The sequence below is a fragment of the Piliocolobus tephrosceles genome, chromosome 3, assembly GCF_002776525.5.
Source record: "Piliocolobus tephrosceles isolate RC106 chromosome 3, ASM277652v3, whole genome shotgun sequence".
Classification (NCBI taxonomy): Eukaryota; Metazoa; Chordata; class Mammalia; order Primates; family Cercopithecidae; genus Piliocolobus; species Piliocolobus tephrosceles.
In genome coordinates this window covers 144,113,749-144,257,927 of record NC_045436.1, presented here as the reverse complement: position 1 = coordinate 144,257,927, position 144,179 = coordinate 144,113,749, and the positions used below count along the sequence as shown (strand labels likewise).

The 144,179-nt window shown below is 37.7% G+C and overlaps 2 protein-coding genes and 1 pseudogene across 3 annotated transcripts; all 3 read left to right on the top strand.

Annotated features, from left to right (window-relative positions):
* The first annotated feature begins 15,861 nt into the window (after positions 1-15,861).
* DCAF4L1 (DDB1 and CUL4 associated factor 4 like 1) lies at positions 15,862-20,878 on the top strand. Its single transcript, XM_023224684.1, has one exon. The coding sequence runs from the start codon at positions 16,189-16,191 to the stop codon at positions 17,377-17,379; it is 1,191 nt and encodes a 396-aa protein (XP_023080452.1). The 5' UTR covers positions 15,862-16,188; the 3' UTR covers positions 17,380-20,878.
* A 4,028-nt stretch (positions 20,879-24,906) lies between these two features.
* SLC30A9 (solute carrier family 30 member 9) lies at positions 24,907-129,652 on the top strand. Of its 2 annotated transcripts, XM_023224506.1 has the most exons (18): positions 24,907-25,198; positions 36,774-36,938; positions 53,853-53,912; positions 56,143-56,242; positions 58,369-58,461; positions 58,833-58,915; positions 76,659-76,717; positions 80,393-80,460; positions 90,478-90,580; positions 102,037-102,092; positions 104,846-104,981; positions 107,160-107,199; positions 108,392-108,463; positions 108,922-109,029; positions 112,342-112,507; positions 118,986-119,115; positions 121,016-121,129; positions 128,202-129,652. In XM_023224506.1, exons 1-18 carry the CDS (start codon positions 25,087-25,089, stop codon positions 128,244-128,246), a joined length of 1,710 nt encoding a protein of 569 aa, XP_023080274.1. In that variant the 5' UTR covers positions 24,907-25,086; the 3' UTR covers positions 128,247-129,652. The 2 variants fall into 2 exon arrangements, with proteins under 2 accessions (XP_023080274.1, XP_023080276.1); XM_023224508.1 differs by lacking the exons at positions 118,986-119,115; positions 121,016-121,129.
* On the top strand, positions 64,216-65,669 carry LOC111550859 (annotated as a pseudogene).
* Positions 129,653-144,179: the final 14,527 nt, after the last annotated feature.

Below are 144,179 nucleotides of genomic sequence, written 5' to 3'. Positions count from 1 at the left end.
TTTTGGGCTCTTGTGCTATTGGGCTTATTTTGAATTAATTTTTTTTAATGAACTTCATATTTTCCTGTCCTGAGGACAGTCCTTAATTTCAAAATACAAGCAAAAGAAACATTTCTTGGAAAAATATTGAATCCGGACTTTGTGCGTGGTGGTTGCATGCCTGTAATCCCAACTACTTGGGAGGCTGAGGTGAGAGAATCACTTGAGCCCAGGAGTTTGAGACCAGCCTGGAGAACACCAAGATTTCATCTTCTTTAAAAAACAAAAGAAAAATATTGAAACCATTTCAAGGAAAATATTTTAATTTGTGCTCTTTATATTTTTAGTTATGTTTTTAATTATATGGATATATTGCTGGGAATAAAAAAATTTTTTTTCAAAGTAAGTAAACATCCTAATAACCTACCAGAGAGTTTTTTTTTTGTTGTTGTTTGCCTTTTAATATTGTGGCAAAGTTATCTGTAAGGAGACTTAGTACAACTCTATTTGGGTTTTTGTGTTCTTTATACTTACTCTGAAATGGTTTTTTTGGCGGCTCTAATTTTATACATACCTACATACAGTAGGAATACGCTTTCAGTAGCATCAATGTTTTTAAATCTTTGCATTAAAATTCTCAAATAACCTTGAAGCAGGTTTATAAAATCAATCTTTGTTCATTTTCTACTTACTGGTAATTATTCAGATTCTTAAATTTTGACAGATTAGAATCTTACCTTAATTACAAGTGAACTGCCCCCTGGTGGTAAGTTTTCTGAAAAATAATTCTAGTGGCTCTCATTTTACTTGTAACTAAAAAAATTGGGGGAAAAGGAAACAGGTTTTGACTGTTGATTTTATTTTCAGCTGGTGTTTACAGTAAGCTATCTAAGCAGGGTTCCAAAGGGCATCTTTGTCGTGATTTTAACCTTTTCATGCTATAAAAAAAAATTTAGACCATTATCATTTGTTAATACATACTACTAGTTTTCAGGGTGCCTAAGTGAGCTAATAATTTTTTCCCTTACATTTATGCAACAAGTAGAAGGATGTTTTGGGGTCTCAGTTTAAGATTGAGAAACTAAAATTCCACTGAGAAGTCAGAGAATTTCTTACTGATAGTTTTGCAGGAAAGCTTTGGAATACAATGCTCACAATGGTCATTCAGATATTGTTCACTGAAGTGTGATTTTTTTTTTTTTTTTTTTTTTTTTTTTTGAGACGGAGTCTCACTCTTTGGCCAGGCTGGAGTGCAGTGGCGTGATCTCAGCTCACTTCAACCTCTGCCTCCTGGGTGCAAGTGATTCTCCTGCTTCAGCCTCCCAGGTAGTTGGGACTACAGGTGTGTGCCACCATGCCCAGCTACTTTTTGTATTTTTAGTAGAGATGGAGTTTCATCATGTTGGCCAGGGTGGTCTCGATCTCTTGACCTTGTGATCTGCCCACCTCGGCCTCCTAAAGTGTTGGGATTACAGGTGTGAGCCACACACCCAGCCATTGAAGTGTGCGTTTTTATATGCTAAGTAACAGTGTCAGAAATGTGCCCATGAATGTTCTTTGGGATGCCGTCATAATTTGGGCATTCACATGGTCCTTTTTTTGAAATTTATAGAATTTGTGGAATACATTTGCTATTGGTACAATCTCAGAAGAGTGGTTTCAGATAATCTTAGATGTCTTTTAGAGTTTTGAGCAAGGATAAGAGGACATACTCTACTCTTGTAAATAAACATTTTTGACTGTTAATGGGTCTCTTATAAATGGATCTTCTGTGTTATGCCAAGGGGAAAAGAAGCATTGGGTAATCCATACACCAAATATTCCATTTATTTTGCCTTGAAACAATACATTATTACAGTATCAGTAGAACTTAACACTGGTTAATTATTTTATTACTAATAATTTTTAATTTATAGATTGTCTAGCCCATCTGTATTTTCACTTTTTAGTTTCACCATTAAATAGACTATGCAAAAAGCCTTTTTGAAGAGTGCAAAAGAAAGTTTGGGTTATCATAATTAACCACTTAGTAAATCTGGTTATAAATCACAGTACAAAGTCACATAGACTCTTTTAAGGAATTTTTTTTTTTTTCTCTTGAGACAGAGTCTTGCTCTGTCACCCGGCTGGAGTGCAGTGGCCACGCCCAGCTAATTTTTTTGTATTTTTAGTAGAGACAGGGTATCACCATGTTAGCATGGATGGTCTCCCTCTCCTGACCTTGTGATCCACCCCCCTCAGCCTCCCAAAGTCCCGGGATTAGAGGCGTGAACCACCGTGCCCGGCCTCTTTTGAGGACTTTTTAAAAAATTGTTGCTATTGAATATTGATGAGGCTCTTAAGAAAAAACAAATGGCTAAGACCCCAAGTGTTCAAGTAGGTGATTACTATTACCCAAGGAAAATAAACACAGAATGATTTCTCACACACATGAATTGATAATGTTGGTAGTAGTGGGAAGACTGAACTGAGCTGGAAAGTACATGGTTTGCCTAAAAGCATTCAAACTTTAAAAATGTGTGCTAATCACACACTACATCCAATTTAGCAGCCCAAGTGTTAAAACATTATCAAGGAGTTATAAGTAATAGCATCAGGAGTGATGGCAGGAAGTCCTCAAATAGTGGTTCCAATCTGTGGACATTCTCTTAGTTTCTTTGGGCCTCGATTTTTTCATTTGTAGAAAGTGGCTAGGAAAGGATTACTTGAGGTAGTGTATGTGAAAGTATTTTGTATACTATAAAGGTTTATATGATGAAACAGCTACATTTTACATTATATTATGCTTCTCATTTTACCTTTGAAGATTCTGGGACTCTTGGAATTTAAAAAAACCTCCCCCAAGACCATACTTGATGAGTTGGTATTGGCTAAAATTTTTGTGACCATATTTTAAATCACCTTTCTGAGAAAAAAACGCTTTGGATCTGTGTCACCAGTCGAATTATTTTACTCTCTCTCTTTTTCTTTTATTTCCATAGGTTTTTGGGGAACAGGTGGTGTTTGGTTATTTGAGTAAGTTCTTTAGTGATTTGTGGGATTTCGGGGCTTTTGCAAGGGACAGAAAGCAAAAGTGCTATTACTCAGCAAAATCAGATTCACCTCTGTAACTGTGAGAGTACTCTCCAGAAGTACATCTTCAAAATCAGGAAATGATTATAAGTCCTCTTTAAAACCATGCTCCTCCTAAACCCTGCCAAATGAATACATAAGAAGGATGCAAACATAGTCTATGAAATGCTCAAACTAAATGTATCTGTAATGTTTAGAAAATACAGACCAGAATTACAATTCTGTTTTCATTAGGGATTATGCCAGAACTTGGTAGAGACTTGATTTTTATCCTGAGGCACCTAGGAAGAAGCAGAGATAAAACCACTATCATTGGAAGTCACTACAGTCACAGCTGAAGAATGATGTTCAGTCAACAATGGTGTATATATGATGGTGGTCCCAGAAAATTAAAATGGAGCTGAAAAATTCATGTCTCCTAGAGGTGCCTTAGCTCTTGTAATATGGCAGCACAATGTATTGTGTTTGTGGTGATGTTAGTGTAAGCATGTCTACTGTGCTACCAGTTGTATGGAAGTATAGCAGATACAGTTATGTATGTTAGGTAATACTTGAAAATGACAATAAACAACTATGTCACTGGTTAATGTTATTGGTTATTGTTAGAGTGTACACATACTTAACAACAACAAAAAAGGTAACAGTAAAACAGCCTCAGGCAGTTTTTTCAGGAGGTATCCAGAGGAAGACAGTGTTATCGTAGATGACAGCTCCATGCACGTTACTGCCCCTGAAGAGCTTCCAGTGGAACATGGAGGTGGAAGACAGTGATATTGATGATCCTAACCCTGTGTAGGCCTAGGCTAATGGGGTGTGTTTGTAAAAGTTTAAAAAGTTTAAAATAATTTAAAATAGAAAAAAGCTTATAGAATATGAGGATAAAAGGAAAGAAAATATTTTTGCACATTTGTACAATGTGCTTGTCTTTTAAGCTAAGTGTTATTACAAAAGAGTTTAAAAAGTTGGCCAGGTACAATGGCTCCCACCTGTAATCCCATCACTATGGGAGGCCAAGGCACGGGGATTGCTTGAGCCCGGGATTTAGAAACCAGCCTGGGTAACATAGTGAAACCTCGTGTCTACACAAATTAAACAAATAAGCCAGGTGTTGTGGTGCACACCTGTAGCTTCAGCTATCTAGAAGGCTGAAGTGGGAGCATTGCTTGGGCCCAGGAATTGGCGGTTGCTGTGAGCCATGATAGCATCACTGCACTTTATCCTGGACAACAGAGAGACACTGTCTTCAGGGGGGAAAAAGAAAAGTCAAAAAGTTTTTAAAGTAAAAAAAGTTACAGTAAGCTAAGGTTTATTATTGAAGAAAGAAAAGTTTAAAAATAAATTTAGTGTAGTCTAAGTGTATAGTATTTAAAAGCCTATAGTAGTATACAGATATGTCCTAGGCCTTCACATTCACTCACTACGCACTCACCCAGAGCAACTTCAGTCCTGCAAGCTCCATTCATGATAAGTGTCCTATACAGGTCTACCCTTTTTTTAAAAAAAAAAAATATTTTACACTCTCTTTTTACTGTACTTTTTCTGTATTTAGATACACAAATAACCACTGTGTTTCAATTGCCTATCGTCTTCAGTAGAGTCACATGTTGTACAGGTTTGTAATCGACTACACAATAGGCTCTAGCCTATTTGTGTAGTAGTCTATACTGTCTAGGTTTGTGTAAGTACACTATGATGTTTGCACAACGACTAAATCACCTAATGATGTATTTCTCAGAATGTAATCCTTCATTAAGCAATGCATGACTATGTAACGTGACCAGACGTCTCTAGGGCTCTGAAGTATGACAGACCTGGTTGCCATTACTTTTTAGCCATGTGACCTGTTTTTCCTCTGTAAAATGGGAATGCCGATACCCCATACTTTGTGAAATGGTAAAATGAGCTGAAACATATACAGTGTTTAGCATAGTGTTTCACATAATGCTCAGTACTTTTGGCTGTCATCGTCATCATCAATGGTATGGTTTGGCTGTGTTCCCACCCAAATCTCATCTTGAATTGTAGTTCCCATAATCCCCATTTGCCATGGAAGTGACCTGGTGGGAGGTAATTGATAAGGGTAGTTACCCTCATTCTGCTGTTCTTGTGTTAGTGAGTGAGTTACCCAGTCTGGGGCAGTTCTTTATAGCAGTGTGAGAACAGATTAATACAGTAAATTAGTACCAAGTACTAGGGTACTGTAAAGATACCCAAAAATATGGAAGCAACTTTGGGACTGGGTAACAAGTAGAGGTTGAAACAGTTTGGAGAGCTCAGAAGTCAGGAAGATGCTGGAAAGTTTGGAACTTCCTAGAGCATTTTGGCATTGACCAAAATGCTAATAGTAATACAGACAATGAAGTCCAGGCTGAGGTAGTCTCAGATGGAGATGAGGAACTTATTGGGAACCGGAATAAAGGTGACTCTTGCATGTTTTAGCAAAGAGATTGGTGGCATTTTGCCCCTGCCCTAGAGATCTATGGAATTTTGAACTTGAAAGAGATGATTTAGGGTATCCAGCAGAAGAAATTATTAAGCAGCAAAGTGTTTAAGATGTGACTTGGGTGCTGTTAAAAACATTGAGTTTTATATATTCACAAAGATATGGTTTGAAATTGGAACTTAAGTTTAAAAGCAGAGAAGCAGAGCATAAAAGTTTGGAAAATTTGCAGCCTGATGATGTGATAGAAAAGAACCCATTTTCTGAGGAGAAATTCAAGCTGGCTGCAGAAATTTGCGTAAAGAGGAGCCAAAAGTTAATTGCCAAAACAATGGGGAAAATGTCTCCAGGGCATGTCAGAGGTCTTCTGGCAGTCCCTCCCATCACAGGCCCAGAGGCCTAGGAGTTAAAAATGGTTTCGTGCGCTGGGCCCAGGATCTTGCTGCTTTGTGCAGTCTTGGGACTTGGTGCTCTGTCTCCCAGCTGTGGCTAAAAAGCGCCTAGGTACAGCTCAGGCCATGGCTTCAGAGTGTGCAGGTCTTGGCAGCTTCCATGTGGTGTTGAGTCTGTGGGTGCACAGAAGAATTGAGATTTGGGAACCTCCACCTAGATTTCAGAGGATGTATGGAAATGCCTGGATGTCCAGGCAGAAGTTTGCTGCAGGGGTGGAACCCTCATGCACAACCTCTGCAAGGGCAGTGTGGAAGGAAAATGTGTGGTGGGTGCCCCCACATAGAGTACCCACTGGGGCACTGCCTCATGTTGCTCTGAGAAGAAGGCCACTGTCCTCCAGACCCCAGAGTGGTAGATCCATCAACAGCTTGCACTGTGCTCCTGGAAAAGCCACAGACACTCAACACCAGCTCATGAAAGCAGCCAGGAGGGGGCTGTACCCTGCAAAGCCACAGGGGCAGAGCTGCCCAAGGCTGTGGGAGCCCACTTCTTGCATCAGCGTGACCCGAATGTAAGGCATGAAGTCAAAGGAGATCATTTTGGAACTTTAAGGTTTAATGACTGCCCTACTGGATTTCAGACTTGCATGGGGCCTGTAGTCCCTTTGTTTTAACCAATTTCTCCCATTTGGAATGGGTGTATTTACCCAGTGCCTGTACCTCCATTGTATCTAGGATGTAACTAACTTGCTTTTGATTTTAGAGGCTCGTAGGTGGAAGGGACTTGTCTTGTCTTAGATGAGACTTAGGACTTGGTCTTTTGAATTAATGCTGGAATGAGTTAAGACTTTGGGGGACTGTTGGGAAGGCATGATTGTGTTTTGAAATGTGAAGACATGAAATTTGGGAGGGGCTACAGTTGGAATTATATGGTTTGGCTGTTTCCCCACCCAAATCTCATCCTGAATTGTAGCTCCCATAATCCCATGTATCATGGAGGGATCTGGTAGAAGGTAATTGACCTCCATTGTGTTCTCACGAGATTTGATGGTTTTATAAGGGGCTTTCCTCCCCTTCACTCTGCAGTTCTCCTTGCTGCCTCCATGTGAAGAAGGGTGTATTTGCTTCCCCTTCTGACATGATTGTAAGTTTCCTGAGACCTCTGCAGCCATGCTGAACTGTGAGTCAATTAAACCTCTTTTCTTTATAAATTACCAGTCTTGGGTATGTCCTCATTAGTAACATGAGAAAGGACTAATAGAATCTATAATTAGAATAATTCTGTAAATTGCTTTATTGAATAAATTGAGTAGTTAACATACTTTCCCACATATTTATATTCCAAAGGATTAGAAAATAACTATTCTTCAGATACTTTCTGATAATTGATATTTGTAATGATGACCACCCCTCATCTTATTCCCTCCCAGATGGTCTAAAATTTTGAAATGTCAAAATTTAAATTTTGGAGATACATGATATTGTGATATAATTGTAACAGGAATGAATAAAGATCAGATACCAGACGTCAGTATTAATTACATACAGCTCTGTGACCTTGGGCAACTAATTTAACCACTCTGAACATCTGCTTCCTCTTGTAAAACTGGGAGAGTAATATTGAATCAAAATACTTTTGCGTGGTGGAAGGTTCTCTCCCCTGCCACTCCCATTTTCTAGAATGTTGAATCTCTCAGGGCTATCTTAATAGAAGGGTGTGTTTTTGGCCAGGAACACTCTCTCACAACTATAATCCCAGCACTTTGGGAGTCTGAGATGGGAGAAGTGCTTGAGTCCAGGAGTTTGAGACCTGCCTGAGCAACATAGCAAGACCCTGTTCTCCACAAAAATAAAATAATTAGTTGGGCATGGTGGCATGTGCCTATAGTCCCAGCTACTGGGGGAGGCTGAAGTGGGAAGATTGCTTGAGCCTGGGAGGTCAAGGCTGCACTGAGCTGTGATTGCACCACTGCACTCAGCTTGGGTGGCAGAGTGAGACCCTGTGTCAATTTAAAAATATAAATAAATAAAGGATGGGTTTTTAATATTGCCTAAGGTAATAAAGCAGAAAAAGCATCAGTGTGATGAGGAAAAATACCTAATTGCATCAGATATTTACATCGGGGGCAGACCCCCATGAGAACTTTTCCCCTCTGCCTCATCCACAGTCATGTTCTGAAACCTGACTGCTATGAACAGCAGAACCAGTTTGAGTAGAGAAATATTGACAACATCCTTTGGAGACAAGACTCAAGAAGAGCTGGAGCAGGAACTTCAACGAAGGAGTGAGTACTGTATATCAAAAGAATTAAGAGACTGCGTGTGTGTGTGTGTGTGTATGTGTGTGTGTGTGTGTGTGTGTGTGTGTGTGTGAGAGAGAGAATTAGCACTGTCCAATAGAAATATAAAGCAAGGTACTAATGTGAGCCATATATGTAATTTTAAATTTTCTGTTAGCCACATTAAAACAGTAAAAAGGTGAAGTTAATTTTTATAATATATTTTATTAAACAGTATATCAAAAATATTATTTCAACAGTAATTAACATAAAAGTTAACATTTCACATTTTTTCATACTAAGTCTTTGAAATCTGGTATGGTATTCTTATAGCATATCATATTAGACTAGCTATATATCAAATATTTATGTACATATTCCATAGGTACATATGGCTAGTGGCTAATATACTGGACAGTATAAGTATTGAGGGTATGAAGGGGATTGTTGGAGATTCTCTGGTAACCATAGTGTCACTTCACATTGTCCACAGAGTCTAGGACAAACACTGTGTGGCTGTGAATGGAACTTAGGGATAAGTTGAAGAGATCAAAACTGATTCTAGGCTCATTGGCTTGTGGTTTGTGGACCTTGCGTGGTTTTGATCATATGGCCTGAGGATGCAATTGTGAATGAACATTCTTGGAATTTTGTGTGTATATGTAATTGGTCAACATCAAGACCACCTTTTCCTTCTATAATGTGGTGTATTAGTCATCATGGGCTGCCATAACAAAATGCCACAGACTGGATGGTTTAACAACTGAAATGTATTTTTCCAGAGTTCTGGAACCTAGGAAGTCCAACTTCAAGGTGCCAGCAAGATGGGTTTCATTCTGAGGCCTCTTCCCTTGATTTGTTGGGAGTTACCATCTCACCGTGTGCTCACATGGCCTTTCCTCAGTGCGTGTGTATGCAGAGATAAATAGATATCTCTCTGTCTTCCTCTTAAAAGGCCACTAGTCCTATTGGATTAGGGTGCCTAATATGGGTATGCATCCCCACCCAAATCTCATCTTGAGCTCCCATAATTCCCACGTGTTATGGGAGGAACCTGGTGGGAGATATTTGAATCATGGGGGCGGCTCTTTCCTGTGCTGGTCTTGTGATAGTGAATAAGTCTCACTAGAGCTGACGGTTTTAAAGAATGGGAGCTTCCCTGTACAAGCTCTCTCTTTGCCTGCTGCCATCCATGTAAGGTGTGACTTACTCCTCCTCGCCTTTTGCCATGAGTGAAGCCTCCCCAGCCATGTGTAACTGTAAGTCTGTTAAACCCTCTTTCCTGTATAAATTATCCACTCTCAGGTATGTTTTTATTAGCTGCATGAAAACAGACTAATACGGTAAATTGGTACCAGTAGAGTGGGGTGTTGCTGAAAATATACCCAAAAATGTGGAAGAGACTTTGGAACTGGGTAACAGGCAGATGTTGGAACAGTTTGGAGGGCTCAGAAGACAGGAAAATGTGGGAAAGTTTGGAATTCAGTGGCTTGGACCAAAATGCTGTTAATGCTATGGACAGTGAAATCCAGGCTGAGGTAGTCTCAGGTGGAGATGAGGAGCTTGTTGGGAACTGGAGCAAAGGGGATTCTTGTTATGTTTTAGCAAAGAGACTGGCAGCATTTTGTCCCTGCCCTAGAGATTTGTGGAACTTTGAACTTGAGAGACATGATTTAGGGTATCTTGTGGAAGAAATTTCTAAGCACCAAAGCATTCAAAAGGCGAGTTGGGTGCTGTTAAAGGCATTCTGTTTCAAAAGGAAAACAGAGGATAAAACTGGAAAATTTGCAGCCTGACAATGCAATAGAAAAGAAAATCTCATTTTCTGAGGAGAAATTCAAGCTGTCCTCTTTCCTTAGCCTCCTAAGTAACTGGGATTACATGTGTGCACCACTGTGCCTGGGTATTTCTGAATATATTTTGAAGGTATAACTGACACAATTTGTTCATGGATTGTTTGGGGGACATTCTAATGACCTAATGCACCTGACAACTAGAATTAGCATATATGATTTAAAGTGGTTTCTAAGAATCAAAAGCCAGAAATATGTACTAAAACATTATTAGTGGTTCTATAAACCCCCAACATTGATATATTGATATAGAGCTTTAGAGTCAACACTATCTGATGCATGTAATAAAATATATCATCATTACCATGCCAAACTCATTTTTTAAAGTATTTATTTTCAGCACTATGTGCAAGACATAGTAATCTAGTAATATCACCAATCATTTTAAATAGCACTAGAGTTTACAAAGCACTTCAACATCCGTCCTTGAACACAGCCAGATTCTGTAACTCACAAAGTGCTACATCACAACTATACTCTGAAGTAGGATTCCACCATCACCTAAGTTTCACTTTCTTAGTTATAAAATACTTTCTACGTATGTTTCTTGTTCTGATGGTTGGTTGGTGGTTTGTCACATGTGTGGGCCCTTGGTCCAAAGGAGCCCAGGAGAGCAAGCCTTCTACTTTGGGGAGGTAGGCTCACAAGGTAGGACATTCCCCAGATGTTGGAATTATGTTCAAAATATGCTGTGCAGTCACAAAATATAAATGTTCTTCACTGGCACTGAGTGCTATAATTAAAGAAAAAAAAAAATCTAGCTCAGGAGACCTGAAGTTATTTTAAAACTTTATGTGTAATCTGGAATCCGTTTCCCATAGCAATTGTTAAATATGTCTGCTTTCAAATTTATTATTCTTCATTCCTGACCTTGTTTCTAAGCTTAACCAATCACATATTTTCTCATTTGACATTCCAGTAATTAATAGCTGAAACCCACTGCCTGGAGAATGGTTTCCATTATGAAGTGGTACTCCTTGGCTGGAGAGTGGGATGAACAGACAACAGAATGCTTTATTTATGGAAAAGGAATAAGAGTATGAATCCATTATCAGAAAACGCAGCAAGGGCGTAAAATATTGGGCTGCCATGTTAGAGCTCACCTGTTACCATAAAAATCTCTGTACTCAGCAGCTGGGTCAGTGGGAAGCCTGCTGCCTAGTTCGAATGGTATATTGAATTATATGACCAGTCTTGGCATCAGTTTACCATTTTTTTAAATAACTTTTATTTTTTCTTCCTTTCTCTTAGTTCCATTTTCTTTTCTTGCAAGTAGAAAGCAGGAATGACCATTCGATTATTAGATATTCAAGTTTAGAATTCACTGTCATTACTGCACAATTCATTTGCTGAAATAACAAGTAGCAGATGCTATAGTGCAAGTTAATGAATAATTCTTATTTGTACTCTGGCCTTTCATTGCAATTCATTTGTTACAGACATGTGGGTTTAGTAATTATTTTCACACTTTGTAAAATGTTTTTAGCTTTTTAAAAAGCATTTTGCTCCTTATTTTTTATTTCCTTCTGTTTGTTTCGTTCTATTTATTAAATTCTCCCATTTATCCCAATTGTTTGGGAAGTCTCATGGCTCTTTATGGTTCGCTTCTGAAGAGGGATATGAAATACTTCAATTGATTTGTTCCTTATTGCAAATAAGCCAAAGCCATGGCTTGTTTACCATTACCAGGTTTGTTTACTATTTCACAGGCACACTTGAGGCCTCAGCTTTCAAGGGCATGTTTTCAGCCTGTTACAAACCATGCTTGGTCTTCTTTCTCTAAAGTCTGCTCCTTCCTAACCAGGAAACAGGGCAGGAATGGAATTTTCTTCCCGTTCCAGTTTTCCTTTAGCTGCTTGTGTCCAGAAGTTGATATGGCATAGCTAAAATTAATACCTGAATTGACCCAGTTCACCTTCTGTTTTGGAAACAAACAAACAAAAAATTGGCTAAAAAGTAAAGGCCTGGGTATTTTTAGAAAGAGCAATAATTAGTGTAAAATGTTACAGAAATATAATACGTTTAGATTAATGTCAGGCAAAAGTTATTTCCAGCAAGCTTCTCAAAGATAAGAAAAGGAATGTTGGAGATATTGGGAAAAATTATAGTGAAATTGGTAAGAACAAATAAGCTGCAGTGAAGCCTATCTGAAGCATTTGGAAGAAGACTTTGCAAGAGGCTCAGAATAGAATAGAGTAAGAATCTATCTCTGTTTATCTTTTTACCTCCCTATCCCTCTTGTATAGATACTGGAGTGAAAAGATGAGGAATGTTGCCCCTTGTTCTTCTCTCTGTGACTCACAACAGTGATGCTAAAGTGAGGAAGTGGCTTCAGACATGAACAGAGGTGGGGGATGGGAAAAATGATCAGTATTAAGAGGCATGTGGCATGCGTGAAGATTAGGAAATTAAAACGTACACACACACATGGTGGAAGCTGGTAAGCTTGCCTTTTATATACAGTTCTGAATTTTAACTCTGAGAGAAGCAAGGTTTCTCAGTAGTGGTACTATTGATGTTTTTTGGGGTATAATTCTTTGTCGTGAGAGGCCGCCCTGTGTGTTGTAGGTTGTTTAGCAGCATCTCCAGCCTCAACCCACTCGATGCCAGTAGTATCCAGTTGTCACAGCTAAAAATGTCTCCAGATATTGCCAGCAGTTGTCCCAGGAATGAGAACCACTGCTGCAAAGGTCACATGATGTGGTTGGGCAGGATGAGTATGGGACCTGGGGGGCAGAGTTGTGAGAGTTGTGGGGAACGTTTCCAATTTCTCCTATGGAGAAATGGGAAGAAATGGTGGATGAAGGAAATGGAGTGGCATAGTGGGAATGGAGTATGTAAATTCCTTAAAGAGAAGGAAAGAATCCTAAAGGCTGAAATAATTTTTTAAGACGGTAGATAAAAAGTCATGTAACATTTAAGGAGAAAGACTTATTTTTTCTAGAAGGTTGATTTATATGTTTATTGAGAGGGAAGGAAAGTTAGTTGATCAGAAAAAGAAGGGGAAGGTGGGGATGTAAATGAGTAAAAAATATATATATATATAGTTAAATAATGAGTAGGACTGGCCAGGCACAGTGGCTTACCCCTGTAATCCCAGCACTTTGGGAGACCGAGGCAGGCGGATCACAAGGTCAGAAGTTTGAGACCAGTTTGGCCAATATGGTGAAACCCTGTGTCTATTAAAAATACAAAAATTAGCCGGGCGTGGTAGTGGGAGCCTGTAGTCCCAGCTATTCCGGAGGCTGAGGCAGGAGAATTGCTTGAACCCAGGAAGCAGAGGTTGCAGTGAGCCAAGATCACGCCACTGCACTCCAGCCTGAGCAACAGAGCAAGACTCAAACAAAACAAAACAAAAAAGACGAATAGGACCTACTATTTGATAGCACAACAGGGTGATTATGGTCAATAGTAACTTAATTGTATATTTTTAAATAACTTAAAGAGTGCAATTGGATTATTTGTAACTCAAAGGATAAATGGTTAAGGGGATGGATACCCCATTTACCCTGTTGTGCTTATTTCACATTACATGCCTGTATCAAAACATCTCATGTACCCCATAAATATATACTCCTACTATGTATCCACATAGATTAAAAATTGAAAAAAAGAAGTGGAAATAGATTGAAAGCTCTCTTTGTAGAGCAGAAGTTGGATAGATTTTGCAGAAATAACCTTAACTCCTTATTCCTCTCAGTGAAGAGGCCTATGAAATAAAGGAGAATTAAACATTATGTAGTTCTTATAATTTTCATTCCTTCATTCACTTACCTATATCCTAAGTCCCACGTACTATATTATACACTAGACAGTAAGGATAGAAAGATGGATAAGAAACAATCCTTGTCTAAAAATGTCCATAGTATACTAGCATAGACAAAGACATGTAATCAGTATGATTGAGAATCTCACCTCAAGAGGCATAAGCATGAAAGTCTCATCATTTCTACACTTGGTATTTTGTCAGATTTCATTGCTTCTAAGTATCAGCCTCCTTAGTTATTAAAACTTTCATTCTAGGTATTGAGATTAGGTCCTATTCATTTAAAATATTAGTCTCATATTTATTTCAAAAACTTCTTCCGTGCCTTCCAGAGCAGACTAGACCTGTAGTTCCAATTCTCTTTACATGCAACCCTCTTTTCCATGTGTCTGCTCTTCCAATGGTGGGATCAGGAGGCTTAAGAAAGAAAACAGGCAATGCCTTAAATGTCTGACTGCCGCCATGTTGCTATGTGCTTTCTATAGGTCATTGTTAGTGAGAATGCATGGGGTTCCTAACAGCCCCACTGATAACTCAGTATCAAGCAGTCCTCTATGCTTTGATAGCCCTTTGCAAGACTTCCGGCATCTGTCAGCTGATTCCCATTTGGCAGTGGTGAAACACATTCTTCTGATACATAGAAATCCCTTGTCCCATGTTATTCCATGGCAAGTGTGTTGGCCTCAATCTCATGTGCTCTCTGAGATCCCAGCTCTGGGGCCTGTAGATTCCGACAGGATCCATAGTCCAGATATCACCGGATTTCTCTGTAGTTCCTACCAACTCTCCCCAATCCTCCAAAATTCCTGGAAATTCATAGCGTAGGGGCAGTCAGCAAGCTTTGTGGCAGAGGAAACATCCAGATGGGGACTGGAGCCATCAGTCTCCTCTTGGAAGACACCCCAAAACTTTACTAGTATCATGTAATAGGTACAAATGTCCTGAACAGAACACGAAAGATACCATTAATGAAACAAATTGACAGTTTGGACAAATTCATAATTTATTTACTTATTTTTCTTTCTTTTTGAGACAGGGTCTTATTCTGTCTCCTGGCTTCGCTGGAGTGCAGTGGGGTGATCACTGCAGCCTCAACCTTCTGGGCTCAGGTGATTTTCCCTCCCAGCCTCCTAGGCTCAAGTGATTTTCCTTCCCATCTCCTGAATAGCTGGGTCTACAGGTGTGCACCATGCCCTGCTAATTTTTGTATATTTATTTATTTATTGAGACAGAGTCTCGCTCTGTTGCCCAGGCTGGAATGCAGTGGCGCAATCTCGGCTCACTGCAAGCTCCGCCTCCTGGGTTCACGCCATTCTCCTGCCTCAGCCTCCCGAGTAGTTGGGACTACAGACGCCCGCCACCAGTCCCCCCTAATTTTTTGTATTTTTAGTGGAGACGGGTTTCACCGTGTTAGCCAGGATGGTCTTGGTCTCCTGACCTCCTGATCCACCTGCCTCGGCCTCCCAAAGTGCTGGGATTACAGGCGTGAGCCACTGCGCCCGTCCTAATTTTTGTACTTTTTCAGAGACAAAGTTTCACCATGCTGCCCAGTCTGGTCTCTAACTGTATTTTAAAAATACAGGCGGCCGGGCGCGGTGGCTCAGCCTGTAATCCCAGCACTTTAGGAGGCTGAGGCGAGCGGATCACGAGGTCAGGAGATTAAGACCATCCTACCTAATATGGTGAAACCCCGTCTCTACTAAAAATACAAACACATTAACCAGGCATGGTGGCGGGCACCTGTAGTCCCAGCCACTCGGGAGGCTGAGGCAGGAGAATGGCGTGAATGCGGGAGGCGGAACTTGCAGTGAGCCGAGATCGCGCCACTGTACTCCAGCCTGGGTGACACAGCGAGACTCCATCTTAAAATAAAAAATAAAAAATTAAGAAATACAGGCAGGGCGCGGTGGGCTCATGCTTGTAATCCCAGCACTTTGGGAGGCTGAGGCAGACAGGCTGCTCGAGCTCGAGTTCCAGACCAGCATCGGTAACACAGGGAGACCCCATCTTTACAAAAAAATTAGCCAGGCATGGTGTCTTGAGCCCATAGTCCCAGCTACGTAGGGCAGAAGGAGGAGAATCACTTGAGCCCAGGAGTTCCAGGCTGCAGTGAGTCGTGGTGGGGCCACTGGACTCCAGCCTGGATGAAAGAGCAAGACCCTGTCTCAAAAAGAGAAAGGAAAAAATTTAACATCAAGAACTTTCATCAAGACGCCACCGAGAGAATACGATAACCCACAGAGTAGGAAAAGAGATTTGAAATACACATCTGCAATAAAGGACTTGCTCGCAGAATACGGAGGATAAAAATTAGCAACACTTCCGTTCGCGCCTGGACGGAACTTCCTGTCACGGCGACGAACATCCTGCAGAATTTCCTGTCACGAGCAACAGCCCGCAGGAAGAAATGGAGGCTGAAAGGCTGCGACTCCTCGAGGAAGAGGCCAAGCAGAAAAAGGTAGCCAGAATGGGATTTAATGCATCTTCCATGCTCCGAAAAAGCCAGCTAGGTTTCCTCAACGTCACCAGTTACTCGCGTTTAGCCAACGAGCTGCGTGTGAGCTGCATGGAGAGGAAAAAGATCCAGATTCGGAGCTTGGATCCCTCCTCTTTGGCGACCGACCGATTTAACTTTATTCTGGCGAGTACCAACAGCGACCAGCTCTTCGTAGTGAACCAGGTTGAAGTCGAAGGCTCCAAGTACGGCATTATCAGCCTGCGAACTCTGAAGATCCCTTCATTCCACGTGTACGTGCTCAGAAACCTCTACGTCCCCAACCGGAAGGTGAAGTCCCTGTGCTGGGCCTCGCTGAACCAGTTGGACTCTCACATTCTGCTGTGCTTCGAGGGAATTACAGATGCTCCAAGCTGTGCGGTGCTGCTTCCAGCGTCGCGATTCTTAAGTGTTCACACAAGAGTAAACCAGCCTGGCGTGCTCTGCAGTTTCCAGATCCCTGAGGCCTGGTCCTGTGCCTGGTCCCTCAACACCCGGGCATATCACTGCTTTAGTGCAGGCTTGTCTCAGCAGGTCCTGTTGACCAACGTGACGACGGGACACCAGCAGTCATTTGGTGCCAGCAGTGATGTCTTGGCCCAGCAGTTTGCTAGTACGGCTCCTTTGCTGTTTAATGGCTGCCGCTCCGGGGAGATCTTTGCCATTGATCTGCGTTGTAGAAATCGAGGCAAGGGGTGCAGGGCCACTCGCCTGTTCCATGACTCTGCAGTGACCTCTGTGCAAATCCTCCAAGAAGAGCAATGCCTGATGGCGTCAGACATGACCGGAAAGATCAAGCTGTGGGATCTGAGGGCCACTAAATGTATAAGGCAGTACGAAGGTCACGTGAATGAGTCCGCCTATCTGCCCCTGCATGTGCACGAGGAAGAGGGAATCGTGGTGGCAGTGGGCCAGGACTGCTACACGAGAATCTGGAGCCTCCATGATGCCCACCTGCTCAGAACCATCCCTTCCCCGTACTCTGCCTCCGAGGACGACATTCCCAGCGTGGCCTTCGCTTCTCGGCTTGGGGGCAACCGGGGAGCAGCACCAGGGCTGCTCATGGCTGTCCGGCAGGACCTTTATTGTTTCCCCTTCAGCTAAATCTGCAGGTTGCAGCGCGGCCGAATGTGGATTTGACTTAAGGAAGTTAAGAGTATGTTATTACCGTTTCTGTGAGAGCATTTTAAGAGACGTGATATATATAGATCCCATCCATCCGGCTGCCAGGGGTAAGGTGTTAAGAGTTTTATGTGGAGACTTTTCCGTAAAGTTATTTCAGTTAAACTGTGGACTTAACTTGAAAGTCCTTTTCATAAAAGATACCTATTTCTTCTTGTTGAATGCCTTAGAACAGTTAACCACCTCCCCCACCCTTTTTTTTTTAATCAGACTTTTCTAAGGACTGAAGATTGGCAAAAACTAAAATAAATTAAAGCAGCTTCTTTCACTAGTAACCCTTTAGAGAAGCATAATGATGGTACTGGTAAGACTGGCTAGTCATACAGGGTCCCATGCATCTGTGCTTGAGGAAGCCAGTGGGAGTGGAGACAAGGGAGAGGTAATTTCTTGGAGTCTCTACAGAAATATTTAAGGCTGCAGTTTGGAATCATTAAATTTCTCAAACTCAATAGCAGATCCCTTAAGATTCTCCTTTTATTATTATCCATAGGCATTGGAAGGAAAGAGGGATCTTCTTAAATACGAGAAGTTTTAAACAGTCCTTACTGTGCTTTTGTTGAGGTACCTTTCAGAATGTAAGGTGCAGCAGCTCCGGTTTCTATTATGGTGACTTGAAGTTCAGATTCAAGGAATTGGCTTTGACTTTTTGTAATCTAGGAGCAGCAGTTTGTGAGAGGTTTATTTAAAATGTTAAAGAGCCTGTTTTTCTACCAAGGAAGGAAGAAAAAAACATGTAATAATGTTAGTTGCTACTTCTTAATAGCCAAAGCCTGGAAATGATCTGAATTTCCAAAATGCTAAAATTCGTGCTATAATCATACAATTGGATACTGCATAATAATAGAAAATAAGGCACACTTGCTATGTGAAACAGTATGGACCAATCTCAACATGGTGATTAACATGGTGATTGAAATTAGGTAGAAATGAGTACAAACTGTATGGTTCAATTCTAAAGTTCAAAAGCAGTAAAAACTTGTCTATGGTGATTAACGGTAGAATAGTAGGTACCTCTGTAGAAAGAAAGGATTTTTTTTTTTTTTTCTTTTTAGGATGCTTGAGAGTGACATGGGGAAGCTTTAGGAATGCTGAGTTTTCTTTATCTTGACACTTGATAAATACGTAATTCATATAGCTATATGCTTCACATTTTTATAGTTTACTGTATATATGTTATTCTTCAAAAAAATAAAAATAAGAAAGCAATTAGGACACTATTGTAGTTAGTCAGGCAAGGGACAGTGATGCCTTGGACCTGCATGTGAGAAGTAGAAATGATCAGAAATGATTGCATTGGAAGGTAGTATTATTGGTAAGACTTGCTGATGAGAGTAAACTAGAAAGTGAAAGAATAAAGTATGGCAGCAATTTTTTTTGTTTTTGTTTTTTTTGGAGACGGAGTCTCGTTCTGTCGCCCAGGCTGGAGTGCAGTGGTGCGATTTCGGCTCACTGCAAGCTCTGAGGATGGCAGGTTTTTTTGTTAACTTTAGAACTGGTAGATGATGGTGTTGTTTACTAACCTAGGGAGGATGAGGAGAAAAAAACTTTAGGTGAAGGGAATGATGCTGAGTTTTAGACATCTACTAAACCTCCAATTGGAGATACAAAGTATTCTGTAGATCTGTGGTCATGTCACGGCTGGTATTACAAATTTGGTGACTTCAATACATAGAATTAAAGTAGATGGGATAGATGTGGTTTATATGACCTAGATGAGGTTAATAATGTAATTACATATTGATAGAAGATGAGTAGATCAATACAGAAGATATGGAGAGTATGGTTAGGCACAGATTTTTGGAATCCTTTCAGTCAGTTTTTGGTACTAACTTGATATGTGACACGAGAAATTGTGTAAGCTTTACTTCTTGTTGTTTCTTCAGTGTAAAATGTCTTAGACAATAAAACTAAATGATAAAGTAGATACAGGGTTAAAGTATATATACGTTGTCCCTTTTACATTGTAAGCATTCAAAATAAAACAAAAAAATTAGTGAAACAAAGACATTGTAATTATTCAGTAAGAACTAGCTGCAGGTATATATATATACACACACATACATATGTCTGATAGTGATATGTCATTTCTTTGGCAATTGACAAAAAATGACTACATAACTTGATAAACTGTTTATCCTCATTTGCAAAGAAAACAAATGCAGAAAAATAAAGAAATCAGTACAAAAAGCACAGATACCTAAAAGAAAGGTAGGCAATAGTCTTGAATAGGAGAAAAAGAGGAGATCCAAATGGCTAATATACATTTGAAAAGGCATCCAACTTCATTTATTGTCAAGGAAATGCAAATTAAAATAATAGTGCCACACCACTTTCACTATAATGGTTAAAATAAAATAGATCAGGTGGAGTGACATTGGGAGTTAAAGAGAAGCAAATGTTGGTGCAGTTGTGAGCAAATAGAACTTTCATATACTATTGAGAGTGTATACTGGTACAAGCACTTGGAAAAGTTAGTAATTGCTAAAGCTAGGAGTTTGCATACTCTATGACCCAGTAATTTCAGTCCTAGGAATATATTCATCAGAAATGCATACCTGTGTCCACCATAATTTGTTAATAGCCCCAACTGGAAACTACCCAAATGTTCATTAATAGTAGAATGGATAAATCGTGGGATATTAACACAATGGAATCCTTTTTGCAGTAAGAATGAACATAGCAGTATGGACAAATCCCACAAACATAATGTTGAAATAAAGATGCCAAACACAAAAGAGCACATATTGTACAATTAATGCACATAAAGTCCCTAAACAGACAAAATTAATCTATGTTCTTAGAAGCAGGATTAATGGTATACTTGCAGGGTAGGAGAGTAGTGACCAGAAGAGGATTCTAGGAAGCTAGCAATGCTGGTGTCATGCCAGACCCCTGGTGACTCCAGTAGGAATGGCACTGTGTCCGAGAGGCCAAAGAAGATGTGTAGACAGCGAACAAGACTTGGGTTTATTGGGGGAACTTATATATAGGGATGGTCCAGTGGTAGTAGGCTGAACGGAAGAACCACTACTGTTTGTAAAAAGCATGCAGTTTATATAGCATTTTCGTTTAGCACACTCCACCTAGCAACCTCCATTTAACCCAAAGCAAAGGACCTTGATCCCCTGTATTGCCTGTGTTGTAAGGGATGCGCTGGGGGTTCAGATGTCCTGCATAGATAAGGAGTGAAACTCAGGGTTAGTCACTCCTGATTTGTTAATTTGTGATTCTGAGCACACACTCATTTTAGATCACAGGGTCATTCTCAGAGTATGGTTGTTACTGCTGTCAGGTGCATCTGCTGTATAGTGGGGTAGTGGCTACACAGTTTTTGTTCACTAGTGATAATTCTTACAGCTGTGCCTTTATGTGTTTTCTTCTGTGTATTATACTTCAATAAAAAGTTAAATTTTAAAAAACCTAGTAAGACTTTCTCTTGCTGCCTCCACCTGTGGCTTTGGGGAAGGAATTGACTCTTCACAAATGTTACCCTCTCTAAAAGTGTTACATCTCCATGCTCTGTCTCAGCTTAATTCCTCTCAAGGATAAAGGTTACCAAACAGTCTCTTGTTTCCAGGAGTATTTAATAACTCAATTATTCCAGCTGTAATCTGAATCTTGTTCACTACCCTCTGAGGAAAAGGTGTGTGTGCATGTGTGTATATGTAATTTCTTCTTCACCACACCAGGTAAATTGCAGGAGCTTTTACTGGAGAAGCTAAGAAGTGTTGAATGAGAGCTACGATCCAGGAATACAGTTATCATTGGAGAAATCATTCTCCTTTTCTTGGATGAAAGTGGCAAAGAATGAACCTAAGTTTAATGGCAGTGGAATACTAAATGGCTGTTTGACAAGATAATTGTGATAAAAAAAATCCCACAAGTAATTTCATAGGATAATGTCAGAGGGAACACCTGTAAGAACAAGCCACTCCTTCCTTCTCTACAGTGCTCACTCAGCCATGTAAATTGATTTGGAGTTAGAGGACCTGAGTCTGATTCCATCTTCTATGACATTCTTGCTAAGTGAACTGTGTTCACCTCTCTGAAAAATGGAGATGAGGATTAGCAACCTGGTCAGAAACCATATCAACTGCATGTTTCATTTCTTTTACATTTTTGCGTTTACAGGCCAAATGTGTCTGTGCAGACCCTTACTGCTTCTGACCATTGTTATATAGGAGAGAGAGGGTTTGAGCAGATAATTCTTTTTACCCCTGTATAAGCCACTTCTGTTTTGTGTTTTGTTTTGTTTTGTTTTTTTGTTTGGTACAGATGGGATCTCATCGTGTTGCCTAGGCTGGTCTTAAACTTCTGGCCTCTTGCCTTAGCCTCCCAAAGTGCTGGCATTTACAGGCATGAGCCACCAGCACCTGGCTATAAGCTATTTTCTGTTTTTTTTTTTTTCCCGAAACAGAGTCTCACTTTGTCGCCCACCTTGGAGTGCAGTGGTATAATCTCAGCTCACTGCAACCCCCGCTTGCTGGGTTCAAGTGATTCTTGTGCCTCAGCCTCCTGAGTAGCTGGGATTACCGTGTGTGCCACTACGCTCAGTTGATTTTTGTATTTTTAGTAGAGAAAAAGTTTTGCCATGTTGGCCAGACTGGGCCATTTTCTTATTGAAGTGTTCAGGTGGGCAAGCTCCCTCCTTCCCCACTCCTAGAGGCAAAGAAAAAAATCTCCAAAACATGATGACAACAAATATGTGTGTGTTCAAAATTAAACTTGTGTTCTTGGTAAGCTTCATGATACAGCCACTTACTTTATTTTGTAATGGATTATCTAAGTCAGTTTTCCAGATAACCAGCCAAGTTTATCTCAAGATCAGAATTATTTTCCCAAAGCTATAGACAGGATGAAACCAAGGAATAGTAGTCAGCTCAACTGCACAAGCAAATTTCTGAAAGACGCTGGAACTTCTTCAGAGTTAATGGAAAACCTTGCAGGAATCATGGTATATGGTAATAATCAAATGACACTTCACTCCTTTCCTACTTCTCTTTCTAATCTGACTTAATAAAGTTCCCTATATTTAGGCATCTATTTATATCATGAATCCTCATGAAACTCAGACAATTTTACACCACGTTGATCACATAAAATGATGTAAAAAATATCTGGGGAAATTCTCTTTTAACGTACATCCCAGAAAAAAAAAAAAAAAAAAAAATAGAAACAGCACATTTTCATTCGAGTCTTTTGAGAAGACCTCACATTTTCTTCCAAAGGCAAGTACCCACTGACTTAGAAAAAGTGGTGTTTAAGAGCAAGATCTTTGTGCCTTGGTTTCTCCATCTATCTATAACTTATTTAAGGTATTATGAATCAGACAGTGTACATAGAGGGCCTGGCAATTAGTAAATGATTAATATTACTACCGTTGCTATTACTGTTTTAAATTATCAATATGTTCATTTATAAATTTGCTGCCTCTCCCAATAGAAAATAAGCCCTATGATACTAGAATCTTACCTGTTTTGTATAGGCAACGCTGAATGTGTCTCAAATGGAGCATAAAAGCAAAGTCTCTTGGTAAGGATGGGATTTAGGGTCAAAGGAAATTCCCCTGAGGAACTCTAAAACTGACATTATCTTAAGTTTTAGCACTTGGGGAAGTTTCAAAGACTTTCCAAAAGGATAAGTATATCATGATATGTAGGTATAAATACCAAGACAACTGCAGAGTTATTTAGTCCAAGTCTGTTAAGGCTTTATTATGTGACACAGCAATGTGAGGGTTAAACAAGGTAACACAGAATGATACACTTTGTTCTTCAAACTTATTTGGCAAATCAAGGGTACTGGTGGTTTATAACAAATAGTAGTGTCTAAGTCAAGTTACACCTCAACTATACCAGGAAAAAGAAGGACAGGAAAAAATTAACACATGGTGAAGTTTTACTGTGCACCAACATTATATTTTACACATCAGGTGGGCTGTTATGGAAATTAAGAACTCTGCACAAAATGTATTTTTTTAAAAAAGTTTTGTATCACAAAAGGAACATATTTTCTTCTAAAAATGATTAGAACATACAGGTAAACAAAAATAATCCTATCGTACAAATTAAAAATAAAACCTGAGAAGTTCTGATCAGGCTTGCCTAAAATGACAGTTGAAAACAGAGCCATTTTAAGAATCCAAAATATGAGATTAGTTTTGTTCAAAAATATTTATCAATAAAAGTTAATAGATGTCTGCACACAGTTACCATAAAATAAGAGGTAAGCTTTTATGTATTTTTACTTCATAATGTTGAATTTCGATTAAAATCTATTACAAGAAAGGGAAAGTAACTTTCCAGTAATATTCAGATTTTTTAGTAATACTGAGCCTACATTTATGGGACATCTTTTTATAATGTTTGTCCACTGAATATTTTAAGTTACGTTTGTCATAGGAAATTAAATTTGCTTACCATTCTTACGATAATTTCTTCACTTTCCTCATTTGGTTATACTTATCTCAATTAGTATAAAAGACTTGTTTTTTTAAAATTAAGGACATACTAAATTTCCCCGAGATAGTTATTTTGCAGTAATATAGATAAGCGACTCAGATTAACTTTAAAACAAACCACCATACATTCCATTCAATTTATTTTTGCCAGGCATTGTTTTAGCCTCTTTATACAGCCATGTACAAAATAGACAAGATTACAGCATCATGATGCTTATTTTCTATTCTAGGACACAAAACAGACAAAAAACAAAATACACATAATCTCAAATAGTGATAAGCATTTTGAAGAAAATTATATAGGACAGCGGGGTAGAGAATGACCAGGCCTACCATAGCTAGGGTGGTCAAGGAAGGCCTCTCTTGAGTTTGAGGTAAGAGCTGAATGAGCATGGCAGAGAGAAACAGTTAACGTGGATACTTTCTTTCTCCCTGGGACCAGACTGTTTCGAAGTCTCCATACCTCCGTTTACCCTAACATGTCATGAACATACAAAACCTCTTATTATATTACAGGCAAAAATCCGAGGTTCACAGATTAGTAGGGCAAGTAACTGATTCCCAAGTGTGTATTTGCCTTTATGATACTGGATACACACTGGTGTTAACAAGGAGAACGATGTACGTAGCAGAGGTTCGGAGATTACTGGACCTGTTGGCTCCAACTTGAGTTTATCCTGGCAGGCTCTAGGTAGAGAGGCTCAGAAAACCTGCGTCCATCCTTCCCATCTTTCCTCCCATTTCCGAAACCATGGTCCCGGCTCCGAGTCCAGAAAAAAGGAATAAGTAGACAGAACTCCCAAAGGACAGCTTTCCTGGCTGACCAAGATGTAAACAGTTTACGTGATGATTTCCAAGCAAGCGCAAAAGTACAAGTGCAAAAGAAGACCGCGGACACCTAACTTCCCCCGCGGCCACGCCCTCCCCTCTTTGGGGGTCTGGGTCCCTGGGAGGGAAGGCCTCCATATTGGTGTTCAACGCGTTACGTCACTTCCGCTGCTTCCACGGCAGGCGTCGCTAAATGACGCCACCGTTTCCGGGTCAGTGAGGCAGCCTGTGGCGGCGAAGATATCAGTGTTCGCTGATGTACAGTCTATGGAGTCAGTCGGTATCGGTGGCGGCGCGGAGGCAGGAGGCAGTGTCCGAGTAGGGGCCTCTGCCCCGCCAGGATGTTACCGGGCTTGGCCGCCGCCGCCGCGGCCCACAGATGTAGCTGGTCCTCCTTGTGCCGGCTCCGTCTGCGATGCAGGGCGGCGGCCCGTGGCCCCAGCGACCGCCAGGGTGAGTGTCCCGCGCTGGCCGCTGGCTCCGTAGAAGCCGAATTGGAGGGCCCGGATGGGTTCGGCGCCTCGCCTGGGGCAGGTACCCCGCTTGCCTTTCGCCAACCTCAGAACCTTCCTTTCCGGCCTCCGCCTTTCCAGTTCACCCTGCGCAGCCCGCGGGTGTCCTGACAGAGCTCCCTGACTCTGATGCCTCCCGCAGCCCTAGCATGTCCCCCGCGGGAACTTGTGGGCATCTCGCGGGCCGGATTGAACCTCTGAAGCCTACTGCTTTTTACCAAAGAAAATGTTACGTGAGCATCGCGGTGTCCCGCGGTGACTCACCTCAGCGGTTGGAAATTCGGACTCCGCAAAGTTCCAGGGTCTTTGGAGCTTTCCAGCGCACCTTCATTTAATCCTAGGTTGAGATTTTCTTGGCCTGTTCTTTTTCTTATATTCCCAACTTATTTTCTTAAATTTTCTAAAAGGAAGGAGGAGTGCTACTCAATACGGATCTTTCGGAAGAAGTACGAAAGTATCCGACGATCATTGAATGAACCCAGTTTGGGGCCGAAAAACAAAGGAACTCTTCAGTTCGGCTGAGCAGTCTTTTTGGTGAAAAGGTGTCAGTTGTAATTGTAACCCAGAAAAAAAGGTGGTTGAAGAGAATTTTCATCTCTTTCAACATTCTTTTCTGACTCAAATTTAAATGGTTTAAGAGTTTCCAAAATAACATTGAACTTCTAATCAGGCTTACCTTCGTTTTTGCCGTAGCTTGACACACATTGCTTGACACTGAGAACTGATAGGAACTCTGAGGGAGAAGACAGAACTAAGTCCACCCTTAATCTAATCCCTCCATTCTTAGGATGCAGAGAGTATTTACCGAAACATTCATGTTTGAAGCCATGCGTGGTGGTGCGCTCCTGTAGTCCAGCTACTGGGGAGGCTGAGGCAGGCAGATCTTTTGAGCCCAGTAGTTCTAGGCTAGCCTGGGCAATATAGTGAGACCTGTCTCTAAAAACATATCATGTTTGAAAAAACCCGTAGCATGTTTGTGACCTCCTGAAAGAAGTTGGAAATTGCAGTCATTCGAGATTTTATGTAATATAAGCTATAATAACTGTGCTGTGCATATAAATTAGAATATATTCATATCTTTTATTTGCAATAAATGTAAAAGCTGACTCTTAAAATTTCTTTTTTTTTTTTTTTGAGACGGAGTCTCGCTCTGTCGCCCAGGCTGGAGTGCAGTGGCCGGATCTCAGCTCACTGCAAGCTCCGCCTCCCGGGTTTACGCCATTCTCCTGGCTCAGCCTCCCAAGTAGCTGGGACTACAGGCACCCGCCACCTCGCCCGGCTAGTTTTTTGTATTTTTTTAGTAGAGACGGGGTTTCACCATGTTAGCCAGGATGGTCTCGATCTCCTGACCTCGTGATCCGCCCGCCTCGGCCTCCCAAAGTGCTGGGATTACAGGCTTGAGCCACCGCGCCCGGCCAGACTCTTAAAATTTCAAACGGATAAATTTTAACAGCACTATTCCCAGGGTTTTTTGGTAGTGATAGAAAAGTTTAACTGTTGAGTTTTTCCATATTGGCAATATATTGCCAGGTTCTCTTGTGGACAAAATGAATCGTCGACTGGGTGCAGTGGCTCGTGCTTGTAATCCTCAGGAGGATTGTAAACCTTAGCACGCTGAGGTGGGTGGATCGCTTCAGCCCAGGAGTTCAGACCAGCCTGGCTGGGCAACATGGCAAAACCGCCTCTCTACAGAAAATTAGCCTGGTTTGGTGACACGCGCCTGTAATCCTAGCCTGTACTCAGGAGGCAGAGGTGGGAGGATCGCTTGAGCCCAGGAAGTTGAGACTGCAGTGAGCCTTGAGCATGCCTGTGCACTCTAGCTTGGGTGACAGAGTGAGACCCTGTCTCAAAAAAAAAAAAAAAAAAAAGAACGAAAAATAAAAACGAATAATCTCCAGAATCCCCAAGTAAGTTTTTAGCACAGTTGTTTCTATTGACCAAGCAATTTTGGCATTTTACACTGAAATTACAGTGGCTGTTAAATTTAGTCTAAACTGCCCTTTAAGTGTTGACAAAAAGGAGTAGAAACAGTATAATTTGTAATCCCTCTTCTGTGTAGCTGTCATCATGTTGAAAATTATGTATTCTTTGTCTCATCTGTCTGTGAAACACAGATAATTATTACCTATCTTAGTGGTCAAAATGACTTTGCAGAGTTGTTTGGAATGTTTATTACTACAAAAAATTAAAATGTTTTTTCACACTTAAAAATGCTTGTAGGTTTCTAAAAATAACTGTGAAAGTTTAGTTTCAATAATGAAGCATTTCTTAAAAGGGCAACCATTATTATGGCAAAATTTAAAAATCATTTAGAAAAAGAGTACTATTTAAATTGGATGCATGTGAGAAGACTATTTGAAGAACTTTTGGAGAAAGAAAATCTAAAAACAGATGTTTTTATGTGTCTAGAAGTAAGGTTTAGTTTATGCTTCTAAAATGCCTGTGGCTGGGAAAAACTTATGAAGCATAAGGAGAGGAGGAAACCTTGAGGGATTGCTTGAATACTTAAAAATGAGAAATGCCTTTAAAGGCAAAATAGAAACTGTCTAAAAGAAATATGAGAGCCCTGTTTGTAATTTTGAGTTGTCTGATAGCCATATTAAAAAAAAATTAAAGATTAATTAATTTTAATATATTCTAGAATTAATTTCAATAATGAAATTAATATATTTTAATAATAAAATTAAAATTTAATACTATTTTATCAAGTATATTCAAAATATTTCAACATGTAATCAATATCAAAATTATTGAAGTATTTTACATCGTCTTTTTGTACTGTCTTTAAAACCCAGTGAGGTTTTTTTTTTAATTCTTTTTTTTTTGGCTTTTTTTTTTTTAATTATACTTTAAGTTCTAGGGTACATGTGCACAACGTGCAGGTTTGTTACATATGTATACATGTGCCATCTTGTGCTGCACCCTCAACTCGTCATTTACGTTAGGTGTACCCCCCAATGCCATCCCTTCCCTCTCTTCCCACCCCATGACAGGCCCCGGTGTGTCATGTTCCCCTTCCTGTGTCCAAGTGATCTTATTGTTCAATTCCCACCTATGAGTGAGAACATGCAGTGTTCGGTTTTCTGTTCTTGTGATAGTTTGCTGAGAATGATGGTTTCCAGCTTTATCCATGTCCCTACAAAGGATATGAACTCATCCTTTCTTATGGCTGCATAGTATTCCATGGTGTATATGTGCCATAGTTTCTTAATCCAGTCTGTCATTGATGGACATTTGAAAACCCAGTGAGTGTTTTACACTTACAGCACATCACAGTTCAGACTAACCACATTGTAAGTGCTCAGTAAACAGTGACTACTCAATTAGATAGTGTAGAGTTAGTATCTAATTAAGTTATAAAGAATTTTTACAAACCAGTATACATTCCAGTAGGAAAATGGACAAAGGAATTGAATACGAAGTTCATAAAGTTGTTCAAGTGGTCAATAAAAATGCAAAAATATTCCATACTTACTAAGAAACAGAGACTTTAAAGGGTTTTACTTCTCACTGCCTATCTCATTTTTGCCGAATTTTTCATAATGATAATACCCCATATTGAGGGTGTGGGAAAACAGGAACTCTCTTAACTACTGATTGAAAACTTAAAAGGTTTATGCCCTCTGACCTAACAGTTTTTACTCAAAAGGATTTACTTTAAAGAAATAATCAGATACATATTAGAATGTTTGCAGAAGCTTATTATAGTAATAAATTGGTAGTTTATGGAGAGTTGGAAACTGAAATATATTATGATACATTTATTATGGGCTGGTGATATTTACAAGCATTTTAAAAAAAACTTATAATTCAGGGCCGGGTATGGTGGCTCATTCCTGTAATCCCAGCACTTTGGGAGGCCAAGGTGGGTGGATCACCTGAGGTCAGGAGTTCGAGACCAGCCTGGCCAACATGGTGAAACCCCATCTCTACCAAAAATTAAAAAATTAGCTGGGTGTGGTGGCAGGCACCTGTAATCCCAGCTACTTGGGAGACTGAGGCAGGAGAATCACTTGAACCCAGGAGGTGGAGGTTGCCGTGAGCTGAGATTGCGCCACTGTACTCCAGCCTGGGTGACAAGAGCGAAACTCCATCTCAAAAAAAAATAAAAATAAAAAAAGAGGTTATAATTCAGAATAATAGTGACATGGAAAGTACTCTTGTGTTATTAGGTAAAAACTGTAGAAAATACAGTAAAAATATATACTGTGATATTAACTGAGTTTTCATGTCTAATATTTTTTTAATTTGTGCTTTACAAATGATCTACAGTAGACATATAATTCTAAAGAATAAAAATGTTACTTAGTTTCTGTAGTAAGTATATCCTTTTTTGTAAAAAGTTATTTGGGTTAGGATAGAGCACATATTTCTTTTTTTCATGTATTTACAGGTGGCCTCATTTGGCAAACATTTGAGAGGGGAAGACACTTAAGTATACTAGATGAACACTGAAATTAATAAAAGTGTAATTTTTAAATAGAAAATAGAAATCAAACATACTCTGTTATTATTGTCTCTAATCTGCTGGTATTTATTGTCATAAGAAAAGTAGACTGAGACTTTAACTTTTATCCCCAGCAGAGGTCCCTCCTCCTCCTCAAACTCTTTAAATAACTGAGAGTATTGACAGTTATAAAAGACCAGCATGGCCAACATGGTGAAAGCTCATCTCTACTGAAAATACAAAAATTAGCTGGGCATGGTGGTGGGCACCTGTAATGACAGCTACTTGGGAGGCTGAGGCAGGAGAATTGCTTGAACCCAGGAGGCGGAGGCTGCAGTAAGCCGAGATCGTGCCATTGCACTCCAGCCTGGGCAACAAGAGCAAAACTCCATCTCAAAAAAGAAAAAAAAAAAAAGCAAGCAAACAAACAAAAAGACCATTTGGGCAGGCCGACAGAAAGATTCTATGCAGATCAAGTTCATTATAGAATTTATTGTACTTAAGTATAAAATGAAGCTAACTGTAGTATGTGCCTCCTAGAGTTGTTGTGAATGAGAATCAGCATTGGATGCCAGGCGTTATCGTTGCTAATAGTGTAGTGCTGAACAAGGTAGTTGGTTTCCACCTTTCTTCCACCAGAAGTAAATATATTTAAAGTGCCACAGAAGAGATAGGCAGGACGATGGGCTAGAAAGTAGCCAGGACAGGCTAGTTCATTAGATAACATGGCCTGGGACTCCAACTTTTCTGAGGCGATGACTGAGCCTAGGCATGAAAGATGAAAATGAGCAAGCCATGTGAAGGTCTGGGAGAAAGAGCAATTTGGGAAGAGTAAAGAGGAACTGTAAAGATCAGACTAGTATGTACATATGTATGTATTTTTGAGAAAGGGTCTTGCTCTGTCACCCAGGCTAGAGTGCACTGGCACAATCACAGCTCACTGCAGCCTTGACTGCCCGGGCTCCAGTGATCCTCCCACGTCAGCTTTCTGAGTAGCTGGGACCGCAGGCTAATGCTACCATGCCCAGCTAATTTTTGTTACAGACTGGGTTTCACCATGTTACCCAGGCTGGTCTCGAACTCCTGAGCTCAAGCATTCCACCCATGTCGGCCTCCCAAAGTGCTGGGATTACAGGTGTGAGTCACTGCGACTGGCCCGGACAAATAGTTTTAAGGAGCAGAAAGAAACCTGTTGTGTCTAGGGTATGGTGGGGTGGTATGAAAATAAAATTGAGTTGTTTCATTTTTTGGTTTTTTTTGAGATGGAGTTTCGCTCTTGTTGCCCAAGCTGGAGTGCAGTGGCAGATCTCGGCTCACTGCAACCTCCGCCTCCTGGGTTCAAACGATTCTCCTGCCTCAGCCTCGCGAGTAGCTGGGATTACAGGTGTTAGCCACTACGCCTGGCTGATTTTTGTATTTTTAGTAGAGACGGGATTTCACCATGTTGGTCAGGTTGGTCTTGAACTCCTGACCTCAGGTGATCTGCCTGCCTTGGCCTCCCAAAGTCCTGGGATTATAGGCATGAGCCACTGCACCTGGGGGAAATTTGAGTATTTTAAGCCATAGGCTTAGAAAAAGAGGAGTGTTTTTAAAATATCACTCTTGGCCAGGCATGGTGGCTCATGCCTGTAATCCCAGCAAAATTTGGGAGGCCAAGGTAGGTAGATCACTTGAGTTCAGGAGTTTGGGGCAACATGGCAAAATCCCATCTCTACAAAAAAAAAAAATTTAGCCAGGTAGGGTGGCACGCACCTGTGGTCCCAGCTACTCAGGAGGCTGAGGTGGGAAGACCACCTGAGGCCGGGGAGTTTGAGGCTGCAGTGAACCATGATTGCACCACTGCCCCAGCCTGGGTGACAGAGTGACACCCTGTCTCAGAAAAACACAGCTGGATGCGGTGGCTCACACCTGTAATCCCAGCACTTTGGGAGGCCAAGGAGGGTGGATCACCTGAGGTTAGGAGTTCAAGACCAGTCTGGCCCACATGGTGAAACCCCATCTCTGCTAAAAATACAAAAATTAGTCAGGCGTGGTGGCACATGCCTGTAATCCCAGCTACTCGGGAGGCTGAGGTGGGAGAATCGCTTGAACCCGGGAGGTAGAGGTTGCAGTGAGTTGAGATCATGCCACTACACTCCAGCCTGGATGACGGAGTGAGACTCCATCTCAAAAATAAATAAATAAAAATGGAAAAAAACTAGAATTAAGCAAGGCAGTAGAGATGTATGTCAAGATTCAGTCCAGGAAGTTATCGTCATCTATTGTTTCCTAACTCAAAAAGAGATTCTCTGTTTTTTATTCTGGTCTGGAGAAAAGTTACATCAGCAGTGATCTTCTAGACTGAGCTACTCCATCCAGATCACACTTTTGCTTGCTACGTGATTAAGGATAAAAAGGATTTTCCTTTAGTTTTGGCTAGCTGAAAGGATTAAAGTAAACCAGAGATAGTCAATCTGTTAATGGTAGACTATATTACAAATTGTGATGATGATATTAATAAGACCTTGATGAAGTTTCAGATGATTTAGGAATTGATATATTCTTAGGTTTTTTTTTTATTATTATGGGCATTTTTTTAAATACAGGGAAAGTATAAGGTATAAAGTAAAAACTATACATAATCCAGATATTTCACCACATTTTTAGTAGTTGAAATCATACTGTACAAGTCTCCTGCTTTTTTTCATGCAACATTATAGCATGAGTGTTTTTCCTTGTTATTAAAAGTTTTTAATGAATACATAATAAAAGTATAGGGACCTGCAGTAACTTAATCATTGTTCTATTAGGGAACATTTGAGTTGTTTCTGTTTTTTCCTGCAATGAATAATACTATGAGGAATAATTTTTGTGTTCTATATTATGTATTTTAAATTCATACTTAATAACTTCTTTAAAAGGTTATATAACCTCTTAGTAACCTCTTTAACAGCTGTTTAGCTTTCATATATCACTGCCTTAGAAATTTTGGAAAATAATTACTGAAATAGGCTCTCAAGTAAGGAGACTGAAATCTAGAAGACAGGCTGCAAGCTTGACTTTGTCTCTGAAGTTAGCCGGAAATAAACTTACATTGCAAGAAATCTTTTTGTTTATTTTTAGTTGTTGTTGCGGAAGCAACACATACAGTAGACTGAGTTGTCAGTTTGTGTGAGAGAAAAGGAGTGTCTTTTTGTTGTTATTCGTAGCCTAAAAATGATGATCAGATTTTCTCTGGAAGCCAGAGTAAGTGGTAGGTGACAAACCAGATTGGATAGAGAGGACAAGTAGTGATCACTGGCAGTGGCCGTTAGGTCATTAGCTACAAAGGCCATGAGAGTAAAATAAACACAGAGAAGTGTGGCTGTTCTGAATAGACTGATGATAGGATACCAGTAGCTCTGCAGTCTTGAAGACATAGCTCTTATATACACAGTTCTTGTCCAGGCCAGTAGAATAGTAAGTGCCAGGGTAAAGACTTCCATATGTAGGTTGTTTAGAAGTTACCTTGAAAAAAAGAGTATCAGGCCGGGCGCGGTGGCTCAAGCCTGTAATCCCAGCACTTTGGGAGGCCGAGACGGGTAGATCACGAGGTCAGGAGATCGAGACCATCCTGGTTAACCTAGTGAAACCCCGTCTATACTAAAAAATACAAAAACATTAGCCGGGCGAGGTGACGGGCGCCTGTAGTCCCAGCTACTCGGGAGGCTGAGGCAGGAGAATGGCGTAAACCCAGGAGGTGGAGCTTGCAGTGAGCTGAGATCCGGCCACTGCACTCCAGCCTGGGCCACAGAGCGAGACTCCGTCTCAAAAAAAAAAAAAAGAAAGAAAAAAGAGTATCAATGGTGGGTAATATTTTTCACTCTGTCTCTCTACTTACTAGAATTAATGAATTCAGTAATTCTTTTTTTGTTGTTGTTGTTTTTGTTTTGTTTTGAGATGGAGTCTTACACTGTCGCCCCGGCTGGAATAGAATGGCACGATCTTGGCTCACTGCAACCTCCGCCTCCCAGGTTCAAGCAATTCTCCTGCCTCAGCCTTCTGCATAGCTGGGATTATAGGCGCCCACCACCACATCTGGCTAATTTGTTGTATTTTTAGTAGAGACGGGGTTTCACTATGTTGGCCAGGCTGATCTGAAACTCCTGACCTTGTGATCCACCCACCTTGGCCTCCTAAAGTGCTGGGATTACAGGCGTGAGCCACTGCACCCTGCGGAATTTAGTAATTCTTTAACCAGTGGTTGTGTTTCTATTGCTATGTGTTAGGTATTACATTTGTTTTATTGAGTTAAATGTGCTCCAGTATAGTTGTTATAATATACAGTGTTAAAGGTGATAAATGTATGTGCCATTTTCTGTCTCGTATTAGTGCCAGATGTGTACTTCTAAAGTTGCTAATACCTGAATTTCTACTGGTGTTAAAAATTAAGGACTTTTCAAAACAGCCAGCAAGAAAGCTTTAAAAGATTATGAGGATAGTGTCAAAAGCACTTGGGAGTCAATTTTAAGAGACCTCTACTGGCCCAAAAGAGAACAGTTTGAGCATTAGGATGATGACTAAACTAGATTGAAAAATGCCAAGTAATGTTTAAATTTATGAAGTTTTAATGATATACACACAAATTAAAAATGTGTCACTATTACAGGACCTTAGGTAATTAATGTATTTTTTTGAGAACTGGTAAATAAAGGGAAAGAAGCATTTAGTCTGACTTTCCTATATGAACTACTTTTCTGAATAACCAATAAATGACAGATATTTTCTCTTTGTAGAAGTATTCTGAGTAGTAAATGAAGGAGTAATAAAATTGGTATCGTTTTGTAACCACCTAATGAATAAATGATTCTAGGCATTGAAGAACAGTAGACATTGTCATCCCAAATAAATCAACCAGTTACTGTGTGGTTCCTGATAAAAAAAAAAACTCATCACCACTTAACAAAGTAGTGTTGACCTAATAAAAAGAGCCTGAAGTTAGATAAAGCCTTTACAGCCATTGATTTATAGAACATATAGAAGAATGGGCTAAACAATACCATAGGAATTCAGTCAGCAAAATTCAGCCTGGGAAATCACCAGGACAAAAATTCAGGACAAACAACCTGGCTTTTTCAACATAAAAATTGCAGTTAAACAGAACAAAACAAAACAAAAAAAAGCAGACATTCTGTAGCTTAAAAGAGACTTAAAAGACATCTCAATTAGTCCCAATATGTAAACTTTGTCTGAATCTATTCACATAGAAACTGGAAAAAAATTATAACATTTGTAACAACTGGAAATTTGAAATTGAGAATATTTGATGATATTAAGGATTTTTAAAAAATTTCTGCTAATGGTGTTATGGTTGTATTAAAGTTTTTGTCTCTTATGAATACATACTGAAATATTTATGGATGAAATTATGTCTGAGATTTGCTTCAAATTAATATTGGTGCAGGTAGAGATGAGATGAAATTGACCATGAGTTGATCATTGTTGAAAGTAGGCAATGAGTACATGGCAGTTTATTGTGCTGGTTTTTCTCCCTTTGCATATGTTTGAGATTTTCTGTAACGTTTTAGAAACAAAGGAGAACGTTGCAAAAAATCTAGCATCAAGTCATGGAAATGGGTCATCTTCCAAGGAAGGACTTTTAAACTGTGGAGTAATCCCTCTTTAAACATCTTAGCACAAATTCTATGAAAGTATTTAATCAGTGTGTGAAAAAAAAAAAGTGGCATATTGTCTTTGTCAGGTAATAATTACAGAACATATTTTGAATAGGGCTGAACAGTCGGAACACCAGTGGCCAGGATGAAGAAGATGCTTTTCTGGAGTGTGTTTCCTATGAAAATCTGCTTTAGCCCATATTTACTAATTATTTTTGCTAGTAGGCAGCATATTTTAATGTGTAGGAATCTTCTGTTATATTTGCTTTACTGACCCTTTAAAAAATAGACACAAATGACCAAAAACATTCTAGGCCTTCAACAGTTTCCCAAATAAGTAAAAGAATCAGTTGACATCAGAAACTTTTTCAAGGAAGTAAGTTCTAGGCCTGAAACTTGAGTGAATACTTATGTTCCCTTATGCCCTTTGTGCTCTTCATATTATCTTCAACATTAATAATTTATGTTCCTGATGAATTCTCTGAGCCATTAAGAAATGGCTTTTTTTTCAGAATGCATATATCTGCACACACAATACATGAATTAACATTTTTGGAAGATCATTATTAAGCAGTTAAAAAAGTTTCAACTCTTAACTGCTCAACCCTCCATCCTTGGAAAAACTTGACTATCTGTAATGATGTAATTTGATTTCACCTAAAACTACAAAATATATGAATATTATCTAGATAGGGTTTTTGGGTTCTTTCAAAAAGAGGAATTCTCAGTACTCATAGTGAAAAATAAAAGAGAAGGAGGGTCACAGGAAAAAAGAGACAAATTTGGTTTTCTTGTACTTGGGTAAATTGTGGAATATATTTTCCTTCTGTATTTGAGCTCTTCAAAGCTCACAGTAAACCCAGATGAAGCAGCTGAAGTGCTTTGTAATTAGTCTTCTATTCTTCACTCAATTAAAATTCCCCATATACTGAGGCATCTCACCAAATGTTGATCTAATTATCTGATTAAAAAATCGGTGACAGTATGAATGAATGATTAATATAATTCACTTATTGATTGTGAAATGAAAGAGGAATAAATCTTTAGCTAGTGGAAGAAGGACACAGGATAATTTTGTGTAGGAAGTCTTCCTGACCTTCCCTCCCAGAGTCCTTTATTCTGAAAAGTAATTATACCAAAATTTTTTTAGCTTGCAACTGGCATGCAAAATAAAGGGTATCTATTATGTACTATATACCTTTCAAAATAGCTGACTAGCATAAATATTTTATTTGATTTTTTAATATTTTAAAAAATTTCCAAATAAGTTTACAGGTTAGAGAAAATTAGAATGTTGTCACTAATTTTTCTTTACAAAATATATTTCCTGTGTACCTAGAAGCAGTGAAACACCTCCTCTGGAGAGGGTGACTTGGCAATTAATTGTGCAGCTGGGAGTTGGTTTGAAATTAAAGTATGTATGTTTTTTCTTTTAGAGTGGCAGAATTTAGTGACATTTGGAAGCTTTTCAAACGTGGTTCCCTGTACTCATCCATATATTGGTATACTGAGTCAAGTAAAATTTTACTCCACAAATGTTCAGAAAGAAGGACAGGGGTCACAAACTCTCAGAGTGGAAAAAGTACCGTCATTTGAAACAGGTATGTATAAATTTTTTTAATGTATTTTTTTCTGTATACTGGAAAAGTTTGTGTGAAATTATTTGTTCCCTGAATGTTTGATAGAACTTACTTATAATACTGTCTGGACTGATGTTTTCTTTGTGGGAACTATTAAACCACTTGTTTAATTTCTTTATTTTTTCTGTTTCTTTTTGACTCAGTTTTCTATGAAAAACTATCTACTTACCTACTTAAACTAAATTTTTAATTTATTGGTATAAGGTGTATAATAATATTCCCTGTTTACTCTCAATAGCATATGTAGTTGTGTCCTTTTTTCATTCCTAATATTTGTTTTATTTTCTTGACTAGTCTTCCCAGAGGTTTGTCTTTTATTATTTTTCCAAGTAATTTTTTTTACTTTGAACCATTATATGTTTGTATCCTATTTCATCAATTTTTGCTTTTTAATTATAGCCTCCTTGCTGTCTTTTTTTTGTGTTTGTTCTGTCATTATTTTTTTCTCTGTTTTATTGTTTTATAACTTCAACTTTTATTTAGATACAGGAGGGTACATGTGAGGGCTTGTTACATGGGTATTTTGTTTGATGATGAGGTGTGGGGTACACTTGATCTCATCACCCAGATAGTGAGCATAGTACCAAATAGTTTTTCAACCATTGCTGCCCTTTCTCTCTCTCCCTCATCTAGTAGTCCCCAGTACCTATTTTTGCTGTCTTTATGTTCATGTGTACCTAGTGTTTAGTTCCTAGTTATAAGTGAGAATGTGTGGTACTTGGTTTTTTGTTTTCTGTGTTAATTTGCTTAGGATAATGGCCTCTAGCTACATGCATGTTGCTGCAAGGGACATAATTCATTCCTTTTTGTGGCTGCATGGTATTCCATGGTGTATATGTACCATATATTCTTTATCCAGTACACCATTGATGGACACCTAGGTTGATTCCAAGTCTTTGCAATTGTGAATATTGCTGCAATGAACACCGAGTGCATGTGTCTTTTTGGTAGAATAATTTATTTCTTTTTGATATACACTCTCTAATGGGATTGCTGGAGTTCTTTGAGAAATCTCCAAACTGCTTTCCACAGTGGCTGAACTAACTTACATTCCCACTAGCAGTGTATTAAGTATTGACTTTTCTCTGCAGCCTCACTAGCATCTCTTGTTTTTTGGTTCTGTCATTCTGTTATTGTCAGTTAGATACTTAATTAATGTTAACCCTTCCTTCCTTTCTGAAATAGACATTTAAGCCATAACACATCCCACAGTTTTGATATATAATATTTTTATTATTTATAATTCTAAATGTATTCTTATTTCTATTGTGATTCTTCTATGACTTTTTAGTTGTTAAAGTATCATTTTAAATTTACAGATAGATGGAATTTTTGTTTATCTTTTTGTATTAAATGTTTTTCACAAACTGTGGTCTATATTGATTTAGTCTTGAAATTTGTTGAGTGTAACATTTTGGTTTAGCAGTTAGTCAGTTTTTCTAAATGATTTTCCTGTCTTGAAAATAATGTATATTTTTAATTGCTGGTGTGGTGTCTATACACATCAATTCTTATTTTTAGTGTTCAATACAAATCTTTGTCCAGTTTTAAAAATTCTTTATTACCAAGGGAGATGTTGAAGTATCAGGGTCTCATGGTAGATTTGGTCTTTTTTTTATGGTTCTGTAAATTTTTGCTTTTTATAATTTGAGGCTGTCATTAGATACATACATATTTAGAATTATTACATAACACTGATGAATTATACCCTCTATCATTGTGCAGCTACTCTTTTTTTTTTTAGTGACCTCTCCACTACATTTCTTTTGGTTACTATTTTCCCATCCTTTGATTTTTAACTTTTTTGTCTTAATACAATCATCTATGTCTTTTAACTGGAAGTTTAGGCAGTTTACATTTACTGTAATCACTGATATAGTTAAACTTGTTTCTACCATTTTATCATGTTTCTTTGTGCTGTTTTCTTAAATTCCTTTTTTGCCTTTTTTTTTTTTTTCCTCATTCCATCTCCTCTCCAATATTCTCTTTCTTTCATTTGAAAGTTTCAGACTCCGTGTCTGTGCTTCAAGGACTAAAGTTAATTGATAAATTTACTTTCCTTCTGAAAAACACAAAAGCTTTAGAGTGCTTTAATTCTGATCGCCTCCTCCAACTTATGTACTATTTGTTGGCTAATATTTTCTGTCTGTTCTGCTCTTTCTCTGCTATAAAATATACGTTGTTGTTTGCTTAGATTTATTCAGAGTCTTTGTTAGCCACCTTTTCTTATATCTAATCTTTCTGTCTGATGTGCATCCTGTAGAAGTTCGTTTAGGTGAGGATCTTTTGTGGGAAAGGCACATTTAAGATGTTACTCAGTTGTCTTTTGGCTTCCACTAATTGTTGAGAAGTCAGACATTATGCCTTTGTATATCTTTTCTATTTGACAGCATTTTAAAATTTGATTAACTTTAATTTGAAAATCTTTTTCTTTGGTATAAATGGCAGTTTTATTATGAAGTAACTAGGTATGTATCTCTTTGTATTTATTCTACTTGAGATTTGTTGGGCTTCCTAGATCTGAAGATGGATATTTTTCTACAATTCTGGAATTCTACAGTTCTCTTATTATCCCTTCAGATATTATATCTTCCCGTTTCTGTATTATCTTCTTCTGGAACTTCAGTTAGAAATATGTTACATCATCTTATGTTTTTCATGTTTCTAAACCTCTCTATCATATTTTCTATTTCTTTACCTTTCTGGCCTGCATTCTGTATTATTTCCTCAGGTCTACCAGAATCACTAATTTCCTCTTTAGTTGTCTCAAATATGCTGGTTGATTATGTATGTTGGGTTTTTAACTTAAATGATTATATATATATATGTGCGTGTGTGTATAGATATGTGTGTGTGTATATAGATATGTGTGTGTGTGTGTGTGTGTGTATATATATATATATATATATATATTTTTTTTTTTTTTTTTTTTTTTGAGACCAAGTCTCATTCTGTTTCCCAGGCTGGAGTACAGTGGTGTGATCATGGTTCGCTGCAGCCTCGACCTCATGGGCTTGACCTACCTCAGCCCCCCAAGTAGCTGAGAAAACAGGTGTGTGCTGCCATGCCCAGCTAATTTATTTTTGTATTTTGTAGAGACAAGGTCTCTCTGTGTTGCCCAGGCTGGTCTTGAACTCCTGGGCTCAAGCAGTCCTCCTGCCTCAGCCTTCCAAAGTGCTGGCATTACAGGGGTGAGCCACCATACCGGCCATATTTTTCATTTTTAGAAATTGTTTTTTACCTTGCTCGGTTGGTCTTTAATTCTTTGGTTGTATTTTCAGACTTACCTTTTATTAGATACATTAAACATAACTATTTTATATTTTTAACAGAAAATTCTGCTGTATGAAATCTTTTTGTTTCTCACTATATGATCCTTTTCTTACCTTTTTTGCTCTTATTCGTGATGTCATAACCGTGTTTTATAACTGTGAGTTGTTCATTTTCCATGATGGTTTTGCGTCTTGAAAGTATTTGATGTTTATCTGGACTGAAAATGACTTTCTGCCTGGAGGGATTTGTTTTTGCTTTTATATGCTACTCTCCAGTAGCATTATTGGGACCACATTAAATTTAGTTCTCTGCTTGAGATTTACATTGTGAATTCAGACGTATACTTGTGTTAGGGTTCACTTGTCTGTAGGATTTTCAGAGGAGTAGTTTTTTCTTCCCCACTATTTAACACCAAAATACAGACAGGCCAGTTTCCTTGCTGTTCCCTTCTATGTGTATTATTTATTTCTAGTTCATAGTGATTCCATGGCTGTGGCTTTTTACTTCAGTGTCCCCTGTTAGACTCCTTATCTTGGGCAGAACCTAGTCTTATTCTCTGGTCTTCCATGCCCCTTGTAGGTCTGGAGGTAGAAATAAGCTCAAAGAATCCAAGCTTCAATCGAAATCAAGGGAGAGCTGGCTTTGATGTGTTTGTTTATTCTGTAGAGGTTCTACTTTCACTTCATTTTTGCCCTTTTCATATAATTTTTTGCTAGACTAACAATGCATTTAAAAATATTTTGCTTGAGGTACAATAAAAGGAAGCATTAAAGGAAGTCCTTTATTCATTAATTTACTCAAGAAGTATTTATTGAGCAGTTTTTATATGACAGAAAATGAGAATGACTCAGAGCTGATACTAAAGCAGAAAATTAAGCAAACAAATATTGTATTGTAACATTTAGCCCTGTATTCATATGTTCTGCATCTGTGGATTCAGCCAAACAAGGATCAAAGGATTTGGGGGGAAAATGGATGGCTGCATCTGTACTGAACATATGCAGACATTTTTTCTTGTCATTGTTTCCTAAACAATACAGTATAACGATGGTTTACTTAGCATTTGCATTGAATTAGGTATTATAAGTTATCTAGAAATGACTTAAAGTACATGGGAGGATGTTCATAGGTTATATGCAAATACTGTACCATTTTATAAGGTGGACTTGAGCATCCATGGATTTTGGTATCTATAGGGAGGTCCTGGAACCAATCCCCAACAAATACTGAGGGATAACCAGACTGTGATAGGGGAAATTCATTGTGCTGCAGGGGCACATAGGAGAGGCACTTAACCGAGTTTTGAGTGGTTAGGAAAGCTTTCCATAAGGAAATGATACCTACTTGGAGACATGAAAGAAAAGTAGGTATTGGCCAGGTGTGGTGGCTCACACCTGAAGTCCTAGCACTTTGGGAGGCCAAGGTGGGTTCGAGACCAGCCTGAGCAAGATGGTGAAACTCTTGTCTCTACAAAAGATACAAAAATTATCTGGGCATAGTGGTATACACCTGTAGTCCCAGCTACTCAGGAGGTTGAGGTGGGAGGGTCACCTGAGCCTGAGAAGTCAAGGTTGCAGTGAGCCATGATAGTGCCTCTGCACTCTAGCCTGGGCAACAGAGTGAGACCCTGTCTCAAAAAAAAAAAAAAAAAAGAAAACACACACACACACACACACACAAAAGTAGGTATTGGTGTGGTGAATGGTGGAAAAAGGAGGTAAAATTCCTGGAATAGTGAGTAGAGGATTTGGTGGTGTTGGTAGCATTGAAAGTACAAGAGAAGGTAATCCATCTTCCATATTCCTTTTAATTTTTTTTCTACCACTCTCTTGCTTACTCATTATGTGTCAGCCAAAGCAGTCTCCCTTTTTCTCAGCCATGTTCTGAGAAAATGGCAAGAGTCAAGCAGTGGTCAGATCGGACTCTTGTTCGGGAGTTTGGACTTTGTTTTGTAGGTAGTGGGAATAACAGAGTATTATTAATACAAGTAGGGGAGTGCCAAGACCAGCTCAGTCGGAGAGACCCTAACCCAGCGGCGCTAGAGGAATTAAAGACCCACACTCAGAAATATAAAGGTGTGAAGTGGGAAATCAGGGGTCTCACAGCCTTCAGAGCTGAGAGCCCCAAACAGAGATTTACCCACATGTTTATTAACAGCAAGCCAGTCATTAGCATTGTTTCTATAGATATTCGATTAACTAAAAGTATCCCTTATGGGAAATGAAGGGATGGACCGAATTAAAGGAGTACGCTGGGCTAGTTAACTGCAGAAGGAGCATGTCCTTAAGGCACAGATCACTCATGCTCTTGTTTGTGGCTTAAGAATGCCTTTAAGTGGTTTTCCGCCCTGGGTGGGCCAGGTGTTCCTTGTCCTCATTCCAGTAAACCCACAACCTTCCAGCATGGAGCGTTATGGCCATGATGAACATGTCACAGTGCTGCAGAGATTTTGTTTATGGCCAGTTTTGGGGCCAGTTTATGGCCAGATTTTGGGGGGCCTGTTTCCAACAGGGGAGATACTTGATCAGATTTAAGGTTTTAGAAAGATAACTAGTTGCAAAATGGCAAACAGATTGCAAAGGAGGGAGATTGAAAGTAGTAGTACAAATAGAGTTCTGGACTAGGATAATGGTAATGCTTTTTTTTTTAAAGGAGTAGATGACCTTAAGAGATCTAGGAGCTGAATAATTAGGACTTAGTAATTGAGTCTGGGGGATGAAGAAGAGGGTCAAGCCAAGGGCAGTGCTTGGTTACTGTTTGGCCAATTGTCTAGATGATCTCAATAATTTCTAAAATTAGGAAATTAGGAGTACCGAGTTGGAGGATATTTTAATGAGATGATGATGATGGCTTGGTTTGGACATCCGAATTATAGATGCCTATGGAAGATCTTAACAGATGATGCAGTGACCAGTAGGCAGTTGGTTATCCAGTGAATCTACTAGTCACTGCATCATCTGTTAAGATGTCACACATCAGGTTGGGCGTGGTGGCTTATGCCTGTAATCTCAGCACTTTGGGAGGCCGAGGTGGGCCAATCACGAGGTCATGAGATCAAGACCATCCTGGCTAACCTGGTGAAACCCCATCTCTACTAAAAATACAAAAAATCAGCGGGGCATGGTGGCAGTCACCTGTAGTCCTAGCTACTTAGGAGGCTGAGGCAGGAAAATTGCTTGAAACCAGTAGGGAGGGATTGCAGCGAGCTGAGATCATGCCACTGCACTCTAACCTGGGCGACAGAGCAAGACTCCATCTCAAAAAAAAAGAAAAAAGACATCACGCGTCTTAACACAACTAGTATCCTACTTCAAGCCATCATTATCTCTTGTCTGATTTACTGTGGTGGTATTCTCCCTGGGATCTCTGTTTCCATTCTTGTTCTTCTGTAGTTCATTTTTCACATAACAAATGTGGTCTTTTTAAAAATGTATCATGTCACTTTTTTAATTAAAACTCTCCATTGGCTTCTAGTTACCCATAGAACAAAGCCAAGATTGCTAGAATAAAATTAAAATGTATTAATCTGACTCTCAGAGTTCTCTCTAGCTGATCTGGCTTCCATATTCCTCTTTATTTTCTTCTACTACTCTCTTGCTTGTTCATTATGTTTCAGCCAAAGCACTCTCCTTTTGGTTCTGAGAAAATGGCAAGCTCGTTGTTATAGGGCCTTTGCTCTAGTTGCTTTCTCTTTCCAAGGTGCCCTTCTTCGCATGGCTTAACCTCTTTTGGTCATTCATATCTCAGTTTAAATGTCACCTCTGCATAGAGACGTTTTAAAGTCACTCAACCTAAAGTAGCTACCCAGTAAGTCTTTAATACTACCCTAATTTAATTTTCGGCATAGGTAGCACTTACTCCTGATTGATGTTTTCAATCTTTTATTTATTTCCTCATCACCTACATGTTTGCAAGCTCCATGACAATATGAACCTCAGTGCCTTGCTGATAGTAGGGACATAATAAATATTTATAAGTGAGTGAATGCTTAGAGTTCTAACCTGGAGCTAAAGATTTAGGAGTTTTTACCTATACATAACATGGTAACTGAAACCATGGGTCTGTTTGAGACAGTGCGGGGAGTGTTTAGAGTGAGAAGAGATCTTCTAGTATAAAATCCCCCACATGGGTGAGGGACAGGTAGAAGAGGAGCATGCAAAGAAGACTTGAGAAGGAGTGGCTGGAGAAAAACCATACTATCTGGTGTCAGGAGAAGACAGTGTTTGAAGAGTAATAAACATTTCAAGACCATTTTTCCTTTAGTTAGATGTCTTTCACAGGGGAAGATTTTACAGATTCCTTGAGAAACCTGTATATATTTTAATGGTTCCTTGTTTTCTTTATTTTTCCTAAGCCTCATCCTCCCTTTGGGTTTACCTGTGCAATTTCTTCTCTTTCTTTTGTGGTGATGGAGAACTGCTGGGGTAAATATTGATTAAGAGTTTGATTTTATGCAATGAAAGAATGCAGAGTATAGTGAGTCCCTAAGTTCCAGAAATAAGCATGTTTATTAGAACATAGTTAAGGGAAAAGAAATAGGGATAAAATAATATAATTAAGGGTAAAATATGTTATAATGCTCTGTAGAGGTGAACATAGACAAAGGGGAAAATATTTAATATGGTTCCACCATTCAGAATCTTTCAAATTGAGATCCATGATTAAGTTTCTTTTTTCTCTGTTGACTGGAATAAAAAATGTTAGTTTATTTTCTTATATTAGAAATGTATTGTTTATTGACAGTTTTATTTTGGGCTCAATTTTTCAGTACTTGCTTAGGCCACATTAGACCTTGTTAGCCATCAGATAGAGAGCAAGTAATTGCTTGATTGAAAGGTAATTTGTATATTTAAGGATTTGAGATTGAGTTTTGAATAATTCAAATCACATGATGAAGTCAGGAACAGCTCATTAAGAAGCAGAGACTTGCTAAGGAATCCTTAAGTTTTTAAGGAGCATTCAGATGTGTTAAATTTTGGTAAAATTAGTTTTAATTTTGCTAATGACAGCAGATGTGTGGCATACAGCCAGCCTTGGGTTTGAGCTTAAAACAAATGTCTAGAGATATTCATGGATAGAATGTTTGGTTACTGATTGAAATCATAAAGATTCCACTCCATTGATGCAGTGTGAGTTTATTAAGTTGGTGCTATGTAAAATAAGTATTCATACATGTGTTTAAGCCGTTTACTAGCATTCTTGTTTGTGCTGTATAACACTATATATTTAGTAACATCTAGACAGTTTGTAGTGAGAAGAATATCCAGAAATACATAGCTTAGAGCAACTCATTTTATGTGATTTAGTTGAATAAATTTGAGTATTGTAGAAACTACCGTTGTTTCTGAAATTTTTGACAGTAGCTATCAGTTGTTTGGACATTAGGTAAGTTTTGAAAATGTATTATTCTACCTTTTTCCCTTCACTCTTCTCTGCCCTGCTCTCTGTTTCCCAAAGCTAAATTGTAAGAAATGGATATATAGATTCTACAGATAAAGATAGTTTAGAATTTGCTTGCTGTGTAGCCAGACAAAAATAAAATAATAATAATTTAACTTTTCAAGGTCAAATGTAGTTAGTAAATAGAAGTGTTTTTAAGCTTATCTTCAGTTTACCAGTATGACATCATAACCTACTTAGGATTTGACAAATACTTAAAGTCTTTTTAGATTTTCTGTACATGCTTTAGGTATCAAAACATACTGTATTTTGGTCAAGTGCAGTGGCTCACACCTGCAATCTAGCACTTTGGGAGGCCAAGGTGAAGGATTCCTTGAGGTCAGGAGTTTGAGACCAGCCTGGGTAACATGGGGAGACACTGTCTCTACAAAAAATAATTATCCAGGTGTGGTGGCATGTGCTTGTAGTCCCAGCTACTCGGGAGATTGAGACGGGAGGATCACTTGAGCCCAACAGGTTGAGGCTGCAGTGAGCCCTAATTGTGCCACACTCCAGCCTGGGCGACACAGCAAGATCCTGTCTCAAAAAAAAAAAGATAAAATAAGCACACACACAGTATTTAGTCATTTTCCAAGTGGTTTTCACTGCAAAACAATTGCCAAGAAATATACTAAAAATTACATGTAAAATATTTTGCTTTTATTTCAAATAGGGCTTTGCTTTTGTTAGTGCTTAATATAGTGGCATTTAATTGCTTCACATAAGCTTTGAAAGAGGTAACTCAATGGATAGGCAGAACTTCTGATCACAGTGGTATTGTGAATACATGCTTTGAGGCACCTGTTCTTCTAACCACTCATTTGAATAATAAAGTATAAAAGGAGAAAATTGAAGACACAGTTGGACTAAAAAAAGACATGTTATATCAAAGAAATGGAACAGAAGCTTCTGGACTCTGGGTCTGTAACCTAGAAGTGGCAGCTAGGAGTCTGGCTTGTTTGGAGTAATATGCTACATGTGCTACGTGAATAGCAAGGTACTGGAGTCAGACTCACTATTTGAACTTATCCACCCACCCCCATAGAAGAAGGCTGAAAATAGCTAATTCCAGTTGCTACCCGAGGCTGTGTCTTATAGGAGGCTGTAGGTCTAGGGAGGCAAGGAGAAGACCAATGTACTAGTCCATTCTCATGCTGCTATGAAGAAATACCTGAGCCTGGGTGATTTATGAAGAAAAGAGGTTTAATTGACTCACAGTTCCACGTGACTGGGGAGGCCTCAGGAAACTTAAAATCATGGCAGAAGGCACCTCTTCACAGGCTGGCAGGAAGGAGAATAAGTGCAAATGGGAAATGCAAGACACTTAGAAAACCATCAGATCTCATGAGATTCACTCACTATCACGAGAACAGCATGGGAGAAACTGCCACATGATCAGATTACCTCCTCCTGGTCCTGCCCTTCACACATGGGGATTATGGGGATTATAATTCAAGGTGAGATTTGGATGGGGACACAGAGCCAAACCATATGAACCAGGAACTGAAACCTGCTGTTTCCTGGCTTAGAAAATGGCTTGAGGGGAAGGAATTTCAAACTGGCAATATGAGATCAAACTGGCAATATGAGTTCTGCATAGAGGTATTAGACTGAACTCTGAGCACAAGAATGTGAAGAGGAGAATGAAGGATATACCCTATTCAGGGTAAGATGGTGAACTCTGAAATTTCAAAGTACATGAAGAATCCTAATGCTGCGAAAGCCAACAGAATCAACAAATGTGAATTAATTCCAGATGAAGCTAAAATAACAGCTTCAATTGCTTTAAAATAAGTTTAATGTTCTCAAAAGGTTAAATGAAGGACTCATATTCATTAAAAATGACAGGGAGTTTTGAAACACAAACTTGCAGAAATAAAACCAGAGCAAATAATTAGGAAAAGGAGACAATTAAAAATCTTAGAAATGAAAGCGTAGCCACTGAAGTAAAAATGTAGTAAACTAAATAGTCATTGTCAGTAGGAGAGTTAGCAAATTGAAATTCAGTCTGAAGGCACATAGGAAGGCAAAAAGATTTTCCAAAAATTGAAAGCATTTAAGAGCAGGCAGCTCTAGCCTACATTTAATAGGTAGAGAAATGGTGAGGAATCGATATATAAAGAGATAATGGATGAGAATGTTTTAGAATTTGAGAAAAACAGGAGTTCTCAGATCAAAAATATGTTTTGAGTACCAAGCAGGATAAATAAAAAGAAATCCACCCCAGACACTTTGTAGAGAAACCACAGATTTAAAAACCAAAACATGAAACAACCCAACTTAAAAGCTGACAAAGAGAAAAATCAGAATACTATCAGCCTAATTGTTGTTCTACTGAGGTAGATTTTTTTACCTGCAAAAATATGCAGAAAGCAAAGATGGGGGAGTGATTTGGAGTAATATCCAGGCAAGAGTAAGAGGAAAAAATAAATGCTACTCTAGAATTTTATAGTGATCTAAATAATCCTTATAAAGTGAAGGTAAAAATAGGAATGTTATCATACATATAAAGATGAATGTCATTTTTAAAAAAACGTATTTTCTAAAATTTTGGGAGATACATAGTAGGTGTATATATGGAGTACATGAGATGTTTTGATACAGGCATGCAATGTGAAAGAAACGCATGATGGAGAATGGGATATCCATCCCCTCAAGCATTTATCCTTTGATTTATAAACCAATTACATTCTGTAAGTTATTTTAAAATATGCAATTAAGTTATTGCTGACTATAGTCACCCTAATGTACTATCAAATAGTAGGTCTTACTCTATTTTTTTTATCTGTTAACCATCTTCATCTCCCAAAGATTAGAGTCATTTTACTAATTAACCCCTCCACATTAAAAAACAAACAAACAAACAAACAAACAAAAACTCTTAAAGCATGTACTCCTGCAAGATGCAGAAGAAACCCTGAGTTACAGAAGGGATGAGATATCCAAGAGACAATGATGAACAAGAAATGGATAAAATGTCCTGGTAAAACTATTGATAATAAAACAGTAAACTTTCTTTTAATATTAAGTGCTAAAACTATAATCAGCCAGGCTCAGTGGCTGAGGACTGGTACTATAACCAGGCTCAGTAACTCAGGCCTGTACTCCCAGCACTTTGAGAAGCTGAGGTGGGAGGATCGCTTGAGCCCAGGAGTTTGAGACCAGGCTGGGCAACATAGGGAGACCTCATCTCTATAAAAAATTTAAAAATTAGCTTGGTGTGATAGTGTTCACCTCTTGTCCCAGCTACTAGAGAAGCTAAGGTGGGATCACTTGAGCCCAGGAGTTGGAGATGGCAGTGAGCTATGATCTCGCCACTGCACTACAGCCTGAGTGACATAGCAATATCCTGACCCTTAAAAAAATAATAATAATAGTATGATGGAAGACATTTAGATCACTATGAAATTCTAGAGAAGCATTTATTTTTCCTCTTACTCTTTCCCAGGTATTATTCCAAATCACCCCCTACCCACCTTTGCTTTCTGGGCAACAAGAAAAAACTGTGGAGGAATTATATTACCTGACTTCAAATTGTACTATAGGGCTTTAATAATCTAAACAGCATAGGTTTAGGTTACTAAACCTAAATCCTTTGTGCTGTTTTACTGGCATAGAGACAAACACATAAACTGATGGAACAGAATATGGAGCCCATAAGTGAATCCATAGATACACAGTGAACTCATTTTCAACAGATGTGCCAGAAACATACATTGGGGGAAGGACTATCTATTCAACAAATGGTGCTGGGGAAAATTGGATATCCATATGCAGAAGCATGAAACTAGACCCCTTCTCTCGCCGTATACAAAAATCAAATAAAAATGGATTAAAACTGAAATCTAAGACCTTGAATGATGAAACTACTTAAAGAAAACATTGGGGAACTCTCCAGGACATTGGGCTGGGCAAAGATTTCTTGAGTTAGATCCCACAAGCAAAGGCAACCAGAGCAAAAATGGACAAATGGGGTCACATCAAGTTAAAAGGCTTCTGCACAGCAAAGGAAACAGTCAACAAAATGAAGAGACAACCCACAAAATGGGAGAAAATATTTGTAAACTGTCAATCTCACCAGAATATATAAGGAGCTTAAATAACCCTAGGGGGAAAAATCTAATAATCTGATTAAAATGTGGGCAAAAGATCTCAAGAGACGTTTTCAAAAGAAAATATGCAAGTGGCAAAAAGGTGTATGAAAAAGTGCTCAACATCATTGATCATCAGAGAAGTGCAAATCAAAACAATAATGAGATATCATCTTACTCTGGTTCAAAGGGCTTTTATCCAAAAGACAGGCAATAACAAATGCTGGTGAGGAAGTGGAGACAAGGGAACCCTTGTACATTGTTGGTGGGAATGTAAATTAGTACAGCTACCATGAAGAACAATTTGGAGGACCCTCAAAAAACCAAAAATAGAACTACCAGCAATTCCACTACTAGGTATATTCCTAAAAGAAAGGAAATCATACAAAAAAATTAGCTGGGTGTGGTGGCACACGCCTGTAGTCCCACCTACTCAGGAGGCTGAGGCAGGAGAATCGCTTGAACCCAGGAGGTGGAGGTTGCGGTGAGCTGAGATCATGCCACTGCACTCCAGCCTGGCGACAGAGTGAGACTCCCTCTCAAAAAAAAAAAAAAAAAAAAAAGGAAATTGGCATATCAGAAGAGCTATCTGCATTCCCATGTTTATTGCAGCATTGTTCACAATAGCCAAGATTTGGAAGCAAACTAAGTGTCCATCAGCAAATGAATGGATAAGGAAAATGTAGTCTATGTATACAATGGAGTATTATTTAGGCATGAAAAAGAATAAGATCCTGTCATTTGCAGCAATACGGATGGAACTGGAGGTTGTTACCTTAAGTGAAATAAGGCAGGCACAGAAAGGAAAAGGGCATGTTCTCACTTATTTGTGGAGCTAAAATTAAAACAAGTAAATTCATGGAGAGAGAGAGAAGAATGATGGTAACTAGGGACTGGGAAAAATAGTGGGAGGTGGAGAGTGAGGATGGTTAATGGGTACAAAACTACAGTTAGAATGAATAAGATCTAGTATTTGATAGCACAACAGGGTCACTGCAGTCAGCAATAATTTATTGTACATTTAAAAACAACTAAAAGAGTATAATTGAGTTCTTTGTAACACAAAGGATAAATATTTGAGGTGATCAATGCCCCATTTACCCTGATGTGATTATTACACTTTGTATGCCTGTTTCAAAATACCTCATGTACCCCATAAATGTGTAAACCTACTATGTACCCATAAAAATTAAAAATTAAAAATTAAAATATAAAAGCAAATTTAACCAAAAACCCAACAAATTAATAATAAAAAGTTTTTTTTAAAAGAAAAATAATGTTAAACAATAGAAATATAGTCTTGGAAATTCTAAATAGCAATTGGGAGGACAATATAGAAAACTTTCTCAATCTAAGAGATGGCAGGAAAAGCAAAATAAAAATAAAAGCAAAGAAAACAAAATGGTAAACTGAAAACAATAAGATGGCAGAAGTACAAATGTACCACAGTTAAGTAGTCAGACTTAGTGGTGTTCCATATCATTTAAATGAACTCATAATCTACATATGTGGAATTAGTTAATTTCTGTTTCATTCCATGTTTTCAGAGACTTATATTCTGGGTCCCCTACTATCTCATCTGCTCAAGGACTTTGCTTTTGGGATTATTCCGTTAGCCTACTTTGTATTTTCTTCATGGTTATTGCATCATTCCCATCTCTATGTAAAATGCAGTCAACCTTTCCTTGATTCATTCTCTTTTTCAGCTCCTGCTGAAAGTCCAAATACTGCTTCCATTTAATCTCCTATTTTCTCCTCAACTACTGTGTCCATTCCCATTCTTGTCCAGAAACTGCTATTTTCAGGAGGTTCCAGTGATCTGCATGTTGGTAATCTATTATCTACTCCTTTTTTAACCCCTAGAAAAATACACAAATACCTACACATAAAATTAAATATTGTTCTAAACACAGGCAATACAGGAAAGTGGTTAAGAGTATAGAGTAATCAAAATAACTGTACCTCCATGTTTAAAATACTAGCTGTGTGACTATGGGAGAATTTGCAAAACCTTTCTATGCCCCAGTTTCCTCATAATAAGGAAAACTGGCTCTGTGACTTTGGGGGAAGTTATAATAATCTCTGTGTCTCAGTTTCCTCATAAGATGAAGATAATAGTATTTTCACTCAGAGCAATTTTGGGACAATTAAATGAAATAATTTGTAAAGTGCATAGGACAGTACATGGCACATGTTAAATACTTAGTAAATGTAGCCATTCTTCATAAACTCTGAAATATTATTGAATGAGGATATAAATATAATGGAAAATGTTTTAAGGGTGAGATTTTTAGAATGTATTTGATGCATACAAAAGGATATTATAATGCATATATAAGTTTAAAAACATAAAATCAAACCTTGGAATTTACTACTCAAGCTAAGAACTTCACTGTCTTGATCACATCCTCACATCTCCATTTGTCCTATGTATCCATGTGAAAAAAAAGGAAATAGCTTTGTACATTTGTATATAGCCCTGATTGTTTGCTTTTGCTTGTTTGTGAACTTCATTGTGATAGCTTATTGTATGTGTTCTTTTGTGATTTACTTCTTTCATTAAATTTAGTTGCTAAGATTTATCTTACTGATTGGTGTGTGTGTCTGGTTCATTAATTTTCTTGGAGATAATTATAGCACATACTGCTCAGGTTTGTTGTATAAGTTAAATGAGTTGATACATGCTTAGACTAGTACTTAGCACACAGTAAAAGCTCAGAGAAAGATGGCCATTATTATGTTTGTTATTATTCATTGCTGTATGAAATGTTGTATGAATATAACATGTTCTATCTCTCTATCTTATCTATCTATCTATCTATCTATCTATCTATCTATCTATCTATCTATCTATTTTTTTGCTAATGGGCAGTACTCTGAACACTCACGTACCTCTGTCCTTGTGCCCTCGTGCAAGAGTTCCTTGAAGCCAAATATATTGACCTAGAAGAATTGCTGGGTCATAATTTATGCCTGTGTTCAACTATAGTAGATAATGCCTACTTGTTTACCAAGGTATTGTGCCCGTTTATATTTCCACCAGCAGTGTATGCGTTTTCATTGTGCCATACCCTTGCCAACATTAGGTATTGTCATATTTTCCTTTTTCTTGATCTGATGGTTATAAAATAGCATCTTGTGATTTCATTTGGACTCTATTAAATGATGAGGCAGACATTTTTTCAAATGTTTATTGGTTATTTGTATATCCTTTTCTCTGCAAGATTGTCCTTCCTATTTTTTTCTAATGGATTGTCATTTTCTTGATCTAGAGGACTTATTTAAATATTCTTGATTACTTTTGTTGATTCTATTTGTTGGAAATATCTTCTCTCAGTTTGAGGCCTTTCTTTTTTCTCTGTTTTTTATGGGATTATTTAATAAAGTTTTTCTGAGTTTTAATTTAGCAGAAATTTATCCAGTTTTTCTTGTTTATATCTTGTTTAAGAAATCTTTCTGTACCATATAAGTTTTCTATATTGTCTACTATGAGGCATGTAAATACCTTAACATTTAAATAATTAATTAATCTACCTGTAATTGTTTTTTCTTTATGGTGGGAGGTAGATTCAAATTTTTCTTATTTAATGTATTTTTTTGTAGGTATAGGGTTGTAGAGTTGTCCCAGTCCCACTTGATAATCCTTCTTTATTCATTGAATGGTATCTCTGTACAGAACTGCGCATTCTTTTGTTCCTTAATTTAAAAATGCATTTAAACGTTCACCATTAAAGACAATGTTTGTTGTAGGTTTGTTTTACCCTTTAAAGAAATTCCTTTTTGTCCTAATTTTCTAAAAGCGTTTGAGATTTGCATGGATGTTGAATTGTATTAAATGCTTTTTCTTTAGCTTCTGAAATGATTGTACAGTTTCTCTTCTTTAATCTGTTAATGAGATAAATAGCTATTGTAATGTTTAACTACTCTTACATTCTTAAGATGAATCCAACATGGTCTATGATACATTGTCGTTTTTATGCATTGCTATATTACATTGGCTAATATTAATTAAGTTTATAGATTTGTGTGAAAGCAGTTGTTCAGTGTAAACTTGTTTTAATAAACTTTACAGCAGAAGATATAGGCGCAGAACTCAAAGCTCCACTTAAGCAAGAACCTCTCCAAGTAAGAGGTAAATATATTTTATCCTATTTTTTATTACAAAAATGTTCTGAATTGAATATATAACATTGGTTTATGTAGAGCTCTTTATAGTTATATTATTCTAAGAGTATAGTTTATTTTTGCTTCTATTTAAATAGATTGACCATAAGGATTTATTCTCTTACATATTAAAGTAATTTTCCGTTAAATTTATTTTGCATTTTTGTCACAAATTTTTTCAAAAGCCCAAAGAAAGGAATAATGGCAAATAAGAATCATCAATTGCATTATCAGTTTTAGAAGAGTAATGCAATTAAAGAACAAGAGGCCCACACCTTTCAGCTACTGCTTATTCAAATCCAGGTAGAGTTTGGCTGTTCTTGTCTGACTTTCTTTTCTGGGAGAAATTGAAGGAATTCCCGTTCGTAGCTCTTTTCTGTATAACAGGCTATGGTTCTCATCTCCAAAGCAGCTGTTTCATGGAGGCAGCAACTCTATCATTAATAGCACTGTGGCTTTGGCATCAGACAAAACTGGACTAAATTTGTGGCTCCAGTTCTTACCAGCTGGCTGACCTTGGGCAATTTACTTGACTTCTCTGAGGCTTAGTTTTCTCCCCTATAACGTGGTGCTTGAAAATGAGACTTCTTTTCTAGGGTAACTTTGATTAACACATGGTAGACAGTCAATTAACTAATGTTGTTATAGCAACCATGATTATCATTATCATCCTCATCTTCATCATTAATAACATGGGCCAGGATTTTTTAGCTATTTGGAAGACATTTAAAATAAAAAACTTTTTTTAAATGTAAAAGGCAGTTTAGAGACCTGAAACTCATGCAGAAAAAAAAAAAAATCTGTATTTCCTTTATGTATTTTTTTCAGATAAGGTTTTGATTTTCTTATTGAACTTTATTTTTGAAATACTCTTATTACACAATGTTTGTGCATTTAATGTAAGTATGTATTATTTTAGGAGTCTTTTTACCCACTGTAGTGATAGGTAATCTTAGGCTGAATTTGCTCTTTCAACTTGGAAGTAGAACAGAAAATTGTGAAATAATAAATGTGAGAATAGAACATGAAGTGAATAGGTGACGATTTGAACTAGAACACGAGTTTGTTATTTTGCTCTTGCACTTAAGGTATTTGCTTATTTATCTGTATCATATGACCAAAAGTCTCACCTTATAATGATTTATTAACATAGACCAATGTTCTGTAATTTTTAACTCACAGACTATAATTGATGCCAAACTGGTATTGGTGTTGGTGTCGCTGGCCTTTTTATGAGCAGTTTGATACTTGACAATAGAAAACAATTTATTAGAAGGCAATATTTAACCTATAATCTGTAATGAATTTTTTTGTAATTTTTAACTGATGAAATTATTCCATCCTTTTCTTTAGTTGTATTACATTATGTGAAATGGTCTAGTGACTTTAAACTTTTATGACTGCAACCCACGTAAGAAATACTAATTAGCAACTAGTATACATGTAAATTAGTATATGTAAATGAAACAAAGGTTTTCACAAAAAAGTACTTATATGTAGTAGTCTTTAATTACTTTATAGTTCTGCTTTGTATGAAATGCTGATTTCACCTCACAATTTGAAAAGCACTCAACTACTCTGTAATTTTTTATTTTTTTTTTGGACAGTCTGACTTTGTAGCCCAGGCTGGAGTACAGTGGCATGATCTGTCTCACTGCCACCTCTGCCTTCCAGGTTCAAGTGATTCTCATGCCTCAGCCTCCTGAGAAGCTGGGATTACAGGCACCTACCACCACACCTGGCCAATTTTTGTATTTTTTTTAGTAGAGACAGGGTTTCACCATGTTGGCCAGGCTGGTCTCAAACTCCTGATCTCAAGTGATCCACCCGCCTCAGCCTCCCAATACTCTGTAATTTTTTATCGAAACTTCAGTTCATTTTCATTTAGACTCTAAGCAATTTAAATTACACTAATATTATTTAGACAGACCAGTAATACCTATTCAAGGTGTTCATTAGGCAGAGGTTGACATTTTGGCATCAGTTATAGATGATCTATAGAGACAAAAACTAGATGGCTACAAATGAAATTTCATCCTATTCTGCACTTGAGTAATTTTTTCTCTGATGTCATTCAGTGAAGAAGATCAGTTTTCTGTGAAATTACTTCGTGAAGCCTCTTAAATATCAGCCTATATTCATCTTCACATGTGATTTTCAATGTGCATATTTATTATGTTTTCCTCTTTTTTGTTTAGTTAAAGCAGTCCTTAAGAAAAGGGAGTATGGATCAAAGTACACTCAGAATAATTTCATCACTGGAGTCAGAGCAATAAATGAGTTCTGCCTCAAATCCAGGTAATTTAAAAAAAAAATGTAGCCATGTGCTGTATCTAAATAATCTAAATAACTTTTCCTTTATTAGAGTGTGTTACCTGCTACCATCCATATATGGAACATTTGCTACTGGCTCCTTAAAATGAAGAAATATTTTTATTCAGGCAAAAATGTTAAAAATTGTTAGCAAACTAAACTGAATCCTGCCCCAGCATTAGCAATTCTAGTCTTTCTTAGTTTCTTAAACCCACAATGGTAAGTTCTTCAAAACCTCTCCATAGGAGTTAAATTTTAAGTCATTGGTATGTGACAGAATTCTCAGTAAGATTATTTGCATATTTGTATGTTTGACTTTTTTGGTTTTTTGGCCAGCAGAGTTGAGTACTTAATTTAGAGTTAAATTTACATTCATGCTCCCAACTGTGGTTTCTGTTGAATATAAATTATTTTTACTACTTTCCAATATCTGTTATTATTAATTTCTCATATTTATATTTATTGAAATTATGTTAGTCACAGATTTAAACTTTTCTCCTTCCTTTGTGTGCCAGTTAGAGAAATCAGATGATCTTTTCTTCAATCTTCCTCATTGTCACAGCCACTTTGGTATATATCAAGAAATAGGTATTCCTATAATTTTTAACTTCTATAACTATTACATCAACAACCAATTATAATATTGATTTAGTTCTCACAAAAATTTTGTGAATTAAGTGTATTAGGCATTGCTGTCTCCACTTTAGTAGGCCAGGATGAACATAATATAAGATGTTAGTGATTGACCCAGCTCATTTAAGTGAGTCAGTGACAGGGAGAACTAGAATATGTATCTTTTGAAAGCTGATCCATACATTTTTACTAACATGTGATGGCTATTGATGTTTTTTAAATCTAGGTTTAATTTCTAGAACTTGATAACATTACATAGTCACAGACTTTTTATTTATAGGTTATTTCATTGCTTTTACAAAATTTCTATAGGAAGATCCATGATTAAATATAGAATGACTATTTAGCAGTGACTTGATGAATATATAAGCCTTTCAGAATTTAAGAAAGGAAAGGAAAATAAATAGCATGTAATTGACATATACTCTTTATGACTTCATACCTTTGACTAGATATTACCACTTAGTATTAATCTACATATAAACAAATAATGACTGTAAATTTTTAACTTAAATTCTTAAGTAGAGGGATGATATTCTAATCCATGTTCTTTCTTCTTCTTTTTTTTTTTTTTTGAGACAGGGTCTCACTCTGCTGCCCAGGCTGGAGTGCAGTGGCACAATCGTGGCTCACTGCAGCCTCTACCTCCTTAGGCTCCAGTGATTCTCTGACCTCAGCCTCCCGAGTAGCTGGGACTACGGCTGTGTGCCACCACACCTGGCTAGTTTTTGTATTTTTTGTAGAGATGGGGTTTTGCAGGTTGCACAGGCTAGTCTCGAACTCCTGACATCAAGTGATCCACCCACCTCAGCCTCCCAAAGTGCTGGGATTACAGGTGTGAGCTACCACACCTTGCCTATTTTTCACTTTTTTTTTGAGTCGGAGTCTTGCTTTGTCTCCAGGCTGAATACAGTGGCATGATCTTGGCTCACTGTAACCTCTGCCTCCTGGGTTCAAGCGATTCTCCTGCCTCAGCCTCCTGAGTAGCTGGGACTACCGGCAGGCACCACTACACCCAGCTAATTTTTGTATTTTTTTTAGTGGAGACGGGGTTTCACCATGTTGAGCAGGCTGATCTCGAACTCCTGACCTCAGGTGATCCACCTGCCTCGGCTTCCCAAAGTGCTGGGAATGAGCCCCCATACATTACCTAACTTTTCACTTTTTTCCCATATATTAGAGATGGCAGTGGTGTGCCCATAGCAGATAAAAATATAAGCATTGGTGAGGGAATTGAATCTCTACATATTATTGTGGTGTCTACACTGAGCATCAAGAGTAATTTTTTTTCACTGTCTCTAGAATATTTTTTGTATACAAAATGTCATCTTTAAACTGATCTTTAAAAGCCATTCACATCTATATTCCTCTAAGATGGGGATCAGTGTTGTTGCTTTTATCTGCCCTTAGTAATCCTCTTTAAGTATATAAACTATATGCACTTTGTCTGAATGAATTCAACATGTTTCTTTCTCTAGTGATCTAGAACAACTTCGAAAAATCAGACGACGGAGTCCCCATGAAGATACTGAGTCTTTTACTGTATACTTGAGATCAGATGTGGAGGCAAAGTAAGAACATAGTTCTTTCAAAATAAAAGTGCAAGCCAAATTTTGATTTAATAAAAATAGATTTTAGACAGATCCAGAATTTTTTAAATGACTTTTTAAAAACAATATTTTTGTATTTGCAAATTTGTATATTTGTGAGTTACTAATATGTACTCATTAACTAAATATACGTCATAATGTGTAAGAAAATTTGCTGTTGAATTTACTCTAATTCTTTAGATTTCATTTGGAAAAGTTCCTTAAGTTCTTTATGTTTCTCTGAAAGCACCTTATGCTTTGTTATAAGATTGTCATTAGAGAATTTAGATTTAAATGTGATGTCAATAAGGTCATTAAAATTGTTCATTGTGGTGACCATGTGTGTATGACAGATCTTTGGAAGTTTGGGGAAGCCCTGAAGCTCTTGCCAGAGAGAAAAAATTGCGTAAGGAAGCAGAAATAGAATACAGAGAAAGTAAGTATATTCAATTTAAAGTCAAGTTAATTGAAAAGTAACTTGTAGGTGAGAACTGTGCCTGTAAGAACTCTCTAGTGCTAGCATACCTGTTGGCCTAGGCTCTGTTGCTTCCAGCAAATACTAGTTTCCGTTTTGGGATTCAATTATTTCACAAAAACAGGAACTGTGTTTTTGTTTTCTCCTATATAGCTTTTTGAAGATGATGAGAGGAAGAGAAGCTACATTTTATCTTTTTTATAAGGCATGTAACTATCAGAACTTATGATCTGATTTGAAGATTATACTTGTTATAAAAGTGATAGAATAGGAAGTAATTGCTGTATTAGTCTGTTTTCACACTACTACAAAGATACTACCCAAGACTGGGTAGTTTATAAACAAAGGAGATTTAACTGACTCACAGTTCCACATAACTGGAGAGGCCTCAGGAAGCTTACAGTCATGGCGCAAGGAGAAGCAGGCACGTCTTAACATGGTGTCAGGCGAGAGACAGCTTATGTGTAAGAGGAACCGTCAAACGCTTATAAAACCATCACATCTTGAGAACTAAGTATCGCAAGAACAGTATGGGGGAGACCGTCCCCATGATCCAGTCACTTCCCACCATGTCCTGTCCTCAGTACATGGTGATTATGGCTATTATAATTCGAGATGAGACTTGGGTGTGGATACAGAGCCACATCATAGCAATTGCTTTTTTACAGAAAGGTCTATTAACTCAGCTACATTAATTAATTCAGCAGGTATTTATCCAGTACCCACTATGAACAAGAAGCTGTACTTGGTGTTTGAAATGTATATGCAAGTAAGACTCTTAGGAGCCAGGTGTGGTGGCACATGTCTGTAGTCCCAGCTACTTGCCTGTAATCCCAGCTACTCAGGAGGCTGAGGTGGGAAGATCACTTGAGCCCGGGAGTTTGAGACCACCCTGGGCAACAAAGACATAAATGGGATGATACCATACATATTGTTGTACATCTTGCTCTTTATAGATAGTAGTGTAATCATAACTCTTTTCCATATCTACATATAGAAATCTACCTCATTCTTTTCAACAGTTGTATAGTACCCCATTGTATGGATGTAGCAAGATTTATGTTCTTCAGTTTTTCACTGTTACAAAGAATACATCAATAAATATTCTTATTTTTTTAACATGTTAGATAATTGTGAATATTTACGTAGGATTGAGTGTTAGTAGTATAATTTTAGGATCAAATGGCATAGGTATTTAAAAATTTGATAGATCCTAAAGAATTACTCTCTGAAGGAAATATGGTACCAGTTTACATTTACAATCACAGTGTATGAGTGTGACTATTTTTTCATACCCTTGCCCATGCTGGATATTAACAAGATTTTAACTTTTTTGTGTATTTGATGGGCAACAGATGGTACCTCGTTTAATTTTGAATATCTCTGACTGCTACTGAAGTTGATTATCTTCTATGTGTATTGGTTTTTCTTAGTTCTTCTGTAATAATTTTTATATGTTTTGTTCACTTTTCTATTAGATTGTGTGTCTTTTAAAATTGATTTAAATAAGTTTTTGGTGGATTTTAACCAAAATCTAACCACGTTAGTTTTATTTGTTCTAAATATTTTCTAACAGTCTATCTTGAAATTTGGTTTCCCCTCTTTTTAGTAGGGAAATTTCAAACATATTCAGAAGCGCAGAGAAAAGTACAATAACCTTTTAATGCCCATCATCTGGCTTTACAGCTATCAACACATGGCCAGCCTTGTTTAATGTATATCCCTCTCACTAACCTTCATTCTACTGGATTACTTTGAAACCAGGTTCAGACATTGTATCATTTTATTTATAAATATTCCAGTATATATTAAAAGGTCAGGATGTCTGTTTTAGTTAGTTCATGTGATGGTGTTGGTTGAACTGTTTTAGAAAAGTTAACTATCCATTGCCAGTAGTAAGCTGTCAGTCTTAATAATCCTCTCATTTGCCCTTTGGTTGAAGATCTAGGATGTTCTCCAATAGCTTTAATTCTGACAAAGAAAGTGATTGACCTTCTGTTGATGATTCCTTTCTTGGCAAAATTGAAAATGGCATTATCTCCTTTCAGCTAATCTAGTCAGGAGGAATAAGGAGTATATTTGAGATTCTTGTGACCTGGAATATATAATATTAAATCATCTAGATGTTGAATAAGTGTAGTTTTCCTTGTAAAATCCAAGTTTTTTAAATCATTGGTTTGGCATTTTCAAAAGTTTGAAGGAGACGGTGAATCCTAGTATCAAAGGATTTTTGGCGTCAGAAAAAGTTGTTGATTATCTTTTTTTTTTTTTTTTTTTTAAGAGATGGGGTCTCACTGTGTTGCCCAGGCTGGAATACAGTGGCTATTCTCAGGTGCAATCATAGTGAATTATAGCCTTGAACTCCTGGGCTCAAGTGATCATCCTGCCTCAGCATCCTGAGTAGCCAGGACTACAGGTGTGTGCCGCCATGCCTAGCTGACTATCTTTATCCACAGATATGCTAAAGAGAGCTGCACTTACATTTACAGAAGTGAAGTATTTACTTTCAATGGAAGAAATACATACCAGGGACAGGTAGTCCTGGAAATTCTGATATACTATTCAGTTAATGGTTTCCATTGAGTTTCTTTATAGGTAATACAGGTGCTAATATGGGATACAATCAGATAGGGCATATTCCATTGGGGAATTAGATGTTGCCATTGCAGTTATATAGTTCTTTTACTATTGGGCACTTATATATGGTAATGTGTCAGAATTAAAGTAGAGATCTATGTGCTAGTATTTATGAAAAATATATACACATTTTTCTTTGATAATCAGGCCAACTTTATCTGTTAAATGACTTAACAGATTTTATTGAGCATCGTGAGGGTTTCTCAGAACAGTATGATTGCTGCTATTCCCTTTTCTGATTTGATAGAACAATTTATTTTTTAGTGTTCATACTTCTTATCAACGACATTGATTTTTATTAGTATTAGAAAGGGACTGCACTTGCCTAGAGTTTGAGAAGTTAATAAAGTTTGCCTTGCATGGCTGTTGAAAGCCCTAAGTTTATTCCTTTTTTTTTTCACCTTCTCTTTTGGTTTCTTGACAGTGCATTGCAATTTAGTTTTTCCAACATGAACTGACTGCCAGTTCATTTTAATCTTTCTTACCACCCTATTTTTAACCTAAGGCCCTTTAACCAAAGAGAGCGTAATGGTTCCTTCGGCATTCTACATCAGGGTCAGTGTCCACACATTGTTTATTTCTAGCAAGTCTAATTCTAAAATTGCCTGTCAACTCTGTGGGGTTTTTTTGTTTATAGTTTTGGATTTTAGTGTAATCAATTTTAATAGAGGATGGCTTCCTAGATAGCTTACAACAACCTATGTCCCTGGCTCTTAATAAATAACTTTTGCTGGTGTTACGGAATCTGTCTTCAGTAGCCAGAGCTGGCAAACTATGGCCCATGGAACAAATCTGGTCCACCGCCTGTTTATGTATAGTTTATAAGCCAAGAGTGGTTTTCATATTTTAATGACTGACAAAAAAGCAAAAGAATAACAATATTTTGTGACAGATGAAAATTAAATGAAATTTAAATTTCAGAGTCCACAAATAAAATTTTATTAGGATGTAGCCATGATCTTTTATTTACATATTGTCTATGGCTGCTTTTGCATATCAACAGCAGAGTTGAGTAGCTCCAACAGAGACCACGTGTGGTGCTCCTGTCACTTTGCACTGCTGCTCAGTATACTATAATTCAGTAACAGTTATAATTCAATAGTATTTCAAATGTCATAGGTATCCTTGTACATGACCTCTTTTTTTTTTTATGTATGAGTGCATACCTATCTGGTGAGTAAGAAAAGTAGACATCTAGTGTTGTGCTTTTAAGTCACAGTTGAGCATGGATTATTTTTTATTGAATTAGATGGCAAAAGTACTGTGCCTACTATGCAGTGACACCATAGCTGAGTTAAAAGAATATAATATATGTTGACATTACTAGATTAATCAATCACGACAGTATTCCTAATTCACAGGAGTGTAATAGTCAGAAAAACTAGAAAATTTAAGATGGAATCTATTACAGCAGAATTTGTTCACAAAAATAGAAAATGAAAATGAGGCTGCAACCAAAGTTGTGATTTCTGAGTGGCTTATTAGTCAAGCAAAGAAAGTAGTTTTCTAATGACAAGTAAATTAAGTCCTGTTTAATTTGAGCAGCTGAAGAAATATATCCAGGACAGTAGTCTTTAGACAAGACTAGTTGCTTCAAGAGTTGAGGACACTGGGGACAGACATCAGTAGTCAATTAGAAAGCAAGGCAAATGATTTTGAATGATATTCCTTGGCTCTTGATAAGTTGACCTATGTACCAATACTATTTGAGGAGTGAGTGCTGAGTTTGAAGAGACTGAAGAATTACCCTTTGTGAATAGTCTGTGTGGAACAACCACAGGCAGGAATTTTGTTTGTTTGTTTGTTTTGTTTTTGAGACGGAGTCTCGCTGTGTTGCCAGGCTGGAGTGCAGTGGCATTATCTCAGCTCACTGCAACCTCCGCCTCCTGGGTTCAAGCGATTCTCCTGCCTCAGCCTCCCGAGTAGCTGGGATTACAGGTGTATGCCACCATGCCCAGCTAATTTTTTTTTTTGTATTTTTAGTAGAGACGGAGTTTCACCATGTTAGTCAGGATGGTCTCGATCTCCTGACCTTGTGATCCTCCCATCTCGTCCTCTCAAAGTGCTGGGATTACAGGTGTGAGCCACTGCGCCCAGCGACACAAGAATATTTTCAATGAAGATGTGAAAATACTAATTCAGTAAACCTGATGTGGAATCTGCTAAGATGTCTTACCTAGATGGTGGTGGTAAAAATATGTGTAGAGCAGAAAAAGCCTTAGTTGGACAAATTTATAAAGCTTGTGAAAACATAAGATGTTTAAAGCCTTTTCATTGGTAGATACTTCGCAGAAAATATTTGTCATGAGTAGGAACTTTGTGGAAAATACTTAAATCTCTTGTTTGCTATTGAACCAGTAGTATCACCTTTGAACTTGTGGAGTTACCCACTGAAAGAAATAGAAGCTGATTATCCTGACTTGTCCATCTACACTGCATTTCAATGGTTTAGCAGTTTTACTGCCCCTTTTGAGCTCAGGATTGAAAAATTCAAAACTGAAATTTTTCTGAATAAGAAGACCTACCTGTCAACCACTATTATCAAACACTGAATGGCTTAGAAAATTAGTTTTTGCTGCAGACCTTATGTTTCTTAATGCATTCAATGTAAAATTACAGGGGAAAGCAGTGTTTAAATACAAAACTTACTCTGCTGTAAAGTCATTTCAACAGTAGATTCATTGTTTGAATTAAAGTAATGTCAGTCAGCTTTCTGTACTTCCCATGCTGTTAGAAGTTTAATAGAAGCACTCAGATCCGCAGTAGCAGTGGCGTGTCCTGTCTGCGGAGAGCCAGGCCAGAGACAACGAGCAACACCTCAGAGAGCGCCAGGGTGCGTCCCGAAGCCACCTGCCCTTCCGACTGCGGCAGCTGCTGACCCACCGTTGCCATGACCTGCAGAAAAGCCAAGGAGGAGGGCAGTTGGAAGAAATTCGTCTGGAACTCAGAGAAGAAGGAGTTTTGGGGCAGGACCGGTGGCAGTTGGTTTAAGATCCTTCTGTTTTACATAATATGTTACGGCTGCCTGGATGGCATCTTCATCGGAATCATCCAAGTGGTGCTGCTCACCATCAGTGAACTTAAGCCCACATATCAGAACCACATATCAGGACCCCACCAGGATTAACACAGATATCTCAGATCCAGAAGACTGAAACTGCCTTTCATCCTAATGATCGCAAGCACTGTGAGGCGTAGGTGCTGAATGTAGTTAGGTTCCTGGAAAAGTGCAGAGATTCAGCCCAGAAGGAATACATGATTTTTGAAGATTGTGACAATGTGCCCAGTGAACCCAAAGAACAAAGAGACTTTAATCATGAATGAGGTGAGCGAAAGTTCTGCAGATTCAAGCTTGAGTGACTGGGAAATTGCTCTGGATGAAATGACAAAACTTATGGCTACAAAACTGTGTGTTATTATAAAGCTCAAGCAAGTTCTAGGCTTCAAACCTAAGCCTCCCGAGAGTGAGTTCTTGGAGACTTACCCAGTGATGAAGTATAATGAGTATGTCTTTCCTGTTCAGTGCACTGGCTAGGGAGAGGAAGATAAGGATAAAGATGGAAATGTGGAGTATTTTGGACTGGGCACCTACCTTGGTTTTCCTCTGCAGAATTATCTCTGCTATGGCAAACTCCTGCAGCCCAAATACCTGCATCCCCTCCTTGCTGTACAGTTCACCAACCTTACCATGGACACTGAAATTTGCATAGAGTGTAAAGCGTATGGTGAGAACATTGGGCACAGTGAGAAAGATGGTTTTCAGGGATCCCTTGATGTAAAAATTGAAGTTAAGAGCTGATCACAAGCACAAATCTTTCCCACTAGCCATTTAATAAGTTTAAAAAAAGATGCAAAAATCTGTTAGTCTTGAACAAACTGTCATACATATGGGACCTACACTTAAAGCATAATCTATGTGTTTTACACTTGCTTTCTGCATTTAATCGGTTAGAATGTAGTTAATGTAAACTAAAGTGTAGCAATAGCAACAAAATATTCTACTGACAAGAAAAATTGAGCCTTGGGATGTGCTCATTTTTACTGTAAATTATGATTTCATAAGTGACTTGTAAGGAGTGTTTCTGGCCTCTAAGTATTGCCTCCTGTATTTTATTTAGTGTACAGTACTATAGGTGCATACTCTGGTCGTTTTTCAACCCATGTTTTATCGTATCTGTTTTGTAATTTATGTGAGCAGGGTTTGCTGTCCAAGGTATAAATATTCAATGGGAATAAAACTGGCATGGTTTATTTATTTATTTATTTTTGCTCTTTCAAAGATAATGGCCCATCAATGAGCGTTTTTAAAAAATATATCAATGTGTTTTAATCTATTATGGTTATCACTCTTTTTTTAATTATACTTAACGTTCTAGGGTACATGTGCACAATGTGCAGATTTGTTACATATGTATACATGCGCCATGTTGTTGTGCTGCACCCGTCAACTCGTCATTTACATTAGGTATATCCCCCAATGCCATCCCTTCTCCCTCCTCCCACCCCACAACAGGCCCCGGTGTGTCATGTTCCCTTTCCTGTGTCCAAGTGTTCTCATTGTTCAATTCCCACCTATGAGTGAGAACATGTGGTATTTGGTTTTCTGTCCTTGAGATAGTTTGCTGAGAATGATGGTTTCTAGTTTCATCCATGTCCCTACAAAGGACATGAACTCATCCTTTTTTATGGCTACATAGTATTCCATGGTGTATATGTGCCACATTTTCTTAATCCAATCTATCGTTGATGGACATGTGGGTTGGTTCCAAGTCTTTGCTATTGTGAATAGTGCTGCAACAAACATACTTGTGCATGTGTCTTTATAGAAGCATGATTTATAATCCTTTGGGTATATGTCCAGTAATGGGATGGCTGGGTCAAATGGTATTTCTAGTTCTAGATCCTTGAGGAATCACCACACTGTCTTCCACAATGGTTGAACTAGTTTGCAGTCCCACCAACAGTGTAAAAGTGTTCCTATTTCTCCACATCCTCTCCAGCATCTGCTGTTTCCTGACTTTTTAATGATCGCCATTCTAACTGGTGTGAGATGGTATCTCTCATTGTGGCTTTGATTTGCATTACTCTGATGGCCAATGATGATGAGCATTTTTTCATGTGTACGTTGGCTGCATAAATGTCTTCTTTTGAGAATAGTCTGTTCATATCCTTTGCCCCCTTTTGATGGGGTTATTTGATTTTTTCTTGTAGATTTGTTTGAGTTCTTTGTAGGTTCTGGATATTAGCCCTTTGTCAGATGGGTAGAATGGGTAGATTGCAAAAATTTTCTCCCATTCTGTATGTTGCCTGTTCACTCTGATGGCAGTTTCTTTTGCTGTGCAGAAGCTGTTTAGTTTAATTAGATCCCATTTGTCAATTCTGGCTTTTGTTCCCATTGCTTTTGGTGTTTTAGTCATGAAGTCCTTGCCCATGCCTATGTCCTGAATGATATTGCCTAGGTTTCTTCTAGGGTTTTTATGGTTTTAGGTCTAACATTTAAGTCTCTAATCCATCTTGAATTAATTTTTGTATAAGGTGTAAGGAAGGGATCCAGTTTCAGCTTTCTACATATGGCTAGCCAGTTTTCCCGGCACCATTTATTCAGTAGGGAATCCTTTCCCCATTTCTTGTGTTTGTCAGGTTTGTCAAAGATCAGATGGTTGTAGATGTGTGGTATTATTTCTGAGGGCTCTGTTCTGTTCCATTGGTCTGTCTCTCTGTTTTGGTACCAGTACCATGCTGTTTTGGTTACTGTAGCCTTGTAGTTAGTTTGAAGTTAGGTAGGGGAATGCCTCTAGCTTTGTTCTTTTGGCTTAGGATTGTCTTGGCAATGCGGGCTCTTTTTTGTTTCCATATGAACTTTAAAGTAGTTTTTTCCAATTCTGTGAAGAAAGTCATTGGTAGTTTGATGGGGATGGCAGTGAATCTATAAATTAACTTGGACAGTATGGCCATTTTCACAATATTGATTCTTCCTATCCATGAGCATGGAATGTTCTTCCACTTGTTTGTGTCCTCTTTTATCTTGTTGAACAGTGTTTTTTAGTTCTCCTTGAAGAGGTCCTTCACATCCCTTGTAAGTTAGATTCCTAGGTATTTTATTCTCTTTGAAGCAATTGTAAATGGGAGTTCACTCATGATTTGGCTGTCTGTCTGTTATTGGTATATAGGAATGCTTGTGATTTTTGCACATTGATTTTTCTATCCTGAGACTTTGCTGAAGTTGTTTATTAGCTTAAGGAGATTTTGGGCTGAGACTATGGTGTTTTCTGAATATAGAATCATGTCATCTGCAAACAGGGACAATTTGATTTCCTCTTTTCCTAATTGAATACCCTTTATTTCTTTCTCTTGCCTGATTGCCCTGGCTTGAACTTTCAACACTATGTTGAATAGGAGTGGTGAGAGAGGGCATCCCTGTCTTCTGCCAGTTTTTAAAGGGAGTGCTTCCAGTTTTTGCCCATTCAGTATGATTGGCTGTGGGTTTGTCATAAATAGCTCTTACTATTTTTAGATACATCCCATCAATACCTAGTTTATTGAGAGTTTTTAGCATGAAGGGCTGTCAAATTTTATTGAAGGCCTTTTCTGCATCTATTGAGATAATCATGTGGTTTTTGTCTTTGGTTCTGTTTATATGATGGATTACATTTATTTATTGATTTGCTTATGTTGAACTAGCCTTGCGTCCCAGGGATGAAGCCAACTTAATCATGGTGGATAAGCTTTTTGATGTGCTGCTGGATTCGGTTTGCCAGTATTTTATTGAGGATTTTTGCAATGATGTTCATCAGGGATATTGGTCTAGAATTCTCTTTTTTTGTTGTGTCTCTGCCAGGCTTTGGTATCAGGAGGAATGGTACCAGCTTCTCTTTGTACCTCTGATAGAATTCAACTGTGAATCCATGGGGTCCTGGACTGTTTTTGGTTGGTAGGCTATTAATTATTGCCTCAATTTCAGAGCCTGTTATTGGTCTATTCAGGGATTCAACTTCTTCCTGGTTTGGTCTTGGGAGGGTGTATGTGTCCAGGAATTTATCCATTTCTTCTAGATTTTCTAGTTTATTTGCATAAAGGTGTTTATAGTATTCTCTGATGGTAGATAGTTTGTATTTCTGTGCGATCAGTGGTGATATCCCCTTTATCATTTTTTATTGCATCTATTTGATTCTTCTGTCTTTTCTTCTTTATTAGTCTTGCTAGCGGTCTATCCATTTTGCTGATGTTTTCAAAAAACAGCTCCTGGATTCATTGATTTTTTGAAGGGTTTTTTGTGTCTCTATCTCCTTCAGTTCTGCTCTGACCTTAGTTATTTCTTGTCTTCTGCTGTCTTTTGAATGTGTTTCCTCTTGCTTCTCTAGTTCTTTTAATTGTGATGTTAGGGTGTCCCATTTTAGATCTTTCCTGCTTTCTCTTGTGGGCATTTAGTGCTATAAATTTCCCTCTACGCACTGCTTTAAATGTGTCCCAGAGATTCTGTATCTTTGTTCTCATTGGTTTCAAAGAACATCTTTATTTCTGCCTTCATTTCGTTATGTACCCAGTAATCATTCAGGAGCAGGTTATTCAGTTTCCATGTAGTTGAGTGGTTTTGATTGAGTTTCTTAATCCTGAGTTCTAGTTTGATTGCACTGGGGTCTGAGAGACAGTTTGTTATAGTTTCTGTTCTTTTACATTTGCTGAGGAGTGCTTTACTTCCAATTATGTGGTCAGTTTTTGAAAAAGTGTGATGTGGTGCTGAGAAGAATGTAAATTCTGTTGACTTGGGGTGGAGAGTTCTGTAGATGTCTATTAGGTCCACTTGGTGCAGAGATGAGTTCAATTCCTGGATATCCTTGTTAACTTTCTATCTCGTTGATCTGTCTAATGTTGACAGTGGGGTGCTAAAGTCTCCTATTATTATTGTGTGGGAGTCTAGTCTCTTCGTAGGTCTCTAAGGACTTGCTTTATGAATCTGGGTGCTCCTGTATTGGGTGCATATATATTTAGGATAGTTAGCTCTTCTTGTTGTGTTGATCCTTTTACCATTATATAATGGCCTTCTTTGTCTGCTTTGATCTTTGTTGGTTTAAAGTCTGTTTTATCAGAGAGTAGGATTGCAACCCCTGCTTTTTTTTGTTTTCCATTTGCTTGGTAGATCTTCCTTCATCCCTTTATTTTGAGCCTATGTGTGTCTCTGCATGTGAGATGGGTCTCCTGAATACAGCACACTGATGGATCTTGACTCTTTATCCAGTTTGCCAGTCTGTGTCTTTTAATTGTAGCCCAATTATTTAATTTAGCCCATTTACATTTAAGGTTAATATTGTCATGTGTGAATTAGATCCTGTCATTATGATGTTAGCTAGTTATTTTGCTCGTTATTTGATGCAGTTTCTTCCTAGTATTGATGGTCTTTACAATTTGGCATGTTTTTGCAGTGGCTGGTACTAGTTGTTCTTTCCATGTTTAGTAAACATGGAAAGCTCCTTCAGGAGCTTTTGTGAGGCAGGCCTGGTGATGACACAATCTCTCAGCATTTGTTTGTCTGTAAAGGATTTTATTTCTCCTTCATTTATGAAGCTTATTTTGTCTGGATATGAAATTCTGGTTTGAAAATTCTTTTCTTTAAGAATATTGAATATTAGCCCTCATTCTTTTCTGACTTTGTAGAGTTTCTGCTGAGAGATCTGCTGTTAGTCCAGTGGGCTTCCCTTTGTGGATAACCTGACCTTTCTCTCTGACTGCCCTTAACATTTTTTCCTTCATTTCAACTTTAGTGAATCTGACAATTATGTGTCTTGGAGTTGCTCTTCTCAAGGAGTATCTTTGTGGCATTCTCTGTATTTCCTGAATTTGAATGTTGACCTGCCTTGCTAGGTTGGGGAAGTTCTCCTGGGTAATATCCTGAAGAGTGTTTTCCAGCTTGGTTCCATTCTCCTCATCACTTTCAGGTACACCAATCAGACATAGATTTGGTCTTTTCACATAGTCCCATATTTCTTGGAGGCTTTGGTCGTTTCTTTTTACTCTTTTTTTCTCTCAGCTTCTCTTTTCACTTCATTTCATTCATTTGATCTTCAATCACTGATACCCTTTCTTCCACTTGATCAAATTGGCTGCTGAAGCTTGTGCATGTGTCACATAATTCTCGTGCTATGATTTTCAGCTTCATCAGGTCATTTAAGGACTTCTCTACACTGTTTATTACAGTTAACCATTTGTCTAATCTTTTTTCAAGGTTTTTAGCTTCTTTGTGATGGGTTCAAACATCCTCCTTAGCTTGGAGAAGTTTGTTATTACTGATCATCTGAAGCCTCCTTCTCTCAACTTGTTAAAATCATTCTCCATCCAGCTTTATTCCGTTGCTGGCGAGGAGCTGTGTTCCTTTGGAGGAGAAGAGGCACTCTGATTGTTAGAATTTTCAGCTTTTCTGCTCTGGTTTTTCCCCATCTTTGTGGTTTTATCAACCTTTGGTCTTTGATGATGGTGACGTACAGATGGGGTTTTGGTGTGGATGTCCTTTCTGTTTGTTAGTTTTCCTTCTAACAGGACACTTAGCTGCAGGTCTGTTGGATTTTGCTGGAGGTCCACTCCAGACCCTGTTTGCCTGGGTATCACCAGCGGAGGCTGCAGAATAGCAAATTTTGCAGATCGGCAGATGTTGCTGCCTGATCCTTCCTCTAGAAACTTCGTTTCAGAGGGGCACTTGGCTGTATGAGGTGTCAGTCGGCCCCTACTGGGAGGTGTCTCCCAGTTAGGCTGCTAGGGGGTCAGGGACCCTCTTGAGGAGGCATTTTCTCTGCTCTCAGATCTCCAGCTGCGTGCTGGGAGAACCACTACTCTCTTCAAAGCTGTCCCACAGGGACGTTTAAGTCTGCAGAAGTTTCTGCTGCCTTTTGTTCAGCTATGCTCTGCTGCCAGAAGTGGAGTCTACAGAGGCAGGCAGGCCTCCCTGAGCTGGGGTGGGCTCCACCCAGTTCCGGCTTCCTGACAGCTTTGTTTACCTACTCAAGCCTCAGCAATGGCAGATGCCCTTCCCCCAGCCTCACTGCCTTGCAGTTTTATCTCAGATTGCTGTGCTAGCAGTGAGTCAGGCTCTGTGGGTGTGGGACCCTCCGAGCCAGGGGTGGGATATAATCTCCTGGTGTTCTGTTTGCTATAAGGCTGTTGGAAAAGCACAGTATTAGGGTGAGAGTGTCCCGATTTTCCAGGCACCATCCATCACGGCTTCCCTTTGCTAGGAAAGGGAATTCCCAGACCCCTTGTGCTTCCCAGGTAAGGCGATGCCCCACCCTGGTCCGTGGGCTGCACCCACTGTCTGAGAAGCCCCAGTGAGATGAACCAGGTACCTCTGTTGGAAATGCAGAAATCACCCGTCTTCTGTGTCACTCACGCTGGGAGCTGCAGACTGGAGTTGTTGCTATTCGGCCATCTTGAAACCTACCCAATGAGCATTTTTAACATATCCATAGTCTTTTCCTGTGGCGTTAGGTCTTACTTTATTATTATTTTTTCTCCTGGGACTTGGACAGGGGTTTGTCATGGGGGAACTGCCCCATAAATTTTAAGTGACACTGCAGGAAAACAAAAAAAGGTGATGAGTTGTGTTGTGCTTGTTTTGAATGCTGTCTTGACATCTCTTCCTTTGTCCTCTAGTATGTTCTAAAGCTTTGTCTGAGATCTGAATTTGTCCATCACTTTGGCTAGTAACAGGCCTAATTAATTTGCTTTGTACATTTTATTTTACTTTCCTTTTTTCCTTTCTGGAGGCATCACATGCTTATGGTGTGTCTTTATGAATGTTTTAACCATTTTCATGGTGGAAGAATTTTATATTTATGCAGTTGTACAGTTTTATTTTTTTCTGCAAAAAAAAGTCATGTATGAAATAAACCAGAGTCACTTGTTTGAAAATAAATCTTTATTTTGAACTTTATAGAAAGCAGTGCAGCACCCCATAGACTGGTGTTAAATGTTTTCTACCATGCAAAATCCATGTTCTAATAATTGCCAGGAGTACAGTGCTCTTGTGGATCATGTATTCAGTCGGGTTAAAACAATGGACAATAAAAGAATGAACACATAAAAAAAATAACAGAAGACATCTGCAGCAGATATATTTTCCAAGCCCAACCAGAAATGTTTTTCAGATTTCCCTGCAAGTGCAGAGGAAATTTGCATATTTCAAAATCCATTGAATTCTGCAGTTTAGCAGCTTTCTCCTAACTTCAATTGGAAGTGATTAGTCCTCAATGTAACAAGATGCTAAAAGGCAAATATCAACAAGAATTTCATATAATTCTATAAATGCTTTCAAAGCTATGAATATAGTTATTTAAAATCACGTTTATAGATTTATATCAGTATTTGGCAGTACTTACCTATAAGATTTTCAAGATGAAATAGTAAAGTATCAGATGATCATCAATAGATGAATATTTGCAATTAATTTTGATGATAAGGAATACTAACTGAATTCCAATTAAGTGAAATATTTTATCCTATCATCTCCCCAAAAAGTATTCTATTCTTCTGATTAGTAGACCTGTGTTACAAAGAATTGCATTCACATATTTTTATTATATTTTAAATTTTGTCAAAAAATTTCATGGAAATTTGTAGTTATTTCTTATACCTTTATCATACCCTTTATATTATCTCTTGGCCTCCAAAGCATAAAATATTTGCTACCTAGCTGTATTAGTCCATTCTTGCATTGGTATAAAGAAATACCTGAGACTGGTTATAAAGAAAAGAGGGTTAATTAGCTCAGAGTTCTGCTGGCTGTACAGGAAGCATAGAAGCTTCTGGGGAGCCTCAGGAAGCTTCCAATCTTGGTGGAAGGCAAAGAGAGAACAGGTATCTTACATAGCAGGAGCAAGAGAGGGATGGGGGAGTGCCTCACACTTTTAAATGACCAGATCTCATGACAACGAACTCACCTGTCATGAGGACAGTACCAAGAGGGATATTGCTAAATCATTCATGAGAATTCACCCCCATGACCCAGTTATCCCCCCACCAGGCTCCCCCTCCAACAATTGGATTTCAATTTGACGTGAGATTTGGATGGGGACACAGGTCCAAACCATGTCACTAGTCCTTTTGGAAAAAAAGTTTGCCAACCCTATTTCAATGGTTTCATTAGGTTTCCACCCCATTTTATTTTATTTTTGTTACTAGTAACCTGATAAGAAGTTATGAAACTGGAAGGATATGAAACGAGAAGCCTTGGATTATAAATATTTAGGAGGACTCTAAACTATTTGATTATCTCAGTTCTGCACAGGACCAAGGCTTAGAAATGACAATATTTCTTTCTTCAGATGAGTTGGCAAAATTTCAAAGTGGAAATTGTGAGACAATTATGGTCAATAACCCAGGAAGAAAAGGGATGGAGAGAGTTTCTTGAGAGTACAGGAGTTCATTACCAAGAGGGGAGCAGTGGGTTAGGAAGAGAGAAGAGGGAGAAGAAAACATGCAAGGAATAGAACAAAGTAGCAGTGGTCAAACTGTCCTGATGTTGATCAATGGAAGCGCCTCAGTTGGCTCCTAAGTCCCTTTGTCATAACTCTAGTATCATGGCGTCCTTACTTTCAGGAATAATATGTTTCAGACTCATCTTGTACGTTTCCTATCCTGGGGTGGTAATCAACTATTTCTAAAATGAGCCACTTTTACTGGAAAATAAAATCAAGTTAAAGTAATTACATGATTTATTCTATGTCTCTACACACATAGAGAATAAAGTGTAGTTTCAAATAACAGTATTAATACTAGCAATGTAATTTAAGATTTCTTTGCTTTTCTTTGTTATCTTTAGTATATATATCCCACTAGAGATGCATACTTCAATTTCTGTGTTATATAAAGTCACTTAAAATTTTTCTATATAGAAATACCATCAATAGATATACAGTTAGGCTCATTTGTTTCGTTTTGCTTCTGATTTTTAAAAATAAGTTTGTTTTTATTTTATAATTGCCTAAAAATTTACATGATTTCTTAGTCAAACCTACAGAACAGATATTTCAGAGAACTCTAGCTTCCATCTCTGTCCTTTCCATTCTAAGTCCTCTCTCGTATAAGTAACTGTTTTAAAAATTAGTTTTTGGTGTTTTTTTTAGTACTTAAAATATAAGAAAATAAAGCCAGGCTCCATGGCTCATGCCTATAATCCCAGGACTTTGGGAGTCTGAAGTCGGAGGATCACTTCAGACCAGGAGTTTTTGAGACCAGCCTGGGCAACATTAGCGAGACCCTTTTCCCTACCCAAAATTTAAAAATAAAAATAATATTTAAAAAGAAAATAAACATACACATTTGTATTAAACTCCATACCCTTCATAAATAAGGCATACTATACATACTTTCTGCTCTTGCTTTTTTTTTTTGAGATGGAGTCTCGCTCTGTGGCCCAGGCTGGAGTGCAGTGGCGCGATCTCGGCTCACTGCAACCTCCACCTCCTGGGTTCAAGCAATTCTCCTGCCTCAGCCTCCCAAGTAGCTGGGACTACAGGCGCATGCCACCATGCCTGTCTAATTTTTTGTATTTTTAGTAGAGACGGTGTTTCACCATGTTAGCCAGGATGGTCTCGATCTCCTGACCTTGTGATCCGCCTGCCTTGGCCTCCCAAAGTGCTGGGATTACAGGCATGAGCCACCACGCCAAGCTGCTCTTGCTTATTTTACTTAACTCTGTCCTGAGGACTATGCCATAGCAGTAAATAAAGACATTTCTTTATTTTGTAATACTCTATTTTTTGATATACCATAATTTATTCAGTCATTCCCCCATAGGACGTTTCTCATCTTTTGCTGTTAAAATGATACCATGAGTAGCCTTGTAAATAAAAGTTAAAGGATTTTTTTATAATACAAAAATTTGAGAAAACACTGTAATAGAAAAACACTCTCTCTTATATTTTTCAACTTTGAGGTAAAAATGAAGGACTTTTGTTTTTATATCAGGCTTAATTAACTTTTTAAAAGGTAATATTGAGAAAAGAATCTTTCCAAACTGCCTTTATCTCATTGCAAATCCAGATTCTCCTGCCTCCTTTTTTATTGTGGTAAAAAACACATAGCCCAAAATTTACCCTCTTAACCATTTGTAAAGGTACAGTTCATAAGTGTGTAAGTGTATTCACATTGCTGTGAAACAGATCTTCAGAGGTTTTTCATATTGCAAAACTGAAGCACTATACCCATTAAATAACTACCTCCCATTTCCCTGCCTCCCCCCCGGTCCCTGGCAACCACCATTCTGCTTTTTGTTTCTATTAACTTGAATACTTTAGATACCTCATATAAGTGGAATCATACAGTGTTTGTCCTTTTGAGATGGGCTTATTTCACTTAGCATAGTGTCCTCAAGGTTTATCCACGTTGTTGCATGTGACAGGATTTCCTTCCTTTTTCAAGGCTAAATAATACTCCATCATCATATGTTTATACCACATTTTGTTTATCCATTCATTCATCCATCCGTGGACATTTGGATTGCTTCTCCTCTTGACTGTTGTGACTATTGCTGCTATGAACATGGGCATGTGAATAGCTTTTTGAGGCCCCAACTTTCTATTCTTTTGGACATATGTCCAGAAGTAGGATTGCTGGATTATATGGTAATTCTGTGTTAAAATTTTTTGTAGGAACCTTCATATTTTTTTCCATAGCAATTGCACCATTTTACATTCCTGCCATCAGTGCCCAAAGGTTCCAGTTTTGACACGTTGCCAATACTTGTTATTTTCTGTTTCTTGTTTTTTTAATAGTAGCCATCCTAATGGATGTGAGGTGATATCTCGTTGTGGTTTTCATATGTCTTTCTCTGATGATTAGTGATGTTGAGCATCTTTCCATATGCTTGTTGGTGGTTTCTATATAATCTTTGGAGAAATGTCTATTTAAATCCTCTCCCCATTTTTAAATCAGGTTACAAATCCAAATTTTTTATAACTTAATATTTTTGCTCTTAGCTTGTAGAGCATATTTAACATAGTCCTAAAGAGAATATCATGTTAATCTAAACTGTGACTAGTAAGAATATCTGTGACCTAAATTTATTTTGTTATTCTTACAGGGCTATTTAGAAACCAAAAAATATTAAGAGAGTACAGAGATTTCTTGGGAAATACCAAGGTAAGGATATCTTTGTAATAATGTGTATGTGTGCGTTGTACCGCAAAATTCTAATATCAGTCCATTGTAAAATTCTAGCGTGTCTGTGATCTCAGTCTAAGATTTTCTTGAGTACATTGTAGTTCACTGAATTACGGTCTATTCATTCATTTCTGATTTTCCTTTTTTTTTTGAGATGGAGTTTTCACTTTTGTTGCCCAGGCTGGAGTGCAGTGGCGCGATCTCGGCTCACTGCAATCTCTGCCTCCCAGGTTTGAACGATTCTCCTGCCTCAGCCTCCCGAGTAGCTGGGACCACAGGCACGCTACCCTGCCCAGCTAATTTTTGTATTTTTAGTAGAGACAGGGTTTCACCATGTTAGCTAGGCTGGTCTTGAACTTCTGACCTCAGGTGATCCACCTGCCTCGGCCTCCCAAAGTGTTGGGATTACAGGCACGAGCCACCGCACCCGGCCTGGTTTTCTTGAAATTTAAAACATTCGTATGTAAGTTTTCTTTAAAGTCATGACTATGTTATGAACCTTAAGCATGTAGATATAAATGAGGAAGAAGACTTTATTTTCTTACGTTTTGGTGAGATTTATATCTGTCATACACTCTCTTAATTTTCTTTAGCCTCTCTTTCTTCTCCTGACTCTGGTCCAACATTCAGACTGCCAACTCTGTGCTTGTATCCAAGAAGGTTAGCCCTTGGAGAAGAAAATTACCCAGCCAGTGTGATTGTTCTTTCTTCATTATATGACTATACAGAATCAATTGATACTCAATATTATTTGACAGTCTTACTAAACTTGCAGAGTATGTTTACCTTCCCACTCTTTGAAATAGCTATTGCGTATCTTTTTCTTTCTTCCCAACAGCCTCACTCTTTACTCTTCAGCTCTTGCCCTTGTTTCATATTTTATTGAAAAAATAGGTGTAATTTCATAAAAGTACCTCATCTTTTCCATCACCTCATCTTTTCATCACCAAATTTACTAACTCATCTATACATGTGACAAAATACTCTGCTTTCCTTCCTACTAGAAGAAAATTATTATTGGGACACATATAGAAAGTTTGCCTTTACTGTTCTACCTCTTATTTTCTCCTGAACCTAATCCAATTGGGCTTTCAATTCCACCACTCAACTGAAATGATTTACCAAAGTCCCCAGCACCTTTAAGATGCCAGACAATCTATGGCCAAGTTGACTTTCCATTTAAACTTGACTGGGAGGGATCTCCTATTAAGAAGTTAATGTCATATTTGGATAAAAAGCTACCTATGCACATTTTCTTCTCTCTAGTGGCATTTGAGACATTGCACCCCTTTTGCAAAGTTTAGACATTGGCAGTGATGATAATTTTAGGCAGGTCTTATTTGATATGCTTTCCTTTTCCATTTATTATCTTCAAGACCTCTTAATTTCCATTTCCCCTTTGATCCCTGCATTTCTGGCACCCCAGTGCTGCCCTGAAGATGTGAACTGTCCTCTGGTAGAGCCTTCATATGTCTTGTGAGCCAGCATTTTCACTCTCATGCCTAAAGGGCTACTGCCATTGCCTCTTGTGCTGGGATAACTTATGCTGGTGAGACCTGCCTCCTGGGAAGATTGACTCCTCGAGCCTTCACATCTGTTTCACACGGAGAATCATCCTCACCAGATTTTCTAATAGTAGCGGTTGACTTATGAAATCTCTTGTTACTTCAGGCCTTTAGAAGATTAATATTGGTCAGCTTTTGAATATTCCATATTTTGAATCAAATTTTTTTGCTATTACAACCTTTTTTGCAGGGACATTAGGATAAAATTAGTATTTCATTTCCCTCTACTGTACCCCTGTTCCCTTTAGGAATGGTTGTTCTCCCACTGAAGATGGTTGCTTTCCTTCTCTAAAACATAAGGCTAATCCTGTTTGCACAAATTAAACTAATCTTGTTTGCACAAATTAAATGCTTTGTTCTTTTTTTTGTTGTTGTTGTTATTTCTGACCCAGACACTTGTTTTTCCAATGTATTCTTAACTCATGAGAACTCCAGTGAGATATATGAAATCACAATGTTCTGGGTCTGCCTCTCTGGTACTTAATTTCTTGTATAACAATTCCCCCTTCAATGTATTTCTACTTTCCCATGCCTTCCCTTCTATTTCTAATTGATGAGTTTCTTGAATAGTACTTCAGAAAATTGGAAGTACCTTTATCTCTGCTTAATATACTTAACTCCACAATAGTATCACCTTGAAATGCATCAATAATGCTTTGAACAATTTATGCTCCTTTTCCTGGTACTTCTGTCTGAAATCCATCCAAATTTTCTGTACTTGTACCAATATTAAAGAACCTTGTTTATTGTGAATGTTTTCAAAGATATACAAAAATAGAAAAATAGATATTGGCTATCCAGTTTCATTAATTTCTAACATTTTGCTGTCCTGGTCTTCAAAAAGGGGCAGTTCTCCAATTGCTCTGATTATGGAATTTTTTAATATTTAATTTAATTTATTTTATTTTATTTTTGAGACAGAGTCTTGCTATGTTGCCCACTCGGCTCACTGCAACCTCCGCCTCCCGAGTTCAAGAGATTCTCATGCCTCAGCCTCCTGAGTAGCTGGGATTACAGGCACCCACCACCACACCCGACTGATTTTTTTGTATTTTAGTAGAGATGGGGTTTTACCATGTTGCCCAAACTGGTCTCAAACTCCTGAGCTCAAGCAGTCTGCCCATCTTGGCCTCCCAAAGTGCTAGGATTACAGGCATGAGCCACTGCTCCTGGCCTGATTATGGAATTTTTGAGTAACTTTTACAGGATGCTTCCCAAGCGAGTTTTGGATCTTGGCTCCTTGTGATCTCTTATTTTTCCAGATTTTTATTCTCTTGTTAGAGTCCTTGTGCCTTTTCATTATTCCTAGTTACTACCAACACATCTTCCCTTTTTCTGCAGCCTTCTTTATTAGAGTGGTTTGAACCCAGTGAATCTTTTTCCTTATTTTTTTCTCATTATTTCTTATTCTGATCTTAAAGATCTCATCTCCTTTCCCTGTTTTGCCCCTCCCATGAGTTCCCAAACCTTTCTTCTAAAGAAATCTTATTTTTCACCTTAAGCAGCATTCTGTTATTCCCATAATAATTTCATTGAGTTTTTTCTCTATTCAACCAAAGAATACAATATATTCTTATTATAATAAAACATACATTCTGTTTGTTATCAATAAACCGTATAATTCAGAAATCTAGACATATAGTTAGAGTTTACGGCTTACAAATCGAAGTAAAAGTTGAGACCACATGGACAAGGTTTATCCCTGTGTAGTTCCTTCGCTTAGCTCTGAAGGCAGGTCAATACAGAATTTGGGGTGTCTGATTTCACACATTCTTAGAGCATATGAATTTCAGCTCAGTGCATTTTTCTACTTTATTACTAGTTTTTATATAGCCAACTCAGATCCCTTCTGGAAGAAGGCAGGACACGAATGACAAGGAAACAAAATAAACAAGATTCTGGAAAGAGACCCAGATATGCTCTCTGTTTTAATCTTTCCACTTTCTAAACAAGAACTTCTAGAGAAAAATAAGTAACGTAATTCAGAAGTTTTGATAGAGGAAAATTTTCTGGTCTGTCAAAGCCACCAGTTATAGTGCTTCTCTGCAAAATTTTGGAGGTATTAAAAAAAGTTTTTGTTTTTTTACAGCCACGCTCCAGAACGGCATCAGTGTTTTTTAAGGGACCAGGAAAAGTGGTGATGGTCGCAATTTGCATGTAAGTACTGAAAAATAAGCTTTGTGAAATAGAATATATTCTTTTAAATGTGTGTATCCATGAATATGTAAACTTATTACCTAGTACTAGCTATGGAGTTTGAGGTTTATTTTGTTTTAGGAGGAAATTGAGTAAGTCTTTATTATTGTCAGTAAAGTGATGGGGAAAGAACATGAATTCATATAGACATCCATGCTCATTCTCTGTATATTTTTGATGTAGTTAGATCTAAGAATAGTTGCTACCTGAAAATCCTTTCTTATTTTTATTGGAGTTGATAGAAGTCTTTTTTAAAGAAGTTAGATTGGCCAAGGTTATTTTTAGAGTAGCTAAACCAACCTGGGTTACAGCTACTGAAGAATATCTTTGTGCTTATTATCTTTGTTCCACTTATCTCAGAAGAACATAATTGTTATTTTTGCCTCCTCTGTTTTTCTTTTGGAGACAGAGTCTTGCTCTGTCGCCAGACTGGAGTGTGGTGGTGCAATCTCAACTCACTGAAATCTCTGCCTCCCGGGTTCAAGTCATTCTCCTGCATCAGCCTCCCAAATAGCTAGGATTACAGGCACACGCCATCATGCCTAGCTGATTTTTGTATTTTTTTGTAGAGATGGGGTTTCACCGTGTTGGCCAGGATGGTCTCGATCTCCTGACCTCTTGATCTGCCCACCTCAGCCTAAAGTGCTGGGATTACAGGTGTGAGCCACTGAGCCCGGCCTTGCCTCCCCCTTTTCCCCTCTATCTTCTTGATTTCTATTGTTTTGTTCACCTTTTATCTATTTTTCTGATTAATTTATTTTAGGATGTATGAAATCATTCAATAATTCATTAGTTCTTTTATTTTTAAGTATATATGTAAAATATCAGATAGTGTGATATGATCTGAAAATATGAAGATATAATACGTAATTCTTTAAGAATTGAAGGGACACTAAACTAGAGGAAGGCATTTATAATACAGACAAGGGGTAATGATGTCATAACTAGAAATAGTGGTGGTACAGATAGACATGGACAGCTTCAACTTCTTTGAAGGTATGTTCAAGGATAGTGACCAGGTTTCTGGCTTGTACAGTTGTGTAAATAATGTACCATTCACTGAGGAGAACACTGAAAGGAGGAGCAGGGTGGGAGCAGAGAAAATGATGAGTTCATATTTGAGCTGGTGGTGTGTTTAGGGCACCCAAGTGAAGATAGTCAACAGGGTTCTTTTCACTAGTAATACAGGGATAGTGATTATAGCTTTTCTCATTGGAGGGATGTATGTGTGAAAAGTGTTTAACATAGTACCTGCTCTAAGATATGTACTTAAGAAGTATTGTTAATATACATTGGTGTGAAGCTCAGGAGAGACATCTGGGTTAGAGATACGGAGTTGATAGTTTTTAGTATGTAGATGATAATTAAAGCCATAAAAGTAAAGATCATCTGAGGAATGTATGTATATATAGTATGAGGAATAAAAAGCTCTCAGGAAGAATTCCTTGAGGATTGTTAACATCAGAAAAAGGTGGAGGAAAAAGTGCCTGCAGAGGAGATTGAGGAGGAGTAAGGAAAAAAGTAGAAAGAAAACCAGGAGTGTATTAGTTCATTTTCATGCTGTTGATAAAGACATACCTGAGACAGGGCAATTTACTAAAGGAAGAGATTTAATTGGACTTAACAGTTCCTGTGGCTGGGAAAGCCTCACAATCATGGTGGAAGGCAGAGAGGAGCAAGTCATGTCTTACGTGGATGGCAGCAGACAAATAGAGCTTGTGCAGGGTAACTCCCATTTTTAAAAACCATCACATCTCGTAAGTTCATTCACTGTCACGAGAACAGCACTGGAAAGACCCACCCTGATGCTTCAGTCATCTCCCACTGGGTCCGTCCCGAAACGTGGGAATTATAGGAGCTATAAGATGAGATTTTCTGGGGGACACAAAGCCAGTCCACGTCAAGGAGTGTTATGAAAGCCAAGGGAAGACAGTGTTTGTTTGTTTTTTTTGTGTGTGTGAGACGGAGTCTCACTCTGTCACCAGGCTGGAGTGCAGTGGCGCAATCTTGGCTCACTGCAACCTCTGCCTCCCAGGTTCAAGTGATTCTCCTGCCTCAGCCTCCCGAGTAGCTGGGACCACAGGCGCGCATGTTTTAAGAAAATAGCAGGCCTGGTACAGGCTTGCACCTGGAATCCCAGGCTTTGAGAGGCTGAGGCAGGAGGATTACTTGAGTTCAGGAGTTTAAGACCACCATGGGCAACATAGTGAGATCTTGTACCTACAAAAAAATTTTTTTTAATTAGCTGGGCATGGTGGGTGATGTGCGCCTGTAGACCTTCTCAGGAAGCTGAAGCAGGAGAATCATTTGAGCCCAGGAGTTTAAGGCTACGGTTATCTGTGATTACACCACTGTACTCCAACGTGGGCAAGAAAAAAGACCCTGTCTTTAAAAAATAAAATAAATAGCTAGCCAGGGGGTGTCTGGCAAGATGGCTGGATAGGAACAGTTCCTGTTTGCATCTCCCAGCAAGATCCATGCAGAAGGTGGGTAACTTCTGCATTTCCAACTGAGGTACCCGGCTCATCTCACTGGGACTGGTCAGACAGTGGGTGCAGCCCACGGAGGTTGACCTGAAGCAGGGTGGGGCGTTGCCTCACGAGGGAAGCGCAAGGGGTCAGGGAACTCCCTCCCTTAGCCAAGGGAAGCCATGAGGGACTGTGCCATGAGGAACGGTGCGTTCCAGCCCAGATACTACGCTTTTCCCATGGTCTTCACAACCTGAAGACCAGAAGATTGCCTCGGGTGCCTATACCACCAGGGCCTTGGGTTTCAAGCACAAAACTGGGCGGCCATTTGGGCAGACACCAAGCTAGCTAGACTAGTCTTTTTAATACTCCAGTGGTGCCTGGAATACCAGAGAGACAGAACCTTTTACTCCCTTGGAAAGGGGGCTGAAACCAGAGAGCCAAGTGGTCTAGTTCAGCAGATCTCACACCCACGGAGACCAGAAAGCTAAGATCCACTGGCTTGAAATTCTGGCTGCCAGCACAGCAGTCTGAAGTTGACATGGGATGCTTGAGTTTGGTGGAGCAGGGGTGGGGGTTTGGAGGCCACCATTACTGAAGCTTGAGTAGGCGGTTTTCCCCTCACAGTGTAAACAAAGCCATCAGGAAGTTCAAACTGTACAGAGCCGACCACAGCTTGGCAAAGTTGCTGTAGCCAGACTGCCTCTCTAGATTCCTCCTCTCTGAGCAGGCATCTCTGAAAGAAAGGCCTAGCAGCCCCAGTCAGGGGCTTATAGATAAAACTCCCATCTCTCTGGGACAGAAAACTTGGGGGTAGGACTTAAACTTGTGGCAGCAGACTTAAACGTTCCTGCCTGCTGGCTCTGAAGAGAGCAGTGGATATCCCAGCACAGCGCTTGAGCTCTGCTAAGGGACAGACTGCCTCCTCAAGTGGGTCCCTGACCCCCATGCCGCCTGATGGGGAGACACCTCCCAGCAGGGATCAACAGACCCCTCATACAGGAGAGCTCCGGCTGTCATCTGGCGGGTACCCATCTGGGATGAAGCTTCCAGAGGAAGGAACAGGCAGCAATCTTTGCTCTTCTGCAGCCTCTGCTGTTGATACCCAGGCAAACAGGGTCTGTAGTGGACCTCCAGCAAACTCCAGCAGACCTGCAGCAGAGGGGCCTGACTATTAGAAAGAAAACTAACAAACATAAAGGAATAGCATCAACCTCAACAAAAAGGATGTCCACACAAAAACCCCATCTGAATGTCACCAACATCAAAGACCAAAGTTAGATAAATCCACGAAGATGAGGAAAAACCAGTGCAAAAAGACTGAAAATTCCAAAAACCAGAACGTTTCTTCTCCTCCAAAGGATCACAACTCCTTCCCAGCAAGGGAACAAAACCAGACGGAGAATGAGTTTGACGAATTGACAGAAGTAGGCTTCAGAAACTGGGTAATAACAAACTCCTCCAAGCTAAAGGAGCATGTTCCACTCCAATGCTAGAAAGCTAAGAACCTTGAAAAGGGTAGAGAAATTGCTAACTAGAATAACCAGTTAGAGAAGAACATAAATGACCTGATAGGCCGAAAAACACAGCACGAGAACTTTGTGAAGCATGCACAAGTATCAATAGCCAAATCAATCAAGCAGAAGAAAGGATATAAGAGATTGAAGATCAACTTAATGAAATAAAGCATGAAGATAAGATTAGAGAAAAAAATGAAAAAGAATGAACAAAACCTACAAGAAATATGGGAATATGTGAAAAGACAAAACCTATGTTTGGTTGTTGTACATGAAAGTGACCGGGAGAATGGAACCAAGTTGGAAAACACTCTTCAGGAGATTATCCAGGAGAACTTCCTCAACCTAGCAAGACAGGCCAACATTCAAATTCAGGAAATACAGAGAACACCACAAAGACAGTCCTCAAGAAGAGCAACCTCAAGTCACATAATCATCAGATTCATCAAGGTTGAAATGAAGGAAAAAATGTTAAGGGCAACCAGAAAGAAAGATCGGGTTATCCACAAAGGGAAGCCCACCAGACTAACAGCAGATCTCTATGCAGAAATCCTACAAGCCAGAAGAGAGTGGGGGCCAATATTCAACATTCTTAAAGAAAAGAATTTTTAACCCAGAATTTCATATCCAGCCAAACTAAGCTTCATAAGCAAAGGAGAAGAAAAATCTTTTACAGGCAAGCAAATGTTGAGAGATTTTATAACCACCAGTCCTGCCTTACAAGAGCTTCTGAAGGGAAGTACTAAATATGGAAAGGAAAAATTGGTACCAGCCACTGCAAAAACATACCAAATTGTAAAGATCATCGACACTATAAAGAAACTGCATCAAGTAATGAGCAAAACAACCAGCTAGCATCATAATACAGGATCAAGTTCACACATAATAATATTAATCTTAAATAGAAAAGGGTTAAATGCCCCAGTTAAAAGACACAGACTGGCAAATTGGATAAAGAGTCAAGACCCATTCGTGTGCTGTATGCAGGAGACCCATCTGACGTGCAAAGACACCCATAGGCTCAAAATAAAGGGATTCAGGAATATTTACCAAGCAAATGGAAAGCAAAAAAGAAAAAAGAAGGGTTGCAATCCTAGTGTCTGATAAAACAGATTTTAAGCTAACGAAGATCAAAAAAGACAAAGGTCATTACATAGTCGTAAAGGGATCAGTGCAAAAGAAGAGCTAACTATCCTAAATATGTATGCACCCAATACAGGAGCACCCAGATTCATAAAGCAAGTTCTTACAGACCTACATAAAGAGACTTAGACTCCCACACAGTAATAGTGGGAGACTTTAACCCCCACCCATTGTCAATATTAGATGGACCAACAAGACAAAATTAACAAGGATATTCAGGACTTGAACTCAGTTCTGGACCAAGCGGACCTAATAGACATCTACAGAACTCTCCACCCCAAGTCAACAGAATTTACATTCTTCTCAGCACCGCGTCACTCTTATTCTAATATTGACCACATAATTGGATGTAAAACACTCCTCAGCAAATGCAAAAGAACAGAAATCAAAACAAACAGTCTCTCAGACCGTAGTGCAATCAAATGAGAACTCAGGATTAAGAAACTCACTGAAAACCACACAACTACATTGAAACTGAACAACCTGCTCCTGAATGACTACTGGGTAAATAACTAAATTAAGACAGAAATAAATAAGTTCCTTGACACCAATGAGAACAAAGACACAGTGTACCAGAATCTTTGGGACATAGCTAAAGCAGTGTTTAGAGGAGAATTTATAGCACTAAATACCCACAGGAGAAAGTGGGAAAGATCTAAAATCAACACCCTAACATCACAATGAAAAGAACTAGAGAAGCAAGAATAAACAAATTCAAAAGCTAGCAGAAGACAAGAAATAACTAAGATCAGAGCAGAATTGAAGGAGATAGAGACACAAAAAACCCTTTAAAAAAACAGTGAATCCAGGAGCTGGTTTTTTGAAAAGGTTAACAAAATAGATGGACCACTAGCCAGACTAATAAAAAAGAAAAGAGAGGAGAATCAAATAGACAACAATGAAAAGTGATAAAGGGAATGTCACCACTGATCCCACAGAAATACAAGCTACCATTGAGAATACTGTAAACACCTCTACACAAATAAGCTAGAAGATCTAGAAGAAATGGATAAATTCCTGGACACACACACTCTCCCAAGACTAAACCAGGAAGAAGTTGAATCCCTGAATAGACGAATAACAAGTTCTGAAATTGAGGCAGTAATAAATAGCCTATCAACTGAAAAGCCAAAAGCCCAGGACCAGATGGATTCACAGCCAAATTCTACCAGAGGTACAAAGAGATGCTGGTACCATTCCTTCTGAAACTATTCCAAACCATAGGAAAAGAGGGACTCCTCCTCAACTCATTTTATGAGGCCAGCATCATCCAGATACCAAAACCTGGCAGAGACACAACAAAAAGAAAATTTCAGGCCAATATCCTTGATGAACATCGATGCAGAAATCCTCAATAAAATACTGGGAAAGCAAATCCAGCAGCACATCAAAAAGCTTATCGACCACCATCAAGTTGGCTTCATCCCTGGAATGCAAGACTGGTTCAACATTTGCAGAATAATAAATGTAATCCATTACTAAAACAGAACCAATTACAAAAACCACATGATTATCTCAATAGATGCAGAAAAGGCCTTCGATAAAATTCATCACTGCCTCATGCTAAAAACTCTCATCTTAAACTAGGTATTGGTGGAACATATCTCAAAATAATCAGAGCTATTTATGACAAACCCACAGCCAATATCATACTGAATGGGCAATAGCTGGAAGCATTCCCTTTGAAAAGTGGCACAAGACAAGGATGCTCTCTCTTACCACTCCTGTTCAACATAGTATAGGAAGCTCTGGCCAGGGCAATCAGGCAAGAGAAATAAATAAAGGGTATTCATATAGGAAGAGAGGAAGTTAAGTTGTCTCTGTTTGCAGATGGCATGATTGTATGTTTAGAAAACCCCATCATCTCAGCCCAGAATCTCCTTAAGCTGATAAGCAACTTTAGCAAAGTCTCAGGATACAAAATCAATGTGCAAAACTCAAAAGCATTCCTATATACCAATAATAGGCCAACAGAGAGCCAAATCATGAGTGAACTCCCATTCACAGTTGCTACAAAGAGAGTAAAATACCTAGGAATCCAACTTACAAGGGATGAAGGACCTCTTCAAGGAGAACTACAAACCACTGCTCAAGGGAATAAGAGAGGACACAAAGAAATGGAAAAACATTCCATGCTCATGGATAGGAAGAATCAATATTGTGAAAATGTCCATACTGCCCAAAGTAATTAATGGAATCAATGCTATCCCCATCAAGCTACCGTTGACTTTCTTCACAGAACAGAAAAAAACTACTTTAAATTTTATATGGAACCAAAAAAGAGCCTGTATAGCCAAGACAATCCTAAGCCAAAAGAACAAAGCTGGAGGTATCACACTACCTGACTTCAAACTATACTACAGGGCTACCGTAACCAAAAGAGCATGGCACCAATATCAAAACAGATATATAGACCAATGTAACAGAACCGAGGCCTCAGACATAACTCTGAACATCTACAACCATCCAGTCTTTGACAAACCTGACAAAAGCAATGGGGAAAGGATTCCCTATTTAATAAATGGTGTTGGGAAAACTGGCAAGCCATATGCAGAAAACTGAAACTGGACCCCTTCCCCTATACCTTATACAAAAATTAACTCAAGATGGATTAAAGACTTAAACATAAGACCTAAAACCATAAAAACCCTAGAAGAAAACCTGGACAATACCATTCAGGACATATGCATGGGCAAAGACTTCATGACTAACACACCAAAAGCAATGGGAACAAAAGCCAAAATTGACAAATGGGTTTTAATTAAACTAAAGAGCTTCTGCACAGCAAAATAAACTATTATCAGAGTGAACAGAACAGGCAACCTATAGAATGGGAGAAAATTTTTGCAATCTATCCATCTGACAAAGGGCTAATATCTAGACTCTACAAGGAACTTAAACAAATTTACAAGAAAAAATAACAAACAACCGCATCAAAAAGTGGGTGAAGTATATGAACAGACACTTCTCAAAAAAGATATTTATGCAGCCAACAAACATGAAAAAATGCTCATCATCACTGGTCATTAGAGAAATGCAAATCAAAACCACAATGAGATTCTATCTCACGCCAGTTAGAATGGCGATCATTAAAAAGTCAGGAAACAGCAGATGCTGGAGAGGATGTGGAGAAATAGGAAAACTTTTACACTGTTGATGAGAGTGTAAATTAGTTCAACCATTGTGGAAGACAGCGTGGCGATTCCTCCAGGATCTAGAACCGGAAATACCATTTGATCCAGCAGTCCCATTCTACTATAAAGACACATGCACATGTATGTTTATTGCAGCACTATTCACACTAGCAGACTTGGAGCCAACCCATCAATGATAGATTGGGTAAAGAAAATGTGGCACATATACACCATGGGATAATATGCAGCCATAAAAAAGAATGAGTTCATGTCCTTTGTAGGGACATGGATGAAGCTGGAAACCATCATTCTCAGCAAACTAACACAAGAACAGAAAACCAAACACCACATGTTCTCACTCATAAGTGGGAGTTGAACAATGAGAACACATGGGCACAGAGAGGGGAATATCACACATTGGGGCTTATTGGGGGGTGGGTGGCTAGAGGAGGGATAGCATTAGGAGAAATACCTAATGTAGATGACGGGCTGATGGGTGCAGCAAACCATCATGGCACATGTATACCTATGTAACAAACCTGCACATTCTGCACAGGTATCCCAAAACTTAAATTATAAATTTAAAAAATAAATAAAATAAATAAACATTGTTTTAAAAAAGAAGAAAATAGTGTCAGATGCTCCCAGGAAGTTAAGAGAAATACTAAAATGTTTCCAGGAATTTAGTAGTATGGAATGGTAGGTGGCATTGACAAGATGAAAACTGACAGCTAGAATAAATACGATGTTTTTAAGAAGTTATCTGAGGTGGAGGAGATGGGAAAAGGGTAGCTAAAAGGGGACATACAGTTCTCTCATTTATAAAATGGGGGTGTTAATATTTGTATAACAGACTTGTAATATAACATGGTAACTCACTAGCATAACATCTGAGATAAATCATAATTAGTCATTACTGTTGGTATCTGAGCAGCTAGCTTCCTCAGAGTTAACTGTGTTTATTTTGGCATCTAGCTTCTTCTAGTATGACTCTGAGACTGCTTAGAGTCACCTCTGGCATCTGCCCCCTTAAGTAAACAGACTTTCACTGAAATCTTGCCTTTGACACTGGCCCACTGGACAGTATCAGGTGCAGATCTGCTTTTATCTACCTAAAACACATAATTGTCTTTTAAATTTTATCTTGTCCAAATATAGAAGACCCTCTTTTCTCATCAGTCTTCAAAGTACACTTAAGTAATTTGTTTACACATAGCATGCCTCTTAACAGTACATAATTTATATTTTTTCAAATTTTTACTCTTGTTACCTAAACAAAGTTTTTTAAGGCTAGGGATTCTTTTAATTGTACTCGTTTTTGTTGCAGTTGTTGTTTTTTAGAGACGGGGTCTCACTTTGTTGCCTAGGCTGGAGTGTAGTACAGCCTCGAACTCCTGGGCTCAGATGATCTTCCCAACTCAGCCTCCCAAGTAGATAGGACTACAGGTGTGTACCACCACACCAGACTAAGTTTTTTAAAAAAAATTTATAGAGATGGGATCTTTGTTGCCCAGCCTGGTCTTGAACTCCTGTCCTCAAGCCATCCTCCCACCTCAGCCTCTTAAAATGTTGGCATTATAGGTGTGAGCCACTGTGCTTAGCCTAATTTTACTTTCAACAGAATCTAGTATAGAGGTAGATACAGCTGATTGAGTATGCTTTTGGCTTAAATTTTTATCCAAACCTATGCTAAATTGTTTTCTCTTTCTCTTCTAGCAATGGATTAAACTGCTTCTTTAAATTTCTTGCCTGGATTTATACCGGTTCAGCAAGTATGTTCTCAGAAGCTATACACTCGTTATCTGATACTTGTAATCAGGTGAGGACTAAAGCTTTTTTATAAATCAATTTTGAAGTAATAGTTTTAGGCTTTAATCTAAAAGTTGATCTATTTTAAAACTGAATGATTCCAGTAGTTGGCTTGTGGGAGAAAATAAAAGTTTACTTTTCAGCAATGAAGTGCATAGAAATTTAATCATAGTATTTTAAAGCAGGATGCTTTAAGAACCTCTGACAATGCAATGTGAAGTATAACATTATGAGTCACTGAGCAGAAATCTGGTCTCTGAATATGAGTTCTCAATGACTGTAATAGTCCTTGAATTTAAGCTTTTGGAATAAAGATATAAAATCATATGTAATCGGTTAAAATGCTTTCATATTAGATTCATAATTTGAACTACTTTCCTTGGCTTTGCAAATGGAGAAAAGTTTTTGTGTTAATAAAATTAAAATACCGTTTAAACCCCCTGTGGCCCAAATTGTGAAAACTAGAAACCCAAACCTTTTGTAAGAATATAATAAAAATTTCTGTGTGTGCATCACTATTACATTTTAAAGAGAAAGGTGTATTAAGAAGATACCTTTTCAATATTTACTTATTTTTAGTCCTGTTATATAAAAACGGATTTGGGAGAACTTCAATGAAAGACACAGGTAAAATAAGAATATTTAAGACAAGGATAAAAATAATATGAAGATAAGGAGCAAGAAGAGCAATACTAATTAAAAATTAAGCCTGAGAACTTGTCTCACTCACTGTCAAATCAGATGGATTAAAACCCTTCATAAAAGTAAGGAAAGAAGACAAGCGTTTGCCATTAGTACTAAGTATTTACCTTGAACTTAATTTTTATACTCAATATATACTTAATACATACCGTCTCTATAAAATTTTACCATTCAACTGTGGCATGCAGTGGGAGGAGAGGAGATAGGGGGAGATATATAACTTATAATCTCTATTTTCTTGTAAGCTTATCGAGGACAGTTGAAATACAGAAATATTTGTCCATATGGCAAGGAGATATGTATGATGTTACTAGTTTCAATATTAGTTTTTATTTCAAACATTGAAGACAATGTTTAAGTGTTCATACTCTATGCTATTCAGGCATTTAAAAAGAATGTAGTAGATATCTGTGTACTGACCTGGAATAATAACCATGATAAATTGAGTAAAAAATCAAGTTGCAAAATACTATGTTCAGAACTTCTGCTTTCACCCATGACAGACTAACAGGAATTGAATTTAATATTTTGCCATAAACAACTAAAAAATTAGACAGTATATTGGACAATAGCAGCATAAGACCATGATCCCTGAGAGATAAGAAACAAATTACTTGAACTCTATGATCTCTGTGGCTTTTTGCTTGAAGGCATATTTGGGATAGTGGAGCAGGATGGGAAATAACAGTCTCATTGAGTTGAGAAGACAGAAATCAGTGTTCAGGGCGTCTGAGGTGGCTAGAACGTACAAGGCAGAGTTCCACAGAGGAGGGAGCTACAAAGACAAAAAGCTATAGAGGTCTACATAGGGATTTCCTTGAACTGAATGTTTGCTGAATGTTAAGTTACACATGTCTAAGATGTGAGCGTGAATCTTGGCAGAGAACCAGCAGGGAGCAGTAATTGACTAATTCCCAGTGCTCACACAAAGCTAGGATACATTCAAGTTCTGACTAGCTGAGGTAAGAGAGTTGTCATTATTGAGGCCAGTAGAAGGCTCGCCTTAGGAGTACGGCTAAATTATTCTTAACGTAAAGGCTGTTCTAGAATCCTCCCTAATAAATCTTGCTAAAAGTTCTAAAGGATCAAGCCAATCTTGAAATAATTTAATCACTTGCCAGGACAAAGCCTCACATTCTTTAATAAAGGCAGCAAAATCCAAACACTCAGTATAACATTCACAGTGTTTAGCATCCAATAAAAAGACTAATAGCCAGTATAAGAAGCAAGAAAATTTGACTCATAACCAGGAGAAAAATCAATCATAAGCAGGCTTAACAGATGATAGAATTAGCAGACAAGGATATTAAACAGCTACTTCAAGTACAGTTATGTATTGAAAGGAAAATATGAACATGAGAAATCAAAGGTATGAAAAATAAGCCAAATGAAACTTTTAGAGCTAAAAAAAATTAGATATGAAAAATTCACTGTATAGAATTAACAGCAGATTAGACACTGCAGGTAAAAGTCAGTGAACCTGAGTATGTAACAGCAGAAAACATTCTTACTAAAGCCACAGACAAAAAAGATAGAAAAAAAAGGAAGAAGCCTCGGTAACTTATGTAACAGCATCAAGAATATTCTATCAAGCATTTGGGGAAGAAACAATACTGAGTACACAAGCTTTCAGAAATAGAGAATGAAATGTTTTCTACTGCTTTAATGAGGCCCTGATCCCAAAATTTTATCAAGTCATTACGAGAGAAAAAAACCCTACAGACCAGTTATTCCTCATGAACACAGATGCAAAACTCCTTAAAATATAATCAGATTGAATTATATAAATATATAAATATGATACATATAAAAATGATATTACATCATAATTAGGTAAGATTTCAGGAGTGTAAAGTTGGTTTAACATTCAAAATCAGTAAGTTAATATGAAGAAATTAATTGCATTTCTACTATCAGCAAATAAATGGAGAAGGAAATTTTAATAAATTCCATGTAAAGTAGTGTCACAAAATATTAAATACTTAGAGATAAATCTAGCGAAAGACATACAAGACCTTTATGCTGAAAGTCATAAAATGTTGCTGAGAGAAATTAAAACTTAAATAAATGGAGAGATGTAATAGCGCGTTCGTAGATTGGATGTCATAGATCTGTTAAATCTCCCTAAATTGATGTACAGATATAATGGGATCCCATTCATAATATGAACAGACTTTTCTGTACAATTGACAAACTGAATAAATTCCAAAATTTATATGGACATGCAAAGAACCTGCAATATTCAAAGCAACCTTGAAACAAGAAATTTGGAGAACTTCAAGACATTATAAACCTATAGAAATTAGGACAGTGAGTTACTGGCATAAGGATTGACAAATCAATGGAACAGAATTGATCCAACAACAGAGCCACATTTACATGGCCTGTGACTTTTGGCAAAGACATCAAAGCAGTTGAGTGAAGAAATGAAACTTTTAAAACAAATAATGTTGGAAAAATTGGATCCATATGAGGAGAAAAAGGACCTTGACTCCTACTTCACACACTGTATACAAGTTTGAAATGGATCATAGTCCAAATATAAAAGTTAAAACTATGAAGATTTCTAGAAGAAAACCTAGGAGAATATGTTTTAGACATGGTAGGCAGTGATTTCATAAATAGGACACAGAAATAATATCTTAAAATAAAAAGATTTACAAATTAAACTTCATCAAAATTAAAAACTTTTGCTCATTGAAAGACATCCTTAAGGAAATAAATAGGCATAGATTGGGAGAAAATATTCACAAAGCATTCTGAGAGGGGACTGGTATCCAGAATTAAGAACTTCCATGATTCAGTAATAAAATGAGAACCCAGTTTTTTCCCCCTAAGGATAAAGATTTGAACAGGTACTTCACAAATAAGGAAACGTGAATGGTGGCTAGTGGACACCTGAAAAAGTGCTAACACCATTAATGATCAGAAAATGTATATTAATACCACAAGACATCTCTGCATATCCACTATAATGGCTACAGGTAAAAACCCTGACAGCCAAATTTTGGTGAAGATGTGGAGCAGCCGGATCTCCCAGACATTGCTGGTGGAGTGTATTAATAAAATGGTACAACCACTCTGGAAAACATCTGGGAGCGTCCTATAAACATATGCTTATCCTGTGACCCACCAATTCCACTTCTAAGTATTTACCCAAGGGAAGTGGAAATGAATGGTCCCAAAAAATTTGTATAAGAATGTTGGCTGGGCGTGGTGGCTCACGTCTGTAATCCCAGCACTTTGGGAGGCCAAGGTGGGCGGATCATCTGAGGTCAGGAATTCGAGACCAGCCTGTCCAAGATGGTGAAACCCCGTCTCTACTAAAAGTACAAAAATTAGCTGGGCATGGTGGTAGGTCGCTGTAATCCCAGCTACTCGGGAGGCTGAGGCAGGAGAATCACTTGAACCTGGGAGGCGGGGGTTGCTGTGAGCTGAGATTGCACCACTGCACTCCAGCCTGGGCGACAAGAGTGACTCGGTCTCAAAAAAAAAAAAAAAAAAAACAGGAATGTTTATAGCAGTTTTACTTATAATGGCTGAAAAAATTGGAATCAGCCCAAATGTTTTTCAGCAGTATAGCAGATAAACAAATTGATACAATGGAATATTATCTGTCAATAAAAGAGAAAGAACTTGGGCCAGGCACGGTGGCTCATGCCTGTAATCCCAGCACTTTGGGAGGCCGAGACGAGCGGATCACGAGGTCAGGAGATCAAGACCATCCTGGCCAACACGGTGAAACCCCGTCTCTACTAAAAGTACAAAAAATTAGCTGGGCGTGGTGGCAGGCGCCTGTAGTCCCAGTTACTCGGGAGGCTGAGGCAGGAGAATGGTGTGAACCCGGGAGGCGGAGCTTGCAATGAGCTGAGATCCGGCCACTGCACTCCAGCCAGGGCCACCGAGCCAGACTCTGTCTCAAAAAAAAAAAAAGAAAGAACGAAAGAACTACTTTTCTGACTGGCAACATACATGTATCTCCAGCAAGGAACTTTAATTTTTAATAGTTTAAAAAAATTGGAAAAGTAGTTGCTTCTGATATGGGGGAGGAAAGCGGCACAGGGAGCTTTTTGGGAGTGATGGAAAGGTTCTATGTCTTCATAGGAATATATATTTCAAGGGTATGTGTATTTGTTAACAAACAGAACTGTACATTCTGGGCCAGGTACAGTAGCTCATGCCTCTAATTCCAGCACTTTGGGAGGCCAAGGTAGGCAGATGACTGGAGGTCAGGAGTTCGAGACCAGCTTGGCCAATACGGTGAAATCCCCGTCTCTACTAAAAATACAAAAAAATTAGCTGAGCGTGGTGGCACATGCCTGTAATCCCAGCTACTCAGGAGACTGAAACAGGAGAATCACTTGAACCCGGGAGGCAGAGGTTGCAGTGAGTCAAGATGGCACCACTGTACTCCAGCCTGGGCGACAGAACTAGACATCTCAAAACAAAAACAAAAAAAACTGTACATTCAGGATTTGTGCATTTCATTGTATGTGAATTTTACCTCAAAAAAATTCTCCCTATATGGAAATGTGATTACTTAGTAGATATTTGATAATAGTAAGGAATTAGTTTATTTATTTTTATTTATTTATTTTTTTTTTGAGATGGAGTCTTGCTCTGTCGCCCAGACTGGAGTGCAGTGGCACGATCTCGGCTCACTGCAAGCTCCGCCTCCCGGGTTCATGCCATTCTCCTGCCTCAGCCTCCCAAGTAGCTGGGACTACAGGCGCTCGCCACCATGCCCAGCTAATTTTTTGTATTCTTCATAGAGATGGGGTTTCACCGTGTTAGCCAGGATGGTCTCGATATGGTCTTGATCTCCTGACCTCGTGATCCACCCACCTCGGCCTCCCAAAGTATTGGGATTACAGGCGTGAGCCCCCGCACCTGGCCAGGAATTAGTATTGATTTTTAAAAGTCTGATAATAGTCTTGTGGCTGTATTTTCTAAAAAGCCTAGTTTTTAAAGAGATTCATCCAAAATATTTAAAGATGAAATGGTACAATGCTTGGAATTTACTTCAAAATATTCGTGAGGGAGTAGATATGGATGAAATAAAACATATTTGCTTACATATTTATAATTGTTAAAGCTTAATGATGGATGATTTGAGTTTTTAAAAATGTTCTATCAGGGCCGGGCACAGTGACTTAAGCCTGTAATCCCAGCACTTTGGGAGGCCGAGGCAGGCAGATCACCTGAGGTCGGGAGTTCAAGACCAGCCTGACCAACATGGCAAAACCCCATCTCTACTAAAAATACAAAAATTAGTTGGGTGTGGTGGCACGCGCCTGTAATCCCAGCTACTCAGGAGGCTGAGGCAGGAGAATTGCTTGAACCTGGGAGTTGGAGGTTGCAGTGAGCCAAGATTGTGCCATTGCACTCCAGCCTGGGCAACAGAGTGAGACTCTGTCTCAAAAAAAAAAAAGTTCTATCAGATTTTAAAAATTATTCTGTCTGTCCATCCATCCATCCATCCATCCATCCATCCATCCATCCGCATGTTAGAAAATTTTCATAAACAAAGTGCAAAAAGACATTATAGATTGTGGTCATATGTTTAAGTACATACAACCTTCACCTTGAAATCCAGCACAAAAATATTCTCAAAGGAATGTTAAAAAGTATATACAGATATGTATAAGGACAGTCCGAAATATACTCCAGACTCTTAAATAGTTCTTTTCTTTACTCCTTGAATTTCTTTACAATGAGAATGTATTAATTTTGGAACCAGAAAAACAAACGAATTTTTGTAGAAGATTGAACAACAAGACAAGAGGTAAATGAACGTTTGAGACCATATGATATCAAGTGATTTGAAAATTCTTGGACGAAGAGTATGTCTCAATTAGAGTTTTCAAAGAGGCTTTGATGAAAAATATTTCAACTGGACCTTTCTGAATAGATGGAAATTGTATTTCAGAAAGTTGTTACTTTCGAGATCTATAATATTTTAAAATTTTTAATTCATCGTAATATTTTTATGCCATATTTTTTCCTCACTTCTTGAGAGACTTAAGTATGTTCAACTTTTAAATTAGACCTGTGTCTCTAATTATAATGTAGTTATTTATTTATTTAGACAGAGTCTTGCTCTGTTATCCAGGCTGGAGTACAATGGTGTGATCTCGGCTTACTGCAAGCTCCGCCTCCCGAGTTCACGCCATTCTCCTGCCTCAGCTTCCTGAGTACCTGGGACTACAGGCGCCCGCCACCATGCCCGGCTACTTTTTTTGTATTTGCAGTAGAGACAGGGTTTCACTTAAAATTGTTGGCCTTACAATTTCTGTTACCATTCATTTTGGAAAACTTTTCTGTTAAATCATGCACTTCATATCATTTAATATCAACTCAGATGAATTTATTGAGCACCTGAGTTTGCAATGTAGCAAGTGTTTAGAAGAAGACGTGGTTCTTTCTGTCTTCTGTAAACAGATTATATGCACATGAAACAACTAGAAAGCTCTTCTGAGGTACCATTATGCAGATGCTGGATAGTATGATACTTAAGGAACACCAGAAAGGTGAAGGGTGATCATGGAGTAGAGAGCATTTACAGTACTTCTTAGCTAATAGATGTTAGTGTTCGTTATGCTGCAAACTAAACAAATGCTCTGTAGGTTATATATATGTAACTAATAGAGATTATGTTGTAAATGTGTAGAAAAAGGTCTGGAAGGATACATATCAAATATAACTGATTCTATCTTACCTCTGAGGGAGAACTGGTAGGGGTGGTCTCATTTTTGTTAGAACTAATAAATATGGTCCATATTCAGTTTATAAAATAGTTGATGGTATCTCACACTTCATTGCACAGCCAACTGAATATTAAGGATTTTTCAAATAATTGAATGTTTACTGAATATTTTTAAAATAATAAAAATACATATCTATGTATACATATATACACATAATGTGAATTAATAATGACTGTCACCTTTAATGTACAGGTGTATATTAGTCCATTTTCACACTGCTGATAAAAACATATCCCAGACCAGGCAATTTACAAAAAAAGAAGTTTAATTGTGGTTAGGGCAGCCTCACAATCACAGTGGAAGGTGAAAGACAGGTCTCACATGTCAGCAGACAAGAGAAGACAGCTTGTGCAGGGAAACTCCCCTTTTTAAAACCATCGGATCTCATGAGACTTATTCACTCTCACGAGAACAGCACAGGAAAGACTCGCCCCCATGATTCAATTACCTCCCACTAGGTCCCTCCCACAACATATGTGAATTCAAGAAGAGATTTGGGTGGGGACACAGCCGAACCATATCTTTCTGCCCCTAGCCCCTCCTGAATCTCATGTCCTCACATTTCAAAACCACTCATGCCTTCCTAACAGTCCCCCAAAGTCTTATTTCAGCATTAACTCAAAAGTCCATCCAAAGTGTCATCCAAGACAAGGCAAGTCCCTTCTGCCTATGAACCTGTAAAATCAAAAGCAGGTTAGTTACTTCCTGGATACAATGAAGATACAGGCATTGGGTAAATAATAGCCATTCCAAAAGGGAGACATTGGCCAAAACAAAGGGGCTACAGGCCCCATGCAAGTCCAAAATCCAGAGGGGCAGTCAATTCTTAAAGCTTCAAAATGATCTCCTTTGACTCCATGTCTCACCTCCAAGTCACGCTGATGCAAAAGATGGGCTCCCACAGGCTTGGGCAGCTCCGCCTCTGTAGCTTTGCAGGATGTAGCCGCCTCATGGCTGCTTTCAGGGGCTGGCATTGAGTGTCTGTGGCTTTTCCAGGTGGATTGTGCAAGCTGTCAGTGGATCTATCATTCTGGGGTATGGAGGGCAGTGGCCCTCTGCTCACAGCTCCGCTAGGTGGTGCCCCAGTAGGGATTCTGTGTGGGGGCTCTGACCCCACATTTCTCTTAAGCACTGCCCTAGCAGAGGTTGTCCATGAGAGTTCCGCCCTTGTAGCAAACTTCTGCCTGGGCATCCAGGTGTTTCCCATATATCCTCTGAGATTTCCAAACCTCAGTTCTTGACTTCTGTGCACCCACAGGCCCAACACCACGTCGAAGCTGCCATGGCTTGGGGCTTCCACCTTCTGAAGCAATAGCTGGAGCTGTACCTTGGCCCCTTTCAGTCACAGCTGGAGCAGCTGGGATGCAAGGCACTAAGTTCATAGACTGCACACAGCAGAGGGACCCTAGGCCCAGCCCACAAAACCACTTTTTCTTCCTAAACCTCCAGGCCTGTGATTCAAAGAGCTGCCACAAAGGTCTCTGACATGTCCTAGAAACATTTTCCCCCTTTTCTTGGTGATTAACTTTCAGCTCCTCATTACTTACGCAAATTTCTGCAGCTAGCTTGAATTTCTCCTCAGAATATGGGATTTTCTTTTCTATCGAATTGTAAGGCTGCAAATTTTTGAAACTTTTATGCTGTTTCCATTTTAAAAGTAAATGCCTGGGCTGGGCATGGTGGCTCATGCCTGTAATCCCGGCACTTTGGGAGGCTGAGGTGGGTGGATCATGAGGTGAAGAAATCGAGACCATCCTGGCCAACATGGTGAAACCCCGTCTCTACTAAAAATACAAAAATTAACTGGGCGTGGTGGCGCTTGCCTATATTCCCAGCTACTTGGGAGTCTGAGGCAGGGTAATCACTTGAACCTGGGAGGCAGAGGTTGTAGTAAGCCAAGATCGTGCCACTGCACTCCAGCCTGGCAACAGTGAGACTTTGCCTCAAAAAAAAAAAAAAAAAACTGAATTCCTTTAATAGCACACAAATCACCTCTTGAATGCTTTGCTGCTTGGAAATTTCTCCCGCTAGACACTCTAATGCATCTCTCTCAAGTTCAAAGTTCCACAAATCTCTAGGGCAGGGGCAAAATGCTACCAGTCTCTTTGATTAAAACATAACGAGAGTCACCTTTGCTGCAGTTTCCAACAAGTTCCCCATTTCCATCTGAGACCACCTCAGCCTGGACTTTATTGTCCATATCGCTGTCAGCATTTTGGGCAGAGTCATTCAACAAGTCTCTAGGAAATTCCAAACTTTCTCACGTTTTCCTATCTTTTTCTGCACCCTCCAAACTGTTCCAACCCCTGCCTGTTACCAGTTCCAAAGTTGATTCCACATTTTCGGGTATATAGAGCAGCACCCCACTCTGCTGGTACCAATTTACTGTATTATTCTGTTTTCATGTTGCTGATAAAGACATACCCAAGACTGGGCAATTTACAAAAAAAAAAAGAGAAGTTTAATGGACTTACAATTTCACATGGCTAGGGAAGCCTCACAATCATGGCAGAAGGTGAAAGGCACGTACACGTGGTGGCAAGACAAGAGAAGAGAGCTTGTGCAAGGAAACTCCTCTTTTTAAAACCATCAGATCTCATAAGACGTATTCACTAGCACAAGAACAGCTAGGGAAAGACCTGCCCCCATGATTCAGTTACCTCCCACCAGGTCCCACAACATGTGGGAATTCAAGATGAGATTTGGGTGGGGACACAGCCAAACCATAACAGGGTGTAAGAGAGTTATATCTTCCTTTGAATTTACTCTCATTCTCTTAGTTTAATTCCCTGAAAAATCATGTATATTTTAGGTGGTTTGCTCCCTTTTCCCATGGAATCCAGTGGTAAAAGCTTATAATATTCTGTGTATTTAGGATAGGATTTCCAATATTAAGACCTAAAAATATATTTGTATTAATAGTTTCAAGTTTGTTTAATCTCTATTTTTTTATTAGAAAAAAATGTTTCTATTAAATTTCTTGGAACCTAAGGGAAACGTCATCTATGAAGAAGTCATTTATGATGCTGAGAAAAGGAAAAGCCTCAGATTAATCGACTAAAATTACATAGGAATTCACTCAGAGACTTTGTATTTTTATCAAATAGTTCTAATAAGGTAGTCTTATGATGTGACTTCTAGATTCACATCAGATTTGGATGGAAAGAACTTAATAGGGACAAGCATAATGCTATTGAGAAGTTCCAGTGGATAACTCTTTAACAAAGGACAAAACTTTAAAAACCACCTAAGTGGAAATGAAAGAAAGAAGGAAGAAATGATGAAGGCAAGTGAGACAGAAGAGAGCGAGTAAGAAAGGAAGGAAAGAAAAGAATGTGATATATAATTCCTGTGCATGGTTTTGCAGCTTTAATAGAAATGTATGTGCCCATATACAATATATATAAAGTTTTTATTATCTTTTACTTGTACAGCTATGCAAGTTATTCTTGCTGTAAAAAGTCAAATATTACAGGCTACCTTAATTTTTGCCTCTCTTCAGATATATAAACGTAGTTACATGCTTGTTCTTTTTAACCTTTTCTGTGCTTTACATTATATGTAGTTTATAAAAACTACAAAGCATAAGTTCTGTACTGTACATACTGTTCCTAACTTGCATTTTTCTCTTCTACTTAATGGTATGTCTAGGAGCTTTATCCGTGTCAGTATAGAAAGCTCTTCTCTAACCCTATTTTTTTAACGTACTGTAGAAGTAATATATGGTTATCATTTATTTTGTCATTCCCAATTGATGGATTTTTTTTAGGTTGCTTTCATGTTTCTCATCTTTATAAACAATGGTGTTTTGAACCCCTTTGAGTTCGTCTTTATTTTTCTAAGGTAAGTACTAGAAACCAGAATTGCTGGGCCATTGGACATGCATATGTTGAGTGTTTCTTTGTCATTGTCAGCCTGCACCCTCCACAGTGGCTTTACCATATTTTACTCTCCATCTTGCTAATGATTATTCACCTTTTTTTCTTCTTCTTCGTAGGGTTTACTAGCATTGGGCATCCGTAAGTCTGTTCAAACACCAGATCCTTCTCATCCGTAAGGACATTGCCTTATTTTGTTTTTGTTTGTTTTGGCAATAAGTCATTGAAATAACTAAATTTCAGAAATCTCCTGCCATTTATGTACCTGCAGTTTGTTAAAGATTTGGTCATTTCTTCCACTATAGTATCTAAAATGCAGAACTTACCGCTGTGTCAAAGTAAATTCAAGGTATAATTTCAAAATGGAGTTTAAGTTATTTTTATGCTTTGTAGCACAGCATGGAGATCTTGTTTTCTCCATATTTGATAATAATAAAGCACATATTTTGATCTTAGAAGTCTGTTTTATTTTGGTCCAAGGAAACATATATTCTAGATTTAGACTCATAGGCTGCCCAATCTAAAATTTTGATGGTAACTTCTATTACATACACACGTATTTTAATCTTCCTGTTGTGATTTGGAAATAGTATTTTGTTAATATATCAGAATTATTTATTTGTAAAGTGAGTATACTTTTTAGAATGTATTATTTTGAATCATAGCCATTATTTGATACAGAGATTTTTTTCTATTGCTTCTGTTAACATAACCACTTTTGAATTCCACAAGCATCATTTTAAGACTAGCTTCAGTAATATAATTTGATAAATCTTAAGGCCAAAAATGCACTTTTATTTCTGTAAAGGAGTCTACCTCTGTTCTTTAGAAATGCCTTTCTTTTCTTGAAAGCAACACTACTGTTTTCCTATAAATAATATATTTGAATGTTTTGTAACTATCAATAAGCTAGTATAGAGAATAGCTCTCTAGTGTGTTAATTACACATCATTACAGTATTTTACCATCTTAAGAAAAAATTTTTTTTCTTGGCAAGTTTTATATACAAAAGATTTAAAAACAGAAGGTACAAATTTTACATTTTCGGTTGTGAAGATTTCTTCTCAAGGTATTTTTATAGTCTACTTTAGTGTTGCCAACAGAATTTTCTGCAATGATGAAAATATTTTATATCTGTCCAGTATGGTAGCAGCTGACTACATGTAACTATTGAGCACGTGAAATGTGGCCAGTACAACTGAAGAACTAAATTTTAAACTATATTTAGTTTTAATTTATTTAAATTTAAATTGCCACATGTGGCTTGTGGCTCATTGTATTGGACAGTTTAGATCTATATAATTAAAATTTTCAATAAGAAGTTAATAATTCCTTGAAATCACCTAAAGTGTAAGTAATACCATTTATTTTAGATCTTAATTTACTTTAACGTAAATATATATTCTGTATTACTTTGGGAGGAAACTTTAGAAGAAAGTAAATTTTTCTGAGTGAGCTGATGGTCACATTGTCACATCTATAAACTGGGAATTACTTCCATGGCAGGATTACATCTTTGCGAAAAGGAATTCCAAGAGCAGTTTGATTAAGAATTCTTGTTTAAAGCTGGGTGCAGTGGCTTACGCCTGTAATCCCAGCACTTTGGGAGGCTGAGGCAGGTGGATTACCTAAGGTCGGGAGTTCGAGACCAGCCTGACCAACATGGAGAAACCCCATCTCTATTAAAAATACGAAAAATTATCTGGGCGTGGTGGCACATGCCTGTAATTCCAGCTACTCAGAAGGCTGAGGCAGGAGAGTTGCTTGAACCCAGGAGACGGAGGTTGCAGGGAGCCAAGATCGCGGCATTGCACTCCAGCCTGTGCAACAAGAGTAAAACTCTGTCTCAAAAAAAAAAAAAAAAAAAAAAAATGGCGGGTGCAGTGGCCCACGCCCGTAATCCCAGCACTTTGGGAGGCCGAGGTGGGCAGATCACTTGAGGTTGGGAGTTCGAGACCAGCCTGACCAACATGGAGAATCCCCGTCTCTACTAAAAATACAAAATTAGCTGGGCGTGCTGGCGCATGCCTGTAATCCCAGCTACTTGGGAGACTGAGGTGGGAGAATCGCGGAGGTTGCAATGAGCCAAGATCACACCATTGCACTCCCGCCTGGGCAACAAGAGTGAAACTCCATCTCAAAAAAAAAGAATTCTTGTTTAAATTTGTATTTCTCAGAAGAGTCCCACTCAGTTTGGGTTTGGGACTAAATTTTCCAGGAAATATTTTTATTAATGAGTGATTCTTTTCCTCCTCTAGTATGTTATTAAAATATTTTTGAACACCTTTAATACTAAGTATTGTGTCAGAACTTACAATAATACAAAATAATATACATATTGATAAAGCATGCTTGAAAAATAATTGAGATTTTAACACCATGAAAACAGCCAGAAAACTGAAGATCTTAGTTCTAGTAATAGTTGAAAGTTGCTGTGTGCTAACCCGTTCAGAACCAGCAATAATGTGTTGTAAACTTCTGTATCCAGCATCAAATTATAGGTAATATAAATCATAGACTGGCTGCACAAAAAGATGGAAATATTCAATTAGAAGCTACATTACAGGGAAATTTAAATGTTACCCTGTTCATTAAACATCTGAATGCATTTTTTAAAAGATTAATTTTACCAGGATCTGTGGTACACAATAGTAAAGTAGCTCTCTAAATCAAAATAGGCTATTTGGAAAAGAGATCAGAAAAAAGCTGAATTAGATGGTATTCACTTTATTTTTATGTATTTTCAAAGATCTTACAGGTTTTTTCCGCTTTCCATATTGCTTTTCAAGTTTGGCACTTAACGTCTTACTTAAATATAAAATGATAACATCTTGATATTCTTAGTCTTTTTCATTGACCTATTAAGGTCAGTATTTTAAAAGAAACCATTTGTATTTCTTGTGAACTATATTCTTTTCTATTTTTCAGGTACGGATTTTCAAATATGCGCTATATTTCTTCGCTAATTAGTGGTGTTGGTATTTTCATGATGGGTGCGGGACTATCTTGGTACCATGGAGTCATGGGATTGCTTCATCCTCAACCAATAGAATCCCTTCTATGGGTAATCCTCTTTTTTTCTCCTCAATTTTAATGTCTTTATGACTTAGTGATTGTGTACAGAAGGCCTTTGTCATATTGGTGTTAAAGAAGGGGAATGACATATACCTTCTTGACTGTGTAATATAGGGTTATGTATCTGTAGTTTATTTTTTAGAACGTGACTGACATAACCTCTAAATCCATAAGATTCAATGATGTTGAACAGGATCTCTGTAGGTACCGATTATCAAGCCCTGCTCCTTGGTTAAAATCTTGGGCAGTTCCATTAATTTCTCCAGTTACTGTTGAAGAACAAGAAAACCTCTGTTCACTTTTGGTCCCAAGAATAATCTCATTTCAGTAATTAAAATATCCAGACCCATGTAATTGTCATAAGTTGGAACTATATTTAAAGTTAAAGTTTCTATTTTCCCTCATCCTGGGCTTCCTTCGGGTAGGAAGCCTGCACTGGGGGAATGGGAGGATAGCAGGGTGATCACCCGTATGATCCCCTCTAGGGCTTCTGCTCCTCTCTCCTATTCCCTAGGCAGTGTTGAAGGTTGGGATAGGGGATAAAAACATACTACTTTACTGACTACAATGTTATTTTGCATTGGTTTCCTCTGGCCTTTGTAGATGTTTAAAGCTGTCTTTTTTTTTTTTTTCTTGGGCACTTCTTGGAGATTACCCTGCTTGGCTGCTCTGGCTGTGGCTGCCCAAATTGGTCACATAGCATACCCTCTCAGCTTCTGCATCTCATGGTGTAGTTCCAGACAGTGCTGAAATGGTCTTGCATTTGGAAAGAATGCCCTTTGAGCAGTTGATCTCCTTATGAAAGACTCCTAGGGACCTGTGTGTTAAAACAGACATGTTTAACACACTTTCTGTGGGAGTACAGGTTTTTTCTCAAGCCCAGTGATCTACTCTGCTGGTACAGCCAGTATCAGTTAGTAGGCTTGCATATGGATGTATCACTCAGGTATTCATCAGACAGTCTGCTGTGATATCCAATATCCAGGGTACACACATCAACAGCTTTCACCAAAGAAATCTTCATTTTTGGCCTCCTCAATTTCAACTTGTCTTATGTAGTCTAGAGGATGCGGACTAGAATGTAGTCTAGTGGGTAGAGGCCCCAGGTTTGGGCTACCTTCTGTGCAAGGCCTGAATAGACGGTATAACACCTCCTTTTGGATTGCGGGGATACTTGTACCTATTTCTTCTCTATTTTGGGTTGTAGTCAGAACTAGACAGAACCATTCTGTCCAGTTTTTTAATATATTGTTATATCATGCAAATCTACTTAATAACAAGCCCATTAAACTAGGCTTATTTGTTCTTCTTTAGTTTTCTATAGTTTTAATTGACTAGTTTCTTACCATAATACATTTCATATAATTAAAAGAAACAAATGTATTTCCTCCATTCTGAAAAGATTTGGCCACTTTATGGGTACTTCTTTGTCCTAGCATTCTTCTAATTTGTTCAGCGTCACTTTATAGAGGCAAAGCAGTCTCTGGAGTTAGAGATTAGGTAATTAGTTAAATTTTCAGTTGTGTATAAGTTTTAAAACTTCTAAAAGCTCTTGTGCCTTTCAGTAACTAAATGGGGTTTCCATTAGACTATCGCCCTTTTAAAAATAGTGTTGGACTAGGTTCAAAGTTTTCAGATCTCTATTTTAGGAAAGCCTAGGGTTCTAAACATTGTTGAAAATTCTGTAGATGTTTGGTTTGAATTTCATTAAAATAAAAAAATATGTGTTGCTAGGTTAACTTTTTTTTTTTTTTTTTTTTTTTTTTTTTAACACATCCCAGACTAAAGCTTTTCTTACCATCTTTAATTGAAGACTGTCCTGGGATTGCAGGGAATGTGGTATTACCAAAAAAACAAAAATTGGTTACTGTTTGTAACTACTTACCTTTCTGAATCAGGATTTTCTTGGTGTTAGGCATCCAAGCAAAATCTAGAAGTTACTTGAGTTTGGATGTGGATCTTACTGTGTCTGGTGTCTGGAACCTCTGATATCAAATATTTGAGTTCATATCTCATTGTCCTCATTTGAGTTGTTTTCCATTAGTAACCTTATTGTCTGGCTTAGATTTGAATTCATGTTTTTGTTTTAGACATTACGGACTTTCTGTATGAACAATTGTGATTGGAAGTACTTAATTTATGCTTTGTTTTAATATTTCTTTTCTAGGCATATTGTATTTTAGCAGGATCATTAGTATCTGAAGGAGGTATGTGCTGTCACAAAGTATGTCTCTATTCTTAATATAGTAATATGTATTCAGCTGTTCATACTAGAGTTTGCTAAGCTCTGTTGATTAAAGAAAAGTAAGTGTGGGAATAGTCATCTAAGCTTTCTCTACTTTTAGGGAGTAAAGTCTTTGTATGATGTACTGTGGTTGTTTCTGTAATGGATAGCTGTGGGGGTGTGTGTAAGTGCGCCCTGCCATGGGATGGCATCCTGGCCAGGGCGCGTTTCTTCTTGTGTCCTGAGCTGCTAGGATAGGCTCAAGTAGGTGACAGTCAGATAGATGCAGGACAATAACTGATGTGGCATGAAAGTGCTTAGCAAGCTCACCATATTTGTGGTTATTTTTAAACTATGTGGTGGTAAGAGGTGTTCCTTACAATTTTCACTTTGTAAACGTTATTCCTTGATTGAACCCAGTACCACTACTGTTGCCATTACTTGCTGATTCACTAAAAATTGGATAAATAATTATTTTACTTATTTTAAAGGGAAAGTATGTTTCGTTTTTGAGTATCATAATACTCAAAACATTTGAAAGCAAGTATAAAAAGCATAACTAAACTGAACTTTTAAAAATTTGCACTTAAGAGTGTTCATCAGAAGAAGCCAGGCTCTTGTGATACAAATATTTCAACGTTTTTGAAATACACAGCTATAGCAGTAGGATGACAGAGAACTGCTAATATCAGTATAAAACTGCCTGATTCACTGCTGTGCTCATGTTTACTTCTGAAACATTGTAACTTTCTGTGTATGATGTTCCCTTCATCTATTTTTAAAATTAAGATTATTTTTTATGGACAGATCCTAACTGTATATGTTTATGGGGCCCCTCATCTTTGAAAGTCTGTAAAATGGTTATAACACCACCTGTCTCAAAAGATCGGGAGGCTCAAAAATGATTGTGGTTAGTGTGGTGCTGCCAAATAGCAGCTCTTCAATAAACTAAAGCTGTTGTTATTAGTAATTGTATTTAATTATTATGGTTTAGAATTATGGGGTTCATTTTATTATAATGATTAATTGATAACAACTAATTAACACAGAACTTTTCCTTATTGCCAACCCTAGTTTTAAAATGTTGTGCTTATTTGTTTATCTTTTGAGATGCCATCTTTAAAGTTTGGAGGCATGAAGTTTCTGTCTTACTGATATGAATGCTTTTCTTTTAGCAACACTTCTTGTTGCTGTAAATGAACTTCGTAGGAATGCTCGGGCCAAAGGAATGACATTTTACAAGTATGGTATGTATTTTAGAAACCAGGTGTTTGTTTCACCTCCCTTATTTGCTTAAAATTACTTAATACTGTTATTGCTTTGTTCCTAATAGATATGTACAAAACATATCTAAATATCATCCCTATGTGGCTCCTACATATCTTTCAGCCCTTATTAAAAAGAAAAGTAGTATAGAAATTTGAACACGGATACTTTATATTTGGATTTGACTTAAGTGAACTAAGGTATTTGTTTATATGGTTATATAACTTGAGAAAGTAATTTAACTTTATCAGTTATTGTTGACATTTAAGCCAAGAAATTATGTTTGCATTGAACAAGGTTTTTAAAACCATAATCTCTCATACACTTTTATCTTAATTTATATCTTGATTTTAAATGGATACTTATTAAAATGTTACCTGGTAATATCAAGTTAAAATTTTAGAAATTTATTTTTCTTGTCTCTTCCCCAATGACTAAGTAATGGAAAGTCGTGATCCTAGTACAAATGTGATATTATTGGAGGATACTGCTGCAGTCTTGGGAGTTATAATAGCTGCCACTTGCATGGGCCTTACTTCTATAACAGGTAAATAGTTCTTAAATTACAGGTGACTTGTCCTACTTAAATAATTCTCTAATATGTGGGAATTTTCTCTTATATCATTGAATAATATTAAACCAATAAATTGTTAAATATTAATTCCATACTAATCATTGACTTGTATAAGATTTAGTCAGCAGAAGTATTCAGGTTTATTTGAATTAAAAATGTCTCTAAATTAGAAATAAGGCTATTTGTAGAGGATTTCTGTAATGCTGTAAGTCTTTCTAGCTGTGACTTTAAAAATTGTGCAGTCACTGTGAACTTTTTATTTACCTTTAAAAGTGTGGATAATATTTGCCTTGGAAACCTCATAGGTTTATTAAGAAAAGATGGATTTTAATAAACTCTAAAGTTCCAAACAAATATACATAGATCCTAAAATAACATTGTTTTGTTCAACTTGATTTTGTTATAATGTTGTTGCGAAAAATAACAATTCCTAACTGAGGCCACCATCTCTGTGGAGTTTGCTCATTCTCCCTTTACATGATTTTCTTTGGACACTCCGACTACCTCCCACATCACAATGCTGTGCATGGTCAGTGAATTGGGGTGTCTAAATAGTCCCATTCTGAGTGAGTGTGGGGGTGTGTGTAAGTGTGGCCTGCCATGGGATGGCATCCTGGCCAGGTCTGGTTCCTTCTTGTGTCATGAGCTGCTAGGATAGGCTCAAGTAGGTGATAATCAGACAGATAGAGGACAATAACTGATGTATGAAAGCGCTCAGCAAGCCCACATGTTTGTGGTTGTTTGTTTTTGAATTATGTGGTGGTAATAGGTGTTCCTTACAATTTTCACTTTGCAAACTTTATTCTTTGATTTAACCCACCACCACCACTATTGCCGATACTCACTGATTCACCAAAAATTGGGTAAATACTTATTTTACATAGTTTTCATTAATTTTTTAAAATGTACGTATAGCCCACATTTATTTTGGTGTTCAATATTAGACATGTTTTGGGTCTTAGAAGTTGAGTAATGTTTTTGTGACCAGAAATATGCCATAGGAACTTAACTCTTTTTTTTTTTTTTTGAGACGGAATTTTGCTCTTGTTGCCTAGGCTGGAGTGCAATGGCGCGATCTCGGCTCACTGCAACCTCCATCTCCCGGGTTGAAGCGATTCTCCTGCCTCAGCCTCCCAAGTAGCTGGGATTACGGGCATGCGCCACCACACCCACCTAGTTTTGTATTTTTAGTAGAGACGGGTTTTCTCCATATTGGTCAGGCTGATCTGAAACTCCCGACCTCGGGTGATCCTCCCACCTTGGCCTTCCAAAGTGTTGGGATTACAGGCATGAGCCACTGCGCCCCGCCAGACCTTAACTGTTGTTTGTATTGGTTAGCTTATGGTAAAATTGGTTTTGTTATATGTTGTTCCCTATAAAGTCGCAGTTCTAAGAAACTATTGACAACATAAATGAGGACTTACCATATATTGTGGCTCTTATTCATTTGTCTTTTTCCACCCTTAATGCCAATAGTAACTACTGTTGCCTTCCTCTTTCTTTAAGTTGGTTCTGTCCTCATTTTGGTAGCTAATTAAGTGTTTTGAGGGCCAATACAATACAGGTAAATGAAAAGACAGAAATTCTATTTTATTTTTATTTTCTAAAACAAAGAACCATTTAGCATGAAAAGACTCAATTTATGAAGTTGGAATTCTCTTGGAAAGGAACTTCTTCCATTCTTCTCTATTTGTCCTTACATATTTAAAATAATTTTAGGTGACAGGCTTCCACAATTCTGCAGGGTTTCTTCAAATAGTCTGAAATATGAATACTTCTTTCTCATTCTGAGTGTGCATTTTAAGACCAAACCAGCATTCTGTGATGTTTATTGTGACCCAAAATATTTGTAAAAGTATTGATTGCTTTTCTGGTTGACCATTTAGTTTTAGACTGTTTTTGAACATAAATTACTAGCAAAATTTTAGGCTTGAGAAAAGTGTGACTTGATGCAGAAGTCAACTTTGAATAATTTATTTTCTTTTACATAATAACAGAAATCAATCAGATCAAACTTACAAAACTATGTAATGTATTTTACATGAATTAAATTTTTATTAATTAGCTAATTTATTCAAATTAAATTAAATAACATGCCAAGAAATAAAAGTTTTCTTTAAAAAGGTATTTTCTTTCAACTAATATTCCTGTGATTTCTGTAAGAGTACATGAATGTATATATTTAAATTAAAATAACTTTAAATTTGGATTTCTAAAGAGCAGTATTTGATTTTGAGCTCTATAATTACAAAACTTCTAATGGATAATGTTTTACAAGTGGATCATTTTTAACATTTAGTATAGATAAATGAGTTTGCTTTTTAGTGTTATAGCTTAGCAAAATATATGTTTTGTCAAGCATTAAAAGAGTTAAATATATTGATGACATTTCATCTTTGGAATAAAAAGACTTGTAGTCATAAAAGCCATGTGTAAAATTTATTATAAAGATTTAAAATGTATTTATTGGTGTCTATTATATAAATATTACTTATACATTCATAGATGATAAATCAGCCTTTCTCATTGGTTCTGGGAGAGAAGCCCTGACAACCTAAGGCAAATATTAGAATCAGAATCACCTGCAGGGCTTGGGGAAACACAGAATGCTGATACCCACATCCAGAATTTTTTATTCAGAGGCCTGAAATGAGGTCTGAGAATCTGCTTTTCTACCAAGTTTTCAAGTGATGCTGCAGGTCCAGGAACCACACTTTGAGAAGTACCACATTGAGGCACCTACAGCATGTAATGAATTAAGTTCTTTCCTTTGTATCTAGAATGATACTAGCTATATATCATCCTTGGCTGGATGAGAAGAGAGTCACCCATATTATTTTCTGTAGGGCTTAATTCTCTTACAGAACATTAGTAGGAAGAAGACACAGAAAATGGTTTCTTTCAGCTTTTGATTTTACTGTTATTTTGTCTGTCTGGTGTAGGAAAAGTGCTACTGATATATCTAAAAGAAATAGACTCTTCATTATGTCATTTTTTTGTATTGGTGTCTGTGTGCTCAGAAACTTCACATATGTAATGACAGGTACAAATAGATCTTAATTATGTCACATAATGCTCTTATGGAAGCAAGTTGTAGCATCCTCATTTTGTAGTATATTAAAATATATTAAAACTATTAGGAGTCATTAAAGGAAGTAATTAAAGAAATTAGGAATAAATTTCAAGTGCCTTGATTTCCGGTTCTGGTTCTTTGCTCTCTATAAAGTTCACTGAAATAATATAAAATGTTAATTTACTGATTTTTTTTTTATGTGCTTTATTTAGGCAATCCACTGTATGACAGCCTAGGTTCTTTGGGTGTGGGCACCTTATTAGGCGTGGTCTCAGCATTCCTCATCTACACTAACACAGAAGCACTCTTAGGGCGGTCCATCCAGCCAGAACAAGTACAACGGCTCACTGAACTCCTGGAGAATGACCCATCAGTAAGGTCAGTCTTATTCCAGTAATCCTGTTAAGGCTTACAAAAACATATTTATAAACAGAAATGCTTTGTTTGTAAATACTTCCAGAGGAAGTTTTGGATTCCTGGTCTTCAGAACTTTTTAGTCTGTAACTTTTCAGAATTATAATCCTGGAAGGAAAAAGGAATACACTTAGGAAACTCCTTGTAAGTTTCCTTTTAAATTTTCTATACTTCTGATTTTTAGAATAAGGAACAGTAAGTTGATATAATGAGAATAGAAGTTTGCAAAGTAGTTGTCTTCTTTTTTTATTTTTTTTTTATTATTATACTTTTAAGTTCTAGGGTATATGTGCATAATGTGCAGGTTTGTTACATATGTATACATGTTCCATGTTGGTGTGCTGCACCCATTAACTCGTCATTTACATTAGGTATATCCCCCAATGCCATCCCTCTCCCCCGACCCCATGACAGGCCCCAGTGTGTCATGTTTCCCTTCCTGTGTCCAAGGGTTCTCTTTGTTCAGTTCCTACCTATGAGTGAGAACATGCGGTGTTTGGTTTTCTGTCCTTGCGATAGTTTGCTGAGAATGATGGTTTCCAGCTTCATCCACGTCCCTTACAGAGGACATGAACTCATCCTTTTTTATGGCTGCATAGTATTCCATGGTGTATATGTGCCACATTTTCTTAATCCAGTCTATCATTGATGGACATGTGGGTTGGTTCCAAGTCTTTGCTATTGTGAATAGTGCCGCAATGAACAAACGTGTGCATGTGTCTTTATAGCAGCATGATTTATAATCCTTTGGGTATATACCCCATAATGGGATGGCTGGATCAAATGGTATTTCTAGTTTTAGATCCTTGAGGAATCGCTACCCTGTCTTCCACAATGGTTGAACTAGTTTACAGTCCCACCAACAGTGTAAAAGTGTTCTTATTTCTCCACATCCTCTCCAGCACCTGTTGTTTCCTGACTTTTTAATGATCGCCATTCTAACTGGTGTGAGATGGTATCTCATTGTGGTTTTGATTTGCATTTCTCTGATGGCCAGTGATGATAAGCATTTTTTCATGTGCCTGTTGGCTGCATAAATGTCTTCTTTTGAGAAGTGTCTGTTCATATCCTTTGCCCACTTTTTGATGGAGTTGTTTTTTTCTTGTAAATTTGTTTGAGTTCTTTGTAGATTCTGGATATTAGCCCTTTGTCAGATGAGTAGATTGCAAAAGTTTCCTCCCATTCTGTAGGTTGCCTGTTCACTCTGATGGTAGTTTCTTTTGCTGTGCAGAAGCTCTTTAGTTTAATTAGATCCCATTTGTCAATTTTGGCTTTTGTTCCCATTGCTTTTGGTGTTTTAGACATGAAGTCCTTGCCCATGCCTATGTCCTGAATGTATTGCTTAGGTTTTCTAGGGTTTTTATGGTTTTAGGTCTAACATTTAAGTCTTTAATCCATCTTGAATTAATTTTTGCATACGGTGTAAGGAAGGGATCCAGTTTCAGCTTTCTACATATGGCTAGTCAGTTTTCCCAGCACCATTTATTAAATAGGGAATCCTTTCCCCATTTCTTGTTTTTGTCAGGTTTGTCAAAGATTAGATGTTCGTAGATGTGTGGTATTATTTCTGAGGCCTCTGTTCTGTTCCATTGGTCTATATCTCTGTTTTGGTACCGGTACCATGTTGTTTTGATTACTGTAGCCTTGTAATATAGTTTGAAGTCAGGTAGCATGATGCCTCCAGCTTTGTTCTTTTGGCTTAGGATTGTCTTGGCAATGCGGGCTCTTTTTTGGTTCCATATGAACTTTAGTTTTTTCCAATTCTGTTAAGAAAGTTATTGGTAGCTTGGTGGGATGGCATTGAATCTGTAAAGTAGTTGTCTTCTTAATGTGGAAATACTTAATATGGAACCTGTAGAGTTGCCTTATATTTGCATTGCAATTACAAATTTAAAAAGATTTTTGTTCATTGAGAAATCATTACCAAATTAAATATAATTTATATTTATTTTGAAAATAGACTTTGTTTTAACTTATTTTTAAATATTTTTCTTATAATCTTTCTCTTTTAAATTTTTAAAACTAAAGATTGGAGACTTAGGAGATAATCAGAAGAAGAGATATAGAATTCTAATAGTGCTTTTCAGTGAAATTCCAGCAGCATTGTAGTTTTATAATGAAATGAAAGAACAAATCTTTAAACACCCAATTTTCTACTAACTTGTTATATATTTTTTCAAACTTTAAAATAAGATTTTTTTGTGTGTTATACTTGAAATCTTTAAGTTAAATCTTTTAAAAATTCAGACCTGCGTATCTGAATTAGTAAAACATATTAATGAATACTAGATTTATATTCTATGCCCTATAGGTTTAATCTAGAAAAGTAACTATCTCATTGGAACAAGATTAGAAATTGAGAGATGGGCACAGTGGCACACGCCTATAGTTCCAGTTACTTGGGAGGCTGAGGCAGGAGGATCACTTTAGGCCAAGAGTTTGAGGCTAGTGTGCAATGACCATGTCTAATCATGTCTGTGAATAGCCACTTACTGCACTATAGCCTGGGCAGCATAGCAAAACCCTGTCTCTTAAAAAAAAAAAAAAAAAAAGATTAGAAGTTGAGCATTCTGAAAATCAGTATTAGATTTAGTAACATAATGTGAGATAATCCAAATTAATATCCTTTCTTTGTGATGTTTTTGTCTCGTTTTTGGTATTAAGATAATACTGGCTTCAGAGAATGAGTTGGGAAATGTTCTCTCTTATTTTTTTGGAAGAGTTGGTGAATAATTGATGTCAGCTTCTTTAAATGGTAGAATTCAACTATCTGGATGTGAGCTTTGCTGTGTGGGTAGTTTTTTGATTCGTAATTCTGTCTCTTGTTATGGATATGTTCAGATTGTCTATTTCTTCTTGACTTCGTTTAAGTAGCTTGTGTTCTAGGAATTTGTCTTTTACTTCTAATTTACCTAATTTGTTGGTATACAGCTATTTATAATATTCCTCTGTAATCCATTTTATTTCTTTAGTTTTGGTACAGATGTCTCATCTTTCATTTCTGTAATTTGAATCTTCTCTTTTCTTCGTCAGTTTAGTGAAAGGTTTGTTCATTTTCTTGATCTTTCTAAAGAACCAGATTTGGTTTGACTTTCTCTGTTGTTTTTCTATTTTCTTTTTCATGAATTTCTGCTTTAATCTTTATTATTTTTTTCATCTGCTTGCTTTTGGTTTAGTTTGCTCTTTTTCCAGTTTCTTAAGTTAAGCTTTTAATTTGATGTTTCTTCTTTTTTAAAATAGACAATTACAACTACAAATTTTCCTTTTAAGTGTTGCTTTCTCTGCGTTCCAGACATTTCCGTATATTGTGCCATTTTCATTCATCTAATAGTATTTTCTAATTTTTTTTAATTCTTTTCAGTTATTTAGGAAAGTATGTTACTTAATTTTTACGTAGTTGTGAATTGCACAGATTTCTTTCCATTATTGGTTTATTATTTTGTTCTATTGTGGTCAAAGAACATATTTTATATTATTTCTGTCCTTTTAAATTTGCTGAGGTTTGTTTTATGGCCTTACATATATTCTTGGATAATATTCACATGCACTTGAGAAGAATATATATTCTGCTGTTGTTGTATAGAGTGTTCTGTAGATGGTTGTTAGGTTTAATTGATTTATAGTGACTTCAATTTCCCTAATTATCTTCTTGCTCTATTGTTCTATCCTTTTTTTTGATGGAGTTTTGTTCTTGTTGCCCAGGCTGGAGTGCAGTGGCACAATCTTGACTCACTGCAACCTCTGCCTCCCAGGTTCAAGTGATTCTCCTGCCTCACCCTCCCAAGAAGCTAGGATTACAGGTGCTTGCCACCATTTTTAGTAGAGACGAGGTTTCACCACTGGCCATGTTGGCCAGGCTGGTCTCAAACTCCTGAGAGATGAGGTTTCATCACTGGCCATTTGGCCAGGCTGATTTCAAACTCCTGACCTCAGGTGATCCACATGCCTCGGCCTCCCAAAGTGCTAGGTGTGAGCACTGCGCCCGGCCTCTATCCATTATTGAAAGTATTGAAGCCTCTAGTTATTGTTGTTGTATTATCTGTTTCTCCCTTCATTTCTTCTCGGTTTTGGCATCATATATTTGGGTGTTCTGTTGTTGGTACAAACATGTTTATAATTTTGCATATATTGTTTAATAAGTAGTGTATAAAAAAGAGCTATAAACTGAAAGACTAGCAAATTCGAAATTTTCTGGAAGAGTGAAAATCTGTGGATTCAATTATTGGAAAAAATACCTTAGTAATCCAGAAAATTCATACAATTTTTAAAACAGTATATTAGTTACCTACTGCTGTGTGACAGATTGGCCCAAAACTTAGTGGTTTAAACAACATATTGTCATCTTATAGTTTCTGTGAGTCAGGAGTCAGGGCACAGCTTATCTGGGTCTTCGACTTCAGGGTTTCTCATAGACTGTAATCAAGGTGTTGACTGGAATTACAGCCATCTCCTGGGGAAGGGGCTGCTTCTAACCTTACTCACATGATTGTTGGCAAGATTTACCTCCTTGCCAAATGGGCCTCTTCAGCATGGCAGCTTGCTTAATCAAAGAGTGTAAGCTGATAAAGCAATAGTGAGTGTGAACAAGACAAAAGTCACAGATGAGTCACCTGATCTTGGAAATGATATCTTTGCCATATTTGGTAGGTATAGCCCACATTCAGGGAGAGGGGATCACAGAAGGGCTTGTGTATAGACACAAGGATTAATCATTGGGAGCCCTCCAAACAGTTATCTGTCTGTTGTTAGTTATATGTAAGAACATAAGGAAAAAGTATATCTAAATATTTTTATTAGTTGCTATTTACATACCAGCCAAATAATGAAATGTATTAATACTCTGTGAAAACTAAAGTAAAAATGATTTTTTAAAATGAATAAATATGTTCTGTGAGTTACCACGAGAGGAAATAAAAACAAGAATAAATGATATAGCCTCTTGCGGCCAATCTGAACAAGTTTTGTTTTAACTTGAGCACATGTAACTTTATAAATATTAAAACATTAATTCTTATTTCACCCTTGATGATTGATTAAAATATAGCTTCTTTATATGGATAAAAAATTTTGGACTCCGTGTTTAGTAACTTGCTCAGGATCGCTCAGAAATTAGGGTCTAATGTTTTAAGAATACTTGGAGTCTTACTTAGGCTTGCTTTTCTAGTAGATCTGTATGTCCTCAGAATTCAGAGTGTTTTAGTATTTCTTATATAGCTGTACAGAAAAGATCTTACAGTGATCACTGTAGAAAGAAGAGAATTTCTCAACAGTTTCTAGGGAAGATTGACTCCTGAGGGTTAGAGCCGGAGGAATGAAAAGTAGCTATGCTTGAGTATCTGCTTTCCTGTCTGGGAGGCAGAAGGGTATGATGCAAAGACTACTGGGCTTGGATATCTGAGGAGCTGGGCTGGGGAGTCCTAGTCTGCTGTTTACTAGCTGAATTACCTTGAGCAAGTCACTTATGCCCCTCTGGGATGGTTTTATCATCTGTAAAATAAAGATGTCACCCTATCCATCTATAAAAGCCATTGATTAAATGCCTGCCTTATAGTTTGTACTATATTAAACATTTTATATATGTATTAGCTCATTATTCCTCACATCAGTCCCATGTGGCAGTTACTATTAACCTCATTCTAATAGAGAACTTCACAGCATTGTATGAAGACTTTTAAAGAAGCTAGTGAACATACAATTGGTTAGTGTACTCTAAAACACCATTATAAATTAAAACAAATTTATATATGGCATTTAGGAAATTGTTAAGTGGATATATGGGGGCAAAGGCTTATGAGATAACATGATATTTTAGAAAAGTGATTTAGAGTTAATGAATATATATATATATATAATAATTATTTTTATTATTATTTTTTGAGACAGAGTCTCACTCTGTTGCCCAGGCTGGAGTGCAGTGGCACAATCTGGGCTCACTGCAACCTCTGCCTCCTGGGTTCAAGCGATTCTCCTGCCTCAGCTGCTCTAGTAGCTGGGATTACAGGCATGCACCCCCACGCCTGGCTAATTTTTGTTGTTTTAGTAGAGACAGAGTTTGTTGGCCGGGCTGGTCTCAAACTCCTGACCTCAGGTGATCCTCCTGCCTCTGTCTCCCAAAGTGGTGGGATTACAGGCATGAACCACTGCGCCTGGCAGAGTTAATGAATTTTTAATACACAAGCTTTATAACTCATATGTGTAAATTACCATAAAATAATATTCGTTAAGTTCGCACCTTTGTGTGATACCATGTCAAAAAAAAAAGCTAAATGGACAGACCTTAGAAAATGATAGGTGGTACTTAATGGTGAATGCTCTGAAGCCGTCTTAGTCCATTCTCGTAACTAGTGGGGAAAAAACCAATAATTCAAGCCTTTGTGCTATTAAAGTATATATATGTGTATGTATGTATAAATAAATTTGTATGCATTGTTATTGATTGCAGGGCAATTCATGATGTTAAAGCCACAGATCTGGGATTAGGTAAAGTAAGATTTAAGGCAGAAGTAGATTTTGATGGGCGAGTTGTTACAAGATCATATTTGGAAAAACAAGATTTTGACCAAATGTTACAAGTAAGTTTGTTTCTCATTTTCTTACATAACTGAGAGTTAGAAAAATACTTTTAAGGTAAACAAAATGAAATTTTTTTATAGATCTTAAAGACACTTTCGCTCTCAACTTCTTAGGTTCCAAAATTTAACAGAGACCTTTATATTTACTATAGAGGGGTGCAGAGGAGACAGCAGCAGAACAAACTTACTATTAAGTGCTTGCTATGTGCATTTAATCTTTTTAAATCTAATTTACCCTCAACTACCCTGTTATTTCAACAATGAAATAACATTTTTGTTTTAACATATATAGAAATTGAGACACAGAGAAATTAAGTAACTTCCGTGAAATTGTAGTGCCATAGAGATGGAGTCATATATGAATTTAAATCTGCCTGACTCCAGAATCAGTTTTTTATTAAGAATAGCTTAAAAGAGAATTTATAAAAGAGAATATAATGAACAGCACAGATGTTACCACTTGCCCCTGTCAAATCTTAACATTTTGGCTTGCAGTGTGTTTGCTTAAGGTCTTAAAAAAAGAAATCATTGCAAAAACAGTTCAAGCCCCCATTTTCTCTTTCTAGATCTTATTCTTCTTCTTCCGTCCCTAGAATTAAACATTATGCTGAATTTGGTACCTGTCTTTTCCATTCAGATTTTTATACTTTTCAGCATTTTTTAGTATAATGTGTAACATTTTGAATGTTTAAAAATTGGTTCATTGACCAGTGGGATTTCCTCTACATTGCTCCCTGATTTTTCTTTCTATTTTTGTTTTATTTATTTATTTTTTGAGACAGAGTCTCGCTCTGTCGCCCAGGCTGGAGCGCCCTGACCCAATCTCGGCTCACTGCAAGCTCCGCCTCCCAGGTTCATGCCATTCTCCTGCCTCAGCCTCCCGAGTAGCTGGGACTACAGGTGCCCGCCACCACGCCTAGATAATTTTTTGTATTTTTAGTAGAGATTTCACTGTGTTAGCCAGGATGGTCTTGATCTCCTGACTTCGTGATCTGCCCACTTCAGCCTCCCAAAGTGCTGGGATTACAGGCATGAGCCACCACACCTGGCCTGATTTTCCATGTTTTAAGTTCATTTGTATTGCACTTATAGATTTGAAAGCTCTTTTTATTATTTTTTGATAGAGTCTTGCTCTGTCGCCGAGGCTGGAGTGCAGTGGCGCGATTTCGGCTCACTGCAACCTCTGCTTCCAGGTTCAAGCAATTCAGCCTCCCAAGTAGCTGGAATTACAGGTGCCCGCCACCACACCCAGCTAATTTTTGTATTTTTAGTAGAGACGGGGTTTCACCGTCTTGTCCAGGCTTGTCTTAAACTCCTGGAAAGCTCTTTATTTTTAATATCCTGGATACTAATTCTTACTTGTATATATGCAATTATTTTTTTCCAATTTGTAGCTTCCTTTTCTTTTTGTTGTTATACAAAAGATTTAATATGATTTTTAATTTTAATGTCAGATTTGTAATCTTTTCCTCTGTGCTTTTTATTCTTTTGCATGAAAAATCCTTCCATATCCCATTATCATAAAAATATTATCTTCTCTTCTAGTAGTTTTATGGTTTTTTACCCTTATGTCTTTCATCCACTTCGACTATTTTAATGGTCTGAGATAGGGATTAAATTTTTTTTCTTATAGGAAAATAATTATTCTAACACTATTTATTGACTATATTATTTCCCCAGTAATTTTGTAGTGCTACCTCTGTGTAGTATTGTACTCAATTTTCTTGATCTGAATGTTTTGGAAATAGGTAATCCATTGCCCGTGGCTTAAAGTTTTAAAAATGTTTACTAAACGTAATAATGTTTGTTATAAGGTTTTTTTTTTTTTTTTTTAAGGAGTCATCAGTGTACCACTATGGTTTTTAAAAAATTTATTTTCCTGTTTTCATTTTCTTTATAGGAAATTCAAGAAGTGAAAACTCCTGAAGAACTAGAGACCTTTATGCTTAAACATGGAGAAAATATTATTGATACTTTAGGAGCTGAAGTAGATAGACTTGAGAAGGAACTGAAAGTAAGATGTATTCATAAAAATAACATAATGATAATGGCAGCTATTTTTTTGAGTACTTAATCTACAGCAGACACTAAGTGCATCCATCACATGCATGCTTTAACCCCCTCATAACTCCACAATGTGTAGGTATTTATAAGCAAGAAAATGACTGGTTTAGAGAAGTTGAATAATTTACCCAAGGAAATAGGGAAATTGTGATTGGAACACTTTTAACCACTATTTTATGCTGCCTGCTTAGTTTCTAAAATAGTCAAAGGATTTTTGTTGTTTGTTATTAAATAAGCATTTTGAAAGTTCCTAGAGAAAGATGAAAAGGAAATTTTAGACTCTTGTCAAAAGTTAGAAAAAATAGAATGTGTATCTTGCTTTTAATCCATTTGAAATTATTTTCTGTTTTTGTTTTTGTTTCTCTTCAGTTGGAGGTTATTGTAATTTATTGGTTATGTTACTGAAATACTACCTGATCTGGATCAGGTTGTCTTTTAAAATGTCTCAGTGTTCTCAAATTGCCATTTATTGGCATTTGAATTCTGTTTGCAATGAATAAAAACTTGTTAAATGATCTTTAATGTATGTAGTTTGTTGAAGGCAGTGCTTTTTCTTCAGTTGATATTGACCATTCTTTAATTTTGTAAAAAATGGAAGGAAAAAACTTCCATCTCTATAAGTTTTCCTTTGAGAATCTGGATATCTGATTAGATTAATACAAGTACTTCAAATAAGATTTTGTTAATATTATAGTTCATGAGCTTTATCTGATAATTTTTGAAGTTTCTAGATGAGCATTTCTCAAATATTTTGATCTTAAGACTCTTTCATTTTTAAAAATTATTGCAGACCCCACAGAGATTTTATTTATTTGAGTTATAGTTATTGATATTTACCAAATCATACATGAAAGTAGATAAATTTTTAAATATTTATAATTTACTTTTAAAAACATACACCTATTTAATACAAATAACTTCTTTTTTTTAACTAAGATAGAGTCTTACTCTGTTGCCTAGGCTGGAGTGCAGTGGCACGATCTGGGCTCACTGCAACCTCCGCCTCCTGGGTTCAAGCGATTTTCCTGCCTCAGCCTCCCGAGTAGCTGGGACTACAGGTGCCCACCACCATGCCCAGCTAATTTTTGTATTTTTAGCAGAGATGACGTTTCACCATGTTGGCCAGGCTGGTATTGTACTCCTGACCTCAAGTGATCCGCCTGTCTTGGCCTCCCAAAGTGCTGGAATTACAGGAGTGAGCCACCCCACCTGGCCACATTTTTTTTTTTTTTTTTTCAATTGAGACGGAGTCCCACACTGTCACCCAGGCTGGAATGCAGTGGCATGATCTCAGCTCACCGCAACCTCCACCTCCCAGGTTCAAGGGATTCTCCTGCCTCAGCCTCCCGAGTAGCTGGGATAACAGTCACCCACCACCATGCCTGGCTTTTTTTTTTTTTTTTTTTTTTGTATTTTTAGTAGAGACGGGGTTTCACTGTGTTGGCCAGGCTGGTCTTGAACTCCTGACCTTGTGATTTGCCCACCCCAGCCTCCCAAAGTGCTGGGATTATAGGCATGAGCCACCACGCCAAGCCCACATTTTTATATAAATGGTTATATTTTCCAAAATGAAAAAACGTAGTTAGAAGAGTGATATTTCACATTTTTGCAAAAGTTTCTTATGCCTGGCTTAGTAGAAGACAGCTACAGTCCCATATCTGCTTCTGCCTTCTGTCGTAGTGATTTGATTGTTTGGTCAAAGAATATGAAAGAAAAGGAGAACTGTTCCTATAGCCTTTTGAGATAATTGTGATATTCTCTTTTCATATGCTACTTGTGAAGGTAGGGGGCACAGTCTACAAGACTGTCCTTCCTTCTCATACCAACTGTGAGTTCAGGAGGTTCCCTAGAGCACTTCAGGTTTGATAATTCACTAGTACTCTTAGAACTCACCAAATCATGTTATACCCAGTATGGTTTGGTTTATTACAGGGAAGGGATACTGATTGAAATCAGCCAACAGAAAAGTGCATAGGGCAGGGTCCAGGAAAGTTCCAAACATGACGTTTCAGTTGTCTTTTCTCTGTAATGTACAGTATTACTCTCCTGGCAGTGAAGTTTGACAGTAGCATGACGTGTTGCCAACCAGGAAGCTCGTCTGAGACTTGACCAGAGATTTTATTGAGGCTCCATAGTTGACTGCCTAAGTGGCTGACCTTTTGTCTCTAGCCCCTCTAGAGGTGGAGCAGATACTGTGTGGTCAAAGGCCCCCATCATATATCACATTGTTAGACTGTCTGGTGGCTAATGCCCCCAGATAAACAAAGACACTCTTAGGCAGGACATGTCAAGGGCCTAGAAATTCCCTCCGGGTTATGGAGAACAAAAGCCAAACCTCCCTTTGGGTAAGATTAATTCTCTACTATACACTGTTACATTAAAATCTTTTGGTCTGTCTTTATACTCTGAATGAATCCTTTCCCCATGCATGATTCTATAACATTATGAATTAATATTCTGGAAAATACTGGTTCACTGAGGTACATAGATCTCAGATGTTGATACATTTCTAAATATGGGTACACTCTCAGGCTGATAGGGGTGGATATGTTTTTCAACTTAAATTTTCACTTAAAAGCTTGCATTTTATCATTAGCAACAAATACTGTTATTTTCCTTGAAATAAGACTCATTTTGTTCATTTTTTAGAAGATGCCTGCCAAATACCCAAATTTGAATAAACCAAGTTTGTTAATCTTTCAAATAAAAATATATTCTAGATTAAAAAGCAGTTTATTCAGCTCACAACTCAAGCAATCACAGAAGTACTTTTACATACTTTCCATTTTGTCACAGGATTTTAAAAGTGAACTCAGGGGTTGAGGTTATCCTTGTAAAATGGATACATTTGCTATTTCATGAAAGACTTTTTAAAATGAAACCGGCTTTTTTTCTTTTTTATGTCCAGTATGGGACAGTAGAGACAACGACTACTGGTATGGTTTGATGCCATTTGCCTTGAATTGTGCAAAGGTGCAAGCAGTTTTATCCACCATTGTTTTTATGCCATCAGGAAATGTCAGCATAGTAAAAAAGAAAAGCAAAGAATGTCTTAGAGTTACTATGAAAATAGTTCTGACCTTAGAGTCCCCCTAAAAAGGTCTCAGGACCCCAGCAGTCTTTGAACTGCACTTTGCGAACAACTAATCTATATAAAATGTGAGACGATGGTTATTTTTGTGCAAGGTAGCACAAGATTGAATAAACTTTGCTCTTTATTCTATTTGTTTTTATTTTGCTGGCAAGGAAAATAATGGACTAAATATTTGCTTTACATTTTAGTAGATACAAGAAATCAGAAGCCAGATTTAAGAATAATCAACAAATTGGTCATTCTCACCTATATTTACTCTTATAGCAATCAGACCTTATTGTTTTTGTTTAGCTAACTTTGTACTTTAACTAGAGGCTATTAAATCATTAATAATGTTTTTGAATTATGTAAGTCTTTCAAACCAGGAAGCTAAGTATAATCTATACATTCAGGTGGAAACATCTTTGGCTAAGATGATAAAGCATAATTAATCTTAAGTCAAAAGACATCTTCATAGTTGAGGTGCTAAACCAAAAGGGAATGCACGAATGTAATTGTTTTTCCTAGTCATGAAAATAAGCTGATTTTCTTTTGAAAACTAAAACTTTGTTCACTGGCATATTCCTGCATTTTTAGTATCTCATGGTTGCCTTCCAAATTTAAATTGTAATTATTATTGGATTATTTTGGAAGGTCACATTCATTTATGTAATTCTGTACCAGTAGAGCCATCTCTGTTGAGCAATGCCATTGAGTGTTGAAATAGACTATATTTTTGGCTTAAAATTTCAGAACTTGTGGCTGGGCATGGTGGCTCATGCCTGTAATCCCAGCACTTTGGAAGGCCAAGGTGGGTGGATCAGCTGAGATCAGGAGTTCAAGACTAGCCTGACCAATATGGTGAAACCCCGTCTCTACTAAAAATAGAAAAACTAGCCGGGCGTGGTGGCAGGCGCCTATAGTCCCAGCTACTTAGGAGGCTGAGACAGGAGAACTGCTTGAACCCAGGAGGCAGAGGTTGCAGTGAGCCGAGATGGTGCCACTGCACTTCAACCTGGACAACAGAACAAGACTCCATCTCAAAAAAAAGAAAATTCTAGAACTTGTATAGTTCTTTGTAAAGGTGTTAAAAATAATAGAGACTAATTCGTAGATTCCCATATTACAAGATGGGAACTACAAAATTAATATAAATATATCTTGTTATGATTTTGAAATTCTTTGATCTGTTAAACTTTTTTTTGTCCTATCTCTATATTTCAGAGTATAGATAAACCTTTCTCCTATCCCTCCATTAAGTTTTTTGTTCATGATGATTAATGGAAATTAGTTCATTGGGAGACTGCTGTAGCATTCGTAAATTCCTTATAAATAATGTCTGAATTAAATGCTCTGTTCTTTACTTTGCCTTTGTTTCTCCAGTTTCTCTTATAGCATTGTTTTTAATGAATCTGCAGCATTGCAAAATAAATTATGTAATTTGGATTTTAACTCTGTGCAAGTATTGGAATAAAATCCTCATGGTGTGTAAAATAGCCTAATCGGTATTGAGCAATGTAAGGAATATAGTAGATTTTGAAGTATTTGTTGAATAAGTAAATGAAAATTTTATGTTGGATACCAGTTATTGATTTTCAGTTCTGTTCAATAAATACTAGTTTCTACTATACACATGATATCTTGTTAGGCAGTGAACACTGAGTTTTAAGGATATTAATCATATTTACTCATTCATTCAGCATATATTGTGTGCTTTGTATTGTGCACACATATTTTTACAAATTTGATTAGTTTACTCTGAAAATTTGATTTTTAAAAGCAGAGCCAATTTTTAGGGGTTTTTTTTTGAGATAAAGCTTTTATTAGTACACATTTGTTTATATCATGCTTTTTAGATAGAATAATGTCAAACTTTCAATGAACAGGTAAATTTTTCAAGTCATATTAGGATAGGTAAGAGTTGATTGGAGTAGGAAGATAAAATTTAGTTTCACTTTTGTTTGGAGAATTTTATTTTTAATTCCATATTGAGTTTACAGAGCTCTAGAGACAGGGAATGGTTTTAAAAAAGGAAAAGGTTAAGAACAAAAGCGTACCCTCCTTGTTAAAAGGTCCCTGGTCATTCTCACATTAGGATCTAAGAGGAAAGTACCCCCAGGCACACTTGAACGACACTAGTTATGAGAAAAATCCCTGTGTGCACTCAATAGAGTGTTCTTGCTGGAGCAAAACTCCAGTATTCTGCTAGATTTTGTTTTTATAACTGGATGCTTTTAATACGAGTAATATGCACATGGTCCTAGGATATTACTTTTTAAGCTAGGAATTATTAATCCTAACTGAATCATTTACAGAAACTTTTCTCCCCTTGTGATTTATTTTTGCAATTTTTATCAAATAATGCAAAAAGTTTATAAAGTCAAATAGAACTGAAAAGATTATAACAGAAATAACTATCACTGCATCACCTACCTCATTACTTATATTTTAAGAGATAAAGTAATTTTTTAATACTTTTAGTATGTCTTTATTTACTGCCATATTTCTATATAAAAGTCTTACACTACTTCTCTTGATTTAACAGTATTTCCTCTTCGATAGGTGTAATTATACACTACTTTCTGTCATCCCTTCTCACAGTATTAATATATTTCATTTTATTATATTTGTAATTCCCCTCAAGTTGATTTAGGTGCCTTTCCTTTGTGCACTCACAGGAAAAAGAAACCCCAAATCTTTACTTTGCTCTGTGGTAGCCGAGTATTGTAATTGGCTACTTAATTTACCCGTATCACTTCACTACCAAACATAAGTCCACTGAAGGCAAATACTGTTTGTTCCCAGTTCATTGTCATATACACTTCAATGCCTGGCACAGAGTAGGCATGTAATAGTAGACAGTATTGGTTGTTATTGAATTGAAATTCCTTAAGCTAGCATATAAGATTTTTAGTAACCTGATTTCTGCCTGTCTTTCCAGCCTCATTACCAACCCTACCCTTTTTGCAGCTTCTGTGCTAGCTATACCATAGTGCCATTGCACACTCTGCAGGCTGTCTGACTTTGCTGATGTTGTGTTTTCTGTCTAGACACTCTTCATTATCTACCTGGAAGGCTCACCATATGCAGACCTAGCTTAGATATTATATCCTCATTGAAATCTTTCTAGATCCCATGAGCAAAATGGCTGTCTCATTTTTGCCCCTGGTGTTATTATTTAGTACAGTGTAATAGGAGCTTGGGATCTGGAATCAGGTCTGGAGTCAGGCCTGGAATCAGTCTGGTTCCATCACTTACTAGCAGTGTGACTTCAGACAGGTTAGTTAATTTCTTCATACTTCAGTTTTCCCATGTATCAGATGGAAATAATAATTAGGTTATTAGGCTTTTAAAACACACATACATGTGCATATGTAACACAGTACTTGATACTTGAGTAAGTACCCAATAAATGTTAACTTTTTATTATTAGCTCTAATACTTTAACTTGTAGATGGTTACTGCTATGCTTGTCTCCCTAGCTAAACTGAGCCACTTAGGGTTAGGAACAGTCTTATTTAATAATCATAGCTCTGTTTTCTAGCACAGTGCCCAGCCCAAGAATATATGGATTGTTGCTGAAGTATATAAAATGAGTGGGTGTCAATTTTCTCTTTCTGATTATTATTGCTTTGCAGTGATTTTCTTTTCACCACACAAAAAATGTGTATTTCCAGTGCTTTGCAATGCTTGGCACGTACTAGATCCTTAATGCATTTTTGTATTAACGAACACATGAAAAAACTTAGGAAATGTGGGACTACTTATTGTACTGTTTATAGTATGTCTATTTACCTATTGATCTTTTTTTTTTTCTTATGCAACTGTTTTATTAGTATGCTGTAGTGAAATAGTTTGCAAATGTTCTCATTGGCTCTAATGATCAAGAGGAATAAAAAGAAACAAGATTTTATTTTGCTACAAATAATGTGGTGATTTTTCTTTCCAGAAACGAAATCCTGAAGTTCGACATGTAGATTTGGAGATACTGTGAGTTTGATGGAATGAATCACCTGGGTGGGGACCTTGGAAACAAGTTTGTCCGTCCACTCTACAAAGTTTCCTCCTCTCCTACGCTGAAGGACTCAGTGCCATGCAGAAGCCTTTTTTTTTTAAGATGAAGGAAATATCTTATGTAAAGAGCAATTCAGCAGGACACAGAACTAAAACTACTTCTTACATCTAAGAGAGACACTACAAGTTGAATCAATTTGCAAATCATGTTTTTATGCTTCCATAGGGAAGATTTTGGTTATTTAAATTGTTCATAATGTCCCATATTTCACCTGTTCAGTGTATGCTGTACTTTGCAATCATCTTTCTTTTTTTCACATTGGTAAAAATAAGTGGCATCCATAGGATCATGATTTTTAATTTGTTGCCACTGAAGATTTCACTCCATCAGAATCTGCCAATCTTGAACATTCTGGCTATATCTTGTTATGTAGTTTTTAAACCACTCCGTTTCAAAGTCTGTCTTTCCTTATAGAATGTGGAAATTATTTCTCCATACTTTGTGATTTTGACCTGAGTGCTAAGAGAATCACTCTCCTTACCTAGTTATCTACAAATGTTCATTCCAGAAATGTTTAGTTACTGAATTGAATGACGACGTCTCAGTATACTCTTTTAGGTCATAGTAGTTGCCGCTTTGTAAAATTTCTTTTTTCTTCTTTGCTCTTTTTCCCTTATTTGGTTTAATTTTTCTAATGTTAGGAGGTACAGTCCTAGATGTTCCCATGGGCCAGTGTGATGACTTTTTTTTAAATGAGGTTCAGTACCATAATGTTTATTTACTGGGAGATAATGCATTTATAAACATTTTAAAATTCTGTAAAATGGGTTAGAAATATTTATAATTTTACAGCCAGGGCAGCATTTGACTTTTAATTTATTTAAAAGGCGGCACTACTTATGTAAATCTGAGCTGTGGGATATTTCTTGCTTTAAGAGAGACAGAATCTCTCACTGAAACTCATGGTCATGATTTTGTATAATATAGTTCATAGTGTGTCTGTGAGTTTCTTCCAGTTACAAATGGGCATTTAGCATAGAATATTGACTATAACATGTAAGTAAATAGCTTTCTACTGACCCTAAGTTATCAAGGTGAAAAAAACATGCAATTCAGTAATCGAAAATGTGGTGAAAAGCTACAGTTGTCATCATCAAAACAACTCATAACGTACTTTAAAATGTTCGGGTAGCAATGAGCATTGTTTATATGAGAATGGTGGCTGGGTGATCTCTTTGCTGAATAAATGAGTTGTTAACATGTGGACCCAACTGCCTGTGTGAGATCTATGTCTTAAAACGTACTGAAATGGAAATTTATGAATTATTACAAATTGTAATGCTGGAAACAAAAAATAAATCCTTGGTTAAAGGGTTTGTAATGGTGATTTTTGATCTAGAAATCTCATTTACTGGAAAAATTACAAGCATTTACATTGGTGTTTTTGTGTGTGTTTTTTTTTTTTTTTTACTGTTAGAGTATTTTGCATACTGTACATTTTAAGTAAAATAACATTCCAGTTTTATTTTTAAGATCGAAAATTGTTTTATATATATATATATAATTTGATACTCTATTCTTAAAGTTTCAAATTCCTTACCCCTTCTTTACAAAAAAAAAAAACTTAGTTTTTTTACCCATTACGATTCACTCTATACTTTGTTCTTCTTCCTTCCCCTTTACCACTTGCCATTTGTTACTTCATGTTATTGCCATATGGGAAAGTACCAAATTATATCCAGTTTCCTCTTAGTGATATTACTCTGAAAAATTTCACAAAGCCAGACAAGAATAATTAACTCATTTTTTTTTCCCCAAGATGACCCTCAAAGTTAATGTGCAGCAGGTATTCCAAATGGTAATTTTCTTTTAGAATTCCCTAAAAAAAGCCAGTTTCTGATATTTCTTTTTAAATCTGATTTTGGTTGAGGTCATATCATTCTTAAATAATAATTGGAGGTTTATGTTGCCATTTTTTCTAATTCTGTTTTGCACTGATAAACTTACATAAAGTTTGTTTATGTAAGATAAATAAAGGAGTACAACATAATCAAGGAATTTGAGTATGTGGAATCAGGAAATTTTTCTAGAGTCATTGAATTTTAAAATCAGAGAATTTGAGCTCGATATGGTGGCTCATGCCTGTAATCCCAGCACTTTAGGAGGCCGAGGCAGGAGGATTGCTTGAGCTCGGGAGTTCAAGACCAGCCTGGACAACACAGCGAGACCTCATCTCTACTAAAAAAAGTTAGCCGGGTGTAGTAGTGTTCACCTGTGCTAGTCCATACTCACACTGCTATAAAGAAATACCTGAGACTGAGTAATCAAGACTTAAGAGCTTTAATTGGCTCATGGTTCTGCAGACTGAACAGGAAACAGCAGCTTCTACTTCTGGGGAGGCCTCAGGAAACTTCGTTCATGGTGGAAGACGAAGGGGAAGCAGTCATAGCCAGAGGAAAAGCAAGAGGCGCAGGGTAGGTGCCACTCTTGTAAACAAGCAGATCTCATGAGAACTCGCTATACAGTACCCAAGAGGGGAGGGTGCTAAAGTATTCCTGAGAACTCTGCCCCCCTGATCCAGTCACCTCCCACCAGGCCCTACCTCCAACACTGGGGATTACAATTCGGCATGAGATTTGGTGGGGACACAGATCCAAAGCATATCAGCACCTGTAGTCCCAGCTACTTAGGAGGCCGAGGTGGGAGGATCACTTGAGCCCCAGAGGTCAAGGCTGCAATGAGCTATGATCATGCCACTCCAGCCTGGATAACAGGGTGAGATCCTGTCTCAAAAAATAAGAGAATTTGGATCTCTTTCTCCAAAAATAACGCTATATTTGGTTTCTCAGGTTTCTTGTTATTTTACCAAATGTTTCTTTGCATCTATTTTGGCATATAGCATTTGAATATTAAAGCATATAAATCATTTTTAAGAAAAATATTCTCTGCAGGAGAATGATTACAAAAATAATTCTGGACAGAGAGGAGGGGCAGTCAAGGATCTATGATGGATTCCTTCTTGCCCAAAATTAAAATCTAGGATTTATCAAACGTGAGGTATACAGTGGTCCCTGACTTACAATGGTTGCATTTAAGAATTTTTGAGTTTATGATGGGTTTATTGGCACATAACCTCTTAAGTCAAAAGGCATCTGTACCTACTTTTAGCTTTGGTTGAGAATGGATCTCTAATTCATTGTAAGTAGCAGGCCCCAAACTATATAAGGTGCACAGTTTTCATCATAGCAGTGGGAGGATGAGGGGTGGAGATTTTTTTTTTTTTTTGAAATGGAGTTTCATTCTTGTTGACCAGGCTGGAGTGCAATGGCACAATCTTGGCTCACCGCAACCTCCGCCTCCCGATTCAAGTGATTCTCCTGCCTCATCCTCCCGAGTAGCTGGGATTACAGGCATGTGCCACCACGCCCAGCTAATTTTGTATTTTTAGTTTAGACAGGGTTTCTCCATGTTGGTCAGGCTGGTCTTGAACTCCGGACCTCAGGTGATCCGCCCTCCTCAGCTTCCCAAAGTGCTGGGATTACAGGTGTGAGCCACTGGTCCCGGTGATCTGTTTTTAAGTGGACTATCCTGGGGGCCTATAGTATCCAACTCCAAAGAGGTAGGTTCCTGAACATATACTAAAGAACCCGTGAGATCAGATGGAAAAATTTTCAAAATTTTTCAAAAGCAAAGTTAATCCCTGCATACATCCCCCTACACACACACACATACTGCAAAGTGAATAACAAAATATCATAAGGCTTGAGTTTTTGGTATATGGCTTTCAGTGTTACCTTATCTCATAATTTAGATAATGATTTTTGCTAAAATACCATCTAAAGAGTGCCTACGTTTTAAATCTGATGACTTTTTGAGGAAGAATGCTGGGAACTACAGAAAACTGCACAGGATTTAGAATTTGTATTATCTTAGATTGCATTTGTCAAGCTTTGGCAGCATTTCTTTTAAACGTGATGACCCCCAATTTGCCAAACTGTCAGAAGTCAGTGAAGCAAAGAATCGAAGGTAAAATGTTGATTCAAAGATTGTCTCCCCTAAATCCTTCATTCCTGTCTCTGAAATGGAATTTTGGAAGGCATTTATATAGAAGATTAGTCTGATAGCCTTTATATTTGCATGTTAAGTTTACTTGCATCCTTAGACTTGGCTTTATGCAAAAAGAAAATTTCATTTGTTATATTGTATTTCATCTGTCTGATTTCCCTGGCACATTAACATGGTCCTGGTCCCTCAGGATACTTTTTCCCTTAATAAATGTCATATGTAAATAAAGGCAACTCATTTATTAGTTTGGGATTTTTTTTCCCTTGAGAAATAAATGTTTGTTGAACATAAATTCTTCTTTACCTCATGTGCTAAGAACTAAACTGTATAATCTGATACATTTTACCCTAAAAATTATACCTATGGTTTTGAACAGAATTTGTTACTCATTCAGTGTGCCTGTTAGTTTTTAAGATTCTTTTTGGTCCTACAAAACCTAACTATAATAACTCTTAATCATTCTATAATCGGTTTCAGTTTAAAGAGAACTATTAATTTTTTGGTTTTATGAAACCAAACTATAATAATCATTTTATAATCAGTTTCAGTTTAAAAAGAACTGTTATTAATATACTGTTTATTAACATATTAACTATTATTAATAAGTGTTTGCTAAAACAAAATCTGGAAAGTTATATTCCTTAGTGATATATATTATCAGTACATTGTGACCTAACTAGATTTTAATTAGGCTGTTTTGTTTCAGATGTGTCTACAAGAGTATATTTAGAGAAAAAAATGCAAAATATGGGAACATCAAAACCCTCAACCTAAGGCCAGCCTACACTGTGATCTAAATTGAACTCTATACTAATCCTGTAGGAATTCCAACTGTATTTTCTTTTTCATGAGAAACTAAACCAAAGTAATTTGGTATTTTGAGAGGGTATAATTCCCTCCCAAAATTCAAAACCTATTGAAAGTAGAACCACTACAGTTTATGATTTGCACAGGAAAAGAAAGAATTGTATATGTCATTAAGGCCCAGAATAAAACCCTTTGAAAAGGGTTTTAAATAGACTGAAATATATACTTCTTAGTATTATAATAGCTATTAACAATATTTTGAGGTCTGTTTGCCAGGTACTCTTTTACATGTACGCTTTTTTTTTTCTTTGAGACAGAGTCTTGCTCTGTGACCCAGGCTGGAGTGCAGTGGCACAATCTTGGCTCACTGCAAGCTCCACCTCCTGGGTTCAGCCATTCTCCTGCCTCAGCCTCCGGTGTACCTAGGACTACAGGTGCCCACCACCACATCCGGCTAATTTTTTTTGTATTTTTAGTAGAGACGTGGTTTCACCGTGTTAGCCAGGATGGTCTCGATCTCCTGACCTCATGATCTGCCTGCCTCAGCCTCCTAAAGTGCTGGGATTACAGGCATGAGCCACCGCGCCCGGCCTACATGTACACATTTAATCCTCACAAAGAGCCAATCAAATGTGGTCTGTAATTCACATTTTTGCAGATGAGGAAACAGATACAGTAGTTAATATTAGTGTCTGAGTCTACTCATCCAATAAAAGGCAGAGTCAGGATTTGAACTCTCAAGGAAGCTTTCTGCTAAACAGAAAAGCCCAAAAGAAGTAACACTGTATAAAAAGTAGAAAGGAAATATTCATTATATTATTATACAGTAACCTAATTTATATTCAGTAGTCAGAATAGTTAGCTAAATCTAACCCAGACCTCTTGGGATAGGAGGATGACCGGTGGGGTAGGGCATGGATCATTGAGTTGTTTTTTTTTTGTTTGTTTTTTGGGTGGGGGGTTTTGGGGGGTTTTTGTTGTTGTTTTTTTCTTTTGAGACGGTGTCTCACTCTATTGCCAGGCTGGAGTGCAGTGGCACGATCTCGGCTCACTGCAACCTCCACCTCCCGGGTTCAAGCGATTCTCCTGCCTCACCCTCCGGAGTAGCTGAAACTACAGGCATGCACCACCACAGCTAATTTTTGTATTTTTAGTAGAAACGGGGTTGCACCATGTTGGCCAGGATGATCTCAATCTCTTGACCTCGTGATCCTCCCGTTGGCCTCCCAAAGTGTTGGGATTACAGGCGTGAGCCACTGCACACGGTCCTCATTAAGGTTTTTATGGACGCTGAGGTCTTGTCTGTTATTTTAGGCTATTTTGTTTTGTTTTTTAGACATAGTAGCCTCGCTCTGTCTCCCTGGCTGGATTGCCATGGCGTGATCTTGGCTCACTGCAACCTTCGCCTCCCAGGTTCAAGCGACTCTCCTCTCTCAGCCTTCCGAGTAGCTGAGACTACAGGCACCCGCCATCTTGACCGGGTAATTTTTGTATTTTTAGTAGAGACAAGGTTTCACCTTATTGGCCAGGCTGGTCATGAACTCCTGACCTTGTGATCTGCCCGCCTCGGCCTCCCAAAGTGCTGGGATTACCGGCGTGAGCCATCGCGCTGGCCTATTTTTTACGTGATATTTAAGTATTACTACCATGTATAAACATATCCAGAAGATAATATTTTGTTCAAATGTCAGTCATTGATTTGAACCATGTAGGAAAGAAATTCAGGGAGAGGTGTAAAAATTAGAATTAATCAGAAGTTTCAAAAACATAGTTATCCCAGCCGGGCGCAGTAGCTCATGCTTGTAATCCCAGCACTCTGGAAGGCCGAGGCGGGCGGATCACGAGGTCAGGAGTTCAAGATCAGCCTGGCCAACATGCTGAGACCCTGTCTCTATTAAAAGTACAAAAATAAGCCGGGCGTGGTGGTGTGCAACTGTAGTCCCAGCTACTCGGGAGACTGAGGCAGGAGAATTGCTTGAACCCAGGAGGCGGAGGTTGCAGTGAGCCGAGATCATGCCACTGCACTCCAGCCTGGGCGACACAGCAAGACTCCATCTCAAAAAAAAAAAAAAATTATATATATAGTCATCCCTTGGTATCTGTGGGAATACCCTGTGGGGATATCCCTGGGATATCAAAATTCAAGGATATTGAAGTTTCCTATATAAAATGGCATATTTGCATATAACCTACACACATCCTCAAGGATACTTTAATCTCTATTATAATACCTAACACAATATAAATGTTATATAAGTAGTTGTCATACTGTATTGTTTAGGAAACAATGACAAGGAAAAAAGCCTGTTCACGTTTAGTACAGACACAATTTTTTATTTATTGAGTATTTTCAATATGATGTTGGTTGAATCAGAGATGTGAACCCACGGATACGAAAAGCTGACTATATTTTATAATTGTACTTGAATAGATAAAACATTCGCATGATTCTAAATTCAGAATGTTCAAACAGATTTTTAGGAAACATTCTCTCAACCTTGCTCCCAGCTATCCATTTTCTTTTCCCAGAGGCAACTAATGTTATAAGCTTGTGATATATCCTTATAGATATTTAATGTATATATTCATATATACATGTTTATTATACATATTTCCCCTATTCTACAAAGATAATAAAATAGTATATATATTAATGAACCTTCTGATAATTTAAGTACACAGCCTATTTCCAGAGTTGTGTTTACTGAAAATTACTACATCAACAGGAAGTAACACATAATATGCTTTACCATATAGTAGCCACTAGTGACATGGGAATATTTAAATTTAAATTAATTACACCAAATAAATTCAGTTCCTCAGTTGCATTAGCCACATTTTCATGTGTTCAGTAGCCACATGTGGCCAGTGACTGTGTTGTACACTGCAGATACAGAACATTTTCATTATCACAGAAGGTTGTTTTGGACAGCCCTGATGTGGTGGATTAAAGTAATCCTAATCTCTCTTTAATATTTGAGAGTGTCTGTACAGTGCACAACATTAGCATGCCTGGTTTTTGTTGTTGGAGGCAGGAGGATAAAATTCTGGCTTATCTCTTAGACATGTATCAATACAAATAGCTCTTGGGCTATAACCTAAGGCTACCAACTGGTAAGCATTGCTTTCAGCTAATACATTTCTCATGTTCAAAATGAAGAGTTTGAATTTGACTTCCTCTCATTCAAATGCATACTATACATTCTGAACATTAGGGAACAACTGAACCCTACAAAAGTGTTTTTGAGCCATCAAAAATTCTTACCCAAGTTGATAAATTATGATTCTGAATGTTCATGTTAGTTTATCTTGTGGCCAAGCAAAGGACTAAATAAGTAGGATACCATTCATCACTTAAAGGTCTCAGAGATCAAAATATGGGATTGGTGGGCCCAGGTGGTGAGAAAGGAAGGAGGTGCAGGTTTACCACACTTTTTTTGTTTTATATATACTTTAAGTTCTAGGGTACATGTGCATAACGTGCAGGTTTGTTACATATGTATACTTGTGCCATGTTGGTGCGCTGCACCCATCATCTCGTCAGCACCCATCAACTCGTCCTTTACATCAGGTATAACTCCCAATGCAATCCCTCTCCCCTCCCCGCTCCCCATAATAGGCCCTGGTGTGTGATGTTCCCCTTCCTGAGTCCGAGTGATCTCATTGTTCAGTTCCCACCTATGAGTGAGAACATGCGGTGTTTGGTTTTCTGTTCTTGTGATAGTTTGCTGAGAATGATGGTTTCCAGCTGCATCCATGTCCCTACAAAAGACACAAACTCATCCTTTTTTATGGCTGCATGGTATTCCATGGTGTATATGTGCCACATTTTCTTAATCCAGTCTGTCACTGATGGACATTTGGGTTGATTCCAAGTCTTTGCTATTGTGAATAGTGCCGCAATGAACAAACGTGTGCATGTGTCTTTATAGCAGCATGATTTATAATCCTTTGGGTATATATCCCATAATGGGATGGCTGGGTCATATGGTACTTCTAGTTCTAGATCCTTGAGGAATCGCCATACTGTTTTCCATAATGGTTGAACTAGTTTACAATCCCACCAACAGTGTAAAAGTGTTCCTGTTTCTCCATATCCTCTCCAGCACCTGTTGTTTCCTGACTTTTTAATAACTGCCATTCTAACTGGTGTGAGATGGTATCTCATTGTAGCTTTGATTTGCATTTCTCTGATGGCGAGTGATGATGAGCATTTTTTCATGTGTCTGTTGGCTGTATGCATGTCTTCTTTTGAGAAATGTCTGTTCATATCACTTGCCCACTTTTTGATGGGGTTGTTTTTTTCTTGTAAATTTGTTTGAGTTCTTTGTAGGTTCTGGATATTAACCCTTTGTCAGATGAGTCGATTGCAAAAATTTTCTCCCATTCTGTAGGCTGTCTGTTCACTCTGATGGTCGTTTCTTTTGCTGTGCAGAAGCTCTTTAGTTTAATTAGATCCCATTTGTCAATTTTGGCTTTTGTTGCCGTTGCTTTTGGTGTTTTAGACATGAAGTCCTTCCCCATGTTTATGTCCTGAATGGTATTACCTAGGTTTTCTTCTAGGGTTTTTATGGTATTAGGTCTAACATTTAAGTCTCTAATCCATCTTGAATTAATTTTCGTATAAGGAGTAAGGAAAAGATCCAGTTTCAGCTTTCTACTTATGGTATGGCTAACCAATTTTCCCAGCACCATTTATTAAATAGGGAATCCTTTCCCCATTTCTTGTTTTTGTCAGGTTCGTCAAAGATCAGATGGCTGTACATGTGTGGTATTATTTCTGAGGACTCTGTTCTGTTCCATTGGTCTATATCTCTGTTTTGGTACCAGTACCACACTTTATACAAGAAATAAGTTCCTGTGCCAGGCGCCGCGGTTCACACCTGTAATCCCATCACTTGGGGAGGCAAAGGCGGGCGGATCACGAGGTCAGGAGATGGAGACTGTACTGGCTAAAACGGTGAAACCCCATCTCTGGTTAAAACAAAAAATTAGCCAAGCGTGGTGGCACGTGCCTGCAGTCCCAGCTACTCAGCAGGCTGAGGCAAGAGAATCACTTGAACCCAGGAGGCGGAGGTTGCAATGAGCCAAGATTGTGCCACTGCACTCCAGCCTGGCTGACAGAGCGAGACTCCGTCTCAAAAAAAAAAAAAAAAGAAAGAAAGAAAAAAATGAAAAATAAGTTCCTGGACATTGTGTAAATTAAGTATTTCTAAATCTATTTTTAGATGCACTAGAAGAGTTCACAATTTAAAGAAATCCTCCCGTAATGTATGATTATTTCTATTTTGTTAAATCTATTTAAAAGAGATTTTATTAGATGAATTCTAGATTACTCCTGGAACTATGGCAGATCACATTGAGGTTAAAAGAGCATTAAGAGATTGGGTGATAGATGGTCTAATATCACTGCTTGAAGTTCCAAGGAATTACTCAAATTGATCGAATTTCCTTATGACATTTTCTATATGGATTGACAGCCCATGTCAATTATTGAACACTTACTATATGCAAGCTATGACATACTAGATGCCCATGAGGCCCTTAGAAGACAGAAGATGATGGCAGTGTTGTCAACCAGATAATCATTCCTGATGGTCAACGTGGGGAATGTCCCATCCTGATAATCCCCTCATCCAATAACCAGGACAGAATTACTCACGGCTGTGGCCTCTTGTCCTTCTTGAGGTCAATAAGGCCTGCCTTGATCAGAACCAAGCAATTCTTCATCCATCATGGGCCAGTGATTTCAAGTATAGAAGATGCTGGGACCCTAATTTGAGTCCACTTAATGGGAGGTATCCTGGGAAATGCCCATAATTAATTTGTGTTTGCTCTTCCAGGTTTCCTTAAGCTTCCTAGCTAAGTTTCATAATGTATAAGATATTTACAGAATTCCTAAATTTTTTTAAACATGCTGTTATTTCTCCCATCTTAGAAAAACAGACTAAAACACCACAACCACGCCGCCACACACAAAATGCGTAAAAAAAAAATCCTTCACTTACTTTCTCATTTCTTTACTTCCCTTTACAGCACACTCAAAGGAGTTGTCTGTATTTGCTGCCTCTGTTTCCTTTTCTTTGAAACCCATTCCAATTAGGCTTTTGTCACTCTCCACTAACCCTGTCCTTGACTTCCATACCACTAAATAAAATTGTCAATCTTAGGTTCTCATCTTGACCTGTCAACAGCATTTGACACAGTGAATCTGGCTTCCAGAATTCTACTTTCTGGATTCTCCACCTACCTCTGTGGCTATTCCTTTTCAGTCTTTTTTTTTTTTTTTGCAGGGGGAGAGTCTCGCTCTGTCACCAGGCTGGCTATAGTGCAGTTGCACAATCTTGGCTCACTGCAACCTCCACCTCCCGAGTTCAAGCGGTTCTTCCACCTCAGCCTCCCTGGTAGCTGGGACTACAGGTGTGCATCACCACACCTGGCTAATTTTTGTATTTTTAGTAGAGACGGGGTTTCACCATGTTGGCCAGGCTGGTCTCGAACTCCTGGCCTCAAGTGATCTATCCGCCTTGGCCTCCCAAAGTGCTCAGATTACAGGTGTGAGCCACCATGCCCAGCCTTCAGTCTCTTTTTTTAGGTTTCTCCTCATTTCCATTACCTCCAAACATTGGCATATCCCAGGACTATGTCTTTTCTTTGTCTATATTCATTCACTGACTGATTCAGTCCTATGGCTTTCAAAAAAGAAAAAAAAAAAAAAACATTATTTATTGAAACCTTGATTCTCCACTTTGAATCCCAGACTCAAATGTCCAGCTGCCTACTTGACATCTCCAGGTTTGAGATAGACATTCCACCATGCTGCTGATGGAAGTGTGAAGTAGGCCCAGCTATGTCAGGGGTACTATAGCTGAAGATATTAAGAGTCTGGAAAAATATGGCTGGGCGTGGTGACCCATGCCTGCAGTTCTAGCACTTTGGGAGGAGGAGGTAGGTGGACTGATTGCTTGAGGCCAGAAGTTACCAGCCTGGTCAATATAGCAACGGTTTGTCTCCAGAAAAAGAAAGAGAGTCTGGAAAATAGTCATACCCTTTGACCTATTTATTCCACTTCTAGAAATACAGCCTAATAAAAGAGTTGCTTCAGTATGAAAAAATTAGGAAACATTTAGGGGAATAGTTAAATAAATTATGGCAGTTATAGCATATTTGTAAGGTAGGATAGAATACAGTCTTTGGAGGCATTTTTTGCAGGATATTTTATACGGCAAAATGCTTATGATAGAGAAAAATGTAAAAATACACATCTTGGGCTGGGCGTGGTGGCTCACACCTGTCATCCCAGAACTTTGGGAGGCCAAAGCAGGAGGACTGCTTGAGCCCGGGAGTTCAAGATCAGCCTGGCCAACATGGTGAAACCTGGCCTCTAAGACAAAAACATACAAAAATCAGCCGGGCATGGTGGCATGCACCTATAGTCCCAGCTATCTGGGAGGCCGGGGTGGTAGGATTACTTGAGGTGGGAGGAGGTGAGGTTGCAGTGAGCCAAGATGACGCCACTGTACTCCATCCTGGGCAACAGAGCAAGACTGTCTAAAGGAAAAAAAAGAAAATAATATACATCTTGCAGTTCAAGTTGTTACTGCTAAGGTTTGAGATTGGAGTGGGACATAAAAGACATTTTTATGAACAGGTATTAGTTTTTTAAATTTTAAAAAGTGCTTAAGATTCATTTTCTAGTGAAAAAACAGGATACATAACTATATTCAGAATAATTTCAATGTGTACATAGAAAAAGGATCAAAAGCAAATACACTAAGTATTAACAATTTCATACGTGGATGATTTTTATCTTCTCTCTTTTTCTGTCATTTACAGATTTTCTACAATGAGTTTGTCTTTTATAATAAAAAGTTAATTTAAAAGGACAAGCAATTCAGGCTGGCACAGTGGCTCACACCTGTAATCCCAGCACTTTGGGAGGCTGAGGTGGGTGGATCACCTGTGGTGAGGAGTTCAAGACCAGCCTGGCCAACATGGTGAAACCCCGTCTCTACTAAAAATACGAAAATTAGAAAATTAGCCAGCGTTGGTGTTGGACACCTGTAATCCCAACTACTCGGGAGGCGGAGGCAGGCGAATCGCTTGAACCCAGAAGGTGGAGATTGCAGTAAGCTGAGATCACGCCACTGCACTCCAGCCTGGGTGACAAAGTGAGACTCTATGTCAAAAAAAAAAAAAAAGAAAAAAAGAAAAAGAAAAAGAAAAAAGGACAAGCAATTCTTCAATCTTGGGATAATTGAAGATACTGGAGTGTCATAAAACTAAGGTGTGAGAATTTTTGAATTAGAATTTTAATTTTAATACCTACTTTCAAGAGGAGGTAACAACCAAAAGTTTTAAAGGGAAAAGACTGAAGATGAGCGTGTTTCTTTGAATTATAAAACTTGGGTTTAATATCACTAGACTCTCAATTTCCAACCCTAGTAATATGGCATATGCTGTTGGAACTCAATGTGGTCGTTTGCTCAACTTTTTGTTGATATAATCTGAAATGATCTTAAATCTCACTGTGGAACATCATAAAAACAGCATATTTGTCAGAGAAGAGTAGGACAATTGTCCTATTAAGTTGGAAAACTGAAAAAGAAAATTTAAAAATAGACTTCCATTATTGCATTCATATGACAAATCCTTTTTGAGTGTCTGTGTCACTGGGCACTGTGCTACCTCGTAACTAACTAGGCAGTTGGGGTAGGAAATCCTCCTTGGGGAAGAACCCTTTGTAAGGCCAGGCACAGAGAAAAAGAAGGGTGAACAGTGTGCTAGGTAATAGGTAGAGGACATGTACAAATAGACGGCTAGACTTTCAGTTGATAACTATGTCTAATTAGGTGAATACCATCTTATTCTAGCAAGAGTATCAGAGTGCGTTCATTCCTGAGGACCCTTTCCCTGGTGTTGAAACAAATTGTCTCTAGCCTTCAATATGAAATAAATTCCCTTTTGCCACATTTCTGCCAAATCTGAAGAATCACAATGGATGAGTCTCATGCCTATTTCAAAAATGGTATAGAGTCCCTGGGGGTTCAGTATATTTAACTTGTTTCCTCATAAGTGTGACTTTAAGATATCGTTTCATGCTGGAGTTGTAAATTGTGATTTATCCATTCTCTGTAGAAATATTAAATAATTTGAAAAAACTCCAACACCCATTTTTATTGTAATTTTTCTTACTGAATTTTAGATAAGCTTTAAGACTATTTGGTAAGAGATGAAAGGAAAGGTGGGTGTTAAACTCAGATTGAAGCAATTTAAAATTTTATAGGCAGTTATGTTTGATATAACTGGGAAAAGGTTGGATCTCTAAAAGGAAAAAATATATGTCGCAGCTGTTTCTATCTTATTTGTCCCATAGGACTCTCTTACAGCCCCAGCCCTGCAAGATTCCTCCAGGGGTCTCCAGCTACCTGCATTCCTCTGAGGACTTTCTGTGTCCAGAAGACAGGCCCGGTGTTGCAACAGGACCTCCTATCGAGGTTTGGCAATGTTTTCAGATTAGAATTCAATTTTCTTTACTTAATTTCTTGATACCTATCTCCAACCAAATAAACTTAGCTACAATATTTTTGAAGATTTACATTCCTAAACACTTAATTCTTGAATTATTTTTTCCTTAATAATGATAAGCTTCACTATTTTTAAAATTTTTTTTAATCAACTCACAATTGTACACATTTTGGGGTACTATCTGATGTTTCAATATATGTATACATTGTGTAATGATCAAATCAGGGTAATTACCTTACCATCACCTCCAACATTTATTGTTTCTTGGTGGTGAGAACATTCAAAATCCTCTTCTAGTGATTTTGAAATATACATTGCTAACTATAGTTACCCTACTTGCAATAGGACCCAGAACTTATTCCTCCTATCTAACTGTAACTTTGCACCTGTTGGCCAATTTCTCCCCATCTCTTCCCCTCCCTTACCTCCCACCCTTCTCCCCCAGCCTCTGATAACCATGGTTCTACTCTCCACTGCTATGAAATCAACTTTTTTAGATTCCACATATGAATGACATCATGTGGTATCTTTCTCTAGCTTATTATGCTTAACATAATGTCCTCTAGTTTCATCCATGTTGTTGCAAATGACAGCATTTCCTGTTTTGTTATGGTGAAATAGTACTCCATTGTGCATATATACCACATTTTCTTTATCTATTCATCTGATGATGGGTACTTAAGTTGATTCCTGACCTTGGCTCTTTTGAATAGCGGTGCAATAAACATGAGCATGCAGATGTCTGTTTCACATACTGATTCCAATTCCTTTGATAAAGAGCTACTGTTGGGATTGCTGGGTCATGTGGTAGTTGTATTTCTATTTTTTTGATAAACCTCCAAACTGTTTTCCATAATTACTATAATAATTTACATTCCCACCAACAGTGTGTAAGGGTTCTTTTTTCTCCACATCCTCACGAACACTTGTTAGTTTTTGTCTTTTTGATAACAGCCATTCTACGGGAGTTAGGTGATATTATGATTTTGACTTGCAGTTCCCTGATGACTAGTGATGTTGAGTATTTTTTCATATACTTATTGGCTATATGAATGTCTTGCTTCAAGAAATGTCTATTCAGGTTTTTTGCCTATTTTTAATTGGATTTTTTGGGGTTTTTTTTTTGTTGTTTTGTTTCTTTTTTTTTGCTATTGAACTCAACAGTTTGAGTTCCGTATATATTCTAGATATTAACCTCTTGTCACAAATGTTTACAAATGTTTTCTCCCATTCTGTAGGTTGTGTCTTCACTCTGTTGATTGTTTCCTTTGCTGTGCAGAAGTTTTTAGTTTGCTTTTGTTGTCTGTACTTCTGAGGTCAGAAAAACTCCTTGCCCAGACCAATATCATGAAACATTTCTGCTGTTTTCTTCTATTAGTTCCATAGTTTCAGGTCTTACAGTTAAATCTTTAATCCATTTCAAGTTAGTTTTTATACAGTAATCCCCTCTTTTCCATACAGGATACATTCCAAGACTCCCAGTGGATGCTTAAACCATGGATAGTACTAAAT

What these genes read in the sequence shown, in the direction of transcription:
- DCAF4L1 (XM_023224684.1), top strand. Translation starts at nt 16,189, where the DNA reads ATGGAGGCTGAAAGGCTGCGACTCCTCGAGGAAGAGGCCAAGCAGAAA.
- SLC30A9 (XM_023224506.1), top strand. Translation starts at nt 25,087, where the DNA reads ATGTTACCGGGCTTGGCCGCCGCCGCCGCGGCCCACAGATGTAGCTGG. An exon ending in ATTTTGACCAAATGTTACAA is followed by an intron (nt 119,116 to 121,015) that starts GTAAGTTTGTTT and finishes TTTTCTTTATAG; the next exon opens with GAAATTCAAGAAGTGAAAAC. An exon ending in GACTTGAGAAGGAACTGAAA is followed by an intron (nt 121,130 to 128,201) that starts GTAAGATGTATT and finishes TTTTCTTTCCAG; the next exon opens with AAACGAAATCCTGAAGTTCG.